The sequence below is a fragment of the Pipistrellus hanaki genome (assembly GCF_964339955.1).
Source record: "Pipistrellus hanaki genome assembly, chromosome: 18".
Taxonomy (NCBI): Eukaryota; Metazoa; Chordata; class Mammalia; order Chiroptera; family Vespertilionidae; genus Pipistrellus; species Pipistrellus hanaki.
Window position 1 is genome coordinate 33,779,894 of NC_140520.1, and position 121,909 is coordinate 33,901,802.

Here is a 121,909-nt window from a genome sequence, read left to right on the forward strand (position 1 = left end):
TAAAGTTACATTTTAAAAAAAAAACAAAACACAAATAAATAATAAAAAAGAGAAAAAATAAGTTGAATTTCACAATTCCATTTTTTAGACCTTCAATAATGGTATGTTGAAGTGGTGTATTTACATCTACAAATTAATAAATAAATACTTGCAAGATGAAACACATCAAGACTGGTAGGAGGGGCAGAGACATGGGATAGAATTGCAGAACCAGCTGGTCCCTCATACACATGTGGCAGTTTAAAATCAGAGGGATATCTTGGCTATGGAGGTTTCCCTGAGTAACAAGGGCTCCCTGCCCCATACCAGGCCCCAGCCCAGGGTTCCAGTGTTGGGAAGAGAAGCCCCCACAACTTCTGGATATAAAAACCAGTGAGGATTGTGGCTGAGGAACACAGAGGCTGCTGGAGTCCCAGGCCATTCCTAAAGGACTTACTCGAATTCACTCCCTCTGAGCTCCAGCACCAGACAAACTTGAAAGGACCTTGGCACATTCAGGGAGGAACTACTTTGTCTGGAATCAGGGCAAGAGCTAAAGGGGTAGGCTTCTCCCAGACAGAAGTTCTGGCAAATGCTAGTGTTCCTTTGTTGAACCCTCCCTGCCACTGAGCTGACAGGCTGCATCATATCTGAATCTCCATCAACCTTGTGATTCCCTGAGACCCTGCTAGCAGGCTTATCACATCATTTCCAGTGGCTTTTCCCATACAACTGGCCTCTATTGCCTCATGCTTTGGATTTTCCTAAAATCTCTCACTAAACAACTATCAGCTGGCCTCAGCATGTCTCATACCTCTCAATAAGCGGCCCCAGGCCTGGAACTAGCAGCAGCCCATCCTGGTTTACAACTTGGCCTCTCCTGGGCACCTCTGAGCTCAACACAAGTAGCAACCATCTACAGATTGCTTTGTAGCTCATGCTGGGTGTTCCTGAGCAGGGCACATGGAAAGGCTAACTTTGAACCTCCTGGAAGGCCCCAGAGCCAGTGCATCCAGTGGTCAGCTTCGACCATGCTGGATTACACCCCACCACCTCCACAAGTGCCACACTCAAGGGTTGGACTCAGTGAGCACCAGAGCTCCACTAAAAGAAGTCCTGTTCCATAGGGTGAGCTTCTGCACAACAGCAATACTTCAGTTGTAGTCACAGCCAATCCTTACAACCAACTGGCCTGGGAGGTGGTGATGGTGGTGGTGGTGGGGTCTATTCTACCCAGTGATGCCAACATAAATCAAGACTCAACTACAATAAGACCGTGCATACAGCTCACACAGAGGTGCAACTGGAGTGCCCAGCTCAGGTAACTGGGGAAGATGAGACACTGGGCCCTTCATGATACCTACTACCCTGTTTCCCTGAAAATAAGACAGTGTCTTATATTCATTTTTGCTCCCAAAGATGCGCTAGGTCTTATTTTCAGGGGATGTCTTATTTTTCCATGAAGAAGAATACGATACACATTTATTGTTAAATGAAAACAAAGGAAATTTATTACCTATATACGGTACGGTAGTACGGTAGTTGTCAACACAAACCAGACAAACTGTGAATCCTACAGTATCAAGAATTTACTCATTTATTCAATGACAATCATGTCATCATCTTCTGGAACATCATCATAACAATCCAATTCCTGAATTTCCTGGTGAATTTCTTGTGACTCCATTTCTTTCAGAATCAGTGGGCCAAATCTCTCATGTTTAGCCTAGGGGGGCGGGGGGGGGGCCTTATTTTGAAGGGATGCCTTATATTTCACTCAGAAGGAAACCTGTAAGTAGGTCTTATTTTTGGAGGATGTCTTATTTTCAGGGAAACACAGTACATAAGGTGACTCTACCAAATCTGGGAGACATAACAGATCTATCTAATACATAGAAACAAACACAGGAAAGCAGCCAAAATGGGGAGACAAAGAAACATGCCACAAATGAAAAAACAAACAAACAAAAAACAACACCAAAATCTCCAGAAAAAGAACTAAATAAAATGGAAGTAAGAAAACTACTGGATACAGAGTGTTAAAACCATAGTTACAAGGATGATTAAGGAACTGAATGAGAACTTCAAGGAACTTAGTAAGAATTTCAAGAAAATTAGCAAGGATATCAATGACATAAATAGGATCAGTCAGAAATGGAGCATATATTATCTGAAATAAAGAATAATTTACAGAGTCCCAGCTGGTGTTGGTTAGTGGCTGAGTGTTGACCCATGAACCAGGAGGTCATGGTTCAATTCCTGGTCAGGGCACATGCACAAATTGCAGGCTCGGTCTCCAATGGGGGTATGCAGGAGGCAGCTGATCAATGATTGTCTCTCATCATTGATGTTTCTATCCCTCTCTCCACCTCCCTTCCTCTCTTCAAAATAAATAAAAACTTTTTTTTTAAAAAAAAGAAAATATTTATAGGGGATCAACAGTAGAGTAAAGGATGCTGAATTTGAAAGAATCAAGAATTTGAAATATAAAGAAGCAAAAAATACCCAATCAGAACACACACACACACACACACACACACACACACACACACACACACAAAAGAATCCAAAAATATGAAGATAGTGTAAGGAGCTTCTGGGTTGACTTTTGCATCTTGGGAGTTCTGGGAGAAGAGAGGCATTAAAACCTCTTTGAAAAAATAATGACAGAAAACTCCCCTTATCTAGTTAAAAAAAAAAAAGACATACAAGTCCAGGAAGCACAGTAAGTCCCAAATAAGAGGAACTTAAAGGGGCCCACACCAAGATACATCATACTTAAAGTGCAAAGGGTTAAAGACAAAGAGAGAATCTTAAAAACAGCAAGAGAAGCCGAGACTGGTTTGGCTCAATGGATAGAGCATCGGCTTGGGGACTGAAGGGTCCCGGGTTTGATTCCAGTCAAGGGCATGTACCTTGGTTGTGGGCATATCCCCAGTAGGGGGTGTGCAAGAGGCAGCAGATCGATGACTGTCTCTCATCAATGTTTCTAACTCTCTATCTCTCTCCCTTCTTCTCTGTACAAAATCAATAAAATATATATATTTTTAAAAACAAAAAAAAACAGCAAGAGAAAATCAGTTGGTTACCTACAAGAGAGAGCCCCTGAGACTATCAGCTGACTTATGAACAGAAACTTTGCAGGCCAAAAGGGAGTGGCAAGAAATATTCAAAGTGATGAAAAACAAGGACCTATAATCAAGATTACTCTACCCTCATCGGTCTGCGGACTGAAAGGTCCCAGGTTCGATTCCGGTCAAAGGCATGTACATTGGTTGCGGGCACATCCCCAGTAGGGAGTGTGCAAGAGGCAGCTGGTCAATGTTTCTCTCTCATCGATATTTCTAGCTCTCTCTCTCTCTCCCTTCCTCTCTGTTAAAAAAAAAAATCAATAAAATATATATTAAAAAAAAAAAAAGATTACTCTACCCTCAAAGCTATCATTCAGAATTGAAGGTCAGATAAAGAGTTTGCTAGACAAGGAAAAAGTTAGAAGTTCATCACCACCAAACCAGTATTACATGAAATGTTAAAGGGTCTTCTTTAAGAGGAAGAAGAACTAATCCTAGCTGGTTTGGCTTAGTGGATAGAGCATTGATCTGTGAACTGAAGGGTCCTGGGTTTAATTCTGGTCAAGAGCACTTGCCCAGGTTGTGGCTTAATCCCCAGTGGGGGATGTGCAATCTCTCTCTCTCTCTTCCTCCCTCTTCCTTCCTCTCTAAAATTAATTAATACATATATGTGTATACGTATACACACACACACACACACACACACACACATATATATGAATATATAATACATTTTAAAAAAGAAATAAAATATAAAAATATGAACAATAAAATGGCAATAAATGTCTATCAACAGTTGAACCTAAAAATCAGAATAAATGAACAAGGAATCTAATGAATAGAATAAACTGATGAATAAAATAGAACCAGAGGCATGGAAATATGAAACAGATTGACAAATTTCAGAGGGAAGGGAGGAGGGGGAACAGAAAGAGATTAATCAAAGATTTTATATGCATATTAGAGGCCCAATGCACAAAATTCATGGCGGGGAGCAGGGGGTCCCTCAGCCCAGTCTGCGCCCTCTCAGAATCCAGGACCCCTCACTCCTAACTTCCCACCTGCTTGCTCCTTACAACTTGACTCACCACTACTTAACACTGCTGTGGAGGCAAGAGAGGCTCCAACCACTGCCCCTGCATTCACCAGCCGTGAGTCCACCTTCTGGCTGAGCAGCACTCCAGCTGTAGGAGCCCACTGATCACTAGAGGGCAGCTCCTGCATTGAGTGTCTGCCCCCTGTGGTCAGTGTGCATCATAGCGACTTGTCATTCTGCTATAACGGTCACTGGACTTATTATATAGACTAGAGCCCGGTGCACAAAATTCATGCATGGAGATATATGTCCCTCAGCAGCCTGCAACTTCTCCAATCTGGGACCCCTTGAGGGATGTCTGACTTGGCACTCAGACATCTCTCTTACAATCCAGGACTGCTGGCTCCCAACTGCTCACCTGCCTGCCTTCCTGATTGCCCCTAACTGCTTCTGCCTGCCAGACTTATCACCCTGTAACCACTCCCCTGCCAGCCTGATTGATGCCCAACTGCTCCCCTACCAACCTGGTCACCCCTAACTGCCCTCCCCCTGCAGACCTGGTCACCCCAACTGCCCTCCCCTGCAGGGCTGTCTTCTCCAACTGCCCTCCCCTGCAGGCCTAGTCCACTCAAACTGCCCTCCCCTGCCAATCCAGTCACCCCTAACTTCCCTCCCCTGCCAGCCTCATTACTCCTAACTGCTCTCCCCTGCAGGTGTGGTCCCCCTCCCCCCAACAACTACCCTCCCCTGCTGGCCTGATCACCCTCAATTGCCCTCCCCTGCTGGCCATCTTGTGGCAGCAATCTTGTTCCACATGGGGGCAGTCATCTTTGACCACACAGGGGCAGTCATCTTCTGTGTTGGAGCGACAGTCAATTTGCATATTACTCTTTTATTAGATAGGATATGCATTACCTGTGGACACAGACAATAGGGTGATGAAGGGCTAGGGTGGGGGAGGAATCAGTGGAGGGGAGCATTGGGGGCGGAAATGGAGGCATCTGTAATACTGTTATGGGGCAACCAACCAGAGATGACCACCAGAGACTGATCAAAATGTATGAGCCTTTAATAAACTGGCCAGTGACTACAATAGCAGCACTCTACTGAGGTGAGGGCCGAACTGCAGTGCAGACCTCAGGTCTTACAGCAAATTTATACTCAAAAACCACAAGAGGAAGTTAGGACATTTACAATGACAACCCAATGGTGACAAAAGTTATTTCAGCTGTTTCCAAGGAACTCAGGGCACAAGTGCAAGGCCTGGGCATGCTTGGCCGGAGCTTGAACTGCCACCTCCTCCAAACTCCAACCCACCCATTGTTCAGTGACCTCCTCTACCTCCCTCTGTCCTAAGGCATCCTGCCTCCAGGCAGCAGAGGAGCTGTGCAATGTTTGCAGCTCAGAACAATACTATCAAAAATAAAGTTTTTAAAAAATAATACTTAACAATCCATGGGTAATGTAGGCATAATTATACTATTTAGTCAAATGCTGGTGTGAATAGTTTCCTTTCTCAAATATGAAGGATTTCTTCTTGACCTGCCTTCTATATATTAATTTGGAATCACTAATAAAAATGATTATAAATCACTTTGTAGTAATAAAACTGCTAAGCATGAAAATAAAAATTAAAAAAAATCATGGCTAACATTGCATTTTATATCCACTAGTTACTTTCCAATATACATATATAAATACACATGCATCTTTTTCCACCAAAAAAAAATTAAAAATGTGATCATACTAAGCAACATTGTCTTGCTTAAATCAATATTTGATGTTATTGTCAAAGTGGATTCCCAAAATTATCCCAAATCTGTCACACAATGCCAGCTCCATCGGCCTGGACAAACTAAAGCATTAAGACACACAGGGGAAGAACCTGGGACCATCAGCTCCTCCGCGTCAGCTCCTGTGCGGTTAAGGAGTGAACTTGGGCTATTTCTGACTCTTGCTCCCACATCCACACCAGACCTCCCTGGGTCCCAGCACTCCCAAACTCTCTGCTCTCCTTCCTGGTGCTCTGCATTCTTCCGGCTCCTCTGAGGAACATAGGTGTTAAGTTTCCTGGGAATATGGAGTCAGGAGGACTTCCCCAGAACTGAGTGTGCAGCTTTGCACATAAAAGAGTCCCTCCCAAGCCCTTCATAGGGAGTTGAGTTCTCCCTCCTCCTTCATCATCGCTGCCGTGCAGGCAACTCTTCAAGTTCAAGCTGTCATGAGATCCAATAAAGCCATCAAATCGACAAAATATTCTCACCAGGGTCTTTCGTCATATAAAGACAGTAGTGCCCAGGCCCAGCACTGACAAATAATTGGAATTTTTGCTATATGTTTTTCTCCTCTAAGGCATCCCACAGGCTTGGAGCTAAGAGGGTCACTCAAGAGTAGGCTCCCCCTTCAGGACGGCCTTCACCACACACAACGTGCCCTGGACACGAAACGATCCTTCCCCGCTGAGGCAGAGACGATGCTGTGTCTTCACCAAACTTTTTTTCCCTCCTGGTCTGTGATGGGGTTAATTTTAAGTGTCAACTTGACTGGGCCATGGGGATGCCCAGGCATATGGTCAAATATCATTCCGGGTGTGTCTGTGAGGGCACTTCTGTGCGAGGTTAACATTTGGATCACTAGAGTTAATAAAGCAGGTTACCCTTGCCAGTGGCGATGGGCCTCAGCCAGTCAGTAATGGGCCGGCGTAGAATAAGAAGGCTCACCTGCCTGCAAGTATGGGCGACTCCTCCTGCCTGACTGCCTTCAAGCTGGGGCATTTGTGGGAGCTTTTCCTGCCTCTGGACTTGGCCTGGAACTAAACCGGGGGGCTCTCCTGGGTCCCCAGCTTTCCCACTCAGATCTTAGGACTTGTGAGCCTCTATAATTGCATGAGCCAAGTCCTTACGATAAGTGTGTGTGTGTGTGTGTGTGTGTGTGTGTGTGTGTGTGTGTGAGATTGGTCTGTTTGGAGAACCTTGACTAATACATAGGCCAATAGAAAACCTCCTTTTCCTAGTCTCCTTTCATCTAGCTGGAGACATGTGCCTGGTGTTAGCCATTAGAAGGTGAGTGCAATTGCGGGGACAGAAAGTGAGGGCCTCAGAAGTGGAGCCACAGATTGCAAGGAGCCCAGGTCCAAGTCACTGCTTAGGAGGCAGCTGCTGGTCTGCATTGCACATGCATGATAAGAATGTTTGGGGTTTTCATATCACAAGATAGCCTGGGCTTCCTAAGCTACCCACTCTCTCCCTCGGGCTAACCTGCAATTCCACCCCAACTCACCTCTTATCAGCTCGAATCACTCAATCAGACCATCTTGGATTTCTTTCTGGACACAATGTCCTTCCTTTTTTCCTCACATTTTCCTGGCAGAAGAGGAGGTTTTCTTGGGGGAAACACACACACACACACACACACACACACACACACACACACACACGAGTGTAATGAAAGAGATTCCTGGGGGATGCAGTAAGAGCAAGGAAATGTCCCTGTGTATCTCAAATCAGCATGTTCCTTGGCTGCTGAGAAATGGGCACGCCTTGCCAGGCATCATATTTCTATTGGTTCTAGTTACCTGGATCACTAGGAGGCCTGGGTCACAAGCAACAGTTGTCCCCTGCCTCTCCAATCCCCCCAAGGAGTGCTAGATACATGATTTGGGGGGCTCAGTGCAAAATGAAAATGTGGGACCCCTTGTTCAAAAAGCAGGGAAAAGTGCCATGAAAGGTGCTCACACAAAGCTTTTCCCTTTCTTCCCCAGCCTCTCTCTACTTGGGATGGTTTGTGTGTGTTTTTAATTTGCTGTTTCATGTTTTAAGCTTAAAAAAAAAGAAAGAAAATTCTGAATCATTATGAATTTTACTTTTTAAGTTGTGCCATGTCAGTTTTGAAAGAAATGCAAGAACATTTTATTTGTATGTGGAATCATTGGAAGTGCTCAATTCATATTTTGTTCGTATAGGCATATGTATTTTGTTCTAACCAGCACAGTGGAAATACTGTAAAACACTAACTTAACTGTTTACATTTTACTTCTTGATGCACACACATTCCACCAACAACTCTATGGAAGACAGTGGCTTCCTTCGTACTCACTTTGAGTCTCCGTGAGCTTCCATACATCATGGGTCCACTGGGCTCTGTACATATGGGGTATCATGGAGGCTACATATGAATGGAGCAACAGGGAACAGGGACTGACATACACACAGCACACATCTCCTCTGCTCATGTGTATCACCATGGTTTCAATGGAGTTCACAAATGGAGCCTCCATAATTGCATGAGCTAATTCCTTACGATAGGTGTGTGTGTGTGTTTGTGTGTGTGTGTGTGTGTGTGTGTGTGTGTGTGTGTGTGAGTGAGAGAGAGAGAGAGAGAGAAAGATTGGTCTGTTTGGAGAACCCTGACTAATACATAGGCCAATACACACACACACACACACACACACACACACACACACGTGGAAAGATGAAATTGTTAAGAATTTCAAGATCTTGACAGAAGAGGACCAAACCAAGTGCCACGCCCTTCTGAGCACAAGAACATGAGAAGAGCAGTTACAGTGTTTGCACAGGCTCAAGCCTCGGACTGATGAGAGGGCACAGTCCTCTCATGACCACACGCAAGTCCCAGCTTGGAGGGCAGAGCCCTCCCAGCACAATTATAGCCAACAGCTGTAGTTGTAAGTTTGAATCTATGGTCCGAACATGTCCCACGTGCCTGAGTGATGTGGTCTTTATAGAATTCAGGTGCATGTAGTTGAGTGGGATTGAAACCCAAGAGAATGTTGTAAACATCTTGACCACGCCCTTACTTTGCCTCGTGGCATCTGCTATAAAATAAAGACACAGCTTGTAATTTGTGGTTCTGTCACTAGCTCTCTATCAGAGAGGGCAGTGTCTCACCGAGAGCCAGCCTTCATTCTCTTGTCTGTCTTTTCTCAATCCTTTACTGCCCCCACTCAGGTTCACCTTTGGCCATGCTGGCGCAGCACAGGAACGGCTTGATTGTACAAGTCACATACCCATGAATCCAGGGATGCCTTAAGGACATCTGATACTCTAAGCTTGTCTGGGAATGCTAGTACAGGGACCAAGCCTGATTCTCATGTGTTCCCAGGCCCCACATTGGTTTTCCTATACATCAAAGCTTAATGGGGTGATTCAGTGAACTCGAGCCATTTGTCTTTGTGCAGAGAAGATAGTCCAATCTTGGCCCAAAGTTCTCTGAAGTCTGAGGACACGTTTTCCCTGTAGTTGCTCAGCGAGCACTGCCCTCTGCTGGCTCCACTGGAGCATGTTTAAGTAAAACGGAATGCCTTGGATTATTTCAGTGCTTCTTGAACTTTCTATGGAACCGCAGAAAATCACCTGGTGGTCTTGTTAAAATGCAGACTTTAAGTCAGTAGGTCCTGGGAGAGAATTGAGATTCTGCATTTCTAATGGATTACCAGGAGACTGCTGCCCACGCACCACTGTTTTTTGTTTTAAGATTTTTATTGATTTCAGGGAGGAAGGGAGAGAGGGAGAGAGATAGAAACATCAATGATGAGAGAGACTCATTGATTGTCTCCTGCACCCCCGTACTGGGGATTGAACCCACAACACAGTCATGTGCCCTGACTGGGAATCAAATGGCGGTTGACCCATGAACAAGGAGGTCACAGTTCAATTCCCGGTCAGGGCACATGCTCCAGTTGTGGGCTCTATTCCCAGTAGGGGCTTGCAGGAGGCAGCTAATTGATGATTGTTTCATCATTGATGTTTCTCTCTCTCCCCCTTTCCCTTCCTCTTTGAAATCAATAAAGATTTTTTTTGGTCCATGGGACGAGGCTCAATCCACGGAGCCACCACAGCCTGGCCCTCATGCCACTGTTTGAACAGCACAGCATAAGATGCCTCCAGGCTTTCTGCTGTTCTGACCATTAGCTTTGTTTTCTAGGCCTGTCCATGGGACTTGGTTCTCTCCTCCACTTACTACCCTGCTCGGCTCCTGGGTCCCACACTCATTCCCTTCTCAAGTTGAAATTCCCAGTGGTCCTTCCTAGGTTCCCGTGCTCCCCAAGGGCATTGGCTACACTGCCAGGGACCAGCTTGTCCCAACAGCAGCACTAGGTGACACATGGAAGTTTGCTCCTGGGAACTCAGAGAATGCAGCCTTCATAGATGGCTCTGCCCAAAGAAACGGCTTGATTGGGCCCGGGGGGTGGGACCGACTAGGGGCACACCTACATGAGGCCTGGGCCTTCAAATCAATGAGTTCCTTTATTGCCCACCCATACTTACCACTGCCTGGCAATGCCGGGGGCTGAGACTCTGTAGGGAACTGCTTAATAAGACCCCATGTTGACTGAACCCGTCGTTGTGCCTGACTCTGTGCCACACTTTTTACCCAAAAGCCCCGTCTAAGGGATGGGTCTGGGTATTGGGAGACAAAGTCTTTCCAAAGTTCTTCATTGCAGGTTTTAATTTTAAGTGGCTTCCTTGACCATGTTTATGCTACCCAACTCTTGCGGAGACCAAAGCAGTCTTAGAGAGGTTGCATCTTGCCCTAACCAGTTTGGTTCAGTGGATAGAGCATCAGCCTGCAGACTGAAGAGTCCCAGGTTGAATTCTGGTCAAGGGCACATGCCTGGATTGCAGGCTCAGTTTCCAGTAGGGGGCGTGCAGGAGGCACACGATCAATGATTCTCTTGATCAATATTTCCCTCTTCCTTTCCTCTCTGAAATCAATAAAAATATATATTTTTAAAAGGTTCCATCTGTTATTCTAACTTCTTGTCCAGGAATAATAGGATCCACCACCTGCAGTACCTTTGGGCTAGTGTGTTTGTTAAAGTGGCAACTCCTGCCCAGCCTTGTGGCGCCATGTTTGAGTGGTTGACCCATGAACAAGGAGGTCACAGTTTGATTCCAGTCAGGGCACATGCCCTAGTTATGGGCTCCATCCCCAGTAGAGGGCTTGCAGGAGGCAGCTAACCAATGATTGTCTCATCATTGATGTTTCTCTCTTCTCCCCCTACCCCCATCCATTCCTCTCTAAAATCAATACAAATATATTTTAAAAAATTTAAGTGGCAGTCCCTGCACCACACTTCTCCCTACTTTCTCCTCTCTCCTCAGAATCACCCCAGGAGACAGCATGGTAGAAGAGGGGTGGATTCATCCCAGAGCCACCTGCACAGCTGCAAAGCCGGAAGCACAGGCCCTCACTCTCTTTCATCAGCTGCACTGCCCCATCTCCCCGTGCTCCAGCTGGGCAAACTGTAGCCCAGTCCCTTCGCCCAGCTCCCCTCCTTTGACCGCAGCCTCTTAGTCTTTCCCTCTTTTCCCCCTGTGTCATATTTTCTCTTTCCAAATTTTTGTCCCCCTTATCATCTTCCTGTCTCTTATGTTTTCTTTCCTCTGTTCCACCTCATCCTGCTGGTATTTCCCTCAAAAGTCCTGCTTTGTACCAAGTTCTCACTGTGCTCTGTTCTGCCCCTAATGTTCCATCTGCCCAGGAGGGTCTCCCAGCTGGTGAGAACTAGTGCCATGGCTGGTTTGTTTCCTTCCTGAGTGAAATAGGCACCCACTGCTTCCCAGCCCAGCGACCCTGTGTCCGGGAGCCCAGCTTGGGCAAAGGCTCTCTATGGAGCAGACAGCACAACAAACATAATGGTCCATTCTCTCAATACCAGTAGATATCTGTAACGCGATTCCTGATGGACTTTTCCAAATGGCCCGAACTTAGAGCTAAGACAAGGAGACTTCACGCTCCCCAAAGAGCTATACGTGAGTCAGGAACAGCATCACCTCTAAGCTAAGGGAGGGGTGATCGGATTGATTTTGCTCCCCCAGCAATCATCCCAGCACTCTTCACCCCCACTCTGTGTAAATGGAAGCATGGGGAGAGAGGAGGAAAACCTCAGGATCAACATGGTTGGATGTGGGAGAGACCTGTGGCTTTTCCCTCTCTTCTGCACGAATGAGGTCACCTTGCCTTAATGCCAACTGAGAGGGGCTCTAAAAGCACTACACGAGGGAGTCAAGAAATATGAAAAAAAGTGAGGTCGCTCTCCTTGGTGGGGAAGCAGATTTGTTGATCTTCCCAGGACAGAAACACGGGATGTGAGTGAGATGGGGAGCAGTCTGTGCGCTCACTGCTTGGCCTGGCGAGGGTGTAGGTTTTCCACAGAGGACACTGCAGACGGTAGCCAGGCCTCAATTGCCTTGCCATCTGGCCACCAGGTAGGCAGATGCCAGCAGAGGGGCTGGATGTCACACCCTCGGTGGGAACTGCGTGGGAGGAGGGCCAGCAGAGGCCACGCCAGAGAACACCTCCCACATCAGCACTCTTCAGTGGAGCGCTTCCACTCCCACCAGCCCGTAGCCCCCCCACACTCACACCTGTGCTCCACAAATGAGCCAACAGACATCCAGATGTCTGTCAGAGCTGGCATCCACAGTGGATCAGTTTTAGTCAGAGAAACAGAAAAACCAGTAGCAGCCAGGTACCTGAGAAATAGTTTGGCCTCCCTGCCATGTCCGCACCACTAGAGAAGCTGAAACTAGATGAGGCAAACTAGAGGGTAGAAGTGTTAGACCATATCTCCCTTCCTAGTATAAGTTTTTGGACCATGAGACGGGCCTTCACTGGAGTGACAGGAAGAGGTTGAAGGGGAGTTTTACACTGAAGTGCACTGTTAAGTTACTAGAAGTGATAAAAACAGAACTGAGGGATTTTCCCAAAGCATCCTGAAGTGATGGCAGGCAGATCTGACATAGTCCTGATGCGAAGGACGGGAGGGGGGAATGTTAGCTCCCAACCAACCAAGTTCAAACTATTCAAACATTGTTTATATGCATTTACAATATTAAGCAACACCATTCTGGATTTAGCACCGAGAAAGACACACACAGTTCTTGCCTTCGTGAAGTTTATATTCTAGGCTGGAGGACCACCCCAATGAAAATTAGTCATTTAATTTCATTCATGACAATGCTACAGGTGTCACCAAATATGACAACTGCTAGATAAAAGAGCCAGTGAGGGCGGAGCAAATGTAAACTAGGAAGATCAGATCTAGTTTTGAGGATCAGAAAGAACTTCCCTTTGGAATCAGAGTCTAAAAAATGGAATGTCAGGAGTGTGTGTGGAGAAGCCTTCAAGAAAGAGGAAAGGGTCTGGCCAGTGTTGCTCAATGGTTGGAGTGTCAACCTATGCACTGAAGGGTCACAGGTTCGATTCACCATCAAGGGTCCACATGTAGGTTGCAGATTCTATCTCCAGCCTCTGTCAGGGCACATGTGGGAGGCAACCAATGGATGTGTCTCTCTCACATCGATGTTTCTCTCTTTCTCTCCTTGCCTCTTTCTCTCTAAAAAAAAAAAAAAAAAAAAAAAAAAAAAATCAATGAGAAGCATATCCACAGGAGATGATTGGAAGGAAGGGAGGGAGGGAGGGAGGGAGGGAGGGAGGGAGGGAGGACAAAGGAGGATGAGGCAAGGTGCTCTGGGAGAAACAACCACCACCTGGTTGCTGGAGAGGTGTGAGTAGAAAAGTACCTAAGGAAAGCTATTGCTGCATTTCTAGATGGCAAATAGAGAGCCATCTTGGGTGGCGGTGCCTGAAAAATAAGCTGGTCCTCAAATAATATTTTTTACCATGAAAATTCTGGGGCTTTAATTTCATAAGAGTCAGGATCAGGTCAACGAGAGAAATCTGTTTTTCCTAATACAACTGAGGTCTACATGTTTCTTAGGAAAACCAGTGAGAAATTCAGCTGTCAGAGGGAGATTCAATGACAATGAAGTGGACCCATTTTCTCTCTCACCCTTTAGACTAGAGTTTAGCTTTCCTGGCTCCAAAATCAAGGAGAATGTCACTCAGCATCAGGCCAGAGCCAGGACATTTGTATTTCAGAAACATGAGAAAGGATTGAAAGAGTAGAAACTACCCCCTCCCACTCACCCCCACCCCCCTAGCATCTGGTTGTGGCAAGATCCCTAAACAAACAAACAAAATGTGACAAAGAATTTCATTGAAGAGTTTGGGAGTAACTTGAAGAGTCAGGAGAAAAACTGAACATTGGCACCGAGGTAATGAGATTTAATAGGCAAATTGTTAGGGAGATCAAGATGAATCATTTCCAATTTTTCTTCAGACCCGTGTCACCCTGCCTCATATGCAAATTCCTCTGGCCACTGTTCTTCCTAAAGTTCCCTGGGCTTTTGAGACCTACTGGACAATTCAATAAAGAATTTTCTGTAGATTCATGGCAGAGTTGGCTGTTCTTTTTCTGAGAAAATCTGCGAAAAACTAGAAAGGCAGAAGTTACTCTGAAACGGGGCAATAACCCCTCTCTGACCCCTTGTGTGGGCTCTGGAGACTCCGGTGAGGCTGGAGAAGATCCAGCCCAAAGAAAGCCAGAGATAGTGGTAGCATTGGAAAGATCTCTACGTCAGCACTACCGAGACACTGACCTAATTCTCACCTCCCACTCCTCCTGCCTCGCACCATCACCAAAGACACAAAACTGAATTCAGGAAACACTACTTAGGAAAAGGAAAAGCTTGCCATTCCTGAGATTCAGACTGAGAGACCAGTGTGTCTGAAAGAGCTAGAGAAAGCATGGCAAGAGATGAGACCAGTGGCGTCCGGGGGCCATGGAAGGCGGGATCCTATGTAAGAATTTTGTCCTGAGGACACTGGTCAGCCATTGGTGGACTTCCCGCAACAGAGGAACATGGCTAGGTTTGTGCTGTGAAAGATTGCTCTCACTGACATATCAACAGTTCCAAGGAAGTTCCAGATATTTGTAAAAGTGGTTCTATGTGGACTTTCTGCAGGATGAGGAGGGGAATTCGCAAATTGTAAAATTTGAAGTATTTCCTTGGCGGGAAAAAGCCAGTTATTAAGTTAGCATTATTTTATGAATATTTTTTATAAATTTTTTTTCTAGATATGGGATAACTAATTTAATACTGAGAATTTATATGTAGAACCATGGACCTCAGAAACGATGGAAAATGTATATACTTATATAATTTTATTATGTGTTTATATATGATAATAAGATCAATATAAATATATTTATATACTGAAAAATATATATTTTTATACAGAGGAGAGAAAATAGGTTCAAAGTGTGACTAAAATGGAAAAAAAGCTAGAGGAGAATTTGAAACAAATTCTCAGAGTCATCTTTGTCATTATCTTTCTTTTGGAATATTTCTTATGGAATGTCCTAAAAACTGCATGTTGAACTACAAAGTAAATATGCCTCTATAATTAGAATTCAGATCAAGAAACTTATTATTAACTTTTAATATATTTAAAAAATCTAAATATGTATTAATTAGGCCAATTAAAGGGGGGAAGTGTAAAATCACTTCAATAAATGAATAAAAGATGTAAAAAATTTGACAATGATTTTAATCAACCTAGAAGATGAGAATTTACTTAACCTGCAAAGAGAATTTCACATTCTCTCCCCTGCCGCCTCTCTCTCTTATACACGCAAGCGCGCGCACGCGCACACACACACACACACACACTCACACACAGTAAATGGTAGCAAAAATGGCAGAGTAAGGATCTCCAAAAGTTCCCTCATTCATAAAAGCCATGAGAAAACTATTAAAACAAATAGTCAGAACAAACTTTTTTGGAGTTCTAGAAATTAATTAAAATAACTAAACGTTTATAACAATTCAAGGAGTGTATATTCAAGAAAAATGTCTAAAGCCAAGTAAGAATAGTTACCTCTGTGGCATTTTATCTTGTCTTACTCTTCATCCCCTCTCTTGCCTAATAACCAACACCCCACAATCATGGTGAAAACCAGTAGGCTTGTAGCCACTGTAGGAGCAGAAAGGGGTTGGAGTGCTTTCAAAGCCTCATTCCCAGAGAGCTATTTCTATCTGATTTATCTGGTTGTTCCTTGAAGAACCCCACTTGCAAGGCTGGCTTTACTGGATCTGACTGGAAATCACACAGTATGAAAGCCTTTTCCCTCAGGGTGCTTGTAAAAAACAATTAGATGCACTTCTGAGATGGTGGGATAACAGTCCTGTTCTTATACTGTTGAATCAATCAATAACAGAAGAAAGCTTCCATGAATCTATGATATAAAAAAAAAAGCGTAATATGCAAATGGACTGAACAGCTGAACAGCAGAGCAACCATCTGGACGTCCTTTTGGACACAGACACAACTGCGAAGGCCTTCTCTTGTATGAATTTTGTGCATAGGGCCTCTAGTAACAGATTAGAGGTTCTGCCCCACAAATGTCTTTTCATTCCAGTTTCTAGGCAACAGGAGCACATCCTTTCTCTATTGTGTCATCCTCTGAGACAGGGCAGAAATACAGGGTAGAAGGCTCTCTTCCAAACACAAATTTGTGGCATTTCCATGCTGAGAATCTTTCGTTGACAGGCTCCTTTGAAGGCTGAAAGGCTACTGCTGATCACCATGTGAAATGGCTTCTACAAAATTCTCCTGCCTAATTTCTAGTCTGGCTCCTCCCCTTTCTGCAAATGCTACGGCCTTCCTGGATTACTTGCAGTTCCCCAAACTCATTCTGGGCCTTTGCTCAGTTTTTACCCTTCTTGGAATCTCCCCTCCCCTCCTGGTTTCCTAACAAACTCCTACTCATTTGTCAAGATTCAAACCAAGTGTTGCTTCTCCAGGGCCTTCAACCCACTTCTTTAGGATGAGACTCTCTTCCTCCCCCATACATCCCTTCTTCCCATCCCCTACGTGCAGAGAGTGATACAGAAAAGATTGGGAAATCATCAGCAGGGCCGCCCACAAAAATCTGCATTTCCTGGTATTTTCTTTTATCTTAGAAGACTAAGAGAGGGAAGGAACATGCCCCAGGACACGTAACAAATTAGCAGCAGAGTCGAAGTTGGAGATCAAAGACACCTTCTCCTTCTTTTGGGATCTGCTAATAATCACTGGGCTTGACCCATTACCCCCTTATGTTCATAAAGGTCTCCTAGATTCTCTCAAATTTCACCCCATTAAATTTTGCAGGGTCTGCTACGATAGCACCATTGAAAAGCTTGTTGACACATAGTGAAAGCACTGGAATGGAAACGTATTTAGTCTAAAGCCTTATACCTAACACCTAGAACCACAATGGAAGGCTTCATAGAGTCAAGAAAGGAGCATAACCTTTGTAGGCAGTCTTGGATTTGAGTTCCAAACACACCAATTGGCAGTTTTAGAACCTCAGGAAAGTAAACTTTCTAGCCTCAGTTTCCCCATGTGAAAAAAACCTGGGTGACTTTTTCATTAAGATTAAATAAGATAGACTCAGTAGATCACCCAGCACCGAGTCTGGCATACATGAAGTATTCAATAGCCTCAGTTGCCTTCTTCTCATGCTGCTCCTTCTTCTCTCCCAGGCTCAGGACTTCAATTTGACTGAATCAAGACACGTTCTCTTAGCCCAGTGTTTTTCAACCTTTTTTGGGCAAAGGCACACTTGTTTCATGAAAAAAATCACAAGGCACATCACCATTAGAAAATGTTAAAAAATTTAACTCTGTGCCTATATTGACTATATATAAAGTAATTCTCTTGAATAGGAATCAAATAAACACAAAGAAAGTATTTTATAATTACTTTATTATGAAATATTAAGTAAACAAAATAGTGAAAAATTATAAAATTCTTGTCTTGTCTGCACCTACGGCACACCAGGCAACATCTCGCGGCACACTAGTGTGCCGCGGAACAGCGGTTGAAAAACGCTGTCTTAGCCTAAACTTTTCCAAATCCTATATAATAAAAGTGTAGTAAGCAAATTGTCCCTTCTACTGGGAGCTCGACCTGGGGGCGGGCCGGCCAGGGGGAAGAGAGGGAAGCCCTGGCCGGCAGCCGCTAGGAACCCTACCAATGGTGAATTTCATGCACCGGGCCTCTAGTCTAAAATAAGAGGGAATTGATTACATGTTCTGTGTGCCAAAACCTGAACCTTCCTTTTATTCTTCTTCCTTTATTAATCATGCCATTCAAGTCTATGGACTCAGCCCAAAGCTTGCCCTTGGTTGCCACCTGTACCACAGAGGTTTGCTCTTAGAGGAAGTAGAGAGGGGTTGAAAGAAATCTGGGGCAATGCAAATTTGGTGGCTAAATAGGACTTCCCTGGGTCTGATAATTTCCAAAATGCTTCTGAGATATAATTTCAGTGATGATGTAGAATAGTTGTAATTAGTATGTTCATTCCATAAATATTTTTAGCACCTACTGTATGTCAGGTATTGTTAGAGGGGGAAAACACGAATATAGAGAAAAAGGAAGGTCAGTCATGGGGAAGGTATACTGACCTAGACCCAAGAGACCCGCTTTTGGTCTTATTCCCTCTTATTTTAGACCCAAGAGACCAGCGTCTCAAAAACTAGTCATAAGACCTCTGGCAAGTCCTTCAAAGGTGTTAACCTCTCAGTTTCAGTTTTCTGAGGGTGAGATGAAATGTGGCTTTTAAGACTTTTTTTTTTCTTCAATATATTTTATTGATTTTTATTACAGAGAGGAAGGGAGAGAGATAGAGAGCTAGAAATGTCGATGAGAGAGAAATATTGACCAGCTGCCTCCTGCACACCCCCCACCGGGGATGTGCCCACAACCAATGTACAGCCCTTGACCGGAATCGAACCCGGGACCCCTCAGTCCGCAGGCCGACACTCTATCCACTGAGCCAAACCGGTTTAGGCAGCTTTTAAGACTTTTTATTGTTGTTGCTTGTTTCTCCAGATTATACTTTTCACCTGAAATTCAGCTCTGTATGTTCAAATACCCCTTAGAAATCTTCATCTGGATGGACCATAAATATGCCAACTGAGCATATCCACGCCAAAAACAAAACAAAACAAAACAAAAAAACTAATCTTATGTTCTTGCTCCCAATTTTATCTCAAAGTTATCTCTACCTCTTATACTTGCTATCTCAGAGAATGGCATTGCTATATACCTGGATTTTAGCATCTTTGTTCATCAGGGACATTGGCCTATAATTCTCTTTCTTTGCAGTGTCCTTATTTGGTTTTGGAATTAGGATAATGCTAGCCTCATAAAGAGCTTGGAAGTGCTCCTTCCTCTTGGAATTTTTGGAATAGTTTGAGGATGGTAGGTGTTAATCCTTCTTTGAATATTTGCTAAAACTCCCCCATGAAGCTGTTTGAACCTGGGCTTTTGTTTGCTCGTAGTTTTGTGTGTTTTTTTAATTACTATTACTGCTTCCATTTCCTCCCATATTTTTGGCCTGTTCAGGTTTTCTGATTCTTTCTGATTCAGTTTTGGGAGGTTGTATTTTTCTAGGAATTTGTCCACTGCATCCACATTGTCCAGCTTGTTGGCCTATAGTTAGTTGTCCATAGTATTTTTATACAATCATTTGTATTTCTTTGTTACTTCTCCGCTTTTGTTACTGATTGTATTTATTTGGGTCCTCTCTCTTTGTTTCTTGATGCGTCTGGCTAATGGGTTATCAATCTTGTTTATTCTTTCAAAGAACCCATTCTTGGTTTCATTGTCATAGTCTCCACGTCATTTATTTCTCCTCTCATCTTTATTATTTCCTTCCTTCTACTTACTCTGGGCTTTCGGTGCTCTCTTTCTAATTCTTTAAGTTACAAGGTTAAATAGTTTATTATTAATTTTTCTTGTTTTTGAGGTAGGCCTGTAATGCTATGAACTTCCCTCTCAGGACTGCTTTTGCTGTTTTCCAGAGATTTGGGGTTTTTGTATGTTCATTTTCATTTGTTTCCAAGAATTTTTTTATTTCTTTCTTGATCTCAGTGGTAACTCATTTATTATTTAATAACATGCTATTTAGCCTGCATATGTTGGATCAATCCCTTTAGGATTATATAGTGACTTTTTTTTTTTAGTGTTTTTACTGTAGTTGAATTCTAATTTTGTTTTATTGTGGTCTGAGAAGTTAGTTGATATTATTTCAATCTTCTTGAGCTTGTAGAGACTTGTGAGTCCTAACATGTGGTCTATCTTTGAGAATGACTCATGTGCACTTGAGAAGAATGTATATTCTGCAACTTTGGGGTGAAATGTTCTTTAAATGTCAATTAAATCTATCTAATCCAGTGAGTCCTTCAGAATAACTGTTTCCTTGTTAATATTTTGTCTGGAAGATCTATCCAGTGAAGTCAGCAGGGTGTTAAAGTCCCCTACTATAACTGTATTGTTGTTGATCGCTCCCTTAAAGTCCTCTAGAAATTTTCTTTTAAATATTTAGGTACTCCTATATTGGGTGCATATACAGTATGTTTTCCAGGATTATATCCTCTTGTTGGATCAATCTCTTTAGTATTATGTAGTGACCTTTGTTGTCTTGTGATTGCCTTCATTCTGAAGCCTATTTTGTCACATATGAGTATAGGTACCCAGCTTTTTTTTTTTTTTTTTCATTTCTATTTGCCTGGGAAATGTTTTTTCCATCCCTTCACTCTTCACTCTCATCTTTTATTCTGAAGTGGGTTTCTTGTAGACAGCATATAATTGGGTCATGTTTTTGTATCCATTCAACTACCCTATGTCTTTTGATTGGAGCATTTAATCCATTTATATTTAATGTTATTATTGATAGTAACTTATTTATTGCCATTTTAATTCTGTATGCCTCTGTTTCCCTCTCTCTCTCTCTCTCTCTCTCTCTCTCTCTCTCTCTCTCTTCTCATTAAAGCAGTCCCTTTAACATTTCTTGCAATGCTCTTTTGGTGGTGATAAACTCCTTTATCCTTTTTTTTTTTCACCATCTATTTTGAATGTTACCTTTGCTGGATATAATAATATTATTGGTTTCAGATCCTTGCTTTTCATTACCTTGAGTACTTCATGACATTCCTTTCTGGCCTGTAGAGTTTCTGATGAGAAATCAGCTGACAGCCTAATAGAAGCTCTTTTGTAAGTAACAAATTGCTTCTCTCTTGCTGCCTTTAAGATTCTCTCTTTGTCTTCGATTTTTGGCATTTTAATTATGATATGTCTGGATGTGGTTTTTCTTGCTTGGGACTCTATGTATCTTGAACTTGTTTGACTTTTTCCTTCACCAGGTTAAAGATGTTTTCTGCCATTATTTCTTCAAACACATTTTCTATCCCTTGCTCATTTTCTTCCCCTTCATGTAAATAAATTTTTCTTTATTTACACGAATATTATTACATTTTATGTTGTCCCACAGCTCCATTAAGCTGTCCTCCTGTTTTTTAATTGCGTTTTTCCTTTTGGTTCTCTGATTGAGTGATCTTTTCTACCCTGTCTTAAAATTCACTGATCCAACCCTCAGCTTGCCTTAATCTGCTATGTATTCCTTCCAATGTATTCTTTATTAGTGCTATGTCATTTTTATTTCTGACTGTTCTTTTATCATAATTACTCTATTTTTTCTCACACTGTTAAGCATCTTTACCATCATTATTCTGAACTCTATATCAGATAAATTTCTTATCTTCATTTAATTTATCTCTTCTTCTGGAGAATTCTCTTGTTCCTTCATTTTGGGGTTATGTGTTTGTTTTTTGTCTCCCCATTTTTGGGTTTGTGTTTACACTGAGTGGCCAGATTACTATGATCTCTGAATGCATAATAATCTGGACACTCAGTGTATTTGTATCTCAAATTGAGTACCAAAAGTATTCTGACTTTTACTGGAGATCAACCACCTATTTGCCCTGAGCTTTCTATCAGCCAGTGCAAAGGGGAAAGCTGATCAGGTGCATGATTTATAGTATCTTTGATATCAAATAAATGAGGTACTCAAGAGAAGTACACTGAGTGGCCAGATTATTATGTGTTCAGAAATCATAATAATCTGGCCACTCAGATTAGGTAGATCTGCTACAAGTCCCAATCTCTAATGCAGGATATTAAAGATTGTTTCTGATTGACTCTGAGTCCCCTTTTTGGGGCTATCAGCAATCCACAGCTTGTGGCTCCCTCTGCTGGGGCTGGATGCCTTTGGAAAGGACAAGATCTTCTACCAGGGTCTTCTTTTCCTAGCTCAGAAGATCAGACAAAGACTCAAAGCCTCTGCCAGAACTCTTAATTGTTATGAGCCTTGATGGGCCTTAGGCCTTGGACCTCAGGGTAGGGGAAGAGTTCTTCCAATAGGGTTTGGTTACTGCCTTTCCCCCAGGCCAAAACCACCTGGATGGCAAAGGTCCATAGGAGAAAGGTGCTCTCTGCAGAGTGAGGGAATGCCTCAGCACAGGAAACCCAGGTAGCTGCCCTCCAAGCTCCAACCCTAGAGCCCCAACCCTGGACTCTCCTCACACAGCTCCAGGTCACTCTGCCCTTTCTCTGCCAGAGCCCAAGGTGAGTGGCTGCACACGAAATTTTGTCCATTGGTCCTTTAAAAGGGTACTTGCATTTCTAGCTGTCTCTGGCTGGCAGACAGCAACCCTGCTGCTTTTCACAGCCATGTGAGCTTCTTTTTTTTTAAAAATATATTTTATTGATTTTACACAGAGAGGAATTGAGAGGGACAGAGAGTTAGAAACGTCGATGAGAGAGAAACATTGACCAGCTGCCTCTTGCACACCCCCCATCGGGGATGTGCCCGCAACCAAGGTACATGCCCTTGACCGGAATCGAACCCGGAACCTTTCAGTCCGCAGGCCAACGCTCTATCCACTGAGCCAAACCGGTCCCAGCCCATGTGAGCTTCTTTCTCAGTTTTGGTTCGCTGGGTTGGGGGTTAGACCCCAGAGTTCCCAGTGGGAACTCCCCAGAGCTGAAATATCTCTCCAGACTGTCAGCTGCTGTCTGTGGGAGCTCAGCCACCCCTTTCAAGTCTCCACACTTCTTACCAGTCTCTATGAGGTCTCCACTTTCTGTCCTTGGTAATGAGCTTCTTCCCAGCTAGTCTTCAGTTGATTTTTCAATGGGTTTTTTTTTTTTTTAATTTTTTTAAATTGTATTTCTAGTTTGGTCCTGGTAGCTTCCACTCACTCTGACACCATTTTTAATCTGAGGGTCATTATTTAATTACTCATTCCCGCCTCCAGAAAATCACGAGAATAATAGACACAGAATGAAAAAGTGACACCACATGTCAGGCGCTGTGATGAGCATCTTGCTTACATTAATATCATGTAGTTCTCCAGCAGTTCTATGAGGTGGTTCCTCATCTTAACAATGTGACTGTTGGGGGAAAAAAAACAACAAAAAACAAAACAAAAAAAAAAACAATAAAGGCTCAGAGATTACATAACTTGTCCAAGGTTGGATGACTTATAAATAACAGACAAGGGATTTGAACCCAAGTCTCTCCAACCACAGAGCCAGAGTTCTGAATCAGTCTACTTTAGTGCCTTGAAAACAAAGATTTGCTTGCTTGAAAGCAGTTGTGATAAGGTTAGAAAACTATGGAATTTTTTCTTTACTTAAACAAGAACTTTTCAATGTTGCATTACGTTTGCAATTTTAAAAAGAGGCAACAAAATTCTAATGTTTAAAAATCCCTTTTTCTTAATATGCTGCTCTTAGAAATGATGCGAAAAAGTCATTCAAGTGGTTTATAATTAAGTGTCTTAGTCCTTATATAATTACATCATTAGAAGATGTTTAGAGTCACTTTTTAACCCAATGGAATGGTTTTCTCATGGTTAGTGCCAGAGTAGGCAGATGGATGGATGGATGGATGGATGGATGGATGGATGGATGGATGAAAAGAGGAAGCTACTGGACTTCTTCCATGTGCTTCATCTGGGACCTTTGCCACAATTCACTGCTTTTTCTAGTGATCCCAGCTAGAATTTTTCACTGAAGCTTTCTCATCTATAAGCTTGGTTTGACAAACTGCTCAATTATCTTAGCTTTTCCCTCTTTCCTGACTGGCTTCAGGTCAGCCTGCTTCACTGGTGTGACAACACAGGACTCCCTGTTCTTGGCTCCATACATGATCTCATGCAGCATGCAGCTCCACTTCCCCAGATGTCTCTGTGTCTCAGGGAATCACCTGGTGCTTAGGAGCCATTAGTATTCAGAGAGGAAGGAATTCATCTTGCTCCTTATCAGCTTTTGCAGGAGGAGTGCTCAGTAGACTTGCCAAAGAGCCTTCCAGAACTGTTGAAGAGGAGAGCTTCATTTGAGTTTTGTTTGGAGGGAGGAGCCAGCTGACAGTGGTTCCCAGGAGTTCTAAAATACTTTGGAAATTATTGCTCTATTTATCACTGTCTAAGACAATTGATCAGTGCTAGGGGAGGCAACGTTTGGTGCCCAGAAAAGGTCACCTGTCCTTCCTCAGAGGAGTGGTGTGGTGTGGGGATTTCCCTTTCTCTAGCAGCGTATGCCAATAGAGAGCAGGCTAGCAAACCTCATGGCTGCCATGTAGGATCATTTGAGGAATACTAGGAAGCACCTCTAACCCTACCAAGAATGCTCTTTGAGACTGCAGGGACATGAGAAGTTCAGAGTCAGTCTAGGGAAGACCTCCGAAGGGGAGAGATCCCCACATATTGGCTTTGGGGTCTGGAAGGATGGCAGGAGCATCAGTGGAACTGACAAGAATTTAGGGAGGAAATCTTCAGATGAACCTCCAGGCTCCAGTGCCCTGAACTGGGTTTGAATTCTGGAGGAGACAGTGGGGTGGAAAATTTGGTGAAGACCTTGGAGTGGGCAATCTCAGCACCACAAACCTTATATAATTACATCACTAAACAATGCTTTGAGTCACTAGGTGACTAGGTGTCACTTAGAGTCACACTGAGCCACGTCCCCAGCTCACCTCCCTTGGCCTAGGTTACACAGCACATTTATCAGCTCAGGAAGGTGACCAGCTGACATGAATTCTTAGGGTAAAAATAGTGGATAAAACCTGGGCCTGGATATGAGCTAGAGCCACCTCATAGCCTCGTTTCCTTTTGTCCCCCCTCAACCCCCTATAACCCCTACTCACAGCAGAGCTGTCTGGTCCACTGGTTTGCTCAGCCTCCATATCAGACACCTGCCCTGTGGGTTCCTCATCTCACCCAACAGCGTGTTTTTCCCAGTGCTTTCCCCAGGCCAGTTTTAGACTCTGTGATAAGGTCTCCTAGGAGATGTTTCAGAGTTGGGGGAAATTTTGTATTTTCTTTTTTTTTTTTTTTTTTTTTTTAACTTATTCAGATAAATGTGCTTACAATGGCTCCAAGTGGCCAAGAGATCTGGCCTGCCCTTCAGTAACCTTACCCTGTAGGTCTGCCTCATGTTATAAGGACCTCTGGTCAGAAGCCATGAGGAGGATAACAATTGGTTGAGAAGCACCTTCAGGAAGGTCACTTTGCCACAACTTACCGAAAAGTGTCAGGAGAGTAGCAAGTCTTAGGGGCAGTTACCAGTTCCATTACACTTCCCATGAAACATTGCCTCTGGGACAGACAAAGGCAAGGGCACCAGGAGAATCCTGGGTGACCACCATTTCCTGCCCCTCCCCCCATCCTCTGTGACAAGCAGCACTCTCTTTCCTGAGGCGATGTGGAGCCCACCCTGACCCTGAGAAGGATGACAGGCTCACTGAAAACAGCTCTCCCCACACAGCCTCGGGTTGGCTGCATAAAGAGACCATCTCCCACTCTTAAACAGGAGGACATAATGTGCCGAACATTCGTAATTTGTGTCCTTTGTCTCTAATTGATCAATTTTGCTGATCTCTCAAATATCATTGATTTTTCTCTATAGATTTCGAGTTTGCAATTTCATTGCTTTCTGTTCTTTTTTTATTCTGCTTTGAATTTAATTTGCTCTTCTTTTTCTAGTTTCTTTTTAAATTATTGTTTAAAGTATTACATAGAGCAGCAGTTGGCAAACTGTGGCTCGCGAGCCACATGTGTATGTCTCCTTTTTCTCCCATTGACCTCTTCCCGGCCCCCCACCCCACATGCCCTCAACCCCCTGGTTTCTGTGTCCATTGGTTATGCTGATATGCATGCATACAAGTCCTTTGGTTGATCTCTTACCCTCCCTCCAATCACACCACCACCTCCTTCCCTCTGAAGTTTGATGGTCTGTTCCATGCTTCTCTGTCTCTGGATCTGTTTTTGTTCATCAGTTTAGATTATTGGCTTTTAGGTATTTCTAATATAAGCATTCAGTGCTATAAATTTCTAATATAAGCATTCAGTGCTATAAATTTCTTTGTAAATACTACTTTGCTGCATTCTACAAATTTTGATAATTTGTGTTTTCATTTTCATTTTGCTCAAAAATTTTTAAAATTGTGTTGGGATTTCTTTCTTTAACCCATTTGTTATTTAGAAGTGTGTTGTTTAATCTCCACTGGAGTCTTAGTCATTTTTCTTTTATTGATTTCTAGTCTAATTCCACTGTGGTCTGAGAGCAGATACTGTATGACTCCTATTCTTTTAAATATGTTAATGTGTGTTTTATGGCCAGGAAGATGTTCTGATTGGTGAATGTTTCTTGTGAGCTTGAGAAAAAATGTGTATGCTGCTATTGTTAGATGAAGTACTCTATAGACATTCATTATACCCAGTTGATTGGTGGTGCTGTTGAGCTCCACTCTGTCCTTTCTTTTAAAAAACTTTTTAAATTGATTTTTTTACAGCAGGTAAGGGAGAGGGATAGAGAGGTAGAAACATCGATGAGAGAGAAACACCGATCAGCTGCCTTCTGCACACCCCATACTGGGAATATGCCCGCAACCAAGGTTCATGTCCTTGACTGGAATGTACCTGAGACGCTCTATCCATTGAGCTAAACCGGTCAGGGCCACTCTGTCCTTACTGATTTCCTGCCTGTTGGATCTGTCCATTTCTGATATAAGGGTATCAAAATCTTGAATTATAATAGTAGACTTATGTATTTCTCCTTACAGTTCAATCAGGTTTTGCCCCACATATTCGAAGCTCTGTTGTTAGGCACATACATGTTAAGGATTGTTATATCTTCTTAGAGAATTGATCCCTTTGTTATTGTGCAATGTCCCTCTTTTTCTCTGATAGCTTCCATTGCTTTGATGTCTGTTCTGTCTGAAATTAATATAGCTAATTTGTGGGGGGTTTTAATTAGTGCTAGCATGTTCTTTCTTTCTCCATCCATTTACTTTTAACCTATATATGTCTTTATACTTAAAGTAGGTTTCTTGTTGACAACATATTGTTGAGTCTTGTTCTTTTAAAATATATTTTTATTGATTTTAGAGAGAGAGAAAGAAACATTAATGATGAGAGAGAATCATTGATTGGCTGTCCCTCACATGCTCCCCACTGGGGATGGAGCATGCAACAAAGCCTATGCTCTGACTGGGAGTTGAACAGTGACCTCCTGGTTCATAGGTTGATGCTCAACCACTGAGCCATGCCAGTCAGGCTGTTGAGTCTTGTTAATTCACTCTAACAATCTCTGTCTTTTAGTTGGCTCATTGAGACCATTGATATTCAGCCTGATTATTGATGTAGTTGAATTAATATTTGTCATATTTTCACTACTTTCTATTTGTTATCCTTGCTCTTTGTTGCTATTATTGTCTTACACTCTTTTTCTGCCTTTAGTGGTTTTATCTTTTCCCTCCTTTCTTAATATATTAACTGTACATTTTTTTTTTTTTTTTTTTTTTTTTTTTTTTTTTTTTTTTTTAGTGGTTGCCTTAGATTTTGCAATATACATTTACAATCAATCCAAGCTCACTTACTGCTTCATGGGTATGAATACTTTTTAATAATAATAATAAAAAATCCTAATTCCTCCCTCTTTTTCCTTATATCATTACTGTCACACATTTCACTTATATTACTTATATTACAATACAAGCACAAAGGAGTGTGCGCACACGCGCGCGTGCATGCACACACACACACACAAACACACACATATATATGTATACATTAGAGGCCCAGTGCATGAATTCGTACACCAATGAGGTCCTTTGGCCTGGCCTGTGGGATTGAGCCTAAACCAGCTCTCTGACATCCCCCAAGGGGTCCAGGATTGTGAGAGAACAAAAGCCAGGCCAAGGGACCCCACCAGTGCACAACTGGGGCCAGGGAGGGATGCGGGAGGTTGGCCAGCTGGGAGGGCTCCAGAGCATGTCCAGCCCATCTCTCTCAGCCCCGATTGGCGGGGACCCAGCAGTAAGCTAACATACCAGTCAGAGCGTCTGCCCCCTGGTGGTCAATGCACATCATAATGAACGGCTGAGCAGCCTTAGGATATCATTAGCATATTATGCTTTGATTGGTTGAACTGCCAACCAGACAGCCAGACACTTAGCTTATTAGGCTTTTATTATATACATAAGCACACATAATTGAATATATTATTGCTATCCTTTTAAACAATGTGCTATCTGTTAGATCAATGATGAGTAAGATTAATACAAGTTTTTATTTTACCTTTCTTTATTTCTTTTCTGATGCTTTTTCTTTGTTTATGTAGATCTGAGTTTCTGATATATATTATTAGTATTTTCCTTCTTCCTAAAAGACTTCTTTTTAACATTTCTTGCAAGTCGAAACAACTGGCACTGAATTCCCTTAATTTTTGCTTGTCTAAGAAAGTCTTTATTCCTCTAATTATTCTGATCTCCATATGGAGGCCCATTTGGAGAGTGAGTTTGAGCTGTTAAAATGGACTTTAAAAACCTTAGCCTGGTGCCCTAACTGGTTTGACTCAGGGGATAGAACATCAGCCTATGGACTGAAGGGTCCCAGGTTTGATTGTGGTCAAGGGCACATGTACAGGTTGAGTGGGGAGTGTGCAGGCAGCAGCTGATCAATGATTATCTTTCATCATTGATGTTTCTATCTCTCTTTCCTTCTCCCTTCCTCTCTGAAATCCTATATAATAAAAACCTAATATGCAAATTGTCTCCTCAGGCAGTCATTTGACCAGGAGAATGGGAGTTTAACCACTTGCTATGACTTGTGCTGACCACAAGGGGACGATGTGGAACATGGCGGGCATCAGCAATGCAGCAGTGGAGGTGCTGCCAGCCCCAATGGGCCCAGATGAGAACAGGACCGAGGCAGGATGGTCGAGCAGGTGAGCAGGCGGGTGCAGGCAGGGGCCTGATCACCCCCCAAATCCTCATGCAGATGGTGACCAGTAACATCAGGGGGCAAGGCTGCTGTCCAGCTCCCAGGTGCTGAGAAAGCCCGGTGGGGCTCTCAGCCCCGACAGATTGCCCCACAGGTGAGATGGTGGAACAGGTGAAAGGGAGGCACCACGTCAAGGCAGGGTGCCAGGCAGGGCTACAGGGCTATGAGGCTGGGGGCACAAGCTGGGGCCCAATCTCTGCAGGCCACCCCAAGGGACCCCACTCGGGCACAAATTCATGCACCAGGCCTCTAGTAAATAATATATCTTATTAAAAACAAAAAAAAAAACAAAAAAAACACTTGCCTGGTTTTTTAGACGAGTTCGGGCGCGTTCAGGGTGGTATGGCCGTAGACTTGCCTGGTCTTTTAAAGACTCCTTGTGAGCAACTTAATAACATCTTTCCAAGGTTTAATTCTTATACAATAGCATAATTCATGGAAAAGCACATCATCTTTTTTTCTGTTGTTTCTCCTTAACAAAAATTTAGACACAAGCTCAAAAATAAAGGCGGTCCCTCCAAACAACCACAGAGCTCCCTAAATTCTACCACGTTGTGTCCGGCAGGGAAGTTAAGTTTCTGACAACTGATCTGCCCTTGCCCACCCATCTCTCTATGACTTTGACACCAGGACCTGCCTGCATGTAGGGGTGTTCTCTGAAAGTATTGGTGCTGGGGGGGGGGGGGGGCGGGGGGGTGTGGAATCAGAATTAAGAGGTCCATTCACTCAATGAAGTTCAGTCATCCAAGTTTCACTTGGACCTGCCTTACCCAAATTTGGGAGTGAGCTGACAAAACTTCCTTTCCTTTGAACTCTAGGAAGGGGTACCAGTTAGAACTGCCCAGAAAACTCGGTACCCCTTTGCTGGAGACAGCTAATAAGGGGAGCACATTTCTGCGGTTGTACAAGGGTTTGGCCAGAATGACCACACAGCTTCTTCCCGGCTTTATGGTGTAAGCACCTGACTCGAAGTTCTTGGGAACAACAAAGTGATTTAAGGCCTGAGAGGAATGAGCAATTCAGAAGACACAGAAAGTCCCGCTAAGACAGGAAGCCTGTCAGTGCCTGATCTAGTCTTGCAGAGTCAGGACTGCTTGGTAGAGCTCACTTCTGCCGTGCCGTTTACAAGCAGCTGCCGCCCGGGCTCCTGTCATCAAGCTCCTTCCTTCTCTTCACTGATGGATCCCAGGGGGCTTCTCTCCTGGAACGTCCTGCTGTTTCTCTCCCTGGCGTTTGAAAGGAGCTGTGGAACAGGTGAGTGCTCATGCGGGTCAGGGTTGGAGACCTGGTATGACTTGCAATGGAGCCAGCCAGCCCCGGGGAGTAACAGGAGTCGCGGTGGCCAGGGGCTGTGGTTCAGCTGCCTCTTCCTTAGGAACCAGCTGGGAGTTTCAACAGCCCCTTTTAAACAGGAAGGAACGTGGTGAGGTCCTGTGCCCCTGGGTTCCGAGGAAAATGGGAGCTCTGAGCCCAAGGCACGGTCACCTTCTAGACCAGCCTCTCCGGTGACAGGCTCTGGCCAGTTCTGGTTGAGTGGGTGGTTTTGTGTGGATGTCCTTCTGGCTAAGACCCAGGCTGAGAGCTTGAGATGGGGATCTGGGGTTCTGGGAGAAAATGCTCCCACACTCTTGCCCTGCAGGGGGTCAGAAACACAGTCTGACAACAAGGGAGGACTGTGATGGGAAGCGAGGGTGGAAGTGAAAATCCCAGGCCTTTGGTTGAGAACAGAGTGACCACGGTGTGGTTTTACTGGTGGCCACTTTCCTGGAAGAGAAGGTTTCAAGGCAGCAAGAGGGAGAGGCCAGCAGTTCTGGTTTTCTGGTTCCAGTAAGTGGTCAAGGCAGCGCCGGCTCAGGCCAGTCACACACACACCTGAGCACTTGGACTTGGCTCGGCCCCTGTCTTTCTTGCCTTCTGAAGGCTAGCTGGCGTTCTCTGTTTGGTAGCATCCGGGCTGTGGGAAAAGGCATTTGTGAAAGAAAAAAGTGAACTTTGGGCTCACTGGGTATTGGGCTGAGAGTCTCATTTCAGCTTAAAGGCCTTGGGGCTTTGATTAGAGTGTGGGAGGCAGCCTGACGTGTGTGTGGGGGAGAATCCAGAGGCTCCGCATGTTTTGTGCTTGGGGTTTTCAAGACGGTAACTCCATTATGGACTTTTCCCGGAGAATCCCAGAGACATGCCTGGGAGGCCAGAGGGGCTGCACAATGAGATCTACCCTCTGCCCGACTCCCAGGCTGAAAGACCTTCCTGGCCCCACTTTTCCTCAGAATCAGGCAGACCCGTGGCTCTTGCTGCCCGATGTCTGGGAGAGGAATAGCTGAGCTCAAGGCCCAGAAAGCTATACGGAGCCACTTTGAGCCGCCACCGGAAGGGCCAGGCCTTCCTGGGCACACCCTATTTTTAACTTCTATCTCTTAGAACACCTCTTAGTGACTGTGAGGAGGGGAGGGGCTGAACAGGGTGCTGGGCTTTCTGATCTCCACGCTTGCTTGACTCCCGGCCCATGACGTCTCAGGTGCTGCTGACAGCTGTTCCACTGAAGACTGTGGAGGTCACTGGTTAGAGACAGCCCAGCCCCCATAGGGTGTGTCTACCCAATCAGCAGTGGCTCCCTTCCTTCCAGTGTCTTCTCTGAAATAGGCACGAGACTTTTACAGCCTTTATTTTTAAGTACACGCCCTTCTGTGAAACCCCATAAAACCCAGACAGAAGTGTTTTTGCGAGTGGGGCAGATCAGCCATGACAGAGTCACCCAACCAAGTAGCCCAGTTCTTCTAAAATCAGCACCCTCTTCCCTTCCCATCTCTATCCAGCTCACCTTCCAATTCCCAGTCAGAATTGTAAAAATCGAAAAGTTCACGTGGCTCAGTGGTTGAGCATCGAACCAGGAGGTCATGGTTTAATTACCACCCCCCCCCCCTGCCCCCAGTCAGGGAACTTGCCCCGGTAGGGGGAATGCAGGAGGCAACCAATCAATGACTCTCTCTCATCGTTGATGTGTCTTTCTCTTCCTCTCCTTTCCTCTCTGAAATATATATATATATATATATATATATATATATATATATATATATATAGTTTGTGTGTGTGTGTGTGTGTGTGTGTGTGTTTAAGTTCACATCCGTTCTCTCAGTAAAGTGTATTTTCCATCCCCCCTATGGCACTTTTAAAAAATAGACTTTATTTTTAGAGTAGTTTTGGATTCTTAGAAAAATTGAGGCAGAAATATAGAGATTTCCCCATCCCCCTTACCCCTGCCCTCGCCACACATGTGCAGCCTCCCTTATTATCAGCATACCCCACCGAGTGGCACATTAGTTATAATGGATGAATCTACCCCAATAGCATTTTTTATTCCTTCATGCACGCCCTTTCCACCTCTTCTCCACACATGGGGGGAGGGGAGAGGTGAGGGACAAGTAAATGTGGATTCTAGACTTGGTCCAACCCTGTGTATATAACAAGCTTGGGCCCATTTTATCTCAAGATGTAGATCTAGGAACTTTTATTTCTCAAAAGCTTTAATAATGTCACCACCATCTCTGTCTCCAGCACTGGACTGGAAACCAAAACACCAGGGCTACTTGTTTTATCATAGCTTGACCTTGGACCGTCCCATTCAGCAGCTATGTAATTAGAATACATGATGTGCCAGGCATGGTGAGAGGTGTGGGGAGAGCAAAATGAGCAAACACAGCCTCTGCCAGTGCCTGGCAGAGTCTGGTCCATGAGAGCTCTTCCACACATGTCTGTGGACCCAGTAAGGATGGCATGTGCTGACTACCTACCTGGCACTGTTCTAAGTGCCTCATGTGTATCATCCATCTCATTCTCAGGCCAACCCTAAGAGATATTTTTTCATTGTGGCTACCATTATACTTTTTATAAAAGAGGAAAGAGAGGCACAGAGTAGTCTAGCAACTTTTCTGAGGTCACACAGCCTGACTCCAGAGGCCTCAATGAATAAAACTGGATGAACTTGTGTTTAGGGAGGGGAGGAAATGCTAAAATTTGTATCCAGGTCCCACGGTAAAAATGAGAATGTGCTATCTATAATTGAAGCATAGGAGTCAACTTGAATTGAATTGAAATGAATCAAAGTATAAAAATTTTCAAAAGATGGATAAAACTGCCAAAACCTGTTTGGCTCAGTGGTAGAGCATCAGTCTGTGGACTGAAAGGTCCCAGGTTCGATTCCGGTCAAGGGCATGTACCTGGGTTGCGGGCACATCCCCAGTGGGGGGTGTGCAAAAGGCAGCTGGTCGATGTTTCTCTCTCTCATCGACGTTTCTAGCTCTCTATCTCTCTCCCTTCCTCTCTGTAAAAAATCAATAAAATATATTTTTAAAAAATGGATAAAACTATAGAAGGAAGTAGAAGGCATATGTAAGTATTTGATCTAGAATTTGTAAAGTGGATAGAAACTTCTTTCATCATGGAAGTTTTCATTTAATAACTTGGTTAACTTGTTTGTCTAGTGCAAGAGTATCACATGTACGTCTACAAAACTTTGACAACACAATGGGGTATAAAATGGACACAAATTTCCCTTCCATATCCCTCATGGAGGAACTCTATTACCAATTTCTTTCAAGTCCTTCCAAATATACTAGTGCTAGAGGCCCAGTGCACGAAATTTGTACATGGTGGGTGGGGGGGGGGGTTGTTGTTCCTCAGCCCAGCCTGCAACCTCTCCAATCTGGGATTCCTCTCACAATTCAGGACTGCTGGCTCCCAACTGCTCGCCATGAATAATTTCACTCACACCTCACTTCTAGAATGTGAGGAGATGGAAGTGCCTTAGCTAGGAACCTTAGGTTTTGGGGACAACAGACCATTGACCATTTTCTCTGAACACTCAAGCACCGTACTTCTAACTGCTTCTGCCTGTCAGCCTGATCACCTCCTAACCGTTCCCCTGCCAGCCTGGTCACCCCTAACTGCCCTCCACTGCTGGCCTGGTTATCCCGAACTGTCCTCCCCTGCAGGCTTGGTTGCCCACAAATGCCTTCCCCTGCAGGCCTTTTCCCCCCAACTTCCCTCCCCTGCAGGGCTGTCTTCTCCAACTGCCCTCCCCTGCAGGCCTGGTCACCCCTAAATGCCCTCCCCTGCCATCCCAGTCACCCCTAACTGCCTTCCCCTGCAGGCCTGATCACCCCCAACTGCTCTCCCTTTCAGGCCTTCCCAACTGCCCTCCCCTGCTGGCCTGATCACCCACAACTGTCCTCCCCTGCTGGCCATCTTATTGCGGCCATCTTGTGTCCGCATGGGGGCGGCCATATTTGACCACATGGGGGTGGCCATCTTGTGTGTTGGAGTGATAGTCCATTTGCATATATAGGATTATTATATAGGATATGTTTGGTAGGTTGGATTGTTATAGGACTTGAGAAGAGTGCTCTAGGTGACGGCACTAATGTAAAAGTGAGATGTGTGAGTGTTCAGAGAAAATGTCCAATGGTCTGTTGTCCCCGAAACCTAAGGTTCCTACCTAAGGCACTTCCATCTCCTCACCTGGCAAGTGGGGAGAAGGGTCCCCATCATTTCTCTCCATTTTACATCTCTCAGGAATGTTTTAAAGATGAAGAGAGTATGTTCTTATTTTGGAGAGAGGAGAACTTAAACCCTTGTCATTTGTTCATTTAGCTCATTCAGCTGTTTCATTCTGGGGCTACAAGGATTTATTGAGCTCCCACTATGTCCCAGGTGAGTCAGGATCACAGCAGTGAACACGACCATCACAGTCCCTATTCTTAGAAGCTTCTAACAAGGTCAAGATGATGGGCCTTGAACCAGAGTTAAAAGCATGATGAGTGACATGAAGGAGAGGGGCAGAGGGCAGAGGCAGGTGGAAGGTGCTAGCCAGGCAAACATAGGGTGGTACCAGGCTTTCCGGCTGGGGAGTGGCAAGTACAGATTCTCCAGGACAGAAAGACCCAGCAGCACCAAGGACTTGGAACAGAGGACGGCTGCTGGGATTAAAGTTGAAAAAGCAGCCTTGGGCACATTAACCTTTCCTTCCGACCCTAGATTTGCTGTAGGAACCATGAGGCTCTGTAGCTCCTGCCTCTCCTCTACCTGAAAGAAGTGCTGTAGGAGAATGCTACCAGCGCGTGTGACCGTACTGGGTGGGGTTGGGGTGGGGTGGGAGTGGGGGTGCTGGTCTCATTAGGCAGAACCCCGTCTGGTGAAAGAGTTGGTTCAATGCTACTGATTTCAGGAAACTATCCATGGCCCCTGTGAATCACTCTAGTTTCTGGTAGAGTGACGCTGGAAGGAAAGTGAGTTGGTGCTGACAGTTACACGTGTTCCTTCCAGACCCTCCCGGTAAACAGGAATGACTGAATCACAGGCCCCCCGGAAAACGCCCGTCAGGCAGCAGCTTCGGGAGCGGGGACTCCACCGAAGGCCTGCATCACCCTCTTTAAAGCCCCCACTTCTTTCCACTCATGCCCAGGTGGCAAGGATGTCAAGGCTCCCCGTCAAGCACACACACAGCGCTGATACCTCATCCTTTTGTGGTTGTGGGCTGGGAGGGTCTCTTCCTAACCAGGTTTTGATTCCACTTCCCATGACTGAGTGTGCCCAAACCACTTAGCCTGTGTTTCTCATCTGCCCCCTCTTTTCTTTTCCACTTTCCCCTCCTACTTTCTTTCCTTGATTTTTTTTTTCTACTCCCTCTCTCCTCCTCGGTTCCCTCCTCCCCACTCTCCACCAATTCTGAGTTTTTACTGTAACCATGGTGCAGGGATGGTGGGTTAGGTGAGGGTAGGGGCACACAGGAGATGGATGGGACGGGGGAGGGTTACGGCGTGAGAAGGGAAATCGTTTTCATTTCTTTTCTCTTCGTATCCAAATTGGCCTAAACCTATAGATGGTAACAGAGTGACTTTTAATCTCGTTTCAAAGTCCAGGCCCCTTTGAAAGATGACGTTTATGGATGTGTTCCCAGAAAAATGTCCATATGCTGAGCTGCCCAACATTTTGTACAAAATTTCAGGGACGCCTCGGGGAATTTCTTCTTGCACATATGGTTCTGATTTTCTACCCTTCCTTTGTATGAAGCAGCTTACATTCAGGATGCAAGAGGTTACTTTCTCGGGTTCTGTACCTGCCACGTTATCTGGACGGCCAGGCATTCGTTAGGGTGTTGGCAACATGCTTCTCAAATTACCTTTGTAAAAACGTCAACACCAGCACCAGAATTCCTCACCAGCATTCCTCAGCTAAACAACCAGGACAGCATTTGGTTTTCAGAGTTAATATATTAGCAATATATATATTTTTAAAATGCCTAACTGCCTTTCTCACTTTTTGTTAATGAGTCTCAGCCACTCTAATGGTGATGCTGGCCCACGTAGATGGCTTTCTTTTTCCTATCTCCCCCCCCCTCCCCCCAATCTCTTATCTCTAGTCTGATGTTACCTGGGCCCTCACAGCGTTAGGATTTCAGGATAGTTTGGTATCAAGAACATTTTGGCCCGTTTGTCCGATTTCCCAACCACCGTCTTAGTCACAAGTTAATTGTGTCTTTTATAAGGTGGTTACATCACTTAAGCAAACCATTTTATGTCTCTTTTCTGACTTTTGTTATCAGCTAGAACAATCTATGCTTTCTCTGAGTCATGGGCTCCTTCTTTTATGAGCATTAGCTATGGTTACGTTATTGAGATCAGTTATATATTGGGCAAAACTGAATAAGAGGAATTTTAGTCAGATAACATGGCTTTCAGTGTTCATAAATTGAACAGGCATTTATTAAAAGCCTAGTGTGTGCCAACCACTGTTGTGAGTCCTAGGGACAAAGCAATGAACAAAATATGATTCTTCCTCTTAAGGAGTTTGCATCCTAGTGGGAAAGACAAAAATAAAATAAACAAATATACAATCTAACATCAACTTAGCAACAAGGAGAGCATTTTGTTTTCAAAGTTGATATACTAGCAATATTAAAATAGTGATAAGTACAACAAGAAGGGGGGCACTATTTTATTTATTTTGGGGGGATGCTATTTTAGACAGGGAGGTCAGAGTACATCTCACAGAGAAGATCATGTTTTAGCAGAAACCTACAATAAAGTGAGGGAATGAGCTATCCAGACGTATAAAAGAAGCACTGAAAGAGAGAAAGAGACAGAGACAGAGAGAGGTGCAAAAGTTCTAAACCATAAATGTTCTTGAGTAAAGAAACAGCCAGAGTCAGGATGTCCATAGTGCAGAGAGCACACAGCAGAGAGAGAGGGAAGGAGATGAAGTTGGAGCAGCATCAAGGCTGGGTTATTCAGAGTCTCTGAAGCCAGAACAGGACTGTGAATTTTTATTCAATGGGTGCTAGAAAGCCCTGGAAGTTGAAAAGCAGAAGAAACAACATTGGGCATAGTTCCAGTCCATCGTATGGATGTAGGAGATTAGATGGAAGACAATGGCGGGGCCCAGGCCAGTGATGATGGTGATAGAAGCAAACAAGGTTCAAAGAGCTGGGATGCCACATGTATTTTGAGAGCCCAGCCGACAGGAATTGCTGATAGACTGAAAGCAGAGTATGAGGAAGAAAGCAGTCAAGGAGGATTCATGTATCTTTGTCTGAGAATTTGTGGGGAATTGTGAAGTAGTTTGAAGAAGGGGCTTTGAAATCAAGTTCACTTGGTAAGTTAGAGATGCCTTTGCACCTTAAATACTGAGGAGTATAGTGAAAGGTGAGAGCTATGTCTCTAAGCATTCCAGAAATACGTTGAACTGTGTACCTGGGTGAGTGTGACCAGGGAAAAAGAAGAGGTCTGAGTGTGAGTCCTGGGATGCTTCAATATGTAGAGGTTTTTAAGAGCAGAAGGTTCCAGGCAAGAAGACTGGGAAGGAGCAGCCAATAAAATAGATGGAGAATCAGGAGAGTGTGGTCTTCCCGAGGCCAGGGAAAGATGGCGCTTCAAAAAGGGAGTGATGTCTCGTGTCAGGTGCTCCTGAGGAAGCAAGAGGGGGATGGAAGTGACCTGGTGTCATGAATGATTCCAGGACAAGAGTGATTCCAGTAAGCAGTAGGGAAGAACGCCTGTTTGGAGTGGGTACAGGAAAAAAAAAAAAAAAAAAAAAGTGGATCAGGAAATGGAGACAGAAAATAGATAACACACTTAAAAGGACTTTGTGATCATGAAAAATAGAGAAATGGGGAAATGGCTGGGGATAGGCCTAGGATCAGGGGGTGGTTTTTTAAGATTAATAAAATTACATGTTGGCATGTTGTGATAATGGAAATAACCCACATATATCAAATCATAATTAAACCCATGATGCAAGGGTGGGGCAATTGCCTTGAAGTAGGTGAGTGCTCCATGAAGAGGAAGCTCACCATGAAGGAGGTAGCCTTCCCTGGGAGCCCAGGCAACCCATCCAGGCAGGCAGGTTAACTTGGTGGTGCTAATTAATGGAAGGTCTCTTTTTATCTCTTCTGTTCTTCAGCGAAATCAGAAGCAGGTCGTCAGCTGAGGTTGTGGCTTTGAGGAGAGAAGATGTGTTAAATAGTCAACAGTGGGATCCTTTACATTGGTTTGAAAGGTTTGAGGTTTTTACAGCTATTGTTGGTTCTGCTTTTTGTTGTGAATCCTCACCCGAGAATATTTTTCCATTTATTTTTTATTTTTTTATTTTTGTATTCAAATTCTTTATTGTTTAAAGTATTACACGAATCTCCTCCCCGCCACCCCCCTTAACCTTTCCCTGACTGCTCCTGCCCCCCATCCATTGATTTTTTCTTTTTCTTTTTAGAGAAAGTGGAAGGGGGGGAGGGGAGAGAGAAGAATCAATGTGAGAGAGACACATCAATTGGTTGTCCCCCCACATGTGCAACGAACAGCCTGGGAATCAAACCTGAAACTCAGGCAATTGCCTTTTACTAGTAATTGAGCCACACTGGCCAGGACAGCTCCACTTCTTTTGAAAAATAAGATAATTTCTTATCCTCAACATGATTAACTGTCTTGAAGGGTTTTGGAGGGCTAGGAAACCACAGTTTCCACACGGGGCTCAAAACCTCCCTGTCTCCACCTTCCTCAGACTTTTCTCATTTCCATTGTCTAAAATGGCACTCTTGTAACCTTGGTCTCCTGGGCTCATGAGCTCAGAGTCACTTCCAGTTGCTCTCCATCCTTCAGTGTATATACTGGTGAGAAGTCTGGTGAAGGAATGACCATTCCTGGACTCTAGTCCAGTTACCAGTTATGTGATTTTTCAGAAAGTCATTTACCTTCTCTATGCCTTAGGTGCCTTACCTATAAATCTCAGCTAATAGAACTCCCTCCCAGGTCAAAGAAACCCAGAGTCCTAGTGAGTCTATACAGCTCCATAATAAGTAACTTTAAAATTCCCACTGCAATATTACAAGTCCAGCAGGGCCCTCATGCCAGTCTCTATAGACCACTAAGGCCTGGAAAGCCTAGTCTGTCATTCCTGACCCACGCATCACTCACCAAGCCCCAGGCCCTGGCATAGCATTGTATTTCCTGAGGGGAAGAGGCAGCTTTTTCTCATTTAAACAAAGGCTCTGGATAAAAAGTCACTTCCTTGCAGAATTAAACTAGAATGCTTTACTGAGCCTTTCTTATCCCAGCTCCTCTTAAAGGACCCCAGTTTGTATCTCTTAGGTTCCGAGGTTCCCTTGAGTTCCCAGGGGTCCTGACCACCACGGGATTCTCCAAGGCACCCATAATAAAGGACTGTCTTCTCCTTCCTGCCACAGGTTGCCCGACAATCTTTGGGCGGTTGGGAAGCAGTGTGCTGCTGCCCCCGGTATCTGATGGGATAAGTAAGAGTATGAACAAGAGCATCCACATATTAATCACAAAGGCAGAATCACCGGAAAACAGGTCCAGTAAGAAAATCGTGTCTCTTAAGCTGCCAGAAGGAGGCCCTTCATCCCACCTGGAAAATGGCTATATGTTTTACCCGGAAAACTTGAGCCTGGAGATCCTGGAAAGCGAAAAAGAGCATGAGGGCTGGTACACTATGACCCTGGAGGAAATACATTCAGTCCAGCGCTTTTGCCTGCAGCTGAAGCTCTATGGTAAATAATGGTTGCTTCTCCACACTGGAGGGCCAAGACGGTCCCTTGCCTAAGATCTAAGGCCTCTCTCAGAGGCAAACAATAGTCAGAATAGAGAGCACATGAAAGATCGCCTAGTCTGGGGGTATTTAAGCTGTGTTTTGGAAGGAAGTGTTAGGTTCAAAAATCTTTCTTGTCCGAATTGTACATTGGTGATAGATGATTAGCATAGTCACCCTTACCCCACTTTCCCAAAGTGTCAGGACTGACCAGCAGACCCTGAGCGGCAGATGAATGATTACTCTGACACACATTTCTGCAAAAGAGAGGGCTAAGGGACTGTCTGGCTAAAGGAACCAGGTGGCCTCATTCGCCTGACTCCTTAGGCTTTTATTGTAGCAACAGCTTGAACTAAAATTAACTTCTAGGTACTATCAGCAGGGTAAGTATCCCTGAAAAAACACATGCATCTGCAGTGTTTAAGCAAGGATGTCTGAAGTATAAATATAGATTCCAGTAAAACACTGGGGGCTCAGACTTGTTTGGAAAAGTCAAGGCGGGGTCTGCCGCTTTCAGCAAGGTTCTGCCAACCTTTGGGAGAATCCATACAGACTTTCCGACCAAGTCCCGTGCTTCCCAACACCAAAGGAAAAGAGCACAGCTACCTGTGGGCCAGAGGGCCTGGAGCCCCAAGAGTCTCAATTTGCAAGTAAGAATTCGTTATTTTTAAAAGGTGGCTTTTTCCCGCCCTGATTTTTAAAAGTTTGAATATCAGAGGACGGAAATCCAGAGAAGTGGTTTGTACAAGCTTTCACACATCTGAGTGGGTGGTGAGAGAAGGAGAGCTGAAACTCAGCCCCCGCACCATCCTCCAAGCCCTGTGCCCTGGCCAAGCATTGCATTTTCCTGGGGGAAGAGGCAACTTTTTCTCATTTACACAAAAGCTCTGGTTATAAAGTCACTTAACTGCAGAATTAAACTAGAACCTAGGTTCATCTGAATCTGAGGCCAGTGCTTCACTGAGCCTTTTTAGTCCTAGCCCCTCTTAAAGGTGCCCAGTTGGTATCTCAGGCTCAGAAGTGTCCTTGACTTCCCATGGATCCTACCACCATGAGGGCCATCCTGCATCTTTGCCGTGGCTGCCTTATCTCTGAGGATGGGACAGGAAGCCCCACCTAATCCTCAGCATTTCTTTGAAATCATCAGGTACCTCCAGGAAAGACAGAAATACTCTCCTCACCCTTCCCCTGCCCTAGAATTCCTTTTCCTCCAAACAGTGTACGCAGAATTTCTACAGCCCTCCAGCAGCTACCAGGGAGTCCTGATCAGTCACACGCTGGTCCTGGCCCAGGCTGCTGTGAGCATGGAGATTATCCATCATGCATATTCCAGAACAGTCCACCCTGCCTTTGTGGCACCTTGTCACATTTTGTGATCAAATTCTTACCTTGGAAAATATGGTCTCTGCAACCATGATATTCTCAACTCAAAGGAGGAGGCTGGATTTTTTTAGTCTGACAGACCTAGTTTCAGATCTCAGCTTGGCTGCCTATAAGCTGAGTGACATTATAAAGGTACTCCACTTCTCTGGGACTTAGTTTCCTCACCTGTAAAATGGGAATAAGTATAACTAGGGTTGTAATTTTAAGGAAGCTTTTAAGAAGATTAAAGAATGTGATGAATGTGAATTGTCAGCATTGTGCCTGTCCTACAGTAGTTGCTAAATAAATAAAACATTATCCTTTCCCTTGCCAATTGCAAGACATTTAGAGTGAGATAGATCAATGAGGCCTCTACTTCAGACATTCTAAAGCACTGGACACACACACACACACACACACACACACACACACACACATTAAAATTCTACCATTGAAAAGTCATTCTTTTAGGTCTTGGAGGAGATACTTTGGCCAATGACAATTAAACCTGTGGGGGATTTATTAACAGCAAACTCCACAGATAGCATACAGAGCAACCTAGATCAGAAACATCAGGGAAGGCCAGGGGGTCGACTGAAAGACAGTTTTGTTTTTTTTCTTCTCTATTTTATCCCAAGGTGGTCCAGGCAAGGAGTATGTGGGGAGAGAGGGATGGTGCAGAGCTGTAGGTCCCTACTAGAAATAAGTCACACATGCAGACCCACTGGGAGGGAACATGGCACGAGGCTGCATTTTCTTCTGATAAAAATATCAAGTCAGAATTTCAGGGGGCTCATGACAGTGATGACTCTCTTTCTCCCCTCATGACAGAGCAGGTCTCCGCTCCAGAAATTACGGTGCTGAACCGGACCCTGGAGAATGGAAACTGCAGCGTGGTGCTGGCCTGCACGGTGGAGAAGGGGGACTACGTGGTTTACAGCTGGAGCACGGAGGCAGGCACCTACCCGCTGAGTGTAGACAATGGCTCCCACCCTCTGTACCTCACCCTCGGCCCTCAGCATGCTGACGATAAGTACATCTGCTCCGCGAGCAACCCCATCAGCAACCGTTCCCAGACCTTCACCCCGTGGTCCAGCTGCAGCTCCTCTTCCCCAGGTGAGTGGTGGCTTGTGCACAACCTCAATGCTATGGGCTCAGTCCCACCTGGACCAATCTCTCTGCTTCTATAGCCTCGGCCTTTGCCTGGGTGGCAACACTACATTTTTTTCTCTAGTTTATAAAAGCCTCCCATTACTCAAGGAATGCTCTATGCCCATCATGACCAGGGTGGCATGATGACCCTCAGTTCACAGTTGAGGAAATCAATGAGCAATGATGGCGGCAGACCTAGAGCCCCGGTCTCCAAGTCATGATTCTTCTTCTCTCCGCTCACGTTGGCTCCAGTCAGCTGAGGTGGCTGGGTGAGGGGGTTCAGGTGGCAGGTCCTGACTCCCACATCCCTGCCCCACCAATGGTGGGACAGTTCTATACCATCAGTAAGTACTTATGGATCACCTGGGCCAGTGGTCGGCAAACTGTGGCTTGAGAGCCACATGCGGCTCTTTGGACCCTTGAGGTTTTAGCAAAGGCCAGCTTAGGAGTACCTAATTAAGTTCATAGCAATGTACCTACCTATATAGTTTAAGTTTAAAAAATTTGGCTCTCAAAAGAAATTTCAGTCGTTGTTCTGTTGATATTTGGCTCTGTTGACTAATGAGTTTGCCGACCACTAACCTAGGCTGTAGGAAATTGGGAATACATATGACACGTGATCTGCTCTCCAAAAACGTGTTATAAAGATAAGAAATAAACCTTTGCTCAATAATGAAAATCGGAAAGTAATGAAGGACCACTTTTATGGAATTGACTGTGGATCCCATAGTGGGTGAGAGGATTCTGAGAGTCAGCTCTCTGAGGAAGACCTGGACTGGGAAGCATCGGAATAATGATAAATGGTCTGCACTGCATCATTGCAAAGGCACGTCCCATGGTCTCTTCTGATCCTCACAAGAACCTTGCAGCATTATCCTCATTTTGCAGACGAGGCACTTGAAGCTCATTACCTTTCTCATGTTTCTTCAAGTTACAAATGGCAGAGTCAGCACCCAAACCTAGATCTTCCGATTGCTCTCTCCCTAGAAGGAAAGGCATCATTATTCTGTTTTCTAAAGAAATGGAGGGCTGATGAAGCAAGCCCACCTGAGCACTGGGAGTTGGGAAGAAGGTAGCTGGGAGTTGGTGACTCTTTTCACCAACATACGTTGTGTCCCTGTCTCGGGGACAGAGAACCAGGGTGCTGGCCTTGCAAGGCATTACTTATGCCCTCTGGGCATCCCCTGGGAGTCTCCAAGGAGACTCCTCCCACAGGAGGTTTGCAGTTTATGTGGAAGGATTTCCAAATGACCAGGGATGGAGAGACAGGGAAAGCCAGCCATTGTGTGCACTTCATGATAGCACCTCCGGTTAGAGACTCACCTGGGTATTCCCACATGAACTGCTGGGAAAATCCCACCTGGCCACCAGTCCGGTTCCTTGGTAAACTGAACCCACCACGTGTTGCCTCCTCAACCATTCATGGTGAGTCAGTCATCTGCCCACCGAGAAATGTGTCTGACTGCTTGTCCATCTTGCCCACAAACTACACTCAGAGGCTGTCTCCCAGTTCAGGCCCCTCTCCCTGGCCACAGTCATTCAGAATGTGCCAGTGGGACCAGGACAGCAGAGTTTACAGGACATGGCCCCAGAGGTCCCAGATCCAACCCTGCCTGCCCTTTTTGCCTACAAAGTTAAATCACTTAACCAAGACTTAGATTCTTCCTCTGAAATAATAACTGACAGGTCTTCACTGTGTACTATATGCCAGTTATGTAGCATCCTACTTCATCCTCACAGCAGCCAAGCAGTGCTAGCATTCCCAATTTACAGATGAGGAAATAAAAGTATAAAAAGATCACACAGAGCAAGGGACAGAGCTGAGCTGTCTGTCCCTGGAACCCTCACAGGTACTAGTGGAAGAAATCATACATGTAGAATGCCTGATAAATGACAGTAAATGTGTTGCTGTTTCTCCTCGGGGCCGAGGAAGCAGCGGCTCTGAACCCTGCCCAGCCCTCTCTGGTCACAGCAGTCCTCTTTGGCCCATCTCAAAAAAAGGGGAAGAGCTCTTTTCACGGTTCTCGATGTGGTTGAATAGGAATTTTAGTGCATTCCAAAGTAATGGCAGGCCATCGAGCTTTTACTCAGGCCCTTGACCAGGGACAGTCCAAAAGAACGTCAAGATGCTCTTACCCATCTAAGCTAGTTTGAGGACCACGTATACACTGGCCTGAACCAGATTTGTTGAGTATGAAGCAGGTTCCTGGAAGCGGTGGAGAGGCAGGCAGAGCAGAAGTAAGGCACCACGGGAAAAACCCTGTCCGGATCGCAGCTCAATCCCAGAGAACTTCGGGACATTTCGCTTTCTTGGGGCTCTGATTTATCATCTGTGAAATGCAAAGGGTGAGCTAGTGAAGGTCATTCTAGAGTTGATATTCTAATTCAGTTGGTATGTACATTAATCAGAAATGCTCATAAGGGTTACAAAGGTGAAGGGGTATTAGTTTGCTATGGCGGCCGGAACAATGTACCACAACCTGGTGGCTTAACCAGTAGGAATGCATGGTCTCACCGTTCTGGAGGCTGCAAGTCCAAGATCGAGGTGTTGGCACAGTTGGTCCCTTTCTGAGGCTGTTAGGGAAGGATCTGTTGCAGAGCTCCCTCCTGGGCTAAGAGCTGGCTGGCTTCTGATGTCTCTTTACATTGTCTTCCCTCCATGCATATCTCTGTTCTAATTTCCCCTCATTGTAAGAACTCTAGAGGCCTGGTGCATGAAATTCATGCACAGGTTGAGTCTCTAGTCCTAGACAGCAATCATGGCCAATTGGGCCTTCCGGCTGCCTACTGGGGGCCTTCCTCTCCTTGGCTTCCAAACAGCTGCCTTCTTGCTATGTCTTTACCTGGTCTTTCCTCTGTGGGTGCGCATCCCAGGTCTCTCTTTGGGTGTCCAATTCCTCTTTTTATAAGAACACTAGCACTGCCCTAGCTGGTTTGGCTCAGTGGATAGAGCATCAACCTGCAGACTGAAGGGTCCCAGTCAAGGGCACATGCCCAGGTTGCAGGCTCAATCTCCAGTGGGGGGCATGCAGGAAGCAGCCAATCAATGATTCTCTCTCATCACTGTTGTTTCTATCTCTCCCTCTTCCTTCCTCTCTGAAATCAATAAAAAAAAAAAAAAAATTTTTTTTTAAAGAACACTCATACAATTGGCTTCGGGCCCATCCTACTGGCCTCATTTGAACATCTTCACCTCTTTTAAAACCCTATCTCCAAATACAGTCACATTCTGGGGTACTGGGAGGCTAGAGCTTCAACATACACAATTCAACCCATAACACCACCCCAATGGCTTAATTTTAACTTGATTAATTCTATAAAGACTATGTCTCAAAAAAAAAAAAAAAAGAAGAAGAAAAAAAAAGACTATGTCTCCAAATGAAGTCACATTTCAAGGACTTCAGCATGTGCACTTTTGGGGAAACACAATTCAATCCATAACACAAGCAGGGATTCCCCTTCCCTGCCTGTAGGGACAGGGAACTACAGCATGTCAGAACCAGCTCCCACATGCTGTTCCCAATGCACCAGGTTGACCAAATACAAACCAAAAAAAAGTTTTATTAATTCGTTGATTTGTGTTTGCAAATGAATCCTACTAATTCTTAAAATACTGTGCTTAGTTCGACAAAACATTTATTGAGACTCTACTATGTTCCGGCATTGTGCTAGGTCCTTAAGGAGGGAGATAGCTCTGGATGTAACTAATTATCCTGGATTGTACAGGGTGAGAGGTGCAAAAACAGAGATATGGGTAAGATAGCAAAGAGGCGGGAATGATTATCGCCGTCTCAGGAAAATGAAAGGAGCACCACAGGGGATGTGACAAACTGGGTTTGAAAAATAAATATAAATTACCCACGCAGATTTGAAAAAAAAAAAAAAGAAAGAAAGAAAAAAAAGACGTTGGCAGAGGGAAAAGCAGATACAGCTGGGTCTTGTTCTGAATTATTCTGTAAGCAAAGGGAACAAAGAGTTGGGTAGAGAAGAGTAACATGATCAGGTTTGCATTTCAGAGAAAAAATTCCGTGATGTGGAGAACAGACTGGGGCAGGGAAGAGGAAGAAGAAAGAAATTAGTTAGGGGGGAGGGGCCATTATTGCAGCAACCCATCAAGACATGGTGAGGCCCGAACCAAAGCAGCAGCAGTTTAACAGACTTCAGACCTGGGATGAAGTGATGGGGTATGAAGGTCCCTTCAGCATCTATAATGAGTACAGTAATTTTAAGGCATTTTTCACTTTCGTTATGGAAAAATTCCAAATGTTAATATTGTAAGGAGACCAAGCATGATGCCATCACTGAAGCTAAACAGCAGAGAACATATTTGTCCCTCGGATCTGTTTTTCTAGTGACATTTGTCCAGGTGCAGTGATATAGTCATCCTTATTCCAATTACCATCTCAGTGTTTTATGGTAAGAAACTTCTTAATGTCTATCATTCTGAGGGGTCTTTGTTGCAAAGTCCAAGTCCTGGTGTGCTACCAAGCACTCTGACTGTGTCACACAAAGCATGTTGATGTGGTCAACACTGAACAGTGTCATCCTTCAGTACTGTGCTCTGACATAGCTGTGTCTATGATGCTGCCATGAGTAACAAAACTTACATAATCCAGCTAAAGGAAATGCTTATCTGGAAAAGAAGACCCTTTTCGGCAGATTGGCAAAGAGCTGGCTCAGCAAGTCTAGGTTAGCTCGGCAGCAGAAAAAGCTGACACCTGCCAGTGAGCTCCCAGGGCTCTCCCTTTCTACCAGGGCCATGTCTTCCAACAGAGAGCTCCCATTGTCAAGGTCACCTGGATGTTTCACGCATAGGTCAGGTCCCTCACGTTCCTCCTAGTCCAAACACCATGGCAACAATGGTGGAAGGGTGGAGCCTGGGCATCTCTCCTGGACCAGAGCCTTGTCACAAGGCCACACCTGCTAGAAAGGAAGCTGAGAAACATAGTCCTTACCTGGGCAGTCAAATGACAAGGCAAAACTTGTCCATGGGAGGGGGGCGGGGAATGACAACTGAAGCCTCGGCAACACGATGCCGGGTGGGACAGGCAGGTGTCAGGAGTTTTGGGGGAAGCTGTGAACTCCGTAAAATTTTTTATTTGGATGGTCTCAGATCTTAACTTAGCATATGCTCTGTAAGCACCCTTCCCCCACCCCCAGTTCTGAGTGGAAACCGCCACCGACAAGAAGACATCTCTTGAAGATGGTTGACTTCTCTGAGTCGATGTGCATGGTGCAGGCAGCCTTGCTGACAGAACCACATGAAAGGCAGGAAGGAGATCTGGCATCCTCAGACCGTTACACTAGCATCGCAGCAGCTCCTGGGGTGAACTACAAGGCACCTTTGTTTCTCGGATTCGTTTTTATTTTCTTGTTTATCTCACTTAAAGATTATGGTGTGGGGACCTGAGGAGAGGAGGAGCGTTTGTGTTTCTGTGGAAGCACACCTCCAGAGTTTGGGGGGAAGGCCTTTCAGCATTTTCCTGGGAACATGGCTGAAGGCCAACTTTCAGCCACAGCCAATAGGATAGAGGACCGAAAGGTGGAGACTCGTGCCAAGTACCCTTCATAAATCCTTCATGGCACAGGGGTTCTCGGTCAGCCTGCTCTGCTCTCTCTAAGAGGCTGCTGGAATGTACCAAACCCGCTGTTTAAGAATTCTGAATATGGTTCCTTTGTGAATGAAGAATAAGGCCTGTGGACCCTGAACAACCTGGGTCTGATTTCTGAGCATCAACATCCTGAGAGGCCTCGCTCCATTTCTGAGCAAAAAAAGAGTTAGAGCTGGAGTTTCTGCCTCAGGAAATGGTGGTTTGAAAATGGGAACACAGGTGGTGCTGACAACATAGACACATAGCTTCCTCCGGTTCCATGTGGTCATGGTCACACCTATCCATGCTCGTCCCCTCCTATCTCTACCCTGGGCCATTCGGGAGGCGACACCACATTCTTCCCGAGGCTTTCTGATAATTTTTAATAAAAAGGCACCTGCCAGGCTTCTCCCAGATTTTTTCTGTGGCCTCTAATTTAATTTAGTTCATCACACATATATTGTATGCCCCCACCCCTGCCCTACATTATATCAGATGGAATGGAAGATGTAAATAAATCATAAGGTACAGAGTCTACTTTCAGTCATTGGCAATCTAGGTAGCTTGCTAGGTAGAAGACTATCATATTAAAGAAATGGCTACTAGAATTCCTCTTTGGAAGAGAACAGTGTTTGTTTAGAAGAGTACCTGCATAAATGCTAGATGAGACACCCCCTGCCCCCAAAGAATGTGGATGGAATGGTTTGGTGTGAGAGAGGGGGAAGACATTGCTATGTATGATAGATGAAGGAAGTGAAAGAAAAGGTCTGAGCCTGTCCGATTGGGGAAGGCTGCCAGGTTCATAATGGAGTCTGCACCCTGTGACTTCCAAGTCTGCAGTAGAAGGATCAACCCCACAAAATTCTTAGTGTAGAGTTTCAGTTTTAGTTTTGGGTGTGTGTGTGTGTGTAAACAGATGAAGGTATCCAGAATAGCTTAGCCCAGAGCACATGGAGCTGCAGAAGTAAAGACTTGGAAAATTTGTCTATCTTCACCCAAATTTGCCAGAAATAACAGAAACTTTGGGAAGCCTGACCATAAGCCATAAAAATAGCATTTTGTCTATCTTCACCCAAATTCCCGAGGGCACAGAGTCCCCGGCATTTCGTTTCCATATAAATTTCATAATTAGATAGTCACATGCAATAGAGGAGCACCAAGTGAAGTATAGCTGGGCCTGCTAGACTGAGCAGTAACTGAAGTTATCAGCAAACACTGGGGTGGGGCCGGAGCATCGCTGGATATCAGTGAAGGAACGCCTCTGACTTGAAATCAAACCTCCTTCCTTGTTCTCTAATCAACCAGCAGGAAGTTCCCGAGGGGTATGTGCCAGTGCTGAGAGAATGGCAAAAGAAGTAGCTTGGGGACCTAGATTTAATGCACTTCAGATTCAATGGACAACATTTTCAGTCTGTATGTCATATATGAAAAGAAACACACTGCTAATTTTTAAATGCTTTTAGCCAAGATTTGTTTACAATGAAATTACAGGAGATTTTTGTTATGAATGCAGTTATTTTTAACAATTTTTTGTGAATAGGCCACATGTTAGTTGAAAAAAAAACACCACTTTTTTTTACAAAAATTGTGAAAAATAACTGCATTTTGTTATGAATGGTGCATGCACACGTTTACTAGACCTATTCAGTGTAAATTTAAAATTGCATTAATCCATATAGAAAACTCTTCTGTGAAATTAAACTTTTCACACATTCTTAACTTGAATTACACAAATATGTCTACATGAGTAAAAATAGGTAAATTAACTAATTTGTCAATTTTTTAATACGCATTTGGAAAACCTACTTTATTACCCAAATTAGTCCATTATATCAAGGTTTCAGTCTAAAGAGATGGTCTCTGGCCCCCAAGAATCTAGCACATTGATCAGCAAACTCATTAGTCAAGAGAGCCAAATATCGCCGAAGCCGGTTTGGCTCAGTGGTAGAGCGTTGGTCTGCGGACTGAAAGGTCCCAGGTTCGATTCCGGTCAAGGGCATGTACATTGGTTGCGGGCACATCCCCGGTAGGGGGTGTGCAAGAGGCAGCTGGTCGATGTTTCTCTCTCATCGACATTTCTAGCTCTCTATCTCTCTCCCTTTCTCTCTGTTAAAAATCAATAAAATATATTAAATAAAAAAAAAAGAGAGAGAGCCAAATATCAACAGTACAACAATTGAAATTTCTTTTGAGAGCCAAAATTTTTAAATTTAAACTATATAGGTAGGTACATTGTTATGAACTTAATTAGGGTACTCCTAAGCTGGCCTCTGCCAAAAACTCAAGGGGCCAAAGAGCCGCATGTGGCTCGAGAGCCGCAGTTTGCCAACCACTGACATTAGCAGCCAGTTGGGGAATTGAGGCGAGTGGAAAGTTAACGTTTATCTCCACATGCTGAGTCGCAGTCACTGCTCTGGGTTTATCAGAACAAGGCTGTGCAGTCTGCAGCTGAGAAAAGTGAGGCCCCAGAGGTGTGAGCAGCCTCTCGGGCCACAGAGCCAGGAGGTGGTGGACCTAGAATTTGAATTCATCTGTCTGGCTTCAACAGCCTTCACCGAAAATGGCCTCCACAGCAAAGATCATGTCACAGCTCAGGTTCTAAGAGGCATGACATAAACCCAGGTGCTGCCGGGTTCCAGGTAAAGGGGGAATTGGGAAGTAGAATGGCCAGGCAATGGGACACGGAGGCAGTAAGACTGGCCTGGAAGTCAAGGCTGGGCAGGCCAGGTAGACAGCTGGAAGGCCCAGTAGGGGAAGAGGAGGGAAAAGGGCTCTGGGGGGTAGGAATGGGCAGGTGTTGCTTAGAAGATGGTGAAGGGGTGAGTTGGCCTCTCAGAGTGCTTTTGTTTCATGAGGTCTCCCAGGCATTCCAGCCTGCTGCTGCTGAAACACACACCACAAACTCTCGTCCAGCTCTGCCATCAATTTGTTTTTTAAATATATGTTTAGTTTTTTTTTATTGATTTCAGAGAGAAAGGGAGAGGGAGAGAGAGATAGAAACATCAGTGATGAGAGAGAATCATTGGTTGGCTGTCTCCTGAACGGCCCTTCCTGGGGATTGAGCCTGCAACTCAGGCATGTGCCCTGACTGGGAATCAAACCATGACCTCCTGGTTCATAGGTCGACGCTCAACGCTCACACCAACCAAGCTGCCGTCAACTTCTTCTGTGACTCTAGGTACACTTGTCTGAGTTTCCGTTTTCTCAACACCAAATTAGGGGGTCAGGTGAGATAAGCAGGATAGTTCTTTTAAAGTTAAAAAAGCCTGTGGTTCTGTACCTTAAATACTCCAGCAGATTCATATCACTTCGTATCTAAAGACTAAGAGAAAAGTGAAGACCTATGAAATCTCTTTCAGGACTATGGCCAGGTTGCCTCTCACATCTGGCTAGACTGGCAGAAGCTGGTCATAGGACAAGGGGTAGCAGATAACTTTCATCTTCCTAAGACCCCGAAAAAGAAAGAGGAGACGGGTTTGGGGGGCTGGGTGAAAGAGGTGAAGGGATTAAGAGTCACAAACTGGCAGTTACAAACTAGTCATGGGGATGTAAAGTACAGGATAGGGACTATAGTCACTAATCCTATGTAATAAGAGGGTAATATGCAAATCATCCCCTCCACTGAGAGTTGGACCAGGGGGCAGGGCCAGCCAGCCTGAGGACTCTCCCCCTCCCCCCAGCCTGCCTGGCCCTATCTGAGGTAACACTTTGTAGAGGATGCGATCTTCTAACCATGATGCTGCACACCTGAAACCAATAGAAAATAATATTGAAAGTAAACTAATTTGAATTTTTTTAAATTTAGAAGTCAAAAAATAAAAATAAAAAGGAGAAGAAAGAGCAGGCTGGAGTGTTATATCCTCTGGGCCTCAGTAATGCGCCCCGGTCATTGTTAGCTTACAGGAGTGGGTGGTGGCAGCGCTGTCAGCGGCCCCAGGAGAAAGGCTCAGTTGGCAGGTGTTACTGATGCAGTTTGTCATCCGCTATTTTCTGGTTTGAGAGGCACCACTTTGTTTGTTTTATTTATTTTTATCTCAAATGAAATTTGAGAGACATCATGTTTTAACATAGTTTAAATAGTGTTTGTTCTTAAATTAACTATAGTTTTAGAAGGTCCCCAAATACATGAGGGAAAGCAAAAGAGGAAATAGTCTCAAAATATGAAGGGCTACTATAAGAATTTGCAGGTCAGCTCCGTGGGCTCAGGAGGCATGGTGGTGCGTGGGCTGCTGCCTCTGTTTCTTATCATGGGATTTAGGAGGTTTCTCCACAGGTCCCTGGTGTTGGCAACATAAGCCCTGAATAATCAATCTCCTACTAATTCAATACCACACACACACACACACCTGCATGCATAGAGGGTTCTCAGCAATCGTAAGCCATTCAGAGTAGTCCTTCAGAGTGGAGCCGCTCACAGAGCAACTCCAGCCTCAGAAGTGAGCCCACGCTCAAATTTTATGCTTTATCTAAAGTCAGGCATTTTACTGCATCTTTCTGTTTGTCCCCTAGCTTTTTTATCAAGTCTTCTGACTGTACTGACGTTGGTATCTGGGAGGGTTAAAATGTATTTAATTTGGGGAAGAGAATCTATAATCAAGATGTTTTCAAAGCCAGTTCGATGAGATTCCTTGGGATGACTTGCTGTCTGAAAGACCTAGGAAGAAAAAGAGAGCCAGACCGGCTTAGCTCAGTGGATAGAGCATCAGCCTGTGGACTGAAGGGTCCCAGGTTCGATTCTGGTCAAGGGCATGTACCTTGGTTGCGGGCACACCCCCAGTGGGGGGGGGGGGGGAGGAGAGAGGTGATTTGTAGGAGGCAGTTGATCAATATTTCTCTCTCATCAATGTTTCTAACTCTCTATTCCTCTCCCTTCCTCTCCATAAAAAAAATCAATAAAATATATTTTTAAAAGGAGAGAGAGAGAGAATCTTTTCAAAATCAGGAGGCAACTTTTGGGTAGCTGTCAGGTGGAAGGGCCACGTGGATCTCAGTGGAATGCCTTTTCTCAACTCGTTGAGACTCCAGTCTGTATCTTTAATCAACTCTGTAGATACCTGAGTTGTTCATTTGCTATCTAACTATTCCTTCCTTTCAACTTCTTCCCAACAAACTCATCACATGTGCAGCAGCAGGCTCATCCCACAATCCTCCTGAGAAGTTACGCTTGCACATTAATGTTAGCACCTGGTAGTATACTACTTAGAACCTTAACGCTATTGCTTTATGTAGAACCCCATGCTTCAAGTCGGCCCCCACTGTTCATTACCTCGGGGTAACTTACACAAGTCCATAATTCTCTTTGACACCCCAAGAGATCTCTCTTCAATATGCTGCCATGTTTCTACTCCTGGACCAAGCTCTAGTTCCTGGGTATCTCCACACCGGCTTTCTTATCCACAAGATGGGAGTAATGAGAGTAGGATTGTTGTGAGGATTAAATGATTAATACAGATGATTTACTAAAAGAAGTGTCTGACCTGTTGTAAATGCTCAGAATATTCTGTTATTTATTTATTTTATTTTTTAAAAAATATATTTTATTGATTTTGTACAGAGAGGAAGGGAGAGAGATAGAGAGTTAGAAACATCGATGAGAGAGAGTCATCGATCAGCTGCCTCTTGCACACCCCCTACTGGGGATATGCCCGCAACCAAGGTACATGCCCTTGACCAGAATCGAACTCGGGTTCCTTCAGTCCCCAAGCCGACGCTCTATCCATTGAGCCAAACCGGTTTCGGCAGAATATTCTGTTATTTAATTGAGCTGAATGTCTTGTTTACTGAGGCAACGGGTCTCAATCACTATTTTCCAAAATGCTGCTTCCGGTTCAGAAGGATTTGATAACATGGGTAAAGGAGAAAAAGCAATAAAACTTGACTCTGCCGAAACCGGTTTGGCTCAGTGGTAGAGCGTCGGTCTGCGGGTTCGATTCCGGTCAAGGGAGTGTGCAAGAGGCAACTGGTCGATGTTTCTCTCTCATCAACGTTTCTAACTCTCTATCTCTCTCCCTTCCTCTCTGTAAAAAATCAATAGAATATATTAAAAACAAACAAACAAACAAAAAAAAACTTGACTCTGTGATTTTGAACCTGGGTGATAGGAGCAAATATTAAACATGGGGATGTCAGGCCTAGTGGGTTCAATACAGTTATTTGCATGGATGGACAATAAAAGCACTAGTATGTTTCTTTAAAAAAAAACAAACAAAAAACACACAAAATAAACACATAGGTCTTTCTCCTCTCAGAATTCTCATGAGAATGGGGACAGCACATGCAGCCGCCATGTTCTCTTTACCAAAATGGACACAGCCACATTCGAGATTTTAAAATAGAGAAATGGGCCAGAAAGGTTGACTTAAGAAAAATGAAGATAAGTTTGATTTTAGACATGGGATGTGGCGATGGAAGTAGAAATAACGCATTTGAGTAGGGGGAAAAATCTTTACAGAAACTAGGACTGTGAAAGCCAAATATGGTGAGAGAAATGAGGGTAAGAAAACCGATGTGGAAATCTTCCATGGCTTAACGCTGATCTCGAAAACGCAGAAAACAGACGTCTTCCTTGAGAGAAAACGTAGAAAGAGAGCGTGAGGCTCGAGTTCACCCTCCCCATGTCTGTGCAGGATGTCCTCACACTCACAGCACATCTGAGACCGTCCTTTGCCTTTTTTTTTCAGTACCAAGACAATGGGGGCTGCATGTTGGGCTGCTCTTAGGAGGCATTATTGGTGTCATCCTGATTGGCCAAGTGGTAATACTTCTGTTCAGAAGAAGAGGTAGGTGTCTAACAGTAAAGAGATGCTTATCGTAGTCTCTGTGGTAAGCGAGGGACCTCTCACCTCCTGCACCAACTTGCTCTCTTCAATTTAGCTTTCCTCAGGGAGCATCTTTGCGAAAACACTGAGCAAACAGATCCTAGGACCTTGTTCAGTTCAGTCTAATTCAAAATGTGCCAATCCCCTATACTAGCCTACGGGGATAAAGAGACATGAGCTTGAGGTATCTAACACGGGAAATGGTATACACCGTTAGTTTTAATTCAATATGACAAATACTGCTGAAGGGGGTCCTGACAAGAGTTTTAAAAGGAGCAGAATTCAGAGGATTCTTGGATCTCATTCAAGAAAAGTTGTAATTATTGACCAATAAAAGGACATTATAATTTGTTTTTTTGCTCAAGGATGGAAATCTTTCTATAATTTCTCTTTATTCTTATGATATCCCTCTGAGAGAAGTAGGATGACTGTTTCTATGTGACTTAGCAATGGGCTCACAGAGGCACAGAGAGGCCAAGTGACTTGTCCAAGGTCACTCTGCTGGTTGGCAAGGAAATGAGAACTGTAACTGTGTCTCCCAGCCACCAGGGTGCATTCCACTGGGAAGGCCCACGGGTCATCAGAAAACAGCAAAGGGATCACTCTTTACTAAGATTTTTGCACAAATCCCGACTCACCTTGGGAAAGTGTGCAATTTGTGAGATTGCTTAATGCCAAACTAAATAACATAGAAAGTCACCCATGGTAGACTAACACCATGAAGGCCCAATGATTTCCTTGCATTTCCTTTCTCCTGCCTTCTCCTCCAACAGTCCTATGATTCAGTGTCTCGGGGCAGTGTGCTCCCCTCCACCACACTTTCCTCATCCACCCACACGAGGGCCCCAAGACCCGTCTGGCCTCCTCATGGTGAGGAGAGAACATATCTTTATGCCATCAAGCTGACAGCTGAGCTCATTCGCCCGTAGATCTATCTTGCCCACATGTAGCCTTTTCGGAAAAAAACCCTTACCTCAGCACTCTGGTGTTGGTTTTGCTTATATAAGAAAATCTAGATCACCACACAGCCACCTACTTTGTCTCATTTCCTCCATCTAAGAGTTCGCTGGGGAAAGGGTGGGGGGAGGGGTGATTCAGATAGAACCCATGAGGACAGACTATGAGCATGAGGCCGGGTGACCACACTTGGCTTGGATGATAAGGAAACAGTGAGATACCATGGTTGAGAAAAACAAATTAACACACCCACGTTAACCTTGTTAGTGAAGGTGCTGGGAGTCTCACCCACATTTTTTCCTCACTACATCCTACTCCTCATATAGTTGTGCTCTGAAGGGACTAGTATGCTTCATCCCACAACAATTTCCTACCGCCATCCCCAACACACACATCCGTCCTCCTAGCCAGTCACTATGTACTCCTTGTCAGTCAGGAACACAAAAACCCTGCCTCAAACCTGTGGGAAAACCTGTTCTTAATACCTGTCCCCTCCAGAGACTCTGCTCAAGACATCCTGTTGGCAGTTTCTAATGCTGCCGTCTGCAGAATGCAGCTGGACGCTGAAGGTTTCCCAATGGACTCTGGCAACTTCATATCCAGAATACATTGATTGAGAACATGGGCTTTGATGTTAGACAAACTTACATTCAAATGCAGACAGACCAAGCCACTGACCAAGCAAATGATTTACCCTCCCCTCTGGAAAATGAGAATAATATTATGTACTTCATGTTATTGTCGTGGGAATGCATGAGTTCATACACAGAAATCATAGGATACAGTGGCTTCTATGGATAGTTGTCAGAGATATAGATGAGAGAGAGAGAGAGAGAGAGAGAGAGAGAGAGAGAGAGAGAGAGAGAGAGACATAGCGCTTAATGTAGTGAGTTAAAACATCAATATTGAAGTCTATGGCCAGCAGAGGGCACCACAGGAAGCATTTGGGAGCAGTACCTTGTTTTAAAGATTTAAAGTACTTGAAGTCACGGTAGCTTTCTGCTTCAGTGAGAGCTGAAAAGGACATTAGACAGTCTACATCTTCATTGTAAAGACATGGTCACAGAAGAGACCCAGTTAGCTGACATGTTTTGTTCAATGCCACGCAGCTGATGAGGGCTAGAATGGAGATGCCGTAATCCTAAGGCCTTTTTCATGAGACCCAAAGGCTTCACTGACTTTGAGCAGAATCAAGCTGGCTCCTGGAAACTTGTTCTTACACTGGGAACAAAGTAGGAGACTGAATGATCTTGGTCCAGTGGTCTTTTTGAGAAACAGCGTTCAACCTTACTTCTTCCATCTGACCATTTAGGACTGTCCCCCACAGCTCTAAATTTCAGCCTGAGCTTAGCTGTAAGACTGAAAGTCCTTAACACTGGGGTCTGTTTTCTATTTGTTCTCCTACAGCACCTAGGACAGTGCTAGGCGGGCACTTCTAGCTTTGCAAACACTCATAGATTTGAACTGAAAGGACATATTAGAACTGGCTTGCACCTCTTCTGTTACTGCCTCTGATCACCTCAACCCCTATCCTCCATTCTGCATACATGTGCATGCAAACACACACACACACACACACACACACACACACACACACACACACACATGGTCCTTAGCCACTATCAACCATGACCAAAAAAGTGAAGCTGGAGCCACCAAGCACTCCATGCCCAGGCCCACACAAGAAAATCACACATTGACATTCCTTCAATTCTTTGAGCTTCTCCAGTTGGCTTCCCATCATTTCCTCCCCAAGGATCACACCCTCTCTCTCTTTCAAAGAAAAGTATACCTTTCCTAAGTGGAGTTCCCTCAGAGACATGCTCCTAGATCTTTAAGACAATAAATTAGTTGGTGTCAAATGAGAGTACCCTAAAAATTAAGTGTACCCTAAAGATTTTGTGTCCTTTCCCCTGAGTCAGGTCTCCATAGCCTCTGCCAAATAGGCCTCCACATGTTAGTGTGTTACTTTCCTCCATCCCTCTCACTGCTACATGAGGCATGCAAAGTCTGCCATGAAACATTAGAAAAAACGAGGTAGGTGGGAAATACCCTCAACACATTGTATGTGAAAAGGTTAAGAAAAGGGTGTATGGAATGACCCTATTTGCATACAAAATGTCTATATAAATACAGCAAATGTCTAGGACTGCACTGTCCTAGGTAGTCACTAGCCACATGTTGCTTTTTAAATTTAAATTAATTAGAATAAAATTGAACTTATAATTCAGGGCCTGGTTTGCATTAATCACAGTTCAAATGCTTAATAGCCACAAGTGGTTTGTGGCTACTGTATTAGACTGCAGACATGAAACATTTTCACCATTACAGGAAATTCTATTGCACAGAGCTGGTCCTGAAGGATATAAATGTAACTGTTAAAAGCGATTATTTCTGAGAATGAAATTGCACAGCTTAATGGGGTAGAGGGATATAATTTTTATTCTGTACCATTTGAAAAATATATTTTTATTGCTTTCAGAGAGGAAAGGAGAAGGAGAGAGAGAGCGATAAGAACATCAATGATGAGAGAGAATCATTGACCAGTTGCCTCCCGCATGCCCCCTACTGGGGATCGACCCTGCACCCCGGGCATGTGCCCTGACTGGAATCCAACTGTGACCTCCTGGTTTATAGGTCGACATTCAACCACTGAGCCACGCTGGCAGGCTTGCTCTATACAATTTTTTATTTTTGTAACGAGAGTGGATTATTTCTATAATTTTAAAAAGTTGTGAAATTGGTAAAAAATTAAAATGTTTTGGAACATTACTTTCCAGAAACCCTAGGCTCTGAGCAAAATTTCCTCTTGGTGGGCAATAGAATGGCATTATAACTTTATTTGCTAAGTAATCTCAGGTGGCCTATCCTTCTTAGAGTCCCTCCCCTTCACATACACATCAAGTCCCACCGAAATAGGGAGGCAACAGAGCTGTGAGTGAAGCAGAAGGTTATGAGCTGAGAAATACACACAAAAAAGAAGGCATACATAACTCACCCTGCCCTTTAAAAACTTAGCATCCTAATAAAAAACCAGATACACACATCAAAAAATAAAGATTAAAATAATTTATGACACTTACCGTGAATTGGGAATTTACTATTTGCCAACCCCTACTCTAAACCCTTCACAAGTCATGGCGCATGTTATCATCACAACAGCCCTGTGAGGGGTTTCATTTCACAGACAGGGAAATCGGCCCAGGGAGTTCAAGTAACTAACCTAATGCCAAATGACAGGTGTGCAGGGGGTTGGGGAGGGTGGGGGACTCAGTGCTTTGTTCTGTGGTGCTCTTAGGGAAGTTGGTACCCAATGGGGGGCGGGAGGGGGAGGTTCATACTGGGGACCAAAGGGAGATAACTCTATGGTCTCTTTTCTCCAGGTCACACAGACCATTACAAGCCAACAGTGGAAGCAAAGAACCTTACCATCTATGCCCAAGTCCAGAAATCAGGTGTAAGTCCTACACTTTCTTTTTCTGGGGTGTTTCCTATGGCTTCCTGCCAGTTGGCCATGCATTTCTGACGTTCCCGGTTCTCCATGGGTTCTGAAACAGGGGAAGTTAAGGGAGCAGAAGTCAAGAGCAAGAGCGCTCTGAAAGGATATTAGCTTCAGTGTCAGATGGGACTATTTGTTAGCGAAATAACAGAAAATACCGGGTAATCTTCTGGTCATCTGTTTCTTCACAGGGGGAAAAAAAAAAAAGGAAGTTAGAAAGACATGACGTGTGACTCCTTCCAGCTCACACGCATTCTAGGAGTCTACCATTCCAGGCTAGGAAACTCTCTCCTCCTCTAGGGAAAAAGGTGCAGGCGTGAGGAGAGTGGAAAAGGTTTAGGAAAGCAATTGTGTGACAGGTTGGTCTGGTCCATGTTTAGAAGTTTGCAAAGTGCCAAAGTGCCAAGGAAGGGAGATCTTGAGGATTCTGGCTGGACGGTGGTGAAGAGATGGAAGATGATACATAGACTGAAAATAAAAGAAAGCAAAACTGTGATTGTTGGACTGAGACAGCAGAGAGGGATAAAGAAATTAGAATTATGATGATGCTTAGATGTCAAGAGGGGGATTAGAGGGATTATGATTAGCTATTATGATACTGTAGTTTTTCAGACATGAAAACAGTTCTAGGTGATAGGCCAGTATCTGGCCATTCAGAGTTTAACAGAAAGCAAATTCTGGAGTAAGGGATATAAAGGCAATGAGATATTTGATTAGTATGTTGGGAAATTGCATCAGATGACAATAAATGCATTTCTGATAACCAGAGATGAACTTTTAGACAAAACTCTTATTTCTGCTGTCCTCTAGTGGCTGGGAGGGTTTATTACACAAGCCATGACAACCACTGAGAACCATCTTCCATCTACCTAATCTATCTTCTACCTAATAAAAGAATAACTTGCTAATTGACTGTATCTTTGCGACACCCACCAGCCAATCAGGAGATGGTATTCAAATTAACCCAACAAAGATGGCAGGTTAATTTGCATACACGGGCACCAAGCGGACAGGGATGGGGCAGGACACTTGCATTGTCACCATGGCGACGATGTAGGTGTTTCACACCACCCCAGCTACTCCGGGCCTCTGGGCAGCATGGGAAGGCAAAAAGGTGGCTCTGGGCCAGAGCAGAAAGGTGGCTCTGGACTGGAGTGAAAAGGCGGCTTCTGCCAGATGCAGGGATCCTCAAACTTTTTAAAGTGGGGGCCAGAGTGGGTTATTTCCACTGTGAGGCTTCTATAAAAATGGCACTATGAACACTCAAACATATGTCCTTCTCTTGGTAAACATGTGCACATATTTTTGTATAGTATATACCTAGAAGTAGGATTGCTGAATCATAGAGTATGCATATCTTCAAATTTACTAGATAAGGCCAAACTTTTTTTTTCAAAGTGGGTATAACAACTTACTTTTCTATCAGATACATTGAGCAGATGTTAAGAGGGAGGTCAAAGGGATTATGATTAGCTATTATGATACTACTGGGGGGAGGAGGGTGTTGTCCCTCGGCCTGGTCTGCGGGAATAGAGCCAAAATCAGCTCTCAGAATCCCCCGAGGGGTCCTGGATTGCTAGAGGGCACAGGCCAGGCCAAGAGACCCTACCAGTACATAATCAGGGTCGGGAGGGGGGCTCCAGGGTGTTCTTATTTTTAATGGCTATTTAATACCTTTAGAAAGGCTATAATAACAGAAAATTCTTTACCAAATAAATGTCTGCTGTCTGCTAGGGACTCTTATAGGTCTTATCAGGGCTAGCACCTTGCACAATCCCAGAGGATAGCATTCATAAAGAATGAGGGTATAACTGAAACTGGTTTGGCTCAACGGATAGAGCATTGGCTTGGGGACTGAAGGGTCCCGGGTTCGATTCCGGTCAAGGGCATGTACCTTGGTTGCGGGCATATTCCCAGTAGGGGCTGTGCAAAAGGCAGCTGGTTGATGTTTCTCTTTCATCGATGTTTCTAGCTCTCTATCTCTCTCCCTTTCTCTCTGTACAAAATCAATAAAATATATATATATTTAAAAAAATAAAAATAAAAAAAATAAAAGAAGAATGAGGGTATAATGCACCTGCAGTTCCTTGTAAATCATGCTTCCTGGAGTTGTGCCCTAACTGAAGGCTTCAAGATACAAAAAGGTACTAAGTTATTACATCCATGTTTAAAAGAATTTCCTAAGCCTAGATAAAAATCCTGACGTGAAATCTAACAACCTGATAACCATATTGTGTTGAAGTGACAAAACGATGTGTTTCCTATACTTTTTCCTTCTTTCTAAACTTTTTAATGAGATGTAAAAGCAAGTCACATGCCTTCTCCTTCATGCCTCTAAGCCAGGCTATAGGAACGCCCCCAGGCAGTCAGACGGGCCAGGATTGCTTCTGTAGATGGTTTTATATCCTTCTTGTGCGTCTCATTATTGCAAGTAATTCTTCCTTAAATTCAAAACTTCTCCAAATTGTATGGGATCCTGAAAGTCATCTATTGGAACCAAGAAATTACTGCTTGAATTACTTTCTATAGCATTACTTTCAAAGTGTTGGCTATCTTCTTTTTACTAAAATATAGTCTCAGACCAAGCATTAGCAGCAGCACCTGGGACCTTGTTAGAAATGCAGAATCCCAGGCCCTGCCCCAAACCTTCTGAAATAGAACCAGCCTCCTAAGAAAATCCCTAAGTAGCCCTAGCCAGTATGGCTCAGTGGATAGAGTGTCTGGCTGGGGACTGCCGGGTCCCAGGTTCAATTCTGGTCAAAAGCACATGCACCGAAACCGGTTTGGCTCAGTGGATAGAGCGTTGTCCTGCGGACTGAAAGGTCCCAGGTTCGATTCTGGTCAAGGGCATGTACCTTGGTTGCGGGCACATCCCAGTAGGGGGTGTTCAAGAGGCAGCTGATCAATGTTTCTCTCTCATCGATGTTTCTAACTCTCTATCCCCCTCTTTCTTCCTCTCTGTAAAAAATCAATAAAATATATTTTTTTAAAGGGAGGGAGGGGCACATGCCCAGGTTGCGGGCTCGATCCCCAGTAGAGGGCGTGCAGGAGGCAGCCATCAATTATTCTCTCTCATCACTGATATTTCTATCTCTCTCTCCCTCTCCCTTCCTCTCTGAAATCATTAAAATAAATAAATAAATAAATAAATAAATAAATAAATAAATCCCCAGGTAAATCATAGGTACATTGAAGTATGAGAAGTCTTGAGCCACCCAGGCATTCTCAGTAATGAGGGACTCACTGCCTCCCATTGCAATTCATCCCACACGTGAGCACCTTTTATTTTAGAAAAATCTTTATTACATTACACAAAAGATTTCCCTAAAATTCCAACCTGGGTTTATTTTTTTTTAAAATATATTTTTTATTGATTTTGTACAGAGAGGAAGGGAGAGAGATAGAGAGTTAGAAACATCAATGAGAGAGAGTCATCGATCAGCTGCCTCTTGCACACCCCCTTACTGGGGATATGCCCGCAACCAAGGTACATGCCCTTGACCGGAATCGAACCCGGGACCTTTCAGTCCCCAAGCCGATGCTCTATCCATTGAGCCAAACCGGTTTCGGCCCAACCTGGGTTTAAACCTGAAGGACTCTACATTACAAACCCAATTTCTCTTCTACATGGCAACTCAGCAAAATACATGAAGAGAAAGATCATGTTCCACCTGGAAGCTTTTCTCCTTCAAGTAAACCTCTTCCAATTCCTAGGGTGGGACAGAGCCTCGGTGACAAGAGTCTAAGTCCTCTCCCATGAGAAACCATGAGCTTCTGTTTCAAGTCTTCCTCTGTATCAGGAAAAGTGGAGAGAAGCATCACTCTACACCAGAGTGCCCCACATCCTTGCTAAAAGGATGGCTTTCCTGGCATAAAATACGTCATCTCCATCTTACAGGGTTGTGGTCACAAAGTACCCCCACCCTGACTTCATCCTGGTATTGTAGATTGTGATTCATCCAAAGTGACACCAGCGTGATTTTGTGGGGAATGCAAAGAAATATAGCTGATTTCTCAAGGAACTGATCGTCTATTTGGAGAAACAATGTTTAAATAGGAGTGTGTTAAATTCAGCCTGCAGTTAAGTGCCATTGTGTGTGGATTAGATTTTAAATAACCAAGGCTCAGTGGCTGGAGCATCGGCCTGTGCACTGCCCATTCCGGTCAAGGGCATGTACCTTGGTTGCGGGCACATCCCCAGCAGGGAGTGTGCAGGAGACAGCTGATTGATGTTCCTCTCTCATCAATGTTTCTGACTCTTTATTCCTCTCCCTTCCTCTCTGTAAAAAAAAAAACAATAAAATATATTTTTAAATAAATAACTGAGGCATTTAGGTCAAGGAGAGGTCAGTATAAGTTGGGCGACCAGAGGAGAAGGGTCTGGTGGAAGGAGCATGCACTTCACAAGTGCTGGGTGGGACTCTTGGCTTCAGTGCTTCTTGCATTGTTAACCTGTAAACTGTGAGTGACAACAGTATTTAGCACACAGTGATTGTGAGGCAAATAGAAAGACGTGTGAAGAACTTTGTAAACTTTAACACGCATGTGGGTGGTTATTACGGGAAACAGAAGTAAGGAGAAGCCGGGTTGGAGTGTGGGGATGGCATGAAGTCCGCATGTGGGGGATGATATGAGCCAGGCTCAATCAAGTACCAGGAGAAGGCCTTCCCCTCAGGGGTCCCAGGAAGGGCCACGGACTTTGGTTCACTGTCAGGAAGGCCTCTCACACATCCGGGCAGCACAAATGACAAGTTAGGCGGACGCATGAGGTTGTGAACGCTAAGGTGTCACTGTGGGGTCCAAGCAAAGCCCCAAGAATTGAGTTCCAGGGAATTTGGGAGAGAATTTCCACCTGGGAAGGAGGCTGGACCAAATCATTCTAAGGAGTTTTCTAACTCAACGCTTTCTGATTCTCTGCATCTCAGTGGGGAATCACTCAAGGTAATTCCACGGATGAGAAATAACTTTGCCTTCCGCTAACTTCCTGTTTTATCTGCTTCTCACTAGTCTGTTCAGAAGAAACCGGATCCCCTGCCGGCCCAGGACCCCTGCACCACCATCTACGTGGCAGCCGCAGAGCCTGCCCCGGAGCCCGCTCAGGTGAGGCATCTCTGCAGAGAGGGAAGCGGAGGGGCGGGAAGGGTGGGGCGCCAGCAGAGCTGAAAGGAAACAGAGGCCCTGCAAGAAAGTAGCAAGGAGCCCTAACCGGTTTGGCTCAGTGGATAGAGCGTCGGTCTGTGGACTGAAAGGTCCCAGGTTCAATTCCGGACAAGGTCAAGGGCATGTACCTTGGTTGCGGGCACATCCCCAGTGGGGGTGTGCAGGAGGCATCTGATCAATGTTTCTCTCTCATCAATGTTTCTAACTCTCTGTCCCTCTTCCTTTCTCTCTGTAAAAAAATCAATAAAATACTTAAAGAAAAAAAGAAAAAGAAGAAGAAGAAGGTAGCCAGGAGCAGTGGCGGCCTTGGTTGTGGGGCTTCCGGGAACCCCTCACGGCTGCTCACGGGGGTCACAGCTTCCTCTGCTCACTGGTGTTTCTCAGAATCCGCTGGTATCTTTGTTAAAAATGAAGATTCCAGGACTTTTCCACCCAGGATGCAGTTCGATCAGAATGCCTATGGCAAGCAACCGGCAGCAACACACCAAAAGCAGCATCCCCCGGGGATCCAGACGCACCTTTAAGTTTGGGGATTGCTCCCTTGCCAGTTTGGCTCAGTGGGTAGAGTGTCGGCCTGTGGACTGAAGGGTCTCAGGTTCGATTCTGGCCAAGGGCACTCGCCTGGGTTGCAGGCTTGATCCCCAGTGGGGGGCATGCAGGAGGCAGCTGATCAATAATTCTCTCTCATCGTCAATGTTTCTATCTCTCTCTACCTCTTCTTTTCTCTCTGAAATCATAAAGAAATATATTTTTTATTAAAAAAAAAAAAAAAAAGTTTGGGTATTGCAGTCTGAGTCCAGGAGTTCTCACATCCAACTGTGTAACGGAATCATTTGTAAAATGCCTGTGTCTAGGCTCCATCCGGCCCTATTTAATCAGAATATTTAGGGGCTGAGCGCTGCTTGGGTCTGAAGCCTGGAAGAGCATGTGATGGGCAGCCCAGAATGGGCCTTACCCATTCCACCCCATAGCAGAATCAGCCTTGGATTCATCCCACTTGACAGCACGCAGTTTTCTAACTCTGAATGTATTCCTGTCCTTTTACTAAATGGACAGGAATACATTCTGGGCCGGAATCTCGGCTCTGGCTGAGCTCTCTTAAAGCATTTTAGGGGGCGGGTGAGGATTAAAAGGCCACAGAAAGCCCTACATTTACCCCTGTTCCTCGAAGCTCTCACTGTACACATGCTCTGACTTTAAAATCTTTTACAAAATCATCTAAATCTATAATGAAGTTTTCTGGGGAAAGAAAAACAGTGTATTTCATAGAAAAACCTCCTGACTTTTCCCACTTTTGTCTCTTTCTTTCTCAGACGCTTGAACCTCCTCTCTGCAAAAGGTCTTTGCCCCAAAGCCTCACCTCCTCTCCCTCTGTCTCTCCCGCCTGAACCACTAACCCTTTGTAAAGCTCCGGAATTTGGGGATTCTCTTAGCTTCTCCAAACTGTGCCCCATGAGAGCCAAACAAATGGTTTTCCTTATACACTGAGTGGCCAGACTATTATGATCTCTGAACGCATAACAATCTGGCCACTCAGTGTGTGTGTGTGTGTGTGTGTGTGTGTGTGTGTGTGTGAATTAGAGGCCCGGTGCATGAATTCGTGCATGGGGGGGAGGAGGGGGTCCAGCCAGCCTGACCAAGGGGAGAGGACATGGGCAATTGGCTGGCCTGCCTGCTGGTCGAACTCCCGGTTGAGGGGACAATTTGCATATTAGCCTTTTATTATATAGGATATACACCGAGTGGCCAGATTATTATGCGCTCAGAGAGCATCATCATCTGGCCACTCCGTGTGTGTCAGAAGAAGGGAAGAGAGTGAGGAGGAGAGGATGCCAGGTTCCGGTCCATCTGGTCACAGGTCTCCCCGTCTCCTGACTCCTGAGGGCGGGCATCCGCGTGGAAGGAGCCATAGTCCACCTTGCGGACACGACAGGCAGCTGGGGCTGACTTTGACAGACAGGCCCTGAGCACGTGTCTATGCTGCAAGTTTTCTGAGGCCCCTCCCTTCTCCTAAGCCGTGCTGTGTCTATTCATTCCTGTGAAGCTAGAGCCCGTCCCCCCACTCACAGACGCCCTCTGTTTTGCCCCCAGAAACCAAGCTCCATCACGGTCTATGCCAGCGTGACACTCCCAGAGAGCTGACACCACAGCCCCGGGGTAGGGACTGGCGGAAGGAGCTCGGAGGAGCCAAAAGAAACACGGAACTTGGCCCCAGGTCTCAAGTTCTCCCGATACTCTACAGACCGGCACTCCTGGGATCACCTGCCTGGGGATGTCGCCTCCACACCCACCAGCGACAGGAACAAGAAAGGGAAGTTTCCCACCCACTCAGCCTCCTCTGCGGGGCACAGGCCCGGGACAGCTTTCCGTCTCCCTGGTGCAGCAGACAGAATGGACGATGCAAACCCACGAGTCTAGACCTTCGGCGTCTTGCTCTTCGCCGGGAGTGGATAAGGAAAGCCACAGGCAGGAAGCCAGCGCGTAGAGCTCCTAGCTCAGGCAGCTGGCCACCACCGGAGCCTGGAACCCTTGCCACTCTGGCTGCCTGTGCTTGGTTCTGGGAGCTGCTGCGGGTCACCACGCAGGCCTGATCGAGGCCCGGTGCCTCAGGCTCTCTCTCTCTCTGGATGGGTCATAAAGGATGAGATCCTTATTATCTGTAAAACACTGTGACAGAAGAAGCTAGAGAGTCAATAAACTGAAAACATGGCTTTGGGGTCTCCGAGCTTTGAATCATGGAATGAAAGTCACCTAAGATTCTTAAAAGTATAGTCTTAAGAGTGTGCAGATGGTGCTCAGATTTAAAGAAAAGTGGCAAGAATTTGGTGATGCTGTTACAGAGGAATCTGCGATCATCAGAACTTATTTTAGGGTGATTTTTCACTTCCCCAAAATATTTTAAATTCTAGTTCTCTCTTTGCTCTGTTGAGCAACAAACCTGGAGCTTCAAAGACTCGTCAGCCTTATTCTGACCTCATCCTACATGCGCGGCCTCCCATGGCCAGGGTCTCCAGCAGGACCTTCCTAACCCCTGGCGCCGAATCTCTCCGGAAGTAGAAAATTAACATATTTTAGCCCCACAGTTTCAAGGAATGGAATGCTTAATAAACTGCAGGCTGCAGACAGAGAGAGCTTTTCATAAAGTCCCGTTTTCTTCCTATTCTCTTGCTTTCAGACAGACAGTCCTTCCCCAATGGAAGCTCTTCCTCTTTCTGACATGTACTTGTCTGACACTAAGAAAGCTCCAGCTGTCTTCCAACCCTGGAGCGAGGATCACCAACTTCCCAGCCCAGAACTCTGAGGTCCTATCACCTGGGACCTCCTCTGTTCAGTCCATTCATACTTTAGTTCTGTTGCGTGATGTAGCCATTTGATAATAGTTGTTCTTAGCTGTAATCAGCAGAAATGGGTCTAGGTTTTGTTTTAAAATATTTTTATTAATGTCAGAGAGGAACGGAGAGGGAGAGAGAGAGAGAGAGATAGAAACATCAATGATGAGAGGGAATTCCTGATTGGTTGCCTTCCAGGCATGTGTGCTTAACCGGAATCAAACCCAGGACCCTTCAGTCCACAGGCCGACGCTCTACCCACTGAGCCAAACCAGCTAGGGCTGGATTTTATTTATTTATTTGTTTATTTATTTATTTATTTATTTATGTAGAAAAGGATTCTACTGAAAAGATATTGCCAGGTGGGGGTCTGTAAAACCATGCTTTGAAAATGAGCAGGAAACAGGAAGACATAGGCTGTGGCGAGCATACTCAGCCCCAGGGCGCCTTATGTGCCATGCCAGCTCAGCCAGGTTCAATGACCCTGGGGGGAGGGCGTGTGAAGGATTGAGAAAAGACAGACAAGAGAATGAAAGCTGGGTCTGGGTGGGACACTGCTTCTCTGATGGAGAGATAGCACCTAGGACTACCAGCCATGTCTTTATCTTATAGCTGTCAGGGGTCCTCAAACTTTTTAAAGTGGGGGCCAGATCACGGTCCCTCTGAGAGCTGGAGGGCCGGACTATATGAACTACTAATTCCTACTGTAACACCTCGGCTGCGCTCACTGCCCGAAAAACCTGGCGGGCCGGATCAGACTCCTCTGCGGGCCGCATGTGGCCCGTGGGCCGTAGTTTGAAGACCCCATAGCAGATGCCACCAGGCAAAGTGAGGACGTGGTCAAGATGTTTACAACATTCTCGTGGGTTTCAATCCCACTCAACTACATGCACCTGAACTCTATCATGGGCCACGTGTTCGGACCACAGGTTCAAGCTTACAACTACAGCTGTTGGCTATAATTGGGCTGGGACTTGCATGTGGTCATGAGAGGACTGTGCCCTCTCATCAGTCCGAGGCTTGAACCTGTGCAAACACTGTAGCCACTCCCCACAATCACAACCTCAGCTCAGGGATGGCAACGCTGAGCACCAGTTGCTCTGCCATTATCCTCCAGCACTCGATCTGGGCTCCTCCACCCTCTCCCTCCCTCCTACCTCCCCTGGATTGGAAACTCATTCTGCTGTTGGCACTGTCTGAACCAAGGTGCCTGCTCCAGGGTCCTTAGTCATCTCTCCACCTCTATTTTCTAACCCAGAGTCTGAGACTGAGTGGCCCGTCATAGGCCACTCACCCATGTTCTCTCCAGGGAGGCTGGGATTTCAATATCTGCCATTTTCTCCTGGCATGGTGGCAGGGGGGCTCTGCCTCTTATAAGCCAGCAAATTCCCCAAACATAAGCAGTGGAATTCATTGCTGGGCAGGGAATAAATGAGAAAAAAATGTCCACTGTGTCTCCTTTGTCTCACCTTGGGCTGTCTGAGCACTCTCTCCTTTACCACTCAGCTGCCCCCAGCAGCTCAGTTTTCAGCACTTGGGTTTTCCTGTGGCTGAATCCCACACACTGGAAGGGCAGGCGCAAAGGGGGACAGAAGGGGCTGATCCTCAAAGTTTCCTGCCTCAGGTCAAGACCTCCCTGGGGAGGCTGGCGGTGTCTTGGAGTCTTTTGTGCCATCCTTCACATGACCTCCGTGTGCGAGCTGGAGCATTCCTTTGCCTTGGGCTAAAAAAAAAAAAAGAAAAAAAAAAAAAAAAAAGTAAAACTGATACTTTAGAGTAGGGGTGTCGAACTCAATCAGAGAAGGGGCCAAAATCTAAAATCCAGCCTAAATCGCGGGCCGAATGGTTTACTGAACAGTCATAAACTGACAATATCATAAACTGACAGCGGAGTGCAGTGATGACAGCGCGGTGCGGGCCACATTTGCAAGGCCTGGCGGGCTGGATTTGGCCCGCGGGCCTTGTGTTTGACACACGTGCTTTAGAGTCTGACTTCCCCATGATTCTTCTCTAATGTCGTTTTCTGAATGAGCACATCTGAATTCTGGAGAACTCAGGAGGAAAAGACTCATTTTCCGTCTTAAGGGACTGCTGTTCTGCAGTATGACCGGGCATGCTCTCAAGCCTCTTTAGGACACTTTCTCTCATTAGACCATCGGATGTGATTGGTAAAGCGTGCGAACGCTGACTGAGAAGCCACCATGACAGTCAGTGACTTCTCTTCCTGCAGTTTCTATGTCTACCTCCGGGAAACGAAGAAAACACAGACAGTTCGTCAAGAAACCTGTGTCTTGTGATACTGACAGGATTCGTGGCATAGTGGGATGGCAACACATGCTTTGTGGGCTGTGTCTCTGTAGCTGTAGCTGTGTAGTACCGAAGGCGGCTGCTTTGATTGGAGGAGCTGTGAGACGGTCCCTTTCCTAGGGGAGGTGCCCTCCCCACCAAAGTCAGGAGCCCCCTTCCACACGGAGAAGATAACTGTGTGGGAAGGATTGTTTCATGTTTTGTCACTGCCAGAGTAATTGCCTTGCTCAAACTTCTCCAAATTCCCCCTGTGGAGCAATACAGAACAGGGTTTCTCAACTGTAGCAGTGTGGCCCTAACCCAGTGGTGGGCAAACTGTGGCTGGCGAGCCACATGCGGCTCTTTGGCCCCTTGAGTTTTTATCAAAGGCCAGCTTAGGAGTACCCTAATTAAGTTCATAACAATGTATCTACCTATATAGGTTAAGTTTTAAAAATTTGGCGCTCAAAAGAAATTTCAATCGTCGTACTATTGATATTTGGCTCTGTTGACTAATGAGTTTGCTGACCACTGCTATAACTGGTTTGGCTCAGTGGATAGAGCATTGGCCTGTGGACTCAAGGGTCCCAGGTTGGATTCCTGTCAAGGGCATGTACCTTGGTTGTGGGCACATGCCCAGTGGGGAGTGTGTAGGAGGCAGCTGATGGATGTTTCTCTCTCATCGATGTTTCTAGCTCTCTATCCCTCTCCCTTCCTCTCTGCAAAAAATCAATTAAATATATGGGGTGGGGGGGGAATATATGTAAACATTTTGGTCCAGATAATTGTTTTCATGGCTGCCCCGTGCATTGCATGATATTTAGCAGATGCCAGTAGCACATCCCCAGTCCCCAATCAAGACAATCAAAAATGTCTCCAGCCATTGCCAAATGTTTCCTGGTGGGGAAAAGCTCCCCACTGACTGAGACTCGTGAATCTAAAACCATACTGACTACCTAGTGATTTTTGTGTAGACTAACTATACTTCTATATACCAACAAGTAGAGCTCTCAAAATCACAGTTTTAAAAATATATATTTTTTTTATTGATTTCAGAGAGGAAGGATGGGAGAGAGAGAGAGAGAAACATCAATGATGAGAAAAAATCATTGATCAGCTGCCTCCTGCACGCCCCACACTAGGGATCAATAACACAACGCGGGCATGTGCTCTGACCAGGAATCAAACCGTGACTTCTTGTTTCATAGGTCAATGCTCAACCACTGAGCTACACCCACCGGGCCAAAAATAACATTTTTAAATCCACACCCAAGGATATGTTTAGAGAGAGGAAGGGGAAAGGGAGAGTGAAAGAGACATGGATATGAGAGAGAGACGATGTTCCAACCAACTGAGCTACCTGGCCAAGGCCAAAAATCACATTTTGGGAAAGTGGCCATCTGGTCACGTAAGCATGGCTTACACCTGCCAACATTCCCAAGGTTACCTAAATGTTAGAGTTGCCAGATAACTTTTAAAAAATATTGATGCCCAAACCCTACCTCAAACCCAAATGAAATCTTGGTTGAGATCTATGTAGAACCACCAACTTAGAGGCCCACCACTCTCTAACTCCCTGGGTAAGCATCCTGCAAGCCTCCCCTGAAATTCTCTCCCACGGCAGTTATGCATGTTCTATTGTGGAAAAGTTCCAAGTGGAAAGTTATCGCCCATTCTTCACAGAAAGGATTTTGTGAAGAATTCCATACAGCAACCACAAGAGGGCGATGTGGCAAAGCTACAGTCCACCCCCACAACATGCATCCACACCACTTCCCTTGCATCTAAGAGATGGGAACTTAGGTCACAGGCTTACTGAACCTGCCTGGATGCTCCTTAGTCCACAGCACTTACAGGCTGGAGGGAGACCGGAACCCTCCCCTTAGACATAAGGAGATCCAGTGTGGGTTGATGACAGGTTCTAATCAAAGTTAACTGCCATAAGTTTATTTTACAGAAGATGCCTAATTCGACTCAATGTTTCACCCATTCAACAAATAGTTACCATGTTCCTACTACATATTAGAGTGTGCCATTCAGTGGAGATACAAGGAATACAAGCAATTAAAAGTTATATAATAGGTAGACAACCACGTGATCTATTGGGGCTTGAATAACATTCCTGGCGGGTCCCGACACCCCATCCCTCACTCACTCTACCTCAGGAGGAAGGAAGAGTGCATGAGCTGTTTTGTGAATTTGGGGACATGAGCTGAACAAGCCCAACTCGGTCCCTTCTGAGCTCTCTTTCTTGGGACCAGTCTGTCTGTAAGATGCACACACTCTTGTCTACTCACCCCTGCTCACAAGGGCAGGGTGTCCTCTTATTGGGAATGTGTCCTGGGATTGCAACTCAGTGTGGCCTCCTCCTTTTCCCCTTCCTCTTCTTTCCCTCTGCCTCTCTTCATCATCATTATAATAACACTAGAGGGCCAGTGCACAAAGTTCGTGCACATGGTGGGGAGTGTCCCTCAGCCCAGGAACACTACGTGACCAGGTGGCCTGCACCCTCTCCAATCTGGGACCCCTGGAGGGATGTCCAACTCCCCATTTAGGCCTGATCTCACTCAGATGGGGCCTAAACTGGCAATTGGACATTCTTCTCACAATCCAGGACTTCTGGCTCCCAACTGCTCACCTGCCTGCCTGCCTAATTGCCCCTAACTGCTTCTGCCCTGCTAGCCTGATCAAAATTGATTTAAGTACAGTTGGTATACCATATTATATTAGTTTCAGGTACAATTTAGTGATTCAACGTATATTAGTACACTAATGGCCTGGTACACCGAATTTGTGCATGGGGGGTGGGTGTCCCTCAGCCTGGCCTGCACCCTTTCTGATCTGGGACCCCTCAGGGGATGTCCAACTGCCAGTTTAGGCCCAATCCCTGGATGCCTGCCTGATCACCCCTAACCACTCTGCCTGCCAGCCTGCTTGCCCCCAACTGCTCCCCCTGCTGGCCTGTTTGCCCCCAACTGTCACCCCCTTACCAGCCTGATAGCCCACACCTCTTTCCCACCCCACCTCCCCGCATGCCTGATCACCCCCAACTGTCCTCCTGCTGGCCTTATTACCCCCAACTGCTCCCCTGACAGCCTGCTTGCCCCCAACTGCCGCCCCCCCACCCCCTACTGGCCTGGTCGCCCCTAACCACCTCTGCCTTGGCACCATCACCATGGCTTTGTCCAGAAGGTCTCCCCGTCTAATTAGCATATTACCCTTTTATTAGTATAGATGCCTTACAATGTAATCACCACACTAAGTTTAGTAATCATCTTTCCCTGTGCTAAGTTATCACAATATTATTGACTATATCCCTCTTGACCTTTTTTACCCTCTCCTCTGGCAATCATCAGTTGAGAAAGATAAATACCATATGATTTCACTTATATGTGGAATCTGAAAAATAAAAATAGACTCATAGGAAGAGAGGCCAAACTGTCCATGCTTTTTGAAATCTGCTACTCAAGACAGAATTCTGCTTCAGATGTTAAATACACCAATGCAGACCAGGGTAGAATTCTATTCCATGAGGTGAGAAATATACAATCATTTTTGTTTGTTTTAATGTATTTTATTAATTTTTTACAGAGAAGGGAGAGGGATAGAGAGTTAAAAACATTGATGAGAGAGAAACATTGATCAGTTGCCTTCTGCACGCCCCCTACTGGGGAGGTACCCGCAACCAAGGTACATGCCCTTGACCAGAATTGAGCCTGGGATCCTCCATTCTGCAGGCCGATGTTCTAGCCACTGAACCAAAGCAGTTAGGGCTCATTTTTGTTTTTAAGTTGGACTTCAGGTCCACAAAAATAGATTGATACAATTAATAGCATTCCCCTTGATCCATGTTTCATTTTTATTTTATTCTTCTATTTTTCCCCTTCATAACACATCCCTATTCTCTGCTTCCCACTATCATGTCCTTGAATAGACACATTCTCATCTATTTCACGTGTGCCCTTTTAGTCCATTGTCTATACATTTATTTTGCGTATGGGGGGGGGTATGTTTAAAGGTACGTATGGATATCTATAATTGCTTTCAAGTTATATAGAGAGACATTCTGCTTCTCAGTTTTGTTTTATGTTCGTTGCTCAATATTGTATTTTTTAGATCTTACCAGGTTTAATTCAATTTTTCTGACTACTCTATAGTATCACATCCTATAGATATTTTACATTTTAATTCATCAATTTCCTTGTTGATAGATATTGAACTTTACAAACAATGCTATGATGGACAACGTTGTATCTGTCTTTTTAGACCTCTTTTGCTACCCATATAAGGGATTGTCTGAGTAGTTTCCAGGTTGGAATTTGCTAGAGTCATAAATTATGCAAATACTCAACTCTAAAAGTATGTAACTGTTCTGAAAAATTTATACTCCCACTGACAATACACTAGTTTCTTTTTTTTACCCCCTTCCTCTACAGCACTTGATTTTGCCTGATATTTTTGACCATTTAAGTATGTGACATAGCACAGTTGTTTTAATTTTTATTTCTCTTATTCCTGGAGGGATAGTGCATCTCTCCAGATGTTTATTTGCAGTTCCAGTTTCCACATTTATGAATTGCTTATGCACATTATTGACTCATTTTCCCACTAGATAATCTGTTTGTTCTTGATAATACTCAGTTTTTCCTGTGTATTTGGGATATTAAGTATTAGTTGGTTATGTATACCTCTTTTTTAAATATATTTTTATTGATTTCAGAGAGGAAGAGAGAGAGAGAGAGAGAGAGAGAGAGCTAGAAACACCAGTGATGAGAGAAACATCAATCATTGATTGGCTGCTTCCTGCATGCCTCCTTCTGGAGATCATGACCACAACCCGGGCATATGTCCTGACCAGGAATCAAACTCCTGGTTCCTAGGTTGATGCTCAACTACTGAGCCACGCTGGCCGGGGAACATATACCTCTCTTTTAACAGTGGGCACAGTGTCTTTTACTAGGCAGAAAACTTAATTTGATGTAGTCATCATTTCTTCCCTTTACTATTTGTAGGGATTTTATATCTTGGTTTAAAAGTTTTCTTTTTTTTTATTTTAATATATTTTATTGACTTTTTACAGAGAGGAAGGGAGAGGGACAGAAAGCCAGAAACATCGATGAGAGAGAAACATCAACTAGCTGCCTCCTGCACACTCCCCACCAGGAATGTGCCCACAACCAATGTACATGCCCTTGACCAGAATCAAACCTGGGACCCCTCAGTCCACAGGCCGACACTCTATCCACTGAGCCAAACCAGTTTCGGCCAAAAAGTTTTTTTTACTCTCAAAGTTATAAAGATATCCTTCTATATCATTATCTAATAGTTTTAGTATATTCAATTTATTTTTTTTTCACTTTACATTACATCTTGCAAATCTTTATTTTTTGCCATTTAAATATTTTTAAATTACAGTAGACGTACATTATTATATCAGTTTCAGGTGTACACCCCAGTAATTTGACATTATATAACTTACTAAGTGATCATCCCAATAAACCTCACACCCATATGACACCATACATAGTTATTAGAATATTATTAACTACATTCCCCATGCTGTACTTTACATCCCATAACTATTCTATAACAACTACATTGTATTTCTTAATCCCTTCACCTTTTTCACACAGCCCCCCAACCCCTCCCCTCTGGCAACCACCAAAACGTCCTCCGTATGCGTCTACAAGTCTGTTTCTGTTGTGCTTATTAGTTTATTTTGTTTTTTAAATTCAATTGTTGATAGATTTGTATTTGTTGTTTGTATTTTTTATCTTTTTTGTTTCTTTTCTTTTTAAAGAAGGCCCTTTCACATTTCATAAACTACTGGTTTGGTGGTGATGAACTTCTTTAGCTGTTTCTTGTCTGGGAAGCTTTTATCTGCCCTACTATCCTCAACTGAAGGCCCAGTGCACCAGTGGAGTCCCTTGGCCTGGCCTGCGGGATTGAGTTGAAACAGGCTCTATGACATCCTGCAAGGGGTCCTGGATTGCGAGAGGGTGCAGACCAGGCCGAGGGACCCCGCTGATGCACAATCAATCAAGGCCAGGGAGGGATGCAGGAGGTCGGGAGGGACCATGGGAGGGCCTCAGGGCATATCCAGCTCATTTTGCTCAGTCCCTATGGGCCATACTCCAGCAGCAAACTAACCTACTGGTTGAAGCATCTGCCCCCTGGTAGTCAGTGCATATCATAGCAAGTGGTTGAGTGGCCTTAGCATATCATTAGCATATTACATTTTGATTGGTTGAATGGCCAACTGGACAGTTAGCATATTAGGTTTTATTATATAGGATTATAGCTTTGGTGGGTAGACTAATCTTGGTCCTTGTTTCTCGCCCCTTTGAATATTTCTTGCCAATCCCTTCTGTTGAGAAATCAACCAACAGTTATGGGTTCTACCTTATAGGCAACTAACTGCTTTCTCTTGCTGCTTTTAAGAATATCTCTTTGTCTTTACCCTTTTGCATTTGAATTATGATGTTTCTTAGTATGGGTCTCTTTGGGTTCATCTTGTTTGGGACTCTCTGCCCTTCCTGGAATTGTATGTCTATTTCCTTCACCAGGTAAGGGAAGTTTTCTGTCCAGTCCCCTCTTAGTGCCACTTTCTCAGCAAAATTCTGGAAAGAATGGACATTATTGAGCAAACAATTTGTTTTTGCTTCAGAAGCTCTTCTAGAGCTTCTGTCTTATCTGTCTTCCAGCCTATCTTATCAGCCCATACTATCCTGTACATTTCATCAACTTTGTCCTTCTCAAGGTCTCTGTTTACAGTAGGCTCTCTCTTCTATTGGTCTGTACCCAGACCAGCCTCCTGCCCCAGGTCTTTTTTTTATTATTATTATTATCGTTAAAAGTATTACAGATGCCCCTTTGTTTCATGTTGTTTTTCGATTGACCCCCTTCATTGCACACCTGTCCCTCTCCCAGGCCTTCACCACACAACTGTTTGTGTCCATGGACTATACATTGTTGATTTGTGGATGATCACCATTCTGACAGGTTTGAGGAGATACCTCATTGTCATTTTAATTTGCATCTCTTAGATGATTAGTGATTTTGAGCATTTTTTCATGGCTTTTTACCTTTTGTGAATGCACTTTGGAGAAGTGGCTATTTAGTTCCTTCCCCCATTTTTAAATTGGATTTTTGTCTTCCTTTCATTAAGCTGTATGAGTTCCATATATATATGGAAAATTAACCACTTATCTGATATATCATTGGCAAATATGGTATCTCTTGCAGTGGGCTCTCTTTTCATTTTGTTGATGGTTTCTTTTGCTGTACAGAAGCCTTTTATTTTTATGTAGTCCCATTTATTTATTTTCTCCTTAGTTTCCATTGACCTAGGAGATGTATCTGTAAAGATATTGCTATGAGAGATGTCTGAGATTTTGCAGCCTATGGTTTCTTCTAAGATTCTTATGGTTTCACAACTTACATTTAAGTCTTTTATCTATTTTGAGTTTATTCTTGTGTATGATATAAATTGGTGATCTAGTTTTATTTTTTTACATGTATCTGTCCAGTTTTCCCAACACCATTTATTGAACAGGCTGTCTTGACTCCATTGTATGCTCTTGCCTCCTTTGTCAAATATCAATTGAGTGTAATGGCTTGGGTCAATTTCTTGGATATCTGTTCTGTTCCATTGAACTATATACCTGTTCTTTTGCTAGTACCAAGCTGTTTTGATTACAGGGGTGTTAACATAAAAACAAACAAACAAACATTGAAACCTGTAAAGAATTTTTATGAGTTTATTTGAGCCAAACTGTCGACATATGCCGGGAAGCAGAACCTCAACGAATTGAGATGATGCTCTGCAGAATGTTGGGTTACATTTGTATTTATACATTGCAATCAAAGGAGGGACGTATGTGGGTTACATGAAATCCATTAGTGATTTATTGATTTTTTACAGAGAGGAAGAGAGAGGGACAGAGAGTTAGAAACATCGATGAGAGAGAAACATCGATCAGCTGCCTCCTGCTCACGCCCACTGGGGATGTGCCCATAACTAAGGTACATGCCCTTGACCCAGGACCTTTCAGTCCGCAAGCCGACGCTCTATCCACTGAGCCAAACCAGTTTCGGCTCTTTCTAATTCTTTAAGTTGTAGAGTTAGTAGTTTCTTAGAAGTTTTTCTTGTTTTCTGAGGTAGGCCTGTAATGCTATGAACTTCCCTCTCTGGACTGCTTTTGCTGTGTCCTAGAGATTTGGGGTTGCTGTTTTCATTTGTTTCCAGGAAGTTCTTCTTTTCTTTCTTGATCTCGTTGATAACCTATTTATTAAACATACTACTTAGCCTCCATGTGTTTGAAGGTTTTTGAGTGCTTTTACGGTAGTTGACTTCTAATTTCATTCCACTGTGGTCTGAGAAGATACTTGATGTGATTCTAATCTCCTTGAACTTGTAGTGACTTGATTTGTGTCCTAACATGTGGTCTGCCTTTGAGAATGACCCATGTGCACTCAAGAAGAATATATATTATGCAGCTTTGGGGTGAAATGGCCTACAAATGTCAGTTAAATCCATCTGTCAATCTTAATCACTCAAAAGTCTTTTAGGCAGGGAAGGGCTGTTCAGATTTCAGCAAATGTGTATTTCCCTGGCCCAGAGCTACTCCTCTGCCATTGGCCTAAAGGCTTTTTCTGCCCTCGACTGGGCAGAGATCCTTGTATTCAATCCAGTGGGATCAGCTGGAAACCCTCAGTTTCTATCAGCTCTCTCAGGCAGGGAAAGTACCAGACTAGACTGGTGCCCAGGATAGTAGGGTGGAGAGCTCCTTTCCCAAACATGTCACTGACTGTTGAAACCCTCAAACCCATAGGCTTGGCTTCTGCTTCTGTTTCCTCTAAAAATGACAACATTTAAGCCAGTGGTCAGCAAATCTCGGCTCGTGAGTCACAGCGGCTCTTTGGCCCCTTGAGTGTGGCTCTTCCACAAAATACCACAGCCTGGGCGAGTCTGTTTTGAAGAAGTGGCATTAGAAGAAGTTTAAGTTTAAAAATTTCGACTCTCAAAAGAAATTTCAATCGTTGTGCTGTTGATATTTGGCTCTGGTGACTGAGTTTGCCGACCACTGATTTAGGCTGTGGTAGGCATGGCTTCTGAAGGTCAAGTAAGGTGATCAGACATCCCGCTTTTGGCGGGACAGTCCCGATTTTTAACAATTTGTCCCGCATCCCGAGGTGTTTTAAAAAAGTCCCAAAAGCTGGACGTCTGGTCACCTTAGGGTAGAGTGGTCTGTATCACCTGACCTGCCCTGTGGCTACGGGGAGGGGCTAGTTCCTCTTTAAGTAAGACAAAGGCCATTTTGGTCCCTGTGTATGCGACTGAGGACAGGACTCCGGGCTGCTGCTTTGATGCTTCCCACCCCAGCCTCTGCTGAGACACCTGAAGTCCAGGCTCTCTCCCTGCACCAAAGCCTCAGGTGAGCAGCTGCAAATGAAAACTTCTGTGCTCTGGGTTTAGGAAAAAGAAAAAGAAAAAAAAAAAACCACTAAGCTGTCGCCTTCTCTCTGAGCGGCTCCAGGCATCACGGTGGCCAGCAGCCCTGTCACCTTTCAAGGTGGGATGTTACCTGGGCCTCTGGTCTCCGCTCTGGTGCTCCAAGCTACGGAGCCCATCTGGGTCCGGGCCTCTGTCTTCTGAGGGAACAGCCTCCCATAGTCCGGAGCTCCCTCCCCACTCTCAGCCTGCCCGCTGGCTGCTCCTGGGCGCTGAGTCATTTCCTCTGCCAACCGCTCCCTTTCTGTCAGTCTCCAGGTGTTTTCTGTCCTGTCTTGATAGAAGTCTCCTCCTTAACTGGACCTCAGTTGGTGATTATGGGTGCATGCTCCCCACTTTAGTTTGGCCCTGGGAGGAGGCGCAAGAAAAGTCTGCCTGTTGGCCACCGCTTTCCCCTGCTCCCTACCCCAGCTTTTGAGCTATTTGGCTTTCTGCTCGTCTACAAAAAAAATTCTCTGGAATTCAGTTCATCAAGGATTTTTTGCATCTACCACTCACTGCGTATTCCACAGGGAAGTATGATTTTCATTTTAGTTTTCTTATTGTTACCATCGAATAGAAGAACTTTATACCCTTCCATATCAGATCAAAATAAGTCTCCAAACCTAGTATCTTTTCTATATTCAGTATGAGGCTGAAAGATAGAGGTAGGACATTTTTCTAGGAATATGATGAAAACTAAAGGTCTTATCCAGGATAGGATATATCAAAAGTTGAACATCAAACAAATAATCTTTGACTAATAAGAGTTTGTTTATGATAGCTGACCAAATTACTTCAGTGAAGCCAGATTTAACCACAGTCCAACCTGACAGTTTAGCCTATGGACATTAGCCATTTTTCTGTCTAATCTACAACTTGATGTGTGCAGTGTATTGGACTTACTGTTTTTCAGATCATCATTTTGAAGTGTCTGCCCTCCAACACATAATTATTCACTTGATACTATTTTTGTATATAATCTTGACCTTCATTTTAATACTGAAAACAAAACTCAACATGTAAAGAAAAAGAGCTTGCTTTTTTATTCCAGGCATAATTAACTTTTTTTAAAAATATATATTTTATTAATTATTTTACAAAGAGGAAAAGAGAGAGAGAGTTAGAAACATTGATGAGAGAGAAACATCGGTCAGCTGCCTCCTGCACCCCCCCCACCAGGGATGTGCCTGCAGCCAATGTACATCCCCTTGACCGGAATCGAACCTGGAATCCCCTAGTCTGCAGGCGCTCTATCCACTGAGCCAAACTGGTTTCAGCTATAATTAACTTTTATGATATCTTTACTTGGGTGCTTTCCTTTTGTAAACTGTAGAACTGATGCAGGCCCTTAAGTTTTTGGAAGTTAAAAGCAACTAAGTATAAAATTTTGGATTGTATTTCTCTTTTAAGAGAGAGAGAGAGAGAGAGAGAGAGAGAGAGAGAGAGTGAGAGACATTGGTCTAGGCTCAATAGGACTAAGATACTGTTAGGGTCGCCGAAGGAGGAACGCATGAGACCAAAAGGGGTAAGGAATTATAAATGTACTAGAGGCCCGATGCATGAAATCCGTGCAAGGGGCTTGGCCCTCGTAGCCTCAGCTTCATCCGGAAAGTTGGAAGGGCATCTGGAAGGTCATTCGGCTGTCCAGTCTAATTAGCATATTACGCTTTTATTGTTATAGACTCTCAATCTGCAAGCAGAAGGGCTGAGACCAAAATGGCAGCAGCAGGGCAGAGTAGGGGGTGCGGGATATTTATGTCACTTGTCAGGGTCAGTCAGAGTAATGGGTCAGACCAAGTGCAGTGGGTCAAGGTGTAAGCGGTCAACTGGAGACTGGGTGAGGCTGTTTACTGGAAGCCAAAGGCCCTTAGTCATGAAACCTACGAGGAGAATAACAGAAAATCGCTGGGAGGGGCAAGAGTCCCCTGCAAGGCATAATATGCCTAACAGATACCATCTAAGATTCTTAAGGCAAAGACTGGACACCACACAAGGGTTTCAAATAACAGGGGAAGAAAGCCGATTCCTACAGAGAAGGAGGAAGGAAGAAAGAAATACAAAGTAAGTTTTCAGCAGCTCTTGGCAACTTTATATTCTTTCTTCTTTTTTCCTTATTGGGTAGGACAGAAATTACAAGGGGAAGTAGGCAATAAAAGAGGCCTTCCTGACCCTTCATCAAAAACAAAAACAAATTCACTCCCCACGGCTGATCCCCTGCCAGTGGCAGCAACCTGGGCTAGGTTTTCAGCCTGGCAGGGGCGCCGCACCCCCATGGCAGGATCACCTGCCAGCTGTGGCAGCCTGGGGTCTCAACCACTGAGCCACACCACCCAGGAAGATATGGGGGATCTTAAATGTTTCTTTTTTTTAAATATATTTTATTGATTTTTTTACAGAGAGGAAGGGAAAGGGATAGAGAGCTAGAAACATCTATAAGAAAGAAACATCAATCAACTACTTCCTGCACACTCCCCACTGGGTATGTGCCCCCAACCAAGGTACATGCCCTTGACTGGAATTGAACCTGGGATCCTTGAGTCTGCAGGCCGATGCTCCATCCACCTACCCAAACCAGTTAGGGCTGTCCAATGTGTTAAAGATAAAACCCTGTCTAATAAAGAGGGAATATGCAGGGGAAGGCATTTGGGGGTGACCAGGTTGTCAGGGGAGGGCAGCTGGGAACGATCTGACTGGCAGGGAAGCAGTAAGGAGTCGATCAGGCTGATAGGGGAGAGGTTAGGGGGTGATCAGGCTGGCAGGCAGAAGCGGTTAGGGGCAATCAGGCAGGCAGGCAGCCAGCAGTTCTGGATTGTAAAGGGATGTCTAACTGCCTGTTTAGGCCCGATTCCTGTGGATAACCCCCGAGGGCTCCCAGATTATAGAGGGTGCAGGTTGGGCTAAGGGACATTCCCCCAGAGCACAAATTTCATGCTCCGGGCTTCTAGTCCTAAATAATCCTATATAATAAAAGGCTAATATGAAAATTGTCCCCTCGACCAGGAGTTCCACCAGCAGGCAGGCCAGTCAACTGGCCATGTCCCCTCCCCCGGGCCAGGCAGGCCAGACCCCACCCATGCACAAATTCATGCACCTGGCATCTAAAAATATATATTTATATTAGTGGCCAGATTATTACGCATTCAGAGACCATAATAATCTGGCCACTCAGCGTATATGATATATGTAATTTATATAACATAATTATATATCACATAAAATATATAATAACATATAGAATATCATCTGTAATAATAAAAGTATAATATGCTAATTAGACTGGATGTCCTTCCAGACAACCTTCTGGACAAAGCCAGACCTGTGAGGAAAGCCCAGGTCCTGGGTGCAGAGGGAAGCTGGTGCCAGCAGCGGGGGGAAGGAAGGCCTACTCTTGCACACATTTTATGCATCAGGCCTCTAGTTATTATATAAAACCAGAGGCCTGGTGCACAAAATTTGTGCACAGACAGGGGTGTCCCTCAGCCTGGCCTGCACCCTCTCCAAACTGGGACATCCTTCTCACAATACGGGACTGCTGGCTCCTAACAGCTCGCCTGCTTGTCTGCCTGATTGCCCCTAATCGCTTCTGTCTGCCAGCCTGATTGCCCCCTAAGCGCTCCCCTGACAGCCTGATTGACATCTAACTGCTTCCCTGCTGGCCTGATCGCCCCCAACTGCCCTTCTCTGCAAGCCTGGTCATCCCCAACTTCCCTCCCCTGCTGGCCATCTTGTAGCAGCCATCTTGTGATGACATTGTGCATGATGCCACCTAGGCTTTTATTATATAGAATAATTGGGAAAATTATTAAATTTGTATAAAATAGCCCTAGCCAGTTTGGCTCAGTGGATAGAGCTTCGACCTGTGGACTAAAGTGTCCCAGGTTCGATTCCGGTCAAGGGCACATGCCCAGTTTGTGGGCTCAGTCCCCAGTGGGGAGCGTGCAGGAGGAAGCTAATCAATGATTCTCTCTCATCAATGTTTCTATCTCTCCCTCTTCCTTCTTCTATGAAATTAATAAAATATATATTTAAATAAATTTGTATAAAATGTGTTTTATTAGTTACATATTATTGTGTTATATATTAACATATAACTGTAGTTATATAGTATTATTGCTACCATTTATTAAGCTCCTATCATGTGAGCACATTCTTCCTATTCTCTATCCCCCACCACCTTTTGCCTAATAATGCTAACTTACTTTTCAGATCCATCTCAGCATGGTTGTCAGTTCCTACAGAAAGCCTTCCCCACATTTCCTAGCCTGGGTCCACCCCGTCCTCCATAAATTTCTCTGTTAAGACACTGTTTAATTGTTGATCTCCCCAACAAGGGGAGAGATTGATTGCTTTGTTGGTCTTTATACTGCCAGCATCCAGAATCATGCCTGACACATAGTAGGTATTCAATAAATATTTGTTAAATAAATAATGAATTAATCCTAGGCACTTTGTGTGATAATAAAGGAGAGAAAAAACAGCCAAAGGCCATTGCTTCTGTCGTCACACTTCCTTTCTTAAGCGCAGCTATAAATAGCAAGAAAATTCTGCCTGCCTGTCTGCCCGATTGTCGGCTAGAAGAGAGCCTTTCTTTTCACAATCAAGGATCCTCCGGAAGATGGCCCAGCACTATTTATGGATCTTGCTTCTTTGCCTACAAACCTGTAAGTTCTGACCCTTGTCGATCCCTTCTAGTTTTCTATTATGTTTTTTGTTGTGGTTTTTTTTTTTTTTTTTTTTTTTTTTTTGGTTTTTTTTAGGGATTGCCCTGAAAGAAGACATGGAAATACCCTTCTGATAGGTTTCAACACAGATACCCTTGGTCTACAAGAAAAACAACCAGTAAGGGTCAAACCTGTTTTTCAGCGTTAGAGTTTGAATTTTTGTTGGTGGTGGGTCTCCAAAGAGCTGAGACAAATTCTTCTGCTCAGGAGGTTCAGCACTTGGTAGACCTGGCCAGAAAAAGGGGAAATAATCCAAAATCTTGAATAACTTAAAAGCGACTTTCCTTTTGGGTATTATAATGTGTCATATGGTTTTTGACAGAGATATACTTTTCTCCATTTTATTTCAGATTGGAGTTCATGACCATATGTCACTGTAAAAACTTGATCTCTGGGCACTTGTTTCATTTTCAAAGTACATGCATAGCTATTACTCAGCTTTTATCTTCCAAAAACTCCCTAAAATAAATGAGAAGTGGCTATTCTTCCTATTTTACATTACTTTCAGAAAAGAATGAAGAACTGGAACTGAGAACGTTACTTTCAAAAAAAATTGAAGAACTGGCTCTAAAAGCTCTGTTTTTCTTTTTTTTGTTCATTAGTAAATTATAAAGGGCGTATGCATACTGTTTGTTGTCGGTACAAAGAAAACTATGTGACATTAACCTAGCTCTGGGTGTATTTTGTCATTGCATACGTTATTTAATTAAGTCCAAATAATTGCCTTGGTTATATAAAAATTGACTCTGTTTGCCATTTTAAGTCAATTTATAATATTTCTTACCAGCTCTACACATGCACTAACAAATTCCTGACATGAATGAGTGGGTTAGGATTTTCTGAAAAGGTAGAATAAATGCACCAGTCTCTCTGGTTCCCTTGACCGTTTAACATTGGGGCTCCTTCAATTTGAGCTTCATGGAGACTGCACCCTGAATTCCTCCTGCTGCTGTTCCCGGCAAAGGTGGTCCCTCAGGTTTACCACTGAACTGTGTGAATCAACTGATTTCCTGCTCTTTCCTGGAACTCAGATTTAGGGAAGCAGCTGAGAAGCAGTGGAAAAGGAAGTTAGAAATCCCCATTTTTCTCTTGAAATTGCTGAAATAAGTCTGAGTGTGTGAACTCATGACTTTTCTTCCATGTTGGAAAGTTTTTCCCTGCGAGCCAAGACGCACAGGCTTATGTTCTGATCCCAGCTTTCTCATCATGACTTGGGAACCCTGTGACTCTGGCCATCCCTCCAAGTACCCTACCAGCCAGCCAGCCACCCTCTGTGGTGGAAGACAGGAGAGTCCAACGCTTTTGCTCCATGTCCATTTCTCCCTACATATTTTTTCCATGGAACTTTAATTCTTCCTTGTCTCTCCACCTTTGTTGTTTCAGAGACCTCCCCTTACTCCTTTCTCCTCTCCCTCATCAATAATAGTAATACTGACTGTTTGTGGAGCAGCCACCATGTGTCTGGCATTATGCAAAGTAGCCTACATTTATCATTTTATTAATCCTCATACTACCCGATGAGATGAGTACTATTAATATCTCAAGTTTACAGGTGAAAGCATTGGCACAGGATGCTGGAGGTCATTTAGCCAAAAAGTGGAGAAAGTAGGATTTGACTTCCAATGTCTTTAGATTTAACCATTGAGCAATGCTGCCTTCATCCACTTTGCCACTGAAGTGGAATAAAATACTTTCCCTCCTATTAATTGTTATCACGTTTCAGGATTTGTCAGTGAAGAGCAGTGATTTATTTCCAGCAAGACAGGATTATTTAGGAAGAGACTGGGCCTCGATCCCTAGTTCAGGGCACTTTTACTAGCCACTCTGAGAAGCCCCAGCATGTGGACCAATGCCGAAAAAAATTGTAAATGTCACAAGGATATCAGCTGCTCCTTCTTGTGGGTCAGTTTATACCCTGAGGCTTCCACACCAAGACACGGGACCAGTGAAGAGTTCTCTCTTGCCCTCACTCTTTCTCTCGCTCTGAGTTTTTCTACCCTGCTTTATATTGCTGGAAAGGGGGTGATTGGGTGCAGCCTAAAATTATCCATTCTCTCAACAAAAAAATGTGCAAGTCAGGGGGTAGGGAAATAGCGGTACCAGAACAGACAAGGACTCTGCACCATGGTAATTACATCCTGATGGAGCTGGGAGTGGCTTAGAGATAGCTGCTGTGAAGAAAACAAAAGAAAGGGGAGGTAATGGAGAGTGGTGGAGGGAACTGCTGCTCTAAGCATGGTGGTCAGGAAAGCTGTCTGGCGAGGTGACCTTGGAGCAGAGTTCCACATTGACACAGTGCTCAGCCTGATGGAGGAGAGGAAGTCAGCAAGCATGCCCCGCCTGTTTGAAAGAGGAAGCCAGTGCTGAGGGGGAAAGAACGGTTGGAGATATGGAAGGAGGAGGGGCCAGAGCAAGTAGAGCTTAGGAGATAAAGGCAGAGTCTAACAGACTAGGGAGCCTCCTACACCCCCAATTGTACATCATCTTTGCCTTTATTGGACTCTGAGAAGAACTATGAAGTTTTAGGTCTAAGTGCCCTCTGCATTGTCATAAACATTTTATGTGTCGAACTCCCTTTGGATTCCATCCACCACTTCCTTGGTACGTTTCTCTTGCTCAGCTCTGAAGAGTTTCCCTTTAGCCAGTTAAAGTCTTCCTACCCATCAATATTTCTAACCAGAATAAGTTTCTGATTTAAAAAAAAAAAAAAATACCTTTCTTTTTCTCATAATCTCTATTGCCTTCTTCCAGTCAGTGGTTTTCGGCAGCTCCTTTATCATGAACTGCACATGTGTATAGTCCACCTATCCACAAGGATGCATTCAGTGAAACAGGAGTTACCACCTAAAGCACAGAAGGGTATACTAGGAGGGGAAAGACGCCCACCTTCCCTCCCAGGAGGGGAAGGCCACCTCCAATAAACAGCCTGTTTATAGTGCTCTCTGTCCTAGCCGGTGTCATCTTTCCCCGGGGGTTCCCTCTCACCGTAACTACCGAGGGGAAACAATGAATGCAAACCCACACTTCCGGGTTCCAGCCTTTTCCTTTGCTTCTCCTTGAGAAGTCCTGCCTTTCTCTTTCCTTCTGTGATCTGGCATATATGACAGTCAGGAAACCATCCTCACTGGGAGATGTTATAAATGTGGATCACCTCTCCCCGGGCTCCCAAGGCTTCTCAGCGGTCTTTTCATCCCTTAATAAATCTTGGGTAGACTCCCAGGGTGTCCCCAATAGTGGCATTTTCTCAAAATTTTTGTATTCGTCAAAAACAATAATACAACCATGACTAGTATGTACCAGGCACTGTGCTAAGTGCTTTATCTTCATAGTTGCATTTAACAGTTATCCACATTGTTGCCGAAACCGGTTTGGTTCAATGGATAGAGCGTCGGCTTGGGGACTGAAAGGTCCCGGGTTCGATTCCAGTCAAGGGCATGTACCTTGGTTGCGGGCATATCCCCCGTAGGGGGTGTGCAAGAGGTAGCTGATCGATGACTCTCTCTCATCGATGTTTCTAACTCTGTATCTCTCTCCCTTCCTCTCTGTACAAAATCAATAAAATCTATTTAAAAAAAAAAAAAAAAAGCAGTTATCCACATTGTAGAGGTAAGGAAACTGGGGATCAGATCATCTCAAAAATGTTCACAGCTAGGTTCAAATCTACCAAGATTCAAAATCTGTGCCCCTAACCTTTTTACTTTCTAGCTGGTCCTATTCTTGCTTCTTCACTCTTCCCAGATGGTCTCACTTCCTACATTACTAAAGAGGTGAAAGTCAACAAGCATGACTCCCTTCACTTTTACCCACTCTACTCCAGAATGCCTACTCACAAGCATCTATGAGGCAGGCGTTATTATATCCCATCCTGTAGCGTCAGTAAGATAAGGGCCGCAGTAAATTCAGACACTGAATCTGGCTCAGACCTGTGTTCCCTTTCGTCTATCCCCACCCTCAAAAGCACCTCAAAATAACCTGATCCTTTCACTCATCCTTTGACTCACCCCCAAAAGCACCCCAAAATAACCTGAACCTTTCACTCATCCTTCCTCTGATTGAAAACCATATTGCTTCCATCTTTAGTATTACAAGTATTAGTGGCCTTGGTATCTGCATTGTCCTTGGTAAGAGGATTTGAAGGCAAGGTCCCTGGACTCAAATCATTCAAGCCATGTCAAAAGTGGTGGCCCGAGGAACCTTGTAACAGCCCCTCTCAGGCAACTGTTTCCCACCCAGCCTTGGGGTAAGAGTTGGAAAGCATCTGTTTCAGGGTTTAGAGAGACTGTTTTTTGTGCTTGCTTGAGGGACAATCCATAAACTTTATAAATATTGGACTGCCTGGGGGAGTGAAAGACTGGCAGGCAGATTCAAGGGGTTTTTCAGGAAACAGTTGTAATCAACATCCTCTTTTAAAAAAAACTAAAAAAAAAAAAAAAAAAAAAAAAAAGCAGAGTTGGCAGTTCCATTGGTAGAATAGTTCCTAAGGTCATCAGGGATCCACACTTTTTCAATCTTCTGCTTCATCTTTTGATCCCAAATGTCCATCTGGGATCCAGCTGTCCGGGTATTCCACCTGCAAGAAGCAAGAAAGAGATGAAGAAAGCAAAGTGCCCTCTCTTCTTTTTAAAAAAATTTTTTTTTTAAATATATATTTCTTTATTGATTTCAGAGAGGAAGGGAGAAGGAGAGAGAGATAGAAACATTAATGAAGAGAGAGAATCACAGATCGGCCACCTCCCACACACCCCCAACTGGAAATTGAGCCCGAAATCCCGGCATGTGCCCTTGGCCGGAATCTAACCTGGGACCCTTCAGTTCACAGGCTGACGCTCTATCCACTGAGCCAAGCCGGCTAGGGTCAAAGCGCCCTCTTCTTAAAGAAGTCATATACAGCACTACCACTTTCATACTATTGGCCTGAACTTAGTCATGTGACCAAACTTAGCTAGCAGAAAACAAATTAAAGATTCTGTTACTATGAATGAAGTTCTGAGAGAACAAATATAGGAAAACAACCTGAAGATTCCACCATAGCCCCCCACAAACAATATTTAAGCCCATTCTCTCTCCTTATTTTCCATTTTCCAACTTTGTACTTAGATTATCCACAAATTCAATATTTCTAATCCTGAAGTTGTCTTCTGCTTTTATTTTCTTCCGAAATAAAATGAATTGGTTTTCCCCTGACATAAAGTAGGCACTAAAAATATATTGTTGCCCTGACCAGTGTGGTTCAGTTGGTTGCAATGTCATCACATGCACTAGAAGGTCTCTGGTTCAATTCCCAGTCAGGGCACATGCCCAGGATGTGGGTTGGATCCCCAGTTGAAGCTCCATGCAGGGGGCAATAATAGATGTATGTCTCCCACATTGATGTTTCTCTCTCCCTCCCCTATCTCTGAGATCAATTATGTATACATTTAATTGATTGGCAAAAGGAGGTTTATATAATACAAATAAATAGTACAAAGATTAATTAATAAATAGTAATACAAGAATAAACTCTGTTTTGCATACTCGCAAGTGTAAACCTACTTTTGGCTAGCTGTGTGTGTGTGTGTGTGTGTGTGTGTGTGTGTGTGTGTTTGAACAACTGAATTATATCAGATGTCCTTATTCCTTGACTTTCTTTGTACTATCTCTCAAATTTAGCCCTTCCTTTTTATTCCCCCATCACCCTCTGGTTAATGCCCCGAAGGCTATAATAGTCTCCAAAGTGACATCTCAAGGCCAGCTTCTCTTTCTCCTTACTTTTTCTATGCATCATTACTATATTACTATGGCCCTAAAACATCATTTTAATCTTCATCCTCAAAAACTTTAATAGCTCCCCTCTGTAGTATAGATATTAAACTCAAGGCTCTCCCAAATCTAAACCATATCTCTTTTTATCTCCTGCCTTACTTCTACTGTTTTTCTAATCTATACTCATTTAAACTACATTACACATTCTCCTGCTTCTAAACCTTTATGAAGTACTCCTTTGAGGGGTCCCGCCTAAAGCACCCCTCCTGGGGATCAGTCACAGAAGGAAATAGTAATCTTGGATTACAGATTGCCAACTCCAATGGCAACAGGAGGTGAGTCGGCAGTCCAAGCAGCAGCAGGGCTCTGTGGCTTCCTTTCTCTGTCTGAAACAGATATGGAGAGTCTTTTAAAAACAAACACTGAAGTTTGTTGTTTTTTTATTGTTTAAAGTATTACATGTCTCCTTTTTCCCCTGATTAACACCCCCAGCCACTCCCATCCCCGAGGCAAGGCCACCCCGCCCCAGTGTCGATGTCCATTGGTCATGCTAATATGCGTGCATACAAGTCCTTTGGTTGATCTCTAACCTTCCCCCAAAAGAATAAATTGTCTCTGGATCTATTCTTGTTCATCAAATTATGTTGATCATTACATTCCACATATGAGTGAGATCATGTGATATTTATCTTTCTCCGATTGGCTTATCTCGCTTAGCACAATGCTCTCCAGATCTACCCATGATGTTGCAAATAGTAAAAGTTCCTTTTTTTACAGCAGTGTAGTATTCCATTGTGTAGATGTACCACAGTTTTCTAATCCACTCGTCTGCTGATGGGCACTTAGGCTGTTTCCAAATCTTAGCTATTATAAATTGTGCTGCTGTGAACATAAGGGTGCATGTTTGGTTTTTTCTGGTTGGTTTTTTCTGGTTTCTTGGGATATATTCCTAGAAGTGTGATTACTGGGTCAAATGGGAGTTCCGTTTTTTAAATTTTGAGGAAACTCCATACTGTTCTCCAGAGTGGCTGCACCAGTCTGCATTTCCACCAGCAGTTCATGAGGGTTCCTTTTTCTCCACATGCTTGCCAGCCCTTGTTTGTTGATTTGTTTATGATAGCCATTCTGGCAGGTGTGAGGTGGTACCTCATTGTCTTTTTTATTTGCATCTCTCAGATGTTTAGTGACTTTGAGCATGTTTTCATATGTCTCTCGGCCTTCTGTATGTTCTCTTTCGAAAAGTATCTATTTAGGTCCTTTGCCCATTTTTTGAATGGATTGTTTCTCTTCCTTTTGTTAAATTGTATGAGTTCCCTGTAAATTTTGGAGATTAAGCCCTAATCTGAAATAACATGTTCTGCCAGGCAGTGGGCTTTCTTGTTGTTTTGTTGATGGTTTCTGTTGCTGTTCAGAAGCTTTTTATTTTGATGAAGTCCTATTTGTTTATTTTCTCTTTAGTTTCCATTGTCCTAAGGAGCTGTTTTGGTAAAGATATTGCTACGACATAAGTCTGATATTTTGCTGCCTATGGTGTCTTCTAAGATTTTTATGGTTTCCCATCTTACATTTAAGTCCTTTAACCATTTTGAGTTTGTTTTTGTGTATGGTGTAAGTTGGTGATCTAGTTTTGTTTTTTGTTTTTTGGGTGTTTTTTTTGCATGTATCTGACCAAATTTCCCAGCACCATTTATTGAAGAGACTGTCTTGATTCCATTGTATGCTCTTGCCTCCTCTGTCAAGTATTAATTGAGTATAATGACTTCAGTCTATTTCTGGGTTCTCTGTACTGTTCTGTTGGTCTATATGTCTGTTCTTGTGCCAGTACCTGGCAGTTTTGAGAACCATGGCTTTGTAACATAGCTTGATATCTAGTATTGCGACCCCTACAACTTTGTTCTTCTTTCTCAGGATTGCTGTGGCTATTCAGGGTCTTTTTTTATTCGAGATGAATTTTTGGAGAGTTTGTTCTAGGTCTGTGAAATATGCCCTTGGTTTTTAATGGGGATTGCATTAAATCTATCAATTGCTTTGGGTAGTATGAACATTTTTAATGATGTTTATTCTACCAATCCATGAATACAGTATGTTCTTCCCTTTGTTTATGTCTTCTTCTAGCTCTTTTTTCAATGTCCTTTAGTTTTCTGAGTACAGGTCTTTTACCTCCTTAGTTAAGTTTATTCCTAGGTATCTTAATTTTTTTGGAGCAATGGTAAAAGGGATTGTTTTAACACTGAAGTTTTTAAGAGAAAAATAAAGTTCACCAAGTAAAGTGGTACCTAAAACATCCCCAGGGATTTACTTGAATTAGTCCTTAATAATGACTCTTTATACATTCTTCAGTATGGCCTGGTGTCACTGTGGCCATCATAGGGTTAGACTAGGGAAGCCTTCCAGGGAATGTAACAATTAAGATGATAATAAAGAAGATGGCCCAGCCGGAGTGGCTCAGTGGTTATCAGCTTATGAACCAGGAGGTCATGGTTTAATTCCCAGACAAGGCACATGCCTAAGTTGGGGCCTCGATCCCCAGTGTAAGGCACGCAGGAGACCGCCAATTGATGATTCTCTCACCATTGATGTTTCTATCTCTTCCTCCCAATCCATCCCTCTCTGAAATCAATTTTTAATTAATTAATTAATTAGCTATTAATTAATTAATAAAAAAGAAGATGTGGAGGAAGTTTCTTATCCTCATGGTCATTATTAACCTCAGAAATAACTAACATGTATTTGCCTTGATGACTAGTGAAGCATTTTCACTCATATTGTACTATTTGCTGACCACTGATTAGGTAGGGCAATTTTACAGCTATTATTTCCAATGAATAAAATGAGACTCGGAAAGGTTTTGCAATTTTTATAAGGTTGCCCAGCTCATACATGTAAGTACTAGCACCTACATCGTCAGCTCCCTATCTTTCCACTACATGCTAAGGTTTTGCAGTTGCCTTTCTCACATCACGGTTGGAACATTTGAAGGTGGTAGAGTCTTTATTTTATGCCCTTTGCCATTTCCCAGCAAGCCCATAATTCTCACCGCACCAGAGCACAAATAGCAGCATGACTTCCCCCCAGCTCCCAGCTGCCACCCAGCCGGCACCACTTCCTGATGACTTACCATGGAAGATAAGACATAACTGCAAAACCAGACCCCACATCAACCACGTGTGGCTGCCCAACTGCTCTAACACTAAGAAGGACTCCACCTTAGCGAACTGCCTACACACTTCCTGGAGTTCAATGGAAGAACCCACCAAAATGATGCTGTAACGACACCCACATTCCATCCACCTTTTCACACCTGATCTGAGTCCAATGAGCAGAATGGCAATTAGGTCCTAGGGGCCTTATGTAAAAAAATAAAATAAAATAAAAAATAAAGTCTTAAGATCTGGCACCAGGATCAGTTATATAATTTGTAGAACCCAGTACAGAATGAAGTACACTGAGTGGCCAGGTTATTATGATCTCTTAATGAATAGCAATCTGGCCACTCAGTGTATATCCTATATAATAAAAGGCTAATATGCAAATTATCCCCTCAATCAGGAGTTTGACTAGCAGGCAGGCGAGCCAATCGCCCATGTCTCCTCCCCCTGGCCAGGCTGGCCAGACTCCACTCATGTCAAAATCATGTACTGGGCCTCTAATACACACACACACACACACACACACACACACACACACTGAATGGCCAGATTATTATGCGTTCAGAGATCATAATAATCTGACCACTCCGTCTATGGAACTCTTGCCCTAGTTGGTTTGGCTCAGTGGATAGAGTGTCAGACTGTGGACTGAGAGGTCCCAGGATCAATTCTAGTCAAGGGCACATGCCTGGGTTTTAGGCTTGATCCCCAGTTAGGGGCGTGCAGGAGGCAGCCGATCAGTGATTTTCTCTCACCATTGATGTTTCTATCTCTCTCCCTCTCCCTTCCTCTCTGAAATCAATAAAAATATATATTTTTTTAAAAATAAATATGAGGCTCCTTGTTCAAATACTATGAAGAATTTCAAGGTAGCACAGCATCATTAAACCAAATTCAGGGTCTCTCTGAGCTCAGTGTTCTGTGTGATCACAAACCAAATCTGGGACATCCAGAGACTCAGGCTGGGACCCTCCCCATGTCCCTCTACCTGATGTCATTAGCCCAATGGAACAGTTTACCTGGAAAGAATTCATGTTCAAGAGAATGAATTTTGGTAAACTATGACTCTGTCCTCTGAAAGCAACTTTAGTTTCTGCTTGGTCCCCCAATGGCGTGTTCCTGTGTGTTTTGGATTTTTTTTGTTGTTTTTTGTTTTAATATATTTTATTGATTTTATTTTACAGAGAGGAAGGGAGAGGGATAGAGAGTTAGAAACATTGATGAGAGAGGAACATCAATCAACTGCCCCCTGCACACCCCCTACTGGGAGTGTGCCCGAAACATGCCCTTGACTGGAATCGAACCTGGGACCCTTGAGTTCGCAGGCCTACACTCTATCCACTGAGCCAAACTAGTTAGGTCTGTTCCTTGTGCTCTTACCACACATCACATTGAATGCAGTACTTGTCTACCTGTCTGTCTTTACCAGGACTGCAGCCATGTTCTTTTCATCCCTGGGTCCCTAACACAGCATCTGGCACATAGATAGCACTTCATGTTTGTACAATAAATGGGGGTCCTTCGTCTCTCGAGCCCCCCAGGGCCCTGTTTCATGTCCTTCCCTAACTGAGTCATCAGGCCTTGCCTGCGGTGGTCTTCCTCAGAGGAAATGTTGGTTGGTCTGAAAGAAAAGAGGTTTATATTTGCAGGGTCCGGGTTCATTCAGGAACTGCTTACCGGTGAGGACAAAGGTGGCCTTAGTGAGACAGGTTAAAAATCCCTTTGCTTAAAAAAAAAAAAAAAAAAAAAAAAAAAAAAAAAAAAAAAAAAAAAAAAAAAAAAGATAGATAGATAGATATATAAATTGATTTTAGAGAGGATAGGAGAGAGAGAGAGAGATAGGAACATCGATGATGAGAGAGAATCATTGATCAGCTGCCTCCTGCAGGCCTTCTACTGGGGATCAAGCTTACAACCAGACATGTGCCCTGACCAGGAATCGAACCGTGACCTCCTGGTTCATAGGTAGATACTCAACCACTGAGCCACATTGGCCGGGCCCTTTGCTTTTATGACACTTCAAAATGACCTGTAGTCTGAATGACCTTTATTCTTGCACTCTTTATGCCAAGCCCTGGATAAATTTTAGGATTAGCCTTAACCCACTTAAGTGGAAAACTTACATGCTGCTCTTTGGGGCTCACCTGCAGCCAGTATTCATCAGAGGAGCACTGTTCTTGTTTACGACTGATACTCTGACTAATGGGTCAGTGCCTGTGTCTGTTGGTTTTTTAAACATTTGTAATATAATCTGTAGTGGGTCAAAACACTATTTATTACTAAATAGAGCTCAGTGAAAACAAAAAAGCAATGAGAGAAGAGGAAAAGGTGAGAAAAATAACATCTTATAATTATATTGCTTTTTGTTTCACAAATTATGTATTAAATCAATTTATTTTATTAGGTGATGGAGGGAAAGAAAATAAACCTTTAATTCTTTTTTTCCCTCTCATGTTAGATTTTTAAAATATTCATTCTTGCTCTGACTGGTTTGGCTCAGTGGATAGAGCATAAGCCTAAACCAAAAGGTCCCAGGTTCGAATCTGATCAAGGGCATGTACTTCGGTTGCATGCTTCTCCCTGACCCGGGCCCTGATCGAGGCTCATACAGAAGACAGCCATTCAATGTGTTTCTCTCACATTGATATTTCTCTCTGTCTTTCCCTCTCTCTTCCACTCTCTCTAAAAATCAATGAAAAAAGCCAAAACAGGTTTGGCTCAATGGATAGAGCGTCGGCTTGGGGACTGAAAAGTCCCGGGTTCGATTCCCGTCAAGGGAATGTACTTTGGTTGCGGGCATATGCCCAGTAGGGGGTGTGCAAGAGGCAGCTGATCGATGACTCTCTCTCATTGATGTTTCTAACTCTCTATCTCTCTGCATTCCTCTCTGTATAAAATCAATAAAATATATTTTTTAAAAATAAAAAATAAAAATAAAAATAAATGAAAAAAATGTCCTCGGATGAGGAATAAATAAATACATAAATAAATACACTCATCCTTCAGCTTTTACTAGAAAGTGTTCCTGAATTCCCAAAACAGAACTAGTTCCTCTTGTTATTCTCTCCCAACCACCATAATACTTACTTGTTTTATATTTAACCCTTTGTGGTTACCTCATCCCCATTGGCCTCTTTATTTAACTGTTACATCCTAGAAGTAGGAAGTATATCTATTTTTGTTCATCATTGTATCCCCAACTCCTTATTTACATTATTCTGTAATCTTCCATCAACAGTTTGTCTCCTCGCCTTGGTGTGTTTTTCCTAATGCTTAAAAGAGTAGTTTGCTCAACAAACATTCATATTACAGATTATACTAGAGGCCCATTGCATGAAATTCGTGCACGGGAATGTGTGTCCCTCAACCCAGCCTGCACTCTCTCCAATCTGGGACCCCTCGAGGGATGTCTGACTGCCCGGCAGTCAAACAGCCCTCTCACAATCCAGGACTGCTGGCTCCCAACTGCTTGCCTGCCTGGCTTCCTGATTGCCCCTAATCACTTCAGCCTGCCAGCCTGATCACCACCTAACCACTCCCCTGCCAGCCTGATTAATTTCTGCCTGCTCCCCACCAGCCTGATTGCCCCTAACTGCCCTCCCTTGCAGGCATGGTCACCCCTAACTGTCCTCCCCTGCATGCATGGTCACCCCTAACTGCCCTCTCCTGCTGGCCTGGTTCCACCCTCCCCCCCCAACTGCTCTCCCCTACAGGCCTGGTCGCCCCCAACTTTCCTCCTCTGCTGGCTTGATTGCCCCCAACTGCCCTCCTTTGCAGATTTGGTCTCTCCCAACTGCCCTTCCCTGCTGACCTGATCACCCACAACTGCCCTCCTTGCAGGCCTGGACCCTCCCAACCACCCTCCCCTACTGGCCATCTTGTGTCCACATGGGGGCAGCCATCTTGTGTGTTGGAATGGTGGTTAATATGCATATTACTCTTTTATTAGGATAATAAACGCCTGCCACAGTATCTGAAACAAAGCTGACCTTGAATAAATATGTGCATTCATTCATAAATGTGTGAATGAATAAATGAACTTTACTTCAGAAGTTGTTCCAAGACATTCTAGGCAACACATAAGTGAAATCCATTTATCACTTTATTCCAGAAGTATTTACTAACCATGCACTGTGTGTCAGGTACTCTTCCTGGACTGAAGATACAATAGTTAATAAAAAAGATCCCCCAGCCTTAACTGGTTTGGCTCAGTGGATAGAGCTTCGGCTTGTGGACTGAAAGGTCCTAGATTCAATTCCGGTTAAGGGCATGTACCTTGGTTGCAGGCACATCTCCAGTAGGAAGTGGAAAGGAGGCAGCTTATCGGTGTTTCTCTCTCATCGATGTTTCTAACTCTCTATCCCTCTCTCTTCCTCTCTGTAAAAAATCAATAATATATATATATTTTTTAAATCATCAACTTAGGGAGTATTTACTCCATAACACTGTACCTGCCAGGAATAGAGGCATAAATGTAACTTTTGCAAAGACCACAGGAGCCATCTCAGGCTCTTGCCCCAACCCTTCCACTTCTTGGACATCTGATATTGGGAAAGAAAGACATTCGCTATCTCAGACCTCATGGAGACTTATGTTCCTTCTAACCTCAGAGTCTGTAAGTCTAGATAAACATGTTTTTAATTAAACAGATCCCTGGAGATTCACTGGGAAACTTCATTTTTGAATGATAATCCTTTAGAAAATGTATCCATCATAACCTATTAAATATGTCTACGGTAGAATGCTAAAACAGAAAGGCACCCTCAAGAAACTGGATAACCTGTATCCATGGGAGCTCCTAAGGGAGACTCCAGCCTGGGGAGACAGGGAGCTCTGAATGTTGCAACAGCCAAATGGCCACAATTTTTTATTTATGTCCTCAGGTCTGGAAGCAGCTGAAAGCAACACAAACATCCTCACAGTGAATGGGATTCTGGGGGAGACAGTTACTTTCCCTTTAAATATCCAAGACGTACAGCAAGTTACCATCATTAATTGGAGAAATTCCAAAACATCTGTTGCTGTTGTAGTGGCCCACTCAGACAAACCCCCACAAGTCCTTGTGACCCACCAATACTATAATCAACGAATAAGTGTCTCGAGTCAGAACTACAACCTGGAGATGAGCAATTTGAGGATGGAGGATTCAGAGACCTACAAAGCTGACATAAATACAAACAACTCCAAAAAGGAGACATTCACCAGGACCTACAAACTTCAAGTGTATCGTAAGTCGTGGGAAGATAAAGGGCTTGTTTTCTATTTTTACTTGGCAAATTTGCTATTATAGAACAACTGTACTTCTGACTACTGGGTTCCCTAAATCATTTCATGCTTATAAATAAGCATAACTATATTAATACTTTTCAAGAGGGTTTGGATTTGCTTGTTTTCAGCAGTGTAACCTTCTATCAACAGTTTGGCCCATGGCCTTGTTTTTATTCTCTATAAAAAGTGAAAAATCATACCATTCCCTTCCCATAGTTATTGTGAGGACCCCATGTGAGCTAGCGTGTGCAAAGGACTTCAGAAAACTTTTCATTTGAAATAATTACAGGTGCATAGAAAGGTGTAAAGACATGTACAGGAATGTTCTGTGTCCACTGTACCCAGTCTCTCCCAATGGTAACATCTTATATAACTACTAGAGGCCCAGTGTATGAAAATCATGCACGGGGGAAAGGGGTATCCCCTCAGCCCAGCCTGTACCTTCACCAATCTGAGTCCTCTCTGCGGATGTCCAACTGCCGGTTTAGGCCCGATCCCCAGGATCAAGCCTAAACTGGCAGTCGGACATCCCAAGGGTCTATTAGGTTTTATATAGAGAGATAGTTTTAATATCAAAACCAGGAAATTGGCATTTGTGCAACAAATAGAGCTTACTTTATATTTCACCACTTACACAGGCACTGATTTATGTGTGAGTGTATATGTTGCTCTGTGCAATTTATTTACATACTAGAGGCCCAGTGCACAAATTCATGTGTCAGTGGGGTCCCTTGGCCTGGCCTGTGCCCTCTCACAATCCAGGATCCCTTAGTGGATGTTGGACTTCCAGTTTTGACCCAATCCCTATAGGCCAGGCCGAGTGACCCCATCAGTGCACGAATCCATGCACCGGGCCCCTGGTATGCATATAAAATCTTTAGTTAATCTTTTCTTGCCCTCCCTCTGCCCCCTTTTTCTCTGAGATTCATCAGTCTGTTCCATGTTTCCATGATTGTGCATTGAGTATCTGCCCCCCTGGTGGTCAATACACATCATAGCTAATGGTTGAATGGTCACTTAGGCTTTTATATATACTAGACACCCTGTGTACAAATTCGTGGACAAGTGGAGATCCCTCAGGATGGCCTGCAGGGATCAGGATAAAACCTACAATCCAATGTCCCCTGCCACTCCTGCCTGCTGCTCCCACTCATCCCGGCCCCAAGCACCTGCTGCAGGCTTGCACCCAGTCACAACAATGTGAATTAAACTGTACAATTAAAACTGCACAATGTGAATTAACTGTACAATTAAAAATGGTTAAAATCCTAAATGTAATGCCATGTATATTTTATCACAATACACTTTTGTAAATTAAAAACAAATGGTTATACATATGATTTCATTCTTGGGCATTTATCTCAGAGAAACAAAATCTTATTTCAGGCAGAAACTTATTTCAGAGCAGCTTATTGCAATAACTTTAAGATGTTTGTGTTCATCCCTTTATACATTTAGTTGCAACTTTGCTGAACTGGATAGTGGCTTTCAAATACTGGAAGAATATTTTCTAATTTTTTAATTTTATTTTGTTCTTTTGCTATTCACAATGAAATGGCAATAGACGCTTTTAAGTTTAATCTTATTTAGTAACCTTTCCTTCTTTGCTTTCTTAAACTGAGAGCAACTATCAACAAGGCAATAACTCAAGTCCAAGTTTGTAGCATTTGCCAATTCCTGTGGTATAAATACTCCCATTATGGCTGATTTTTTTAATTAATTTTATTCAGGTGACATTGGTTAATAACATTATATGAATTTCAGGTGCACAACATCTGTATACAATATTGTGTGTTCACATCCCAAAGTCTTGTTTCCTTCCATAACATATTTGACCCCCTTTTCCCTGTCTTCCCCTTTGGTAACCTCTATTCTGATGTCTGTGCCTAAGTTTTTGTTTTGTTTTGTTTTGTTTTGTTTTGATAGTTTGTTTATTACTTTTAGTTTTATATTTCACATATGAGAGAAGTCGTATGGTTTTGTCCTTTTACATCGGATTTATTAACATTATACCTTCAAGATCCACCCAAGGTGTTACAGATACATTATTTTAAGACATGCAGAGTTGGAAAGACTTTGCACATCATTACAAGAGACAGATATGTAGATATAAGTAACTTTTAGAGCATAAATAATGGTAAATTGTCAAAAAAAAATTAGAAAGTGATGAGTTTTGAGTATTCAGTTTGTTTTTAATATCGTTTATTTTGTTGGAAGATTTTACACATTGCTTTTACATGATGACTGTGTTTAATAAACATTTGAAAAATAAATTAACATAGCAATTGGCCCTTACAAGCTGGTATAGGCTAATATGTTTCTCCCCTCATAGGTAGACTTGGGAAGCCGAAAATTACTCAGAGTTCAATGGCATCTGAGAACAGTACCTGTAATGTCACACTGACATGCTCCGTGGAGAAAGAAGAAAAAAATGTGACATACAGGTGGAGTCCCACGGGGAAAGAGGGTAGCGTTCTTCAAATCTTCCAGATTCCCCAAAACCAAGAGCTGATTTACACCTGTACCGCCTGGAACCCCGTCAGCAACAATTCTGACTCCATCTCTGCCCAGCAGCTCTGTGCAGGTAACCGGCTCTGTCCATCTTCCCTGGAGTCCTACACATCACTCTGGAGAGCTGTCAGGCCTGACTGAGGGCCTCATTCTCCAGACCAAAGTGCCTCCCTCATGCTAGGCCTGGTCCCAGGGGCATCTCCTCCCAGGAAGCCCTGGAAACCAGTCCACATCAGAGGGATGATCCCTGCTTCTGTTTCCTTTTTTCTTTTCTTTTTTAAATATATTTTATTGATTTTTTACAGAGAGGAAGGGAGAGAGATAGAGTTAGAAACATCAGTGAGAGAGTCACCGATCAGCTGCCTCTTGCACACCCCCTACTGGGGATGTGCCCGCAACCAAGGTACATGCCCTTGACCGGAATCGAACCCGGGACCCTTCAGTCCGCAGGCCGATGCTCTATCCACTGAGCCCAACCAGTTTCAGCTTCCTTCTGTTTCTAACCCTGACTTTCCATAGCAGAAAGTATAGTTTCCCTCCCGGGGAGGGTCCCCGGTTTGGACAGTGCCCCTGGAATGTGGACAAGCCTGCCCAGCATCTGGGGCCTATTTTCTGAGTTGTCTCACTGCCTCTTTCATCTCCAGATAGCGCCATGAGCATCCATATGCACCACGCGGGGTGGCTGAGCGGACTGGTTGTGCTCTTTCTGGTGATACTCATCCTTCCTGCAGTGCTTGTGTTCCTGTTTTGGAAGAGAGGACGAGGTAGGATTCTCCCTGGGATGGGAGTCATGTAGCCGAGGTGGTGCAGAGAGGCTTCTGTTCCAGGGAATCAGCATTTCTACAATCCCCACCCACCACCACACAAGCTCCCGGACTGGTGGCCTGACTGTATGGGATCCCTCTGAATGCTCTTCAGAATATGTTCATGGGATCACCAGTATCTATAAAGGTCCCAGAGCTTGGGTTCAAGTTCTGCACCCCCATTAACAAGCTGTGTTTCACTAGACATGTATCTTTACCTCTCCGGCTCAGTGCTCTTACCTATGAAGTAAGGCTTGGATTAGAGGGTCTTCAATGCCATCATATTTTTTACTTTGGAGAGTCACTGAGGAACATGTACTAATTTGGTATTCCATGGATGTCACTAGATTCTTCCAGATCCCTCTGGATTCTCCTGTAATTTGTGCTATTTTCAACTCAGAAAGCCTGACCTTAGCACCCTAGGGGGAAATTACACCATCCTATTCCTCCTAACCCCATAGCCTCCCAGAATCTCCCCTTCACCCAAATCAGAAGAAGAAGCCCGGATGTAGAGAGGCTCTCCCTCTGCTTCCAGGTTCTTGACTCTCCTTTGATCTGATTCCTCAGATTCCTCCTTCAAGATCCTCAAGAGTAAGAAGAAAACTGGTAAGTTTTCAGCCACATGTTTCTCTGGATGACTATTGGGAGAGACGAATTCAGAGAGGCTGAGGCTAAGCTTGTGCTTTGCAGACAGTCTGGGGCCAGCAGGTCAAATTCGCAGCCCGCAGGCCGCATGCCTTGTTTATTTGGCCCGTGTTCGCCTTTGAGTTTGACATGCTTGGTCAGGGGTCAAGGTCCCAGTTTGACCACTTATCAGCTACCAATTATTTTATTGTTGTGAGTCTCACTATAAAATATGCATAGTAATGGGTTAAGAGGAATACCACATATAAAACACTTGTCTGGTGCCTGACACGTAGTGAGTACTCAGTCAATGTCAGCTACCATTCTTACCATTGATAGGCCCCATGATAAGGAGCTTGGCCTCATGATGAGAAGTCACACAATCTGCTCAGGACATAGGTGATCTTCCGGGTTCCTTAAAAAAAAAGACATTTGTCTTCAATACTTTACAGCAAACATGTCACACTCGCAGCCCATCGGCCACATGTCTCGTTTATTTGGCCCATGTTAGCCTTTGAGTTTTTTTGGTTTTTGTTTTTGTTTTAATATATTTTATTGATTTTTTACAGAGAGGAAGAGAGAGGGATAGAGAGTTAGAAACATTGATGAGAGAGAAACATCTATCAGCAGCCTCTTGCACACCCCCTACTGGGGATGTGCCCGCAACCAGGGTATATGCCCTTGACTGGAATCAAACCCTGGACCTTTCAGTCCACAGGCTGACATTCTATCCACTGAGCCAAACCGGTTTCGGCTAGCCTTTGAGTTTGAAATTCTTATCTTACAGCCTCGGGAAGGAAGAAGGACTGTTTTGTTTTTTTTATCTATAAGTGAGACAAGAGGACACTCAGTCTAGCTTACTCACCAAGTCTGAGGCAGGGGCTGGAAGGACTAAACTCTGAAATGTTGGATCCCTCTGAGATTGCTCAACTCAGATCTGTTCAGTGTGGTATGTTAGTGCCCTTGAACATGAAGACTCTAAATTCTAGACGTATCTTTTCAACTTGATCCTAAAATGTCCCACGTTAGGAGCAAAGAAAAGTGGTACGCTAAAATGAGTGCTTCCACCAGCCCGTAATTTATTAAAAGTAGAGACAAGTCTCTCCTGTCTTTGCTTCTCTATAGCTTCACACAGAGTCTGGCACATAGAGGGAGCTCAATAAGTGTTTGGCTGTGTGAGCCAGTCAAGCAAGCCACAAATGTTTGTGGAGCATCTGCAATGTCCTTAACATTGAGGCAATAACAATAATGTATGAACCAGATGATTCCAACACAGTATGCAACTAGAGAGTCTCAATCTAGTAGAAAAACCAAGACCTTCTCATTAAAAAAAAAATAGCTAGCCATGCAAGGCAGGCAATGCTAAGTGCCAGAAACACTATGAAGACCCTGGTAGAAGAGCTACTTTGACTGCCCTCACAGAGATTGAAGAGAGTCTCTTTAGCCTAATGTGGACTCTAGAATAGAAAAGAATTCCCGCTGAGCTCTGGGTGAGGCTTGAGCTGAGTGCCTCCCATAGCACCTGTAATCCCTAGAAAAGGGAACGACAGTCCAAACACCCAAACATCCATCTCAAGAGGATGGGAGCCATTTATCCTCTTAGAGCTTATTTATTCATCTTAAAAAGAAAATTTTAGAGTAAACCATCTCTAAAAAGTCAGCCACCTTTTAGTTTTGGTTTTGTGTGTGTATGTGTGTGTTTGCTGTTGTTTTTTTAATCCTCACCCAAGGATATTTTTCCATTGATTTTTTTTTTTTTTTTTTTGGTGGGGGGGAGTGGAGAAAGAGGGGAAAAAGAGAGAAATATCCATGGGAGAGAAACAGATTGATTGGTTGCCTCCTGCATGAGCCCCGACCAAGGTCTGGGCAGGGGAGAAGCCTGCAACTGAAGTACATGCCCTTGACCAGATTCCAACCTAAGACCCTTCGGTCTATCAGCCAATGCTCTCTCTATTTACTGAGCCAACTCGGCTAGGGCAAGTCATCCACCTTTTGCATACTGTGTTTCTATCTTTATTTGTGACACAGATGATGTCTCAAAGAACACAATATACACATGTGTCACGGCTCCAAAGGATCCTCAGCCAGCAGAGCTCAGAATCTACGATGAAATCTCGCTGTGTAAGGTGAGCTGATGCGACTCACGGATCTTCACCAGCACTCCCAGGACAGGGAGTCACTGGTGGCCTAGCCAGAAGCCACAGGCAAGAATCTGGAAATACCATATCAGGATTCTCTCTGAGGACAGGAATGTGGTCAATTGTGAGCCTATGGCCCTGAACTCTCATGTGGGAGTGTGGCTCAAGGTTAGATGAGAATCATGATTAAGAGTGAAGCACCCTCTTCAGGGGACAAGCTACAAGAGAGCCTCTCATGTGAGGTGAGGGCTGTTCCATGTGAACAGGTTGCTAAGGGGGCTCCAAGGTCACAGAGTTGAGAGAGGTGCCCTTGAACTCGATTAACTTGCCTGGCTGCAGCGGCAGCTTAGGTTCCTCAGGCTCAGTCACTCTGTCCCACACCCACTAACTCTGCTTTTTTTTTTCTGGGTGAAAAAGTTGATGACCTAAAGGCTTCCAAATGTGATTACTGGAGCAAAGGGCAAGGCCCTGCTACCCCAGATTCCCTCAGGGCATCTCCCCGCCCATTAGCACAACTCCCCTGGGTCTCTCACAGGAACTAGAACTCTCCAGCAGCACCTTCATGTTAACATGTCCTCTCTCTCGCTCTTGGGCACAGATGGACAAAACCGTCAGCACCCAGGACAGAAAACCTCCTGGGATTCCAAGGTATGAATCTGTGATCTAAGCTGCCAGACAGCATCCTCTCCACGGAAACTGAACTATAACCACAGATAACGGCAGATACCCTGGACCCAGACTTCCTCTGCCCAGATCTTGCCTGAAGATTGCAAACCTGAAGATTGCAAACTAGCCACACACCCCGTATGAAAAACAGGAAGCCCGCTGCTGCTGGACATAGCTTGTGCTTAGATAGGCAGACAGACATGTGCCCGTTCTGAAATGGGTGAATTCCCTCCCTTGGCACAGTGCTTTCCGATCTTCTTCACATCACAGCACCTGTAGAAAATGTTTTTATGGCACAATGACGTAAACCATCAAGATTGCTCATGTCTGCAGGCTGCCTGTGGCTAGTGGCCTCTGGTGATTACAGGTGGTGGCCCTTCCCCGCAACTCCAAACACAGAGAGGACCTGTGTGGCTGGAGGTGCTGTAACATGCCGTGGCACACCAGCAAGGATGCTCTGCTTACACTCAACATACATGAGGAGCCTTGGCTCATGGCTTGGGGGAATTAGGCAAAGGCCCCCTTTTTCCCTAAGGCAGATGCAGCCCCTCCCCCAAGTGCATGGCTTGGTAAGGAGAGAGTGAGCTGCATGCATTTCAGCCTCCACTTGCCCCCTTTACCCAGGAACCTTTGTTCATGTACAATTGGCTGGCCCAGCGCAACCATACATGACGGCACAGCATGAGAAGTCGTCAGCGCCTGGCTCCCCAAACACTGCTGGAAAATGCACTTTCTGTGGGGTTCCAGCGTGCTGGGGCGTTTTTGTTCAGGCCTTACTTCAAAGGCTTCATCAGACTTTCTTCCCAGCCAAGCTTCCCTTCCGTATCACTCTGTGATGGTTAACTTTAGGTGTCAACTCGGCAGGGGCAAGGGTGCACAGATATTTGGTCAAATTTTACTCAAATGCATCTGTGAGGGTATTTCTAGATGAGATTAACATTTGATTTTTTGTAGACTTAGTAAAGCACATTAATCCTGCTTTCCTGGTTGGGCATCACTAAATCCACTGAAAGCTTGAATAGAATAAAAAGGTGATGTAAGGGAGAATTTATTCTCTCTCTCTCTCTCTCTCTCTCTCTCTCTCTCTCTCTCTCTCTGTCTCTGTCTCTGTCTTTGAGCTGGTACATAGGTCTTCTTCTGCCTTTGCACTTGGACTTACACCATTAGCTCTCCTGGCTCTCAGACTCAGTCTGGAACTATATATAAGGTGACCAGATGTCCCGCTTTTGGCGGGACAGTCCCGATTTTTAACAATTTGTCCCGAATCCCCCAGCATTTTTTTTGGAAAGAATGCACTATAAGCTAGGGAATGGTAGGAGAACAGGAAGGGAATATATGGTTTTCGGCGGCCATGTGGCTATGTAGCCAGGATATGAGTTTTATATTACTTTTGTTAATTTTATAATGTTAAACTTTAATAATAACAAATAATTGTTGAGAGCTGATTGTCAAGAACTGCTTATCAAAGTTCGCAATGTTTTTTTTGTCCATACTTCCTAAAGCAATCTATAGGTTCAATGCACTCCCCATTAAAATACCAACGACATATTTCACCGACCTAGAAAGAACTCTCCAAAAGTTCATTTGGAACAATAAAAGACCCCGAATAGCCACAGCAATCCTGAGAAAGAAGAGTAAAATAGGAAGGATCTCAATACCAGACTTCAAACTATATTACAAAGCCACTGTTCTCAAAACAGCCTGGTACTGGCACAAGAACAGACATATAGATCAATGGAATCGAATCGAGAACCCAGATATCAACCCAAATCACTATGCTCAATTAATATTTGACAAAGGAGGCATGAATATACAATGGAGTCAAGACAGTTTCTTCAATAAATGGTGTTGGGAAAATTGGACAGACACATGCAAAAGAATGAAACTAGATCACCAACTTACACCATTCACAAAAATAAACTCAAAATGGATACAGGACTTAAACATCAGACAGGAAACCATAAAAATACTAGAAGCATCCACAGGCAGCAAAATCTCAGATGTATGCCAAAAGAACTTCTTCACTGATACTACCCCTAGGAAAATAAACAAATGGGACTACATCAAAATAAAAAGCTTTTTTACAGCAAAAGAAACCATCAACAAAACAACAAGAAAGCCCACTGTATGGGAGAACATATTTGCAAATGATACCACTGATAAAGGTTTAATCTCCAACATCTACAAACAGCTTATACAACTAAATAAAAGGAAGATGAATAATCCAATTAAAAAATGGGCAATGGACCTAAATAGAACATTTTCAAAAGAAGACAGAAGGAAGGCCAAAAGGCACATGAAAACATGCTCAAAGTCACTAATTGTCCGAGAGATGCAAATCAAAACAACAATGCGGTACCATCTCACACCTGCCAGAATGGCCAACATCAACAAATCAACAAACGACAAGTGTTGGCGAGGTTGCGGAGAAAAAGGAACCCTCGTGCACTGCTGGTGGGAATGCAGACTGGTGCAACCACTGTGGAGAACAGTGTGGAGTTTCCTCAAAAAACTGAAAATGGAACTCCCATTTGACCCAGTAATCCCACTTCTAGGAATATATCCCAAGAAACTAGAAACACCAATCAGAAAGGATATATGCACCCCTATGTTCATAGCAGCACAATCTACAATAGCCAAAATTTGGAAACAGCCTAGGTGCCCGTCAGCAGATGATTGGATCCAAAAACCATGGTACATCTACACAATGGAATACTATGCTGCCATAAAAAAGAAGGAATTCTCATCATTTGCAGCAACCTGGATGGAATTGGAGAACATAATGCTGAGTGAAATAAGCCAATCAATGAAAGAGAAACACCACATGACCGCACTCATTTGTGGATAATAAAGAACATTATAAACTGATGAACCAAAAGATAGATGTAGAGACAGTATATCAACAAGTAGACTGTCAAATTACAGCGGGGAGGGGAGGAAGATCTGGGGGAGATAAATAGATCAACCGAAGGACTTTTATACATGCATATAAGTACAACCAATGGACACAAAACTCTGGGGAGGGAGGGGTTGTGTGGGAGGGAGGGAGGGGGGCAAAAAAAAAATCAATAAAATATATTAAAAAAAAATTTTTTTTTAAATAAAAATAAAAATAAAAAACCACAATGAGGTATCACCTCATACCTGCCAAAAAAAAAAAAAAAGAGAGAGAGAAATATGCCAAAGAATAAAATAATACTATACATAATTTTTTATTTATTATATTTGTAAATTGTACTTACGTTGAAATTTTAAAATATATATTACAATACTATTTTTGTGTTCTCTGAAAATTTTTGTTGCTCCATATAGACCAAATTTTTAATCAAGAACTCCCCCCACATCCCCCAGACAATGGTATCCCACTTTACCAATGTTAAAATCTAGTCACCTTAATTATATACTATCGCCACTCCAGCTTGCCGACTACAGATCTTGGGATTTCTCAATCTCCGTAACTACATGAGCCGACTCCTTACTACAACTACCCTGTTCCCCCGAAAATAAGACAGTGTCTTATATTAATTTTTGCTCCCAAAGATGCGCTAGGTCTTATTTTCAGGGGATGTCTTAGTTTTCCATGAAGAAGAATATGGTACACATTTATTGTTAAATGAAAATAAAGGAAATTTATTACCTGTATATGGTACGGTAGTACGGTAGTTGTCAACACAAATCAGACAAACTGTGAATCCTACAGTATCAAGAATTTACTCATTTATTCAATGACAATCATGTCATCATCTTCTGGAACATCATCATAACAATCCAATTCCTGAATTTCCTGGTGAATTTCTTGTGACTCCATTTCTTTCAGAATCAGTGGACCAAATCTCTCATGTTTAGCAATAGCATTCTGAGACAGAGCCTAGGGGGAGCCTTATTTTCAGGGGATGCCTTATATTTCACTCAGAAGGAAACCCGTAAGTAGGTCTTATTTTCGGAGGATGTCTTATTTTTGGGGAAACACGGTAGTTCTCATTGTCTGCAGAATCACACAAACACACAATGCAAGTAGCCTCAGGACCAAGAAGCCATGCCCGGTACCCCATTCTCCAAAAGGAAATGACAAGTTATCTTTCTAGCACTTTAGGGGAACTAAGTGCAACGCAACCATCAAAACAAGAGACTTGCAACAAGCAAAATCTTTCTCAAGCAGGAACTTGAGAGATGATGCTGCAGATTGTGCAACTAGGCCCACCCCAGTTCCCAAGGCTCCACCCAGAGAGCACAGAGTTCAGCTCAAGGTTAGGTGCTCCCTCCCTTTCCCCTTCCGCATCTGAGCGGAACACTCAAGTGAGTATTTGAAACATTGCTCCCCTACGAGCTAACAAATATAACCAGCTAAATTTTTTTTAAATATATTTTATTGATTTTTTACAGAGGAAGAGAGAGGGCTAGAGAGTTAGAAACATCGATGAGAGAGAATCATCAATCAGCTGCCTCTTGCACAACCCCTACTGGGGATGTGCCCGCAACCAAGATACAAGCCCTTGACAGGAATCGAACCTGGGACCTTTCAATCTGCAGGCCCACGACGCTCTATCCACTGAGCCAAACCGGTTTCGGCACAAGCTAAATCTTAAATGCCCACAAACAACCCCAGACTGCACAGAAAATAATAATAATAATAATAATAATAATAATAATAATAATAATATAAACTGCATTTAGGCAGAAGGAGGATGTTAGTCCTAGGGAATGGACCCATAAACCCCCTCGCCCTGACTGTCTTTAGCACTTTGTTGGGGCTACAAGGCCCCCAAAGTATGAGATGAGTGTAATGTCTGTCCTGGACTAACTGAGAAACCAATTCCAGCACAAACACTACAACTAAATCCTGAATTACATATTACCTGGAGCGGCCCCAGCTAGCACTGTCAGAGCTGAAACTGGGCCTTGAAGGATGAATGGGATTTGGCAGAGAGTGGAGAAGACAGAGGGCATCCACATGAGGAAAGCATAAACAAACAAACAAAAATGGCCCTGGATCTGCATGCTGTATTTTGGGCGCCTCCCCAGACACCATGATGGACACAATCCCTTGCCTGTGTGTGGCATAGAGCCTCAGCGAGAATGTGGGCTGCACCCCTTATCCCTCCACACATCCTGTAATGTCCAGTCCTCTACGAAGCGTTTCCTGATATGATTAGTGAAATTAATGATGGCTTTTTTTTGCACTCCTTTCTTTCAGTCATTATAACTCATTCCATTCTGCCTTTCAGAAGAGACGATTATTTGTTTCCCTCTACCTTATACATCACTCAAGGACAAGCTCCATGACTTCATGATCATGAAGAGGTGATAGATGTATTCATTTCTGCATCCACCAGGTAGTGCCTTGTACCCTGCTTGTGAGCAATAAGTACTGTTGAAGAGAAGGTACTTATTGAAAGTATTGACATATGACAGCCAATAAGCACAGTGGAATCAAATTATGACATATATTAAATATCATGATGCAAGAGGCTGTTTTGGAGGGAGAAGACTTTCAGACTTAGGCCTACCCAAACACAGAGCATTGTCTTCTTTCCAATTGATTTGGTCTTGCAGTTGCTATTGATGGTTGACCTGGATCAACCCATGGTTTTGTGCATTTGGGATTCTCAAAATAAATCCACTTTTCATCGCCAGTCACAATTTGATGCAAAAACAAAAAAAAACAAAAAAAAACAAAAACAAAAAAAAACCTTTCTTTTGTGCCGTTGAAGCAATATTTTACTGATGACTTTTCAGTTTTCCACTTGTCTTTCGTTCAGTTGATGTGGCACCCATTTTCCTTCCTTTAAAATCTTTCCCATTGCTTGTAAATGATCTAAAATTGTTTGCTGAGCAACGTTTAATCTTTCTGCAAGTTGTTTTTGAGTTTGAAACACATCTTCATTCAATAATGCTTGAAATTGTTGGTCCTCAAACTTTTTCAGTTGACCTGGACGTTCTTTGTCTTTCACATCAAAATCATCACTTTTATTTATTTTTTTTTTAAATCATCACTTTTAAAGCATTTAAACTAGCATTCACAAGTATCTTGAGATGGAGCATGTTCACTATAGGCTTCTGAAGTATAAGATAACTTTCGGCAGCACTTTTCTTCAAAATAAACTGATGAATTAAAACTTACCTCAAATGCTCTTTTTTTTGGCACAAAATTTGACATTTTTAAGTGTAAAAATACATATGTTAACATCTTCAGAAAATTTGACATATGAAGTTTTGAAGCTTGCTATCAATATAACAAAATAGCATACATATCAAATCACATATATATCAACATATGTGAAACTCCATCTATTGAAAAAAACAAACAAATGCATTATTAACAGGTACACTTGGTAATCCCCAGCCCAAGTCAGGAAATGTGTGGGAGACAACCAATCGATGTGTCTCTCTCACATCTATTCTCTCTCTGTATCTCTCTCTCTGTGTCTCTCTCTCTCTTTCTTCCCCCCTCCCTTCCACTCTCTTCAAAAATCAATGGAAAAAATATTCTCAGATGAGAATTAATGGTGGGGGGGCGGGGGAATTAAAAACCATTCTTTCACTAGAACAGGATTTTGTGTCAGACCAAAGATGTGCCAGTTTTACACGTGAAGCTGAAATCTCAGGGGAGGAGGCCTCTAGGGGGAAGCACTGTAAGCCAGGGTGGTTAAGCATGGGCTTTCCCAGGGAACTGAGAAAATGAGAAAACGTTGCAGCTCATGCTTCTCCGAAGAAGAAAGCGAAGTTGATTTTTTTTTAATGTATTTTATTGATTTTTTTTACAGAGAGGAAGGGAGAGGGATAGAGAGCTAGAAACATTGATGGGAGAGAAACATCGATCAGCCGCCTCCTGCACATCTCCTACTAGAGATGTGCCCGCAACCAAGGCACATGCCCTTGACCAGAATTGAATCTGGGATCTTTCAATCCACAGGCTGATGCTCTATCCACTGAGCCAAACCGGTTTTGGCGCGAAGTTGATTTAAAATGTGTGTGTTGCCGAAACCGGTTTGGCTCAGTGGATAGAGCGCCGTCCTGCGGACTGAAAGGTCCCAGGTTCAATTCCTGTCAAGGGCATGTACCTTGGTTGCAGGCACATCCCCAGTAGGGGGTGTGCAAGAGGCTGCTGATTGATGATTCTTTCTCATCAATGTGTTTGACTCTCTATCTCTCTCTCTTCCTCTCTGTGGAAAATCAATAAAATATATTTTTAAAAAATAAAAATAAATAAAATGTGTGTGTTTTTTCCATTGGCAGTAAAATCTCTGCATTTCTCTTAGCAGTATTTCTTTCTGATATATCTTTTCGGGCAGTGGAAACAAAAGAAAATATAAACCAATGGGATTACCTCAAACTAGAGTTTTTGCACAGCAAAGGAAACCATCAACAAAAGGAAAAGACAACCCACGGAATATTTGCCAATGATACATCTGATAAGGGGTTAATTTATAAATTTATAAAGAAGTCATACCACTCAACACCAAAAAAAAGCAAACAATCCAATTTTTTAAAAAAGGCAAAAGACCTGAATAGACACCTCTCGAAAGAGGACACACAGATGGCCAACAGACATATGAAAAGATGCTCAGCATCACTAATCACCAGAGAAATGCAAATTAAACCACAAGGAGATCACCTCACCCCTGTCAGAATGGCTGTCAACAATAAATCAACACGTGTTGGTGAGGGTGTGGAGAAATAGGAACACTAGCCCATCCCTTTGGCTATCGCATCTCCCATCCCCTTTCCTTAGATAAATTCCATTCTCCTTTTTAAATTTTTATAAGAATTTACAGTGGTGCCTCACACAACGAACTTAATTCGTTCCAGGAGCAAGTTTGTTATGCGAAAAGTTCGTTATGTGAAACACGTTTTCCCATAACAATACATGTTAAAAAAAATAATTCATTCTGTAGCATAAAATATGCTAAGATGACATAAAAAAATAATTTTTTTGTTATTATTTTTATTTTTGTTATTATTTTTATTTAGATACATCTAAAAACATAATTTAAAAAAAAAAACACACACACATTTTTTTAATTTTAAGACAGACTAAGTAGAGTCTACCGAATCTTGCACATCTTCATCCATTTTCTGCTTTTTGGCCGATGGTTTCATGAAAAACCTGTCCAAAGTCGTTTGTTTAACGACTTGAGTTTAACTTAAAAGGACGACTGCCGTGATACGTGCGTGATTTAATTCGTAATGAAGAACGATTGCCGCGATACGTGCTTAAGTTAAGCGCAGTGACTAACGACTGCCTGCAGTGCCTGCGCGGAAGGATGCAATACATCGGCAGCGATCGTGGAAGCTCGGGCGAAGCAGTCGTGGAAGCTCGGGCAAAGCGGTCGTGGAAGCTCAGGCGACTTCGTTGTGTGAAACGAAGTTCGTTGTATGAATCATGAAATGAAGTTCGTTGTGTGTAGCGTTCGCTGTGCGAGGCGTTCTTTATGCGAGGCACCACTGTATTTGAGCCAAACTGATGACAGTAAGCTGTGGAACAAGCTCTCAGATGCTCCTGAGAATAATAACAGATCTGCAGCTTCTTTTATGCATTTGAAATTAAGGAGGGGGTGTAAGAAATATTGGGGAGCACATAATCTTGTTAACTATCCTATAATTATAGTTGACTAGCATATGTGCTCTCTTGGACCAGCTTTGATAAGACAATTGGGGGCTAGCAATGTGAATCTGTGCCAGCAACCAGTATCCTAATGCACATTCTTGTTAGCCTATAAGGTCACTTCTCCTTCCTTAGGCAATAATCTGTTTTCCTAAATACACCCGATTTACAAGGGCCACAAACAGAGAATTTAACAGCTTAGCCAAAGCAGAAGTCACTGGCACCACCCAGGCCTGGTCTTTGGGTGAAATCTCACTTTTCCCACCCCAACCCACAGAGGGTAGCAAAGCCCGAGAAAAGTCCGGAATCCTGGTCCACATTTGGGGAGACAGAGAAACCAAGGGGGTACATGGGAGAGACCCTCTGCATTCGGTGCTCAGGCTGTGGAAACAGACTCCCCTGAGTCACTGTCTTAGTCCATCTGCAAATAAAGGGTTTTTTTTCTGAATCTTCTGAGCACCCGTTGTGTGTTTTCCGGTCGCCTAGTAAATTCTGCAACAGGTTAACACCCGACTTCTGGCATTTCAAAGTTGCACAAGGTTGGAGTGTGTCTTTTACTAGTTGTCCTCTCTAATAAAGAAAATCTCCAGCGGACAGTTGTTAGGCACATTCTCGTGCTCCATTATGTTCTGCTGGGACTCTCGCCCCTCCCGGCGATTTTCCTGTTATTCCCCTTGTAGGTTTCATGATTGACGGCCTTCGGCTTCCAGTAACCGACTCACCCAGTCTCCAGTGGACCGCTTACACTTGGCCCCCACCTGCACCTGATCTGACCCATTACTCTGACTGACCCTGACAAGAGACATAAATATCCCACTCCCTCTACTCTGCCCCACTGATACCCGTTTGGTCTCAACCTTCTAGCAGATGTAACAATACATTTATAATTCTTTACCCCTTTTGGACTCATGGGTTCCTCCTTCAGCGACCCGAACAGCAGTTGAGAGGGCAGGGCGGGGCAAGGATGAGCTCCCAACTCCGCCCCGCAGGGCGGAGTTATCCCTAGCCCTCAAAACCCCTGGACTGGGAGAAATTCGCTCTCTTCCGCCATGCTGCCGGCATGAGTTGGGGGGCCCATGCTAGCATGGAGAAGGCTCTTTTGTTTATTGCATTGGACTCGGCTCCCTGGTGGTCCTTGGGGATCACGAAGTCTGGGCGTAACACATGAGGGAACTCGTCCGGAATCCCCACCCAGGACCATGAGGGACCCAATCCGGAGAGTCTGACTGGCCGCGGTAGGTGTGTGAGCGCTCTGGAGGGACGTAAAACCCCTCATGGAATTGGTGCCCAAAGACGCCTGGTGGACGCACCATGAAGGCCACGGGCAGGAGGATCAGAAGACGTTCTGACCTCCCTGGAGGGCCCTAGAGGGACCCTCATGGGGAGAGGAATGAATCCTCTCCAGGACGAGGTGAGCGGCGTGAGCCGTTGCCTCACCTGTGGAAAGTGAGCCTTTCCCAGGTCTGAGTTTGGTATCTGTGGGCGACATGGCGCCCCAGGATGGAGCCGGTGGAGTGTGGCCGGCGGGGTGGTGCGGGCCCCCTGGCGGCGTTGGGTCGGAGGGTGTGCTCCCTCGGGGCTCAGTCTGCGCGTTGGAGCGTGGCTGGGCAGTGGTGGCCTGGCTCGGGGAGCAGGCACCTGGGTTAATTTGCTGGCTGCCCAGAGAAGGGGAAGTGGAGCCGGGAAGCCGCTGGGGCGACCCGCGCTTTCTCTCTGGGGCTGCCTGAGTAGCGTGGCTAGGGCTGCAGTGGCAGCAGCCTCGCTCCGGGGCCTGGGCTCTGGTGGCCTGGGCCGGCATGGAGGCATCTGGTCCCTGGGGACATCGGGTACTGGAGAAGAGCTCAAGGGCGAATCTCTGTGCTCAGTAAAGTGAAAAGGCCAGTTCAAAACGAGTGCGCATAGTTTTGGGCTGTGCTTAAAACTTTTCTGTGTACAGAATGAGCTTTAAAAATGGTGAAGATAACCGGGAGATAAATTAAAACTAGTTTCCCAAGTCATTGTAAGCAGCTTTTTGAAATTCCCAGGCTTGAGGCAGAAACTAGATGATAATGGCTGAGAGGCTTCAGGTAAAGAATGTGTTCATTTGCATTTGAATGCTGCTCCAGCAGCAGGGAGTGGCAGGTGATTGGTGGTGAAGCAGCCCACAATGGTTAGTCTTCCTTGTCATTGGTATCAACTAAGCAGAGTCATATAGCTACTTAAGTATGAATTGTGATTGACCTATGATTTTCTGACATTGTCTTAAATCCTAGTAAACTGCCTCTGGTGTGGAGAGGTCTAGGGGAGGCCGGAGAGCGCAAGACTATTAGCTCTCCTACAAAGAGATTATTCAGTGCTTTGTTTGAACTTCAGAAAAAAAAAAATTGAGATCTGAAAAAACTGTATGATTAGATTTGTTGCTGAAACTTTACCCTAAATAAGCAGGATGTATTAGAAATGTAATGTTATTAATCTAAAAAAAATGCCAAATATATTTGACTTGCCAGCTTTAAAAGCTCAAAGTATAAATTGAATTAGGAAAAGTTAATTGCAGTAACTAGATGCCTAGAATATGGCAGGCTAAACTGTATTATATGTGTTAAGAATAAGCAGTAATGATCAAAGATCTCAAGGGTTGATTTATTCTCATTTGTCAGATGAAAAAGTATGTAATGCTTACACTTAAAAAATTATTTTAAGTCAGTTTTTCTGAAGTAATGTTTAATGTAACATGAAACTTTTATATTTGATTTGTTTTGTTTTGCTTTTCTCATATGCCATTGTTGTTGAATTTGGGCTTGTACCTGCATCTTGTATTTTGTTTAAACTTTGGGAATCATTTTTGGTTTCAGTCGTGTGTATCTACTTTATAGGTTTAAGTAGACTTCATCACAAAGGTTTATAATTTATTTAGAATTGTGTTAAAACAATGTGAAAACAATTATTTGTATGATTAAACCCCCTGCGACTGCTTGGACAATTTTCACCGATGTTCTGCGGGGGGAGTAGAGAGGGCTTAGAAATGCAGATAGATCTGTATCTGTAGGAAAAATGTGGCATTTTGAGTTTCAAGAGGTTGGGGGCCTGGGAACAGGTACTGGACCTGCTCCCTCCTCCCTTGCCTTTTCTTTAAAATTTGAGGCATGGTTATGTATTTTTGGAAGATAAGATTTTTATAAAAATTATGAAGAGTATGTCCTGACAGGTTAGCTAGGAGAGGCAAGCCTGTTAGTTTCCTGATGGGCATTGGGGCACCCTATTTAGTCTTGAGAGAGCCAATAGGACCCGTACATCAGCCCAGGAAGCCACCGGACAAACTGCCTGTTTTCCTTGGAGATCAAGAAGGACTGTGGTCCTAGGAAGGAACACGTACTGGGGGAATGCAGCTGTTGAACTGGTCCAAAGTGGAACAACGGGTCTTTGAGGAGCTAAAGAAGGCTCTCATCTCAGCAACTGCCTTAGCCTTGCCGGACGACGCGGAGCCCTTCCACCTCTACGTGAGTGAGGTAAGAGACATTGCCAAAGGGGTTCTCACTCAGACTCTAGGTCCCTGGAAGAGACCTGTTGCCTATCTGTCTAAGAGACTGGACCCTGTGGCAGCAGGGTGGCCAGCGTGCTCCCAGGCAGTGGCCACCACAGCATTGCTGGTGAAGGAGGTATAAGACTCTGGCCATCAACCCTGCCGGCCTGCTTCCAGATGATGATGAGGGAACCCATTCATGACTGCACAGAGGTAACAGACGACAAGGTACTGTTCACGGATGGGAGCAGTTACGTTCAGGATGGGACCTGATATGCAGGGGCAGTGGTAGTCACCTTGGACCACACCATTTGGGCACAGTTCCAGAACTTTTGGCCTTAATCCAGGCCCTTTGATGGAGACACTGTGCCATCCACAGAGGAAAGAGGGTTACCAACTGCAGCCAGAAGGAATTGGCTGAACAGAAGCAAGCCACTGAAGGACCAGATGGTTGATGGACCCTCCAGATGACAAGACTGTAGGTCCCAGAGGCTCTAGGTCAGAGTTGCCCGGTGACACCAGGTTAAGTGTCACCAACTTCTGAACTTCTGTGAGGCAGAGTTGCTAGAAGTACTGTCTGTGCACAGGTAAATGCTAAGCAAGGTAAGGGGATCCCCCCTGGGAATTCAGGTCCCAGGGAACCTCCCCAGGAGAGCATTGGTAGGTGGATTTCAGAGATTAAACCACCAGCATTAAGGTCTAGTTTTTATAGACACTTCAGATTAGGTTGAGGTATACCCCACTGTCAGATAACAGCCCCACCTTGGTAGCTAAGGTATCTCAGAGTATGGCTCTAGCCTTAGGACAGGTAGGTGCGACTCGGGAGGAAGGGGGTTTAACTAAATGTGTCTTGTGAAAATTGGACCAACCCCCTGTCCTTTGCCCTCTTGAGGGCCAGGTTTACCCCTTACTGGGACAAGTTTCCCCTTTTTGGGAGGGGATCATGTATGGTAACCATTTTCTTGCTCAAGTCCTTACAGGCTCTGCAGTTTGCTTGTTCCAGATGCACTGCCAGTGCCCACCGCAGACCCTGTAGCCCCGGAACTCAATGTGGGTAAAGAAATTCACTGCCCAAGGACTCAAAGGGATGCTGCACTGTTATCCTGAGCACGCCCACTGCTGTTGAAGTAGATGGCACCCAGACCTGACTACATGACTCCCAGCTCCTGCATGACCTGGATCCTGGCAACTACAGGCCAGGAGGAGAACTGGTGCCTGCAGGAGGGGAACTGGACTTCAGTGAGGACAATACTGATGGGAACTGTGGTACTAAGGGTCTTGATAACTGTATTTGTTGTTTATGCTGAAAGGAAGTAGGCTGAGTCAATGATTTGACTAGGCACATTAGACAAGGGGAGAATGAGAGGGCAGGGCGGGGCAAGGATGAGCTCCCAACTCCGCCCCGCAGGGCGGAGTTATCCCTAGCCCTCAAAACCCCTGGACTGGGAGAAATTCGCTCTCTTTCGCCATGCTGCCGGCATGAGTTGGGGGGCCCATGCTAGCATGGAGAAGGCTCTTTTGTTTATTGCATTGGGCTTGGCTCCCTGGTGGTCCTTGGGGATCACGAAGTCTGAGCGTAACACAGTCGGTATTCTTTAATGTCTCTATCTCCTGGGAGCTTCCTGAGGGGAAGCAAGGAGCCGGAGAGTACAATGGAACCTTGCTTGTACCTAGCATGGGATCCAGGTCCATAGGGTGGTCCTGGTTGGACTTCTTTGGATTCCTGCCAGTTACCAAGTAAATATTGAAGCCAAACCATTTCCTGGCTTCTGGAATCCCCTGGCATCACCCCTGTGGCTTCCCCAGCCAGCACACATCACCTCGATTTTTTTTTTTAATCCACCCTCTGAGATGGCTATTTAGCCTTCCCAGCACCATCATGTTAACCTGGCCCTTCCCGTGTCTTACAAAGAGGCCCAGATGAGAGGCAGAAAATGCTTCTTGTGTCAGACAAACATGTTGGATTCAACTTAGGTCTTGGTGGGAATGCAGACTGGTGCAGCCATTGTGGAGAATAGTAGGGTGTTTCCTCAAAAATTTAAAAATGGGATTTCCAGCCAAAACCGGTTTGGCTCAGTGGATAGTGTAGGCCTATGGACTGGAAAGGTCCCGGGTTCGATTCCGGTCAAGGGCATGTACTTTGGTTGTGGGCACATCCCCAGTAGGGGGTGTGCAAGAGGCAGCTGATCGATGATTCTCTCTCATCAATGTTTCTAACTCTCTCTCCCTCTCTCTTCCTCTCTGCGAAAAATCAATAATATATATATATGTGTATATATATATATATATATATATATATATATATATTTTTTTTTTTTTTTTTTAAATGGGACTTCCATTTGACCTAGTAATACCACTTCTAGGAATATATCCTAAGAAACACCAATCAGAAAGGATATATGCACCCCTATGTTCACAGCAGCACAATTTACAATAGCTAAGATTTGGAAATAGCCTAAGTGCCCATCAGCAGAAGAGTGGGTTCAAAAACTATGGTACATCTACACAATGGAATACTACGCTGCTATTAAAAAAAAAAGAAGGAATTCTTACCATTTGCAGCAGCAAGGATGGATCTGGAGAGCATTATGCTAAGAAAAATAAGCCAGGCAGTGAAAGAAAAATACCACATGATCTCACTCATCCTATCTAATAAAGAGGGGATATGCTAATTGATCCTCGTGCCATCACAAAGGTGGCAGCACCCACAGCCAATTAGGAGGGAATATGCTAATTGATTGCCCACCCTCAAAGATGGTGGTGCCCACAGCCACAAGATGGTGGCTCCCAGTCCCCTCAGCCCCACCTGGGCGGCAAGCGCACAGCAAGGCCAGGCCCACATATCTGCCTTCAGAGTCCCCAGTCCCCTCATCCTTGCCCCCAACTGCCCAGGGCCAGTTCAAGGTGCAGGCAAGCCTTGGATGGTGGCTGCCCGAGGCTCAGGTAACCAGGGCTGGCCAAGGCTTGCACTGCCGGCAGTGGTAGCAGCAGAGGTGTGATGGGATGTCACCTTTCCCTGATTGCTGGGTCACCTCCCTCCCCTGAGGGTTCCTGGACTGTGAGAGGGGGCAGGCCAGGCTGAGGGAAGCCCCCTCCAGTGCATGAATTTTCATGTACCAGGCCTCTAATCTATATATTAAAAAAGCCAGTGTCTGTAATGATGTAATGACACTGTGATGCCCACTATGGCCAGTGAACTGGCTCAATCAGGGCATGGGGCTGGCTAGCCAACCTCCCATGGCCCCTCTCCCAGCTGGTCTGCCCTAGATCTGGGTGGGAGAATCCAAGTCCCCTGCCTTCTCCCGGCCAGCCCCACCCCTGATCTGCCCACCCTACCATAATAGGCCCAAAGCCCTTCCCCCCGGCCTGCCCTGCTACTGATCCCACCCCCACCTTAATAAGAGTGGGGCCAGCTGGCCAACCTCCTGCAGCCCCTCCCCCACACCCGGCCCCACCTCAGATCGTCCCCCTCACCCCAATCAGGGGCAGGGCTGGCTGGCCAACCACCCATGGCCTCTCCCCCAGGCCACTGGCCCCCAATCAACACCACCCACCCCATTGGGGCAGAGGCCAGCCAGCTCACCACCCATAGCCCCTTCCTTCCATTGGCCCCCCAACCCCAATTGGCCAATCGCCTATGGCCCCTCCCCCCAGCCAGCCAATCTCCCTCCATCTTCTCCTCCTGACAGGCCCAGTCCCAATCTACCCTAATTGCGTGTGGCCAGGCTGGGGGAGGGGGCCGAATTCATGCACTGGGCCTCTAGATTATTTATAAAATAACAGAGGTAGAAAAAGTAATTCATAGAAGAAATGGGCTGAGAAAACAAAGTCTAGAAGCAAAAGAAGGGTCCATGGGGCTTGGGAGCGAGGAAAGTAACGGTAGCGCCTGGGGGTGTGGGAGAGGGAGAGGTGTGGGTATGGGTGCTCCTGAAAGGGAGAGGATGCTGGTGTTATGGAATATACAATAGAATTTATGGGATTGGTGCAGGAGAGTCAGTTGGACACTCTGAGGTTTCAGGAAAAGCCTTTATTCAAAGCAGCACTGCTGGTTCAGGGTGCTCTAAGATGCAGATCCTGAACAACTTAGACAGTGAGATTTCCTCCTTATATATTTCTGAGTTTCTTTGTTTCCTAACTACCAAGCTTCCGTAGAGCACTCTCACAGTCCGCACCCCCTCCTTTTGTCTCCCCCTCCCCCACCTCTGAGAATCAGTCAGAATGATTAACTTAGATTGTAGCTAATGTCCATCCTGGATGGCACCAGTGACCTCCCTCTAGTTAAGCTGTTTCATCCTTGGTTTATGGCCCTT

General features: G+C 44.3%; 2 protein-coding genes across 6 annotated transcripts; both read left to right on the forward strand.

The window, feature by feature from the left end:
* Positions 1-30,210: 30,210 nt before the first annotated feature.
* SLAMF1 (signaling lymphocytic activation molecule family member 1) lies at positions 30,211-69,867 on the forward strand. The gene is made up of 7 exons (XM_084865920.1): positions 30,211-30,386; positions 39,862-40,185; positions 42,417-42,701; positions 55,009-55,107; positions 59,487-59,560; positions 64,610-64,702; positions 66,854-69,867. The coding sequence occupies exons 1-7, from the start codon at positions 30,311-30,313 to the stop codon at positions 66,902-66,904; spliced, it is 1,002 nt and encodes a 333-aa protein (XP_084722046.1). The 5' UTR covers positions 30,211-30,310; the 3' UTR covers positions 66,905-69,867.
* A 9,843-nt stretch (positions 69,868-79,710) lies between these two features.
* Positions 79,711-109,012, forward strand: CD84 (CD84 molecule). 5 transcript variants are annotated; one of them, XM_084865923.1, is made up of 8 exons: positions 79,711-79,814; positions 84,398-84,534; positions 98,369-98,713; positions 101,086-101,337; positions 101,909-102,028; positions 102,635-102,673; positions 104,720-104,817; positions 105,428-109,012. In XM_084865923.1, the coding sequence occupies exons 2-8, from the start codon at positions 84,489-84,491 to the stop codon at positions 105,494-105,496; spliced, it is 969 nt and encodes a 322-aa protein (XP_084722049.1). In that variant the 5' UTR covers positions 79,711-79,814; positions 84,398-84,488; the 3' UTR covers positions 105,497-109,012. The 5 variants fall into 5 exon arrangements, with proteins under 5 accessions (XP_084722049.1, XP_084722050.1, XP_084722047.1 ...); XM_084865924.1 differs by having other exon boundaries at positions 79,714-79,814; positions 84,393-84,534; XM_084865921.1 differs by having other exon boundaries at positions 79,722-79,814; positions 84,338-84,534.
* The last annotated feature ends 12,897 nt before the right edge of the window (positions 109,013-121,909 follow it).

Excerpts from the sequence above, each read along its gene's own strand:
- SLAMF1 (XM_084865920.1), top strand. The coding sequence starts at position 30,311 with ATGGATCCCAGGGGGCTTCTCTCCTGGAACGTCCTGCTGTTTCTCTCC. Across the intron at positions 40,186-42,416 it reads CCTGCAGCTGAAGCTCTATG|AGCAGGTCTCCGCTCCAGAA; the intron begins GTAAATAATGGT and ends CCCTCATGACAG. Across the intron at positions 59,561-64,609 it reads CCCAAGTCCAGAAATCAGGT|TCTGTTCAGAAGAAACCGGA; the intron begins GTAAGTCCTACA and ends GCTTCTCACTAG.
- CD84 (XM_084865923.1), top strand. The coding sequence starts at position 84,489 with ATGGCCCAGCACTATTTATGGATCTTGCTTCTTTGCCTACAAACCT. Across the intron at positions 101,338-101,908 it reads TGCCCAGCAGCTCTGTGCAG|ATAGCGCCATGAGCATCCAT; the intron begins GTAACCGGCTCT and ends TTTCATCTCCAG. Across the intron at positions 102,029-102,634 it reads GTTTTGGAAGAGAGGACGAG|ATTCCTCCTTCAAGATCCTC; the intron begins GTAGGATTCTCC and ends CTGATTCCTCAG.